The 121557-nt window shown below is 37.0% G+C and overlaps 3 protein-coding genes across 7 annotated transcripts; 1 reads left to right on the top strand and 2 right to left on the bottom strand.

The window, feature by feature from the left end:
- Positions 1 to 3384: 3384 nt before the first annotated feature.
- LOC121371880 (serine/threonine-protein kinase PAK 4-like) lies at positions 3385 to 31752 on the bottom strand. Of its 3 annotated transcripts, XR_005957840.1 has the most exons (11): positions 31520 to 31752; positions 26794 to 27013; positions 25665 to 26375; positions 23436 to 23600; positions 21720 to 21908; positions 19625 to 19758; positions 16957 to 17083; positions 15746 to 15871; positions 15131 to 15265; positions 7942 to 13781; positions 3385 to 7773 (listed from the first exon to the last, which is right to left on the bottom strand). XR_005957840.1 is itself a non-coding variant. In XM_041498102.1 (10 exons), the coding sequence occupies exons 2-10, from the start codon at positions 26995 to 26997 to the stop codon at positions 13620 to 13622; spliced, it is 1953 nt and encodes a 650-aa protein (XP_041354036.1). In that variant the 5' UTR covers positions 26998 to 27013; positions 31520 to 31752; the 3' UTR covers positions 3385 to 13619. The 3 variants fall into 3 exon arrangements, 2 of the variants coding, with proteins under 2 accessions (XP_041354036.1, XP_041354037.1); XM_041498102.1 differs by having other exon boundaries at positions 3385 to 13781; XM_041498103.1 differs by lacking the exon at positions 23436 to 23600 and having other exon boundaries at positions 3385 to 13781.
- A 9897-nt stretch (positions 31753 to 41649) lies between these two features.
- On the top strand, positions 41650 to 95969 carry LOC121371879 (ADP-ribose glycohydrolase MACROD2-like). Of its 3 annotated transcripts, XM_041498099.1 has the most exons (14): positions 41687 to 41771; positions 45816 to 45896; positions 46461 to 46592; positions 48258 to 48416; positions 49428 to 49562; positions 64116 to 64232; positions 66915 to 67033; positions 72021 to 72051; positions 74409 to 74482; positions 78524 to 78629; positions 80701 to 80895; positions 81602 to 82102; positions 93172 to 93489; positions 93985 to 95969. In XM_041498099.1, the coding sequence occupies exons 2-14, from the start codon at positions 45890 to 45892 to the stop codon at positions 94104 to 94106; spliced, it is 2016 nt and encodes a 671-aa protein (XP_041354033.1). In that variant the 5' UTR covers positions 41687 to 41771; positions 45816 to 45889; the 3' UTR covers positions 94107 to 95969. The 3 variants fall into 3 exon arrangements, with proteins under 3 accessions (XP_041354032.1, XP_041354035.1, XP_041354033.1); XM_041498098.1 differs by lacking the exon at positions 45816 to 45896 and having other exon boundaries at positions 41650 to 41771; XM_041498101.1 differs by lacking the exons at positions 45816 to 45896; positions 81602 to 82102 and having other exon boundaries at positions 41650 to 41771.
- A 15859-nt stretch (positions 95970 to 111828) lies between these two features.
- LOC121370213 (uncharacterized protein F54H12.2-like) lies at positions 111829 to 113133 on the bottom strand. The gene has a single exon (XM_041495333.1). It carries the CDS (start codon positions 113131 to 113133, stop codon positions 111829 to 111831), a length of 1305 nt encoding a protein of 434 aa, XP_041351267.1.
- Between the last annotated feature and the right edge of the window lie 8424 nt (positions 113134 to 121557).

The following is a 121557-nucleotide window of genomic DNA, read 5'->3' as shown; positions in this document are numbered from 1 at the left end:
TCTGTTGGTTGCAGTCAGTATTTGCTGTTACAGGCCACTGTGAATGAGCCTGTTGGTTGCAGTCAGTATTTGCTGTTACAGGCCATCGTGAATGAGTATGTTGGTTGCAGTCAGTATTTGCTGTGAATGAGTCTGTTGGTTGCAGTCAGTATTTGCTGTTACAGGCCACTGTGAATGAGTATGTTGGTTGCAGTCAGTATTTGCTGTTACAGGCCACTGTCGATCAGTCTGTTGGTTGCAGTCAGTATTTGCTGTTACAGGCCACTGTGGATAAGCCTGTTGGTTGCAGTCAGTATTTGCTGTTACAGGCCACTGTCAATTAGCCTGTTGGTTGCAGTCAGTATTTGCTGTTACGGGCCACTGTGAATGAGTCTGTTGGTTGCAGTCAGTATTTGCTGTTACAGGCCACTGTGAATGAGCCTGTTGGTTGCAGTCAGTATTTGCTGTTACAGGCCATCGTGAATGAGTATGTTGGTTGCAGTCAGTATTTGCTGTGAATGAGTCTGTTGGTTGCAGTCAGTATTTGCTGTTACAGGCCACTGTGAATGAGTATGTTGGTTGCAGTCAGTATTTGCTGTTACAGGCCACTGTCGATCAGTCTGTTGGTTGCAGTCAGTATTTGCTGTTACAGGCCACTGTGGATGAGCCTGTTGGTTGCAGTCAGTATTTGCTGTTACAGGCCACTGTCAATGAGCCTGTTGATTCCAGTCAGTATTTGCTGTTACAGGCCACTGTGAATGAGTCTGTTGGTTGCAGTCAGTATTTGCTGTTACGGGCCACTGTGAATGAGCCTGTTGGTTGCAGTCAGTATTTGCTGTTACGGGCCACTGTGGATGAGTCTGTTGGTTGCAGTCAGTATTTGCTGTTACGGGCCACTGTGAATGAGCCTGTTGGTTGCAGTCAGTATTTGCTGTTACAGGCCACTGTGAATGAGCCTGTTGGTTGCAGTCAGTATTTGCTGTTACAGGCCACTGTCGATCAGTCTGTTGGTTGCAGTCAGTATTTGCTGTTACAGGCCACTGTGGATGAGCCTGTTGGTTGCAGTCAGTATTTGCTGTTACAGGCCACTGTCAATGAGCCTGTTGGTTGCAGTCAGTATTTGCTGTTACAGGCCACTGTCAATCACTCTGTTGGTTGCACTCAGTATTTGCTGTTACAGGCCACTGTGAATGAGCCTGTTGGTTGCAGTCAGTATTTGCTGTTACAGGCCACTGTGAATGAGCCTGTTGGTTGCAGTCAGTATTTGCTGTTACAGGCCACCGTGGATGAGTCTGTTGGTTGCAGTCAGTATTTGCTGTTACAGGCCACTGTGAATGAGCCTGTTGGTTGCAGTCAGTATTTGCTGTTACAGGCCACTGTCAATCACTCTGTTGGTTGCACTCAGGATTTGCTGTTAGAGGCCACTGTGAATGAGCCTGTTGGTTGCAGTCAGTATTTGCTGTTACAGGCCACTGTCGATGAGCCTGTTGGTTGCAGTCAGTATTTGCTGTTACAGGCCACTGTCGATGAGTCTGTTGGTTGCAGTCAGCATTTGCTGTTACAGGCCACTGTCGATGAGTATGTTGGTTGCAGTCAGCATTTGCTGTTACAGGCCACTGTCGATGAGTATGTTGGTTGCAGTCAGCATTTGCTGTTACAGGCCACTGTCGATGAGTATGTTGGTTGCAGTCAGCATTTGCTGTTACAGGCCACTGTCGACGAGTCTGTTGGTTGCAGTCAGCATTTGCTGTTACAGGCCACTGTCGATGAGTCTGTTGGTTGCAGTCAGCATTTCCTGTTACAGGCCACTGTCGAAGAGTCTGTTGGTTGCAGTCAGTATTTGCTGTTACAGGCCACTGTGAATGAGTGTTGGTTGCAGTCAGTATTTGCTGTTACAGGCCACTGTGAATGTGACTGTTGGTTGCAGTCAGTATTTGCTGTTACAGGCCACTGTGAATGAGTGTTGGTTGCAGTCAGTATTTGCTGTTACAGGCCACTATCGAAACCCGCTATATTTTTTCTAATGCAGAAAGGGATCTTTTATATGTACTTTCCCCACAGACCGGAAAACACATACCACGGCCGTTGTCCATTTGTGGTGCACCGGTTGGATTGAGAAAAAAAACAATCAGCTGAATGGATTCACCGAGGTGGTTCGATCCCGTGACGCAAGCACCTCGAGCAAGCACTCAACCGACTGAGCTAAACCCCGCCCCCTACGGGTGTGATTCATAAATAGGCCCATACTTTCTTTAAAACAAAAGTAGGGGAATGTAGGAAATAACAGTCAATTATAGAAGTATCAAGAGGTATCACGGTCTAGGAATAGAATGGATGAATGAATAAACGAACGAACGAACGAACGAACGAATGTTTAACGACACCCATCACACACAAAAAAATAGACATAGGCTATTGGGTGTCACAAAATGGTCTAGGAATAGATGCATGATAATAATGAAGGAACTGGGAAGAAAGGACAACCAACAGTAACTGTTCATGTTAGCAGCAGATCGTATGGCTGCAAACGCCTTTGAAACAAAATAGGGATGCCATGTGAAAATTGAACGTTCACGTCTTTTGATCAATAATGGGCAATACCCCCACGATTCGTCAAGCATTCGTTTATTCAACGTGGCATGCTACGTATCAATTTCCCAATGACGATTTTAGGAAGTCTATCACACGTGTCTTGCAACGCCTGGCCAAGTTCAGCTAAAGTAGCTGGCGGTCGTTGACGTCGCTGTACACGTCTGCCGATCATGTCCCAGACGTGCTCTACGTTATGCTGCTGAATGTAGTCATTTACGATATGTGCACGATGGGCCCCGAGCATTGTCGGACAGACGGCGAAACATTGAACATACTGGCTACATCAGGCTGAATTCTACCAGTCTGAAGCATGCCAATAGCCCTAAGGTGTTCGTCACGTCGTAGACGCCACATCACTAAGTCAAAGACAAACAATGCATAACATCCAAAGAACAAAAATTAATTGATGACAGCATAAGCAACTACTAATCACTCAAATAGATTTATCGACAGCTCTGTGAAGTGTCAAAATTCGCAAATGACTCCGTACCCACGTGTACGGAGCTACTGTGTGTTGCACGTGTACATTTTCCGGCTGTGTTTGGGCGTTATGTTGTGTAGCTACGGACGTTGTTTCCTAGGCAGTCATTTTTGAAAGCTGATCTCCGTTTCAGTCATTGGTAATGACAATTTGCATTTTAAATTCCCTACTTTTTTGGAAGAGTATACATGAACATTTACAGTCTAGACGCTATGTATATGAGAAAGATAGCGTTGATTGTTGAGTAGCGAGCTTTTTAAACCATTAATGTAGATGAAAACGTGTTAACACGTTACACCAGGGTACGGAAAAAAACAAATACAACACAGACATTTACTGAAACATACAAATATGTTTATTTCTGATAATGTATAATATATTTATATATAGTTAATATTTCACAAGACGAGTAAAATGGGTTCTATCACCACTGCTATTATACAATGATTTACTGAATGTACACTAAAACACAACCAGTTGAGCGACTCGCAAACAGCCAATAAGCATAGCCCAAGAGCTAGTATCGGAACTGATCATTTAAAAAACAAAGTGGAATATCTTCGGTTGAATAGTCTGACCAATCCAGTGACCACCCTCTAGTTCACGTTTCGCCATAGCCTTTGTCAAAATTATAATTACATAAAGACCTACGGTATGGTCAAAACGTTAATGCGGACTGTATTTATTGGTGGGGTTTTTAAAAAAAAAATCCCTATGGATCTAATCTAAAGTGCAGAATATTTTATATTTATATCACAAATGTTTATTTAATATCAATAAATCCATTACAAGAACTTTTCAATAATTTTTAAAATTATTTGTTCATTGCCAAACAATGAATGGAAATCCCCAATATAAAATCAGACACTGGCTAAGATGACCAATAAACATGCAGGCCTTTAAGCCACATTGCGTGAAAACATCATTTTAGTGTCTCCAGTGTATTGTAATTGGAAATAGCTACTTTTCACAGCTATATAATAATCGGGTTCTGTGTAAGATCTAATGACTAACTGCCGTGATAACTGGACACGAGTTCGTTAGTTTAGTTCTTATATCAACTGAAAGTTCCACATTCAACTTCACCAAGTGTTAGATCATACAATATAATCATCTTAAGAAAACATCTTTAGGTTAGACAGCTGTGTTGCTACACATTAAATATCTTTACCTCTTCCACAGTATAGTGATCATACAAGATACATCTATTCATCATCTGTAAAAGGAAAACTAATTACATTTCTATTATTTAAAATGGGTATTAAAATAAGTTTTAGATACTGAAAGATAAATGTATGCAGACCCAAACACAGAAATAATCCAGCATGGCCTAATAGTGATTACACGGGCGTAGATATTTAATAGATGAATAATGGTCTATTATCACAGCTGTCACATTTGTTCATTTGCATATTGTAATCGGAACGAAGACGTCACAGATACCTAAGTAAAGTGAGCACTAAAAACCTGGCTAAATGTACTATACGACATAGCTATTCTGCATGGTAAATTATACTCTCACAGAAAGAATTACTAGCAGTATCCAAGACTGAATGACTATAAATCTCTCATCGTGGGTGGAATGGCCTACACATTCAGTACTACTACAGTATGTATCACTCCAGTGCTTTGAATAACCATAACCTCATCTCCCCATTAGTTTCTGTATCAACAGACACCAACAGCTGTGGTGATGTGTAAACTATGTCACCGTTTAGTTCATTGTACAACATCCCCATCGCAGTGCTTCATTTTGTCCAGTTTCATCTCACTCTAGACAATTATTATTAAGTTTTTAATTATTTTAATGAATGCCTTATTTAATTTTTAAAAATGCATTTAAAAAAATACACATTAGTACTAATTGTTTATATATTAAAAATACCTTTAAGATTTCATCTTTACTAGTAGTGACAAGCCTTGAACAGCGTTGTTACCTTACTTACTCACAAATATGTTGATAAATGGAATGACTTTAACCAGCCCAGGAAAATGTCATGATTGAAGACGACTTGGAACATTAAAAAACTTTAAATGTATGCCAATATATGCTTCACAGATATAATACACTTGTATAAAAGGGCTTTGTACAATGCTCAATGATAATACACATGCATAAGTTGATACGTGTAACCGAATATGCATGGAGTCTACGAATACATACACCCTAGTGTGAAGTATATTTGTATCTACGGCCCATGATTACCTATTAATACACCTGTTACACAGTTGGGAAGAATACTACACAGAATGTCTGCTGTTTGTCAGTCGTTTATCTACCAGCCAAATCCACACACACAGACCGGAATAATATTTGTAGAAGTTTCCATACAATACAATGTAGGAATCCAAATTAATATGTCTATTTACAAATAATGTACTGTTGCTATTGAGAGTGCACTGTAAACGTATGGTGTAAAATCACACACATTGTAGCTAGAAATAATAATTACACAAAGACTGACATCACCTGAAAATTTAGTGTCCAGTGAGATCACAGTTAACTGTCTTGGTAATTTGCATTAAGTTTTTATTTCATAAATTCATAGATGACTGTGACGTTTATAAATATTGTATAAAACATCTGCTTCCAATTAATCAAACTGTCAATATTTCCTTATTTAGCTATATATTTGTTTATAGACAGTTTTTGAGAAATTAATTGTTTCTAATAAAATTCAAGCTATTAAATGGCTATTAAATGTTATGACAAACGGCTTGGTTTTGACAAGTCTTACCATCTATACTGAATATGTTAAATAAAAACAGAAAATGATGCAGCATGAAAAGGAAATGTGATAACACAAACATAAGCACTTTATAAAATTTTGAAGCAAACTTTGTCTTTGATTTCAACCAGCATATACCTGCATGCACCTGTATATATGTATATGTAACGGGGTATATATACAGATGAAAGGAATATGTGTACTAATACATATCTATCTATTAACAGTGAGATACAAAATCCACCAGTGTATTATATAGTGTATCTAACACTTAAATACAATTCAAATAAAACAAATAATATCAACGGACATGACAAAAATAACATCAGTGTATTGACAAAACAAACAATGATGATTGCATACTGTATACGTGGCTGGTACCATGCAAGATGTTCATACCTCACCAGTGATAAATGAAGTATTACCTTGCTCACCAGTGATAAATGAAGTATTACCTTGCTCACCAGTGATAAATAAAATATTACCTTGCTCACCAGTGATAAATGAAATATTACCTTGCTCACCAGTGATAATGAAATATTACCTTGCTCACCAGTGATAAAAGAAATATTACATTGGTCACCAGTGATAAAAGAAATATTACATTGGTCACCAGTGATAAATGAAATATTACATTGGTCACCAGTTATAAATTGAATATTACATTGCTCACTAGTGATAAATAAAATACTGTAAATTAGGAAATGTTAGCGAGCATAAAATGTTAGCAAATTTTGTGAGGTCATACACACTAATATTTCATGACTCTAAATTTAAAGAGACATACAACAGATTGTTCCAAAATATTTCTGTGCAATTGTTTTGTCTGTGATTAACTGAAGGCACAACAATGGTTACATAGTATTGATTAAACCAAAATATAGCAAAAAACAATAGTTAGCATGCACATTACTGCCATTTTCAACTAACTTCAAGATGTCTCTCTACAACTTAAGCTTATTCTTTTTTTAGTTTCTGATGTGGCTACCTCGCTAAAATTATGTCATTAAAATGTCACTTATTTTGATTTTGCTAAATTTTAAGATCTCTAATATTTTACGATTTACAGTATTACATTGCTCACCACTGAAAAATATTAGATTGATCACCAGTGAAAAAATTACCTTGCTCACAAGTGATAAATGAAATATTATATTGCTCACCAATGATAAATGAAATATATTGCTCACCAGTGAAAAATTAAATTTTACATTGCTCACCAGTTAAAAAATAGCACAATTGTTACCAGTGATAAATTGAATATTACATTAGTTACCAATGAAAAATGAAATATTACATTGCTCACCAGTGATAAATTAAACATTACATTAGTCACCGACGGTAATATAAGTATTACATTGCTCACCAGTTATAAATTGAATATTACATTGCTCACTAATAATAAATGGAATAATACATTGCTCACCAGTGATAAAAGAAATACATTTCTTATCAACTGCTCACCAGTGATATATGAATATCATATTGCTCACCAGTGATAAATGAAATATTACACTGCTCTCCAGTGAAAAATGTATATTACATGACTCACCAGTGATAAATGGAATATTACATTGTCAACCAGTAATAAATACAATGTGTATTGCTCACACATGATGTTATATTGCTCACACGTTAAATTACACTGCTCACAAATGTTATGATGTTTCAATACTGGCAATATCTGGCATGTTATACTTGTCATTGAATTAAGCGATGTCTCAAATACATTAACCAAAAACCATAGCTTCCACTGAATTCTTACTCAATGGTATGTCTGGTCTCACAACAAGCTGTATTGGAGCTTGGGCTTTGTACAGCTTTACAAAATTTCAAAAACAATATGACCTTACAACAGTGTGGAAATTCATTCTTTGTTTTAAAAATAAATAGCCACTTGTTCCGCTGGTCTATCAGCAGTACACACATCTGACAAATATTAGACACAACAATCAAGGTTTATATGAATAACCATTTGTCTTCATTTTCGACCTACACTACTTACAAAGAAAACAATATCCTGTACAGGTAGGTCAAACTGTGAAGACCAGTGCACCAGTCAACAACATTTCCGACCTACACTACTTACAAAGAAAACAATATCCTGTACAGGTAGGTCAAACTGTGATGACCAGTGCACCAGTCAACAACATTTCTGACCTACACTACTTACAAAGAAAACAATATCCTGTACAGGTAGGTCAAACTGTGAAGACCAGTGCACCAGTCAACAACATTTCCGACCTACACTACTTACAAAGAAAACAATATCCTGTACAGGTAGGTCAAACTGTGATGACCAGTGCACCAGTCAACAAGATTTCTGACCTACACTACTTACAAAGAAAACAATATCCTGTACAGGTAGGTCAAACTGTGAAGACCAGTGCACCAGTCAACAACATTTCCGACCTACACTACTTACAAAGAAAACAATATCCTGTACAGGTAGGTCTAACTGTGACGACCAGTGCACCAGTCAACAACACAGTCAAAAACCACATGTTCACTATCATTTGGTTAGACTCTGTACACTATAATACAACTCTGACTCCCTGTATAAAAATATAGTTATGCTATTGATCTGTCTCTAACTAGCATGTTAATTCATGACATCCATCAAGCAGTGCCAGCTACCTGCCCAGCTACAGCTAACTAAAACCGGTATGTACATTGAACAGGTGAACAGTATTTCACAAGGCTTCAAGGAACGATAACTCGGGTTACCTTTTAAAATAGTTAACAGTACCTTGCGCTGTAAGCACAAACAAAAGGCATATCTTGGAATTAAAGAGTTAACAGTACCTAGCACTGTAAGCACAAACAAAATGCATGTCTTGGAATTAAAGAGTTAAAGTGAAGGAATGCAAGAGAAGACAAGAGGAGAGAATCTGTAATCATCACCATGGCGACATATTGCCTTACTACCTACAAGTCTCACATTAAATATGCTTGTCATAAGTTTCATGTTATAAAAATAAAACAGGTACTTTGTTCCTTGTGGCATATTTATGAAATGACTATTTATAAAAACTGTACAAAATAATCAAACATGTTTTAAGAAATACTTTTTATATTAAACTTTTCCAAATAAAAATAATTTTTGGCAGTTTGTAAGCATTTTTCCCCGTTAATTTTTTGAAGTTGTAAAAATAAAATAACACTTCACATCAGAGGGCGTTAAAAATTAGCTTGATGAAAAATTGGGCCACGTTCATTCAACCGTTTGTCGCTAACACTTGCTCGACTTTTTTACCCAACACATTAAACTGAATGACTACTTTAAAAACCAGTGAAAAAAGGTTAGGAAACGTTAGTGAAAAGCTGCTGGCTGAACATAGGCTTGTTCAAATGTATGGAAGAACAAAAATGGCTGCCTGATGAGACCCAAATCTCTCCGCCAAAATCCAGCTGAAGATAGACCTGGCTGTATAATAACCAGTTAAAACTTGTCTATTACTAGTAGTTTAATTTTAATATGTCTACAACTTCAAATTTCAATTCATAAATTCACTATTTCAACATGTAACTGAAATATTTCAATTTCATGACATGAACATTCATTTAATACAAGTATTAGTAACAAGTAAATACTTTTTATTAAAATAATAATAAAAATAAAAATATTAAATTACTGTAGTACACTAACAATTAATGACTAATTTAATTTTCAATAGATTTGTGTGAAACAACATTTCAGACGGAGATATTGTAGTATTGTGTTTCATGCTGAAAAACAAAAACAATTGTGGGCAAGCATGATCTACCCGGTACTTTCCAACATCACAGACGTAAGCGATTGTTACTGTTTTAACACTGGTAGGAAAACTGCAATGTATCCACAGTACTTTCACAGACCAATGATCTTAAACCACTTCCATAATCTATTTCATATAACTGAAACATTTTAAATAAATATTTATTACAGAAATGTGCAATTGGCAAATTCAGTGAATGGCAGTGCAAACCCTAAGTAACGAGGAATTAATACTTAAGACAAGTTCCTATATTCTTAACTCACCTCAGCCATCACTTGTTATTTTCCACAACGGAAATAGATAACGAATGTAAATTTTCAGTTAAATAGGAAATGTAACAGAAATGACCATGTTCACACCTGTAATGGATACATGATTCAAAGCACTTGTTATTCATAATATACAGCCATATGTAAACATATATTACACACTATTATGAACATGATACAGCTTGTAATGTGCCTTGCAGTTTTCAAGAATATTTGTGTGTCTTAAGCATACTGTGGTTTGTAACAATTACACAATACCTATTCGAATTCCAAAGTAAAGCACCAAATTTAATATAACTGCTAGTAGCAAAATATTTCATTTCCAATCTTTTTAAGGAAAAGTGCAAAACACATACATGAAATTTATATTTAAAGTATTATAACCAATATTTTGTTAAATGTCTTTAATTAGGTAAATACACAGAAGCAATGGACAGGTATTTACATAATTTCCAATGAGTATGTGATGATATACTATAAAACAGGTACTTTTTGTACACAATTTATACATCTGTAAGTCAACTCTGAAAATCACATTCATACAAATAATTAAGACCTTAATTATAAAGACTAGACTGAAACTGGCATAAGGGTCAAGGTCTTAATTTCACAAAACAGTTAAGGAATAAAATAAAGAATGATTTTCTTGCATCTACCATAAATGTAAATAGTGAATAGATAACTTTAATGTGTGTAAAACAATAAATCATAATAGTTTTTAAAATCGTTTTTTAAAATTAGTTTTTTGGCATCCACGAAAATCACAAACAGCAAAATAAACTTTATATGAAATTGTGAAAAGTACCCGTTTTACAGTAATAGTGATTAGTAATTTAATAGTCTATTTCCAAAATGTGATATATCGATAGCATATACAAGACAAAACAGCATTAAGATTGTGTTTAATGGGCTTAGGTTGTGTTTTGATAGAAACTAGTGTCATATTGCTGATTTGTACTATAGTATACAGTGCACCTTCACAGCTAACTCACAAAGTTAGAAATTGGTGTACATTGTGTTTTGAAAATGAACTTCTCAATTTTAAGTGATAACAAGCAAGATAAATGTTCAACTAACAAATATATATTTAATTTGTATTAATGGAATGAGAGGAACAGATTATATATATATATATATATATATAACGTCAGCCCATAAGAAACAACTGTCTTGTATAGGCTACGACGTCACTGAGTTTAACATGGGGAGTAATACGGCATTGGTAATATAGGATGTCATATTAATGCGAGTTGGTTAGTTTTAGATCGATATTTTGTTATTAAAACCTTCATTATAAAAGCTTATTAATCTGTAGTGTTAAAATGTATTTAACACATGAAAAAGTATAGATTATTTATGATAAAACTGTCAAATAAAGAAGTTACTTTTTCAGCCATCTTTGTTTGTTCGTGTAAAATAATGGTTTATTTATCGAATAAATGGGAGAAAAAGACTCCCATTGTATGCAGTCATGTGGGAAAGAAAAAGTAAACCCTCCGTGGTGGAAATTTCAACCCTGGGACTCGGCAAGCCTCTTCCCAAGTTGAAATTTCCACCACCTCGGGTGTACTTTTTCTATCCCACATGACCACATATGATGGAGTCTTATTAATAATATATATATATATGTTTCTATACATTGGCCAAGTTTGTGCTACTAATCATGAAAAGTGATAGTTCCACACTTTCACTTGGAACTGGGGGTGGGTGGTGGGATTGGGGGGGGGGGGGGGGTCTTAATTTTTTAACAGTATGAAACATTGGGATAGAGGAGTGCCATCTAGCACACTGCCTTTAAAATAATACCATCTCAAATGAAAAAACCAATCTAAGCAACGCAAATAATTTTATGCTGGTTTGACCACTTCCCCCAAACCCCTTCCCACATCTCGGTGGTCCTTAAACTCTGGTTTTAAGTGTCTTTATAAAGCTTTGGTTTGCGGAGTAGTCTGAGGTAGGTTTCCAGAATGACACAGCAACAGTCGGCCCAGCAACATGTTGTTCTTCGTATAACAACCAGAGTCTAGGCACATCTATCAACATTACTCAAAAGTAATCACTATTATAATTCTGAGAAACAGTCTCACTAGAGTTGTAACGATGCGGGAGATCACGATATGATACGTATACTGATACTTGGGTTATATTGTGATACTTAACTTTTCATATCAATTATCGATAATTAATTGTTTAGTTCAAGTATATGAAACATGATAACCTTAATTAATTTTGTAAGCAAAAAATAAACCTATGGTGTACGTTTAGATATCAATGTCGAGGACTATTAATAGACACCTTAATTACAGGGGAATTCCATCAACTGAATGTTGAAATTACGTTTTCTGCTTGAACTTTTTTACCAAAAATTATTAAAACATGAATGTATTGTATCGTGGCCCTCGTATTGCAATACGATACTGTATCACCATATCGTTACAGCTCTAAATCTCACAGTAACAGTCAATACTAACAAAGAAATGTTTTTTTCATACATGGAAATATTTTTAAAATGCATTTTTCAATAATACAATAAATGCAAAATAAATCAATCTTTAAATAGTTTCTTTTTTTTATCCCCTAAATTGTCAACACTGTTGAACCAACAGCCTTTAGATATACATATCCTGGGTAGTGCTATCAACAGGAAGGTAAAATGATGGCTTTGACAAAAACATGTGGGAATAACCAAGCGAAAACATCTCTTTCTCCATCCAGTAGAAACATTTGTAGAAACATTTGTAAGCCTCTCATAGGACAATATTAGGACCTACTTTCATGAAAACTCACAAAGTGACAAAAATTTAATGCAACAAAACAATCCTTGTAAAACTCATCCAACTGTCCAGGTCTTGTAACCTCCATCAAGATAATATATTTACACACTAATCATACACTTACTATTTTGAATGGATCCCAATTCAAATACTTCAAACATTACAATCTTCTTTTAAAGATGTCTTGACAAAATTCAAAGATAATGAGAAAAAGAGCTAAGAAATCAGTTGAAAGTTCAGCTGTAAAAAAGCCGAGTTAAAAAGCCGCACTGTCGTGTGTGACAGTCGGCGAGTGTAAAGCTGCATAGTGAAAACAAGTTGGGCGGAGACATCTGTGGATGGATTCTTCGTTACACTGTGTGAAAGGCACAACCCAGTTTGATACCACCGACCAACTCAAGTGTCCGACGACCGGTCTCTGTAATCATCTTTTATACACAACACATGACAATTTTACACAATACCTACAAAATAATGTTCAAAAATCATGCAGATGTATTATATTACACTAGCTATAGCTTGTTGCCAGATTACAGACATGTATATACATGCAATATATGCTGTCGTAAAACGATCTTAACTTGTGCAGCAAGCTCGAGGTATATTCCAGCCTATGCAATGTATAGTAAAAGTAGACTCTATGCTGCAATAAGTACTAAAAACATTGCATAGAGAGATGGAATATAAAGACTTTAAATATTTGACATCAACTATGAAATAAAACATAGTTTGACTTCAGTTTTGTTTCCATGTAATCAAAAGCATGTTACATGCCTGCACTGGCTCATACATGCACTACTGGGAAGTAGCTGATGGGATATGTACAAAATTATAGAAAACGAAATGACCACTGTTTGTTTTTTCTAATGAATATTGTAATGACCATCGCTGGTGAGTTACTTTATTAGACTGGAAGAAAAATGCTGCTGGTCTATGATGAGTGCATTTCAAGCAGACACACAGCCAACACAAAGTACTTAGCTCATCTTACTCAACACCTTTAGCGTTGATCCAACAAAGCGTTATCAGTGTGACCGTCAACATGGACTGTTTCTGAACGTACGCATCAAGGGGACAAGACAGGAGGGGGGTCCAGCCTCCCGCAGGAAAGGGTGGTTCAAGAGTTCAGCAGCTGTCGCCCTCTGGGTAGGATCCCGGACAAGCATGCGGTCGAGAAATCCCTGTAACCGTGGTGATACCTGCAAATGTGAACAAGAAGATATTTGTTTCTATATATTATAAAAAATGGCTGGCAATTTTTTTTTTTTATATATCTAAGTATATCAAGTGGTGAGTACTGGATACTACCGTATTTGACCGGAAATAAGCCCAGGGGGCCAAGACAACTCATTGTGAGCTTAGCATGGGGTGGGCTTATTCCCAGACACAGGGCCAGTTTTGTTGGGGAAAACAAATGATAATAATTAAAATAAATAATAATAATTAAATGAACTAGGAAGAAAACAAAAAACGTTCAGTAGCATATCTATTAATTAGTGTTCCATTTGTTATTAATAAATAATAATTATTTGTTAATTAAATTCTGGTTTTTTTACTAGTATCTAATTATCAGAAACACACCTTCTATGTTACAATTACTTACCAGTGAGGTTTATTTACATCCAAAATTTAATGCTGAGAAGACTTAAAACAACATCAATTAACAACAAACTCAATAGCGTATACACACGTTTCTGACACAGACAGCCACCTTACACTACAAAAAATTGTCAATCTACGGTCATTGTTCTTAGCCAATCAGAATATGGTATTTGCTTAATTAGCATTAACTGCGGACCCATTTTGGTCGTAAACCTAGACATTGGTTTTTAGTTCATACTTGGGCTTGGATACTTCAAAGAAATACTGCAGGCATGAAATTGAAAACATTGTTACACACTGTTATTGTTAGACTGCTAAATCTCACTGGTGGTAAAATATTGTGTTACATTTGTGTTTAATTATCTGCAGGAGGTATGACCTTTTAAATAAACTTTGAGCAAACTTGCAATTTCGTGTTATTTATAAGGTGACGAAGTTGGGGGTGGGCTTATTTACCAATGAGGGCCTAATTTCTTAAATGCTATCAAAACGGAGGGGGGCTTATTCAAAGACATGGGCTTATTTCCAGTCAAATACGGTAATAGTGGGATGGGTTTTTTGGTTGATTTTTAATCTTTTGGAAAACTTTTAAAAGACCACATGGACACAGATATGGACCTTTACTAGTACTAGATATTTAGCTGCAATGCCACCTAGCTATTCTCTGTCTTTAGATGCCGAGATGTAGAACACTGTAATTTGTGTCTACTGTAAGTAATCAAATAATCAACGGCCCCGACTCAGGAAAGTGTGGTGTAATGTAAATAGAGATTATTATACGTGCTTGGGTGTCGTACTGATTTTACGAAACGAGTGTTAGGATTTTTGTATTGCCCGAGCAAGAGCGAGGGTAATACATGAATCCTGACAAGTTTCGTAAAATCAGTACGACTCACACGTAAGTGTAATAATTGGATAAATAAACACTGAGAAGTGCTGAGCCTACCTTGTGAGTGTTTTTCAGCTTGGGTGGTGGCATGTCCCTGATCCTCCTCATTGCCTGTAGTGGAGGCTCGTTGAAGAACGGGGGTTCGTTGTCGATCATTTCCATAACCATGATACCCAGCGACCAGATGTCTACCTGTAACACATTAACAAACACTACTCTTTAACTGCAGTGATGACAGGAATCACATTTTTGTCCATTGGTTAATGTACAGACATAGAACACGGAGTTCATGTGGTGAAAAAACTTCTCAAGGAAACATAAATAGGTTGATCTTGCTGTTTACTGAATTTTACATGTAGATGTTCTCAGAAGGTGGTATGGACAACAGGAAAATGTCCCACCTTTAAACATTCTGTTAGTTGCCATTTAAAAAGGGATATCATGGCAATTGGTACCATTAAAATTGAACTAACTATGAAAATAGTTTCATTTTCAAAAGTCTCAAGAGGGGTAGTTTTGGACTAAAATATGCATAATTGGTGTTTTCATTATAGTGGACAGAAATCCATGCTTAGATATTAAAAAACTATGGGTTCAAATCCTAATGTAGTACTAATAAATGTAAAATAGTTGACTAACAAGAGCATGACATCAATATTCTGTTCGACTTACCTCTGGGCCATACGGTAATCTTGAAATAACCTCAGGAGCCATCCAATATGGCGTACCAACGAGGGATTTTCTTTTCTGCAGTTCTTGAGTTACTTGTGCGCAGAAACCAAAATCTGATAACTTCACCTGAACAAAATAAACAGCTGTGTTACAGATTTACTTACTCCAGTTGAAAGAAAATGACACTTAACATGCAACGGTTATTAACCTTCTGACTACTGCAATCGAGATATCTTACCTGACATCACGTCAGTCGACATACTGTACACTGTATACAGTGCATTCTCCAATTCATATTTCCCGTTGTTTTGCACATAACACTCATATGGAACCATTTATTAAGAGGAATCTGAAAACAACTCAGCTTCCTGTGTCTTTAGACTTTTAAATATTTTGAGTTGAAAAAGTGGTTTTCAGCATTTTTGCTTGACAACAATGGCGGCACATCACTGTCATTTTCAGGGATCGACAGCTGATTGTGACAGCTATTTTGATAATAAATTTGATCGTTTTACCAAGAACGAAAATCACCAAATATTGGGATATGAATCGAAGTCCGTTTTTTTTTTAATATTCTGGTCAGAAAGCCAGTGTTATTGGGAATAATGGACATAAATACTGGACAGCTGGCCACAAATGCCTGTAAGTAAACGTGACTTTATTTTTTGCCTAATTTTAATCAACATAAACTGATCTAAAATATAAAAATTAAAAAAATACACTTATGAACTTTATTTTATGTATTTATAAAAATTATAAGCTCGTACCCACTCAACATGGTTTTTGTCAAAAATTAATGTTGCTGTTTATCAGTTATATGGTACAAGACTAGTTATTTGTGAAACTTCAACTGAGATTTATGAATACCAGTCACTGACATCACCTATGTCTACCTATGTTTTCAAAATAAGAGATAAAACCAAGTGTTTTTAGTGTTTCAAATCTGTTAAATTTAAAATTATGGTCATATTTTTAACAGGACTAATTTTAAATACTTTTTAATTCTTTCAAACACGAACCTATACAAAAACAACAAGCAAACAAGTAACACAAGGGAGCTAACTGCATACTGCTACCTTTTCCACTGCTTCACTACTGACAAGAGAGCAAACATTGCTGACAGATGTTATTTGGACAGGAAGGTAAAAACGATAAGTAATGGATTAGAACAAACATGTACAAGCTGTGTAAGAGTGTAAGGAGTTGTCTACCTTGCCGTCATGTGAGAGGAGAATGGAGTCTGATTTGATGTCTCTGTGTATGACGCCGTGTGAGTGCAGGAATGCCAGTGCCTTCAAGCATGCTTTACACACAGTGGCGATCTGTACCTCATCCATTCTGAAAACATAGCACAGACAGTTATACATATTAGACACAGTGGTGATCTGTACCTCGTCCATTCTGAAAACATAGCACAGACAGTTAAACATATTAGACACAGTGGCGATCTGTACCTCGTCCATTCTGAAAACATAGCACAGACAGTTAAACATATTAGACACAGTGGCGATCTGTACCTCGTCCATTCTGAAAACATAGCACAGACAGTTAAACATATTAGACACAGTGGCGATCTGTACCTCGTCCATTCTGAAAACATAGCACAGACAGTTAAACATATTAGACACAGTGGCGATCTGTACCTCGTCCATTCTGAAAACATAGCACAGACAGTTAAACATATTAGACACAGTGGCGATCTGTACCTCGTCCATTCTGAAAACATAGCACAGACAGTTAAACATATTAGACACAGTGGCGATCTGTACCTCGTCCATTCTGAAAACATAGCACAGACAGTTAAACATATTAGACACAGTGGCGATCTGTACCTCGTCCATTCTGAAAACATAGCACAGACAGTTAAACATATTAGACACAGTGGCGATCTGTACCTCTTCCATTCTGAAAACATAGCACAGACAGTTAAACATATTAGACACAGTGGTGATCTGGACCTCGTCCATTCTAGAAAACAGCACAGATAGTTCAACACACTACACTGTAACAGACAGTTAACACATCACAGACAGTTCAATACATTACACACAGTGGCAATCTGTACCTCATCTATTCTAAAAACACATCAAACAGTTCACTGTTAAATCAAGTTCATCTAGTGTTCCGCAGAATATCATCTCCAAGAAAATAAGTCTAAAACTAAGCTTGAAACTAATGTTTGATCTCCACAAATACTGGGGACCCAGCAGTTCGGCTGTAACAGACTTCGATTGTGATCTCCACAAATACTGAGGACCCAGCAGTATGGCTGTAGCAGACTTCGACCTTCAAGGAGAGCTATCACTCTCACTCCCCATCACTCCCCTTAGACAAGTTCAAGGAGACTAATGTGTAGCTCCTCTTGGTATGTGAATTTATATAATCAAGATGGTGAGATCTTAAATAGTTCCCCATAATCTAAGTTAGAGAAGCAATTAATCATTTAAAATTAAGTCCATTTATATTCACCGCATCACAAAACAGGCACTACTTACAAATACACAAAACAGGTACTACTTATAAATACACAAAACAGGTACTACTTACAAATACACAAAACAGGTACTACCTATAAATACACAAAACAGGTACACAAAATAGGTACTACCTATAAATACACAAAACAGGTACACACAACAGGTCCTACCTATAGATACACACAACAGGTACTACTTATAAATACACAAAACAGGTACTACCTATAAATACACAAAACAGGTACTACCTATAAATACACAAAATAGGTACTACTTGTAAATACACAAAATAGGTACTACTTGTAAATACACAAAACAGGTACTACTTGTAAATACACAAAACAGGTACTACTTATAGATACACAAAACAGGAACTACTTATATATACACAAAACAGGAACTACTTATAGATACACAAAACAGGAACTACTTATAAATACACATATATGTATACACACATCTCACACTTTTGAACAGAATATACTCTAGCTTGTGTGTGCTCACACAAAACAATTTCCGCATGGGCAAAAAAGTACTTGCCTCGTATTACTGATTTAGTCAATTTTACACTGAGAGCAACTGCTCTCCTGCATAATTCAAGAAGAGAAGTTTATCGCTCCTGGATTACAGTAAGTCAAATTGAATATATTCCAATCAATTTACATTAAAAAAAAACCTGATTCAAACTTAGATCAACTCAAATTAAAAAAACATATCCATTGTACATAGCACATACTCTGGGGGAAATACCTTTTTTGCTATCAGTTATTTTCCATGTTCATTGACGACACTTTGATGACAATAAGCTAGGCAATAATTAAAAACTCAAATTTATTTACAATTGTCCTAAATGGATGATGTCTACTATTCCTTATATCACAGAAAAACAAACCTCACTGAGTTTTGAGCATATCAAATTTAGGGGCATCGATGACAACCCACATAACATGCTGGCTGGGTGATGTTATCAGTGAACACTCTACCATCATTGACGACAACCCACATAACATACTGGCACGGTGATGTTATCAGTAAACACTGTAGCATCACTGACGACAACCCACATAACCTGCTGGCTGGGTGATGTTATCAATGAACTCTAGCATCACCGACGACAACCCACATAACCTGTTATGTTATCAGTGAACACTCTAGTATCACTGACAACAACCCACATAACATGCTGGCTGTGTGATGTTATCAGTGAAGACTCTAGCATCAATGACAACTCACATAACATGCTGGCTGGGTGATGTTATCAGTGAAGACTAGCATCAATGACGACAACCCACATAACATGCTGGCTGGGTGATGTTATCAGTGAACACTCTAGTATCACTTACAGTTAATGTACTTCAGTGACAGTAATATTATTGACTGAAATATGAAATAACACACTAACCTGCCATGTGTGACGATATCGGTGAGTGCTCCTCCCTCCATGAACTCCATGACAACCCACAGCTCGTCACGCACCAAGAAACTGTTGTACATATCCACAATGTTCGGGTGGTGGTAGTCTCGCATCACAACCACCTGCAACACACAGAGTACCCTCCCTTCATCTCATAATTTAATATTTACATACATATCGACAATGTTTGGATGGTGGTAGTCGGGGCGGCCGTGCGGGTACCACACCCTTCAAAAAAACAAACAAACAAAAACAAACAAACGAAAAGCGAAAGAAAAAAACAAGGGAGTGGGGTGGAGGGGTGGGGGGTGGGAGTGTGAGCTTGGTTACCATACTGTTGTGTGTTGGTAGACTTTGTGGAAAGACATACTCTTTATTTATACGAAATATAAGCAGACTCGTCTTTTAATTGAAACGAAGATGTTATTGGTCTGACATTCACGGGTAGTTCCGGTTTTGCTGAATCGACCAAAGTTTTAATATTATTATTTTAATAAAGATTTCAAGATATACGAAAAACAATAAAGATGTTTGTAAAGTGATCCCCTAATGTCGGATACATTTTTTGTTATTTCTATCTTCATTGAATGAATCGATCGCTGTGATAAAATATTACCACCAGCTGATAAAAAGTTTCGTTTTTGTAAAGGTGGTGAATATATTATTTGGCACCCAAGATAAATGATTTTAATAATAAACACTACCACTTCCGTTATTTGTATAAGCGTTGATATCCCCTCAACATGAAAGGTTTACAATATTTTATAAAGAACTTCCGAGTAAAAATCATCAGTTACAACCAATTATATCTGCATTTGAGGACAAAATATCAGACGATAGTTAGTGGAAACAAAAGACAGAATAACCGTTCTGATCATGTGACAAAAGGGTTTTTTTCAATTGGAGATTGCCGAATCCGTCAAATATAAAAATGTTTTCATTGCTCAAATATAATATAACTTTTATTGTGTGTATTAAACATACAAATGAATACAGGTATGGGGCAAAATAGAGGTTGTTAAAGATACTGATAAATTACGTTGCGCTAACTGTCGTAAATGTTTCGTCAATTGCTTTTTCGTATACAAAGTGCCCTGTTTCGTTTGATGTCCAGTGTGCAGACTGATAGTTGGGGGTTTTTATGTGTGGAAAAAAGTGTGCATTTGGAAATAGCAGAGATAGGTGCTGGAAAATATAATAGGGTGCTGAAAAATAAAGAGGGGCGCAGAAAAATAAAGGAGGGCAGAGAACGTGAAAGGAGGGCAGCAAAATGTAATGGTGGGTCGGGCCGCCCCGCTTAAATGGAGCAGCATGAACACTGGGTAGTCTCGCATCACAACCACCTGCAACACACAGTACCCTCCCTTTATCTCATAATTTAATATTTACATACATATCGACAATATTAGGGTGGTGGTAGTCTCACATCACAACCACCTGCAACACACAGTACCCTCCCTTTATCTCATAATTTAATATTTACATACATATCGACAATGTTCGGGTGGTGGTAGTCTCGCATCACAACCACCTGCAACACACAGTACCCTCCCATTATCTCATAATTTAATATTTACATACATATCGACAATGTTCGGGTGGTGGTAGTCTCAGATCACAACCACCTGCAACACACAGTATCCTCCCTTTATCTCATAATTTAATATTTACATACATATCGACAATGTTCGGGTGGTGGTAGTCTCGCATCACAACCACCTGCAACACACAGTACCCTTCCTTTATCACTTAATCTACTATTTATTTACATGTCTACTATCCTTGAGTTGTGGTATAACTATAGTAAAACAAATCTTAACAAATTAACACTTGCATATATCTCAATAATGACAAACTCTACAGATATGATCAGTATGCATTTACATAGTAAGTAGATGTACATCTGTATTTTATTTATTCATTCACAATACACATTAATGAAATCTTTTAGTACAAAATACACTGATGTGTATGTGTAATTATTGGTAATTTATAAAAGTAATAAAGTATTCAAGACTACTCCACTGAAGAGGAGTTCTCAAAGTAAGAAATCAAGACGACACAACATTAAATCTGTTGTTACCTCGTTGAAGAGCAATTCTCGTCTCTGCTGTTTGCGTAAATCCATCTTCTTCACAGCTACCTGATGACCTTTTGACCTGTCATCAGCAATGCACACAATACCTGTAGAACCTTCACCAATTTTGACAAAGTTTGAAATAAATTCACGAGGATCACCTGGCGTAACCACCATTTGCAATGCTGCTCGAAACTGGAAAAACAAATACCATAGGTTATTGTCAATCTGAGCAAGATGAAGAAATAAGTAATAAAACTACTGTATATTTGTGTACTTATGAAAGTACAATTTAGATTACTGCAATCTGCTCCTAGTTCAAGTCACAATTTGTGAAAATCTGCCATTTTCTAATTTGACTATTGCTAGGTGTGTCAGGACCATATTTTACAATTTACTGTATACCTTCACCTATAAGTCAAATTTTTTTCACCCAAAAATTATTTTATAACTTGGGGGGACGAGGGTAAAAAAAACTAACCCAAAAATACTACCATTTTGGGGATTATTTTACAAGTTTTATTGTTGAATTATGCCCTGTATTTATACTCAAAATATTTTAACTTGAAACATTTATTTTTTATAACCTTTTTTTTTTGCATTAGACCAGTTTTGGTCATGCGAAAAGGTGTGCGATCTCACTCACATGCAGTCCACTTAGTTAAAATAACAGCCATCACTAATAGCAAAAATGTAAACAATACTAACTACCTGTTTCCTGAGTTTATTTTGAAATCTGGTCACTGGCATTAATCGTTGTTCAAACAATCTTTTGTGGATGATTAGCTTGAACATTAATATTACTGAACTTTCCCTTATAATAGCTTAGACTGGTCTCTGCAGTTCACTAGAGCAACAGGGACACACATCATTTGGTATAAAAACCAGTGTACTTTCCAGAGTTATCCTCCTTAGATATATTAATATAGCGGCAAAACATGTGATTAACTCATGATACTTTCAGTTTTATCGTAGTGATCTGTTGTCAGTGTTGATAAATAAAGTTGTTGTCTGTGCACAAAACCATACTGTAGTGCCATACGGTAACAGTCAAACAGCTTTCACTATCTACTAAGGAAAATTTCGTTTTGATGCTATGTCGCTGGATTTGAATATTGCGATGTACAAAACGTGAAGACTGAAGTTTGTAAAATAAAATAAAAAATTGTTCAAATATCGTACACTATTGTTCTTATGTGCTAAAAATAAGACATACTTCAATATTTATAAGTTGTTTTTCACGGGTCGACTTATAAACGGGTCAATAAAAAAATATGTTTTCAGGGCTTGAAATTAGGGACTCCACTTATAGCCGAGATCGACTTACAGGCGAAGATATACGGTAATGCCTTTTTCACCTGACATCCCTTAGTAACAATAAATATAACAACTACTAAAGATATGAAAAATGTAAAGCATCACAATGTTAACAATATTAGGTATAATCACTTAGACAAATGCACAGCTAGAAATCTGCATGCACATGATGCAAAAAACAGAGAACAAAAACGGAACAACAATATTTCTAATTAACAGAATATAACCAAACATCAACAATGTGAAAGGTGTAAGATGAAGGTATCAGGTCACCAATTATAATTAAATAATGTGGAAAACCCCCCACAAAAATAGCAACATATGTGGGATGACAATATCACTAACTCAACTTACAAGATAACCAAATATCAGCTATGTGATAAAATAAAAAACCCAGAAGCAAACCTGTTCATGCGAAACTGTTTGTTGTTCAACCGGACTGGGGCCTGGTTGCTTGCCGGTTGGGGATCTAGCGGGAGACGGTGGCCCCTTGGCACCGGCCGATTGAGGGCCCTGATAAGGAATCTGGTTTGGTGAGAGCTGGTTGGGTTTATTTGGGGAGGGCCCCACCTTAAAGGAAAAAGGGAGTACAACATGCAAAACTAGATCAATGTGTGACTGTCATGCAAATAAAGGCACTAGACATCTAAACATAACTCAAAGTGACAACAGAGGAGGTATAGTACTAACAGCACACCATTATGGCAGTAATCTAATGAGTAATTAACATGTATTAAAAAGTGAATATGATTTCCAATAACGGCTTGCACAATCCTTCGACAATTAGTCTCCACCCACACCACTCCAAGTGTAGAACCCTCCACATTCCAGTATCTAATGTACTAATGGAGAGCTGACTAGAACATGATAAATTCATAATATGCAACAGCTGAAATAAATCAACATGGCCAAAGACTGTCCTGTCTGCAGAGGTACAACACTACGCAGATACAAGTAAATAAAGACACCACATGTTTGCCAACAGTACTATACTGCAGATAGGGCTACTTAAGTCTAGTATTGGGGGGGGGGGGGGGGGGGGGGGGGGGGGGCAGTGATACACTACACTATTGAGAAATAAACATTGACCACCATTTCAGTCTGTAGTACTTATGGTACACACACTCATGCATACTTGTTATGTTGATCAGAGGAAGACAATCACTTTATTAATATTTTTTCTAGTCACAATATTACAAACAATGTGAAAAGAATGTGTTTGTGCTGTTATCAGTGTTAAGAGGAAGACATTAAAAATGGGTATGTAGTAAACTAATTACATAAGCACAAGTATTAGACTTCTGACTGGTTTGAAAAAGATAAAACATCCTGTAATAATTTATACACAAGACATTCAAGTACTATCATTACATCTATAAAACATTCAGTTATAATTTATACACAAGACATTTTTAAGTACTATCAGTACAGATAAAACATTCAGTCAGTTTAGGAACGAGCAACACTTATGCCTTTAAAGCCAGAGTGATAGCCATTTATATCAACTGTCGAATGACCTCAAATTATTGTCTGAAAAGTGTCAAAGTTGCAATAATTAGTGAATATTTAGTCTGTTTTAGTGTTGCTGCAAATAAAATCCAAGCTGCATATAACTAAATTAGTATTCACAACCAATGAGGTCTGCTCATCAGGTCTCAAGTTAACACAACTATAAATATTTCTCTTTTTTTTTTACCAATCATTGCAAAAAAATGTATTTATAATTCCTGTACTACTTGTGGAAACCTGAAGAAAATTATTAGAACTGATCAAGCAATTGACTGGCCTCTCAATGAGAAATATACTTTGACTTAGTTTTAGATAATGAAAGTTTAAAATTGTTTTGAAGTGAAATGGCTTGGTAGTAGGTGCTGATGCAATCTAAAGCCAGAATTATGTTGTGTAACATTCATGGATTTAAATATTAATAATTATACACCAGACATGTTAAGTACTATCATTATATATGTATAGGTGTATTAATTCTGCAGTATTAACTGTTAAACAACAGGATGGTGAGAACACTAACTAAGTGAGCTATATACTTGTATGTATTACTGATCTAAAGGGCAGCTGGTTTCCATTTCATTGCACAGCTGTGTTCTTATCATGGACTTTATTAGTGTTATCTTCCTCAGACAAGAAAGCTTGTTCAGGTTACAGTCTCTACAGCATACATTCTACAAACATCTTACATTACTTGTATACAGTGTCTGTTTGTGAGGAAACACAACATATGTCTCACTAATTGCAAGCACAATAAAATATTCTGTATTATAGTGAAGCATCTTAGTGTTTCATCACACAATTTTCACACAGTAAAAACATAACTTTGACTTCTCTACAACATGCCACTACTTACTTACAACAATATATAATTTGAAAAAAATATTACATTATCTAATTAAACAGTAGATGCTAATCAATGTTCAATTGACTAGAAATATCGCTAATCAAGATTTTGAAAACTAAATGTTCCCTGATATAGATTAATACATCACATCAGGAACAGCCTTTTGGTAATTTTATTAAGTTTTATACTGAGTGGTGAGTAGTCATATCAGCAGTTGTAATAATTTTACTAATCTTATTCCATATTTATAAAAATAACAAAAAATGTGAAAGTGTCCGTACCCGTTCATACTGCATGGCCGCTGCACTCTTGGGCGAGTATGGAGTCATGTCAGGATGCTGTCGATTGTTATGAAGGCTTCCATTGGGCATCTGTCTACTGGGGTCGTGAGGTGGACCACCACGCCCATCCTGTGGGGGGCCCATGTTGTATGGGGACATCTCCCGCTGTCGGTCCCTGTACGGATCGCGTTCAAACGAGTTATCTCGGTACTGATCCCTGTCGTACGAACTATTGAAACTCCGATCATTGTAGTCCATCTGGCGGCGGTCAAACGACTCATCCCTAGGCTGGTCTCGAGGGTCTTTTTGATTTGGGTGGCGGAACTCACGATCTGAGAAATTAGGATCTCTGTAATCTCTTCTAGCTTCTCTCTGATCCTTGTCTGGTGGGTAGCCATTGTCTTTGTAGCCACGCTCCTGTGGATAGCGTCCGTGCTCAGCAAACTCAGCCGGGTCACCACGCGAGTTCCGCGGTGAATACTCTTTGTAGTCGGGCTGGTCGCGACCGTATTGGTGCTGGCCTTGGTGGTGGTTTGGGGTTTTGTATGGTTCTTCTTCGTGGACCGTGTTGATGTTCGCATTACCCTGGTAGCCTCTGCGGTAGGGCGGTGGGCTATCACGGCGTAACGAATTGGAACGAGCAACACTTATGCCTTTAAAACCAGAGTGATAGCCATTTATATCAACTGTCGAATGACCTCGAATTATTGTCTGAAAAGTGTCAAAGTTGCAATAATTAGTGAATATTTAGTCTGTTTTAGTGTTGCTGCAAATAAAATCCAAGCTGCATATAACTAAATTAGTATTCACAACCAATGAGGTCTGCTCATCAGGTCTCAAGTTAAGACAACTATAAATATTTCTTTTTTTTTTTACCAATCATTGCAAAAAAATGTATTTATAATTCCTGTACTACTTGTGGAAACCTGAAGAAAATTATTAGAACTGATCAAGCAATTGACTGGCCTCTCAATGAGAAATATACTTTGACTTAGTTTTAGATAATGAAAGTTTAAAATTGTTTTGAAGTGAAATGGCTTGGTAGTTGGTGCTGATGCAATCTAAAGCCAGAATTATGTTGTGTAACATTCATGGATTTAAATATTAATAATTATGTCATGTGACTCACCTTCATGGGTTCAATGTCGGTCTGTGTGATGCTGGAAGGATCGATAATGGGCCGCGGTCTCTCCTTCTCGACACCGATAATACCAGCCCACTGCGCAGGTAATCCGACAAAAATCCCATGCTCTCTATCAAAGCCCGTGTGTACTCTATGCTCAAAGTTTGAAGGGATTGATATTTCAGGCCGTTTCTTCTTCGACTTGAACATGACTCAATTCAGATGGCTGCAATAACAACACACATCATAATCAAATATTTCAGACTGTTTCTATTTTCACTTGAGCACATTGCAAGTCGGCTGCAATAGCAATACACACTGCAATTATGTTAGTAACAAACTGAATTTCAAAACAGAATTTGAGTTATACTTATATCAAGCCAGTACTGAAATTAATGCTGACCTAGTTTGAGAAAATTAAGCAGTTATATCTGTTGAACAGTGTGGGGTATAACTGTAAGCATGAAAAGTAGGCAGTTTTGGTAGCCCTAAAATTAAGAACAATATCAAGATTTTCATCTTTGGATCTGTGATGATAAATGTTAAATTTTATTTTGTTTAACGACACCACTAGAGCACACTGATTTATTAATCATCGGCTATCAGTGTTTCTGCCAGAAAGAAATTTTTTGGTATTGCGCTATGGAATTGAATGTAGCCACAGTCAACAGACCTCCCCCAGAAAGAAAATGGGTCAAGATTAGGGTTAGGGTTAAGAAAATCGTACAGTAATGATAACAGTAATTAATTTTGTCAAAACGTTAACTTAAAAACACATATTCTGCAAAGATATTTCGGTATGGCTCCATACCTATTTTACCCTCTGACAGAAAGCCTGGCTATTGGATGTGAAATGTGGTCATTTTAACATATAGTCTTAGAGACGAAGCCTGCTACATTCTTATTTAATCAGCCTAATGGGAGTGTTGTGTAGCTGGTACATATATATGATTATACAAAGAGAAAAGCAATATATAGATCAGGGGTGGGGAAAAGCCCTTTTTTCCCCATATATTTTTCTTACGGTAACCAATTGTGTTACTCCTATTTAATTTAATACAGTGCTTAATAATTAATGTAATAATCTTGAAAGTAATTGGTTTAATTGCACAAATATAAAATTTTGCCAATAGGTTACAACATTTACCCAGGAAGTACTCCATGTAAATGTCTGTCCAGTAGTATCCACTGTCTTCTCTACTTGTTGATTTAAACTTTATGTTTTAAATAGTGTCCATTTGTTGATTTAAAGTTTGTTATTTGTTTGGTAGTGTCCACTTTTTCATCTAAATATAATTATTGTGTCAATATGTTGTATGGCTGTAGATGTAGGGAGATCCCTTTCCACTTGTGAGCCATTCTTTTATGGCTGGCATTGGTTCAAAAATGTTTAGGGATTTTGGCCCATGTGTCATTATTCAATTTATTGTAAGCATATTATTTAACTCTCTGCCCTAAAATTCTTCTCTGGGATGTTTTTACCCTGTTCATAGCTGAGAAAAGTCTCACAAACAGCCGTAGCTGGCCTCAAAGTAAACATGAGCTCTGTTACTCTGCAAATGTTTTTAAATAAAAAAGGAAGAAAATGTTTTATTTAACAATGCACTCAACACATTTTATTTACGGTTATATGACATCAGACATATGGTTAAGGACCACACAGATATTGAGAGGGGAAACCCGCTGTTGCCACTTCATGGACTACTCTTTTCGATTAGTAGCAAGGGATTTTTTATATGCACCACCCCACAGACAGGATAGTACATACCACGGCCTTTGTTACACCAATTCTGCAGCACTGGCTGGAAATGTTTTTAAATAGTGCAGGCTTGGTAAACAACAGCAGAAGAGGGGGTGTACATCGATTCAGTGGCGTAGCGTGGGTTGCCAGCACCCGGGACAAGGCAAGTATTGCGCCGCTTAACCAGTGGACCCTTAGCACTCCTCAAGTCCCTTCCACCAGTCCAGAATTTTGTGCCTGGGGATACCGATCCGGTGGCCCCTGGTGGCCCCGCCCACGCTATGCCACTGCAGCCGTATATTTTTAATTTATTGAGCATAATTTATTTGTTAAAAACTATTAACAATGCATAAAAAATTAACATATTCATTTATGCTTAGAGGGCATCGCACCAACACGATTATGGCATAGCTAATGAAATTTAACTTGTCACGATTATGACATACAGCTAATGAAATCTAATTTCACCTTACCCGTTCATTTTACACGAACGTAGATTTACATTTGCCAAGTACTGAAAGACATGAAGTATGTTCTCCAACAAGGTTTATTATATATAAACTAAAATATCTTGCAACTTTTATAAGAATACAGTTCATAATATGTGTGCTTTGTTCAAGAGAACTCGGAAATTATGAACTTGCTTTAAATTACGCCCCGTTTGTTTGCAGAGAGCAGATTCCAGAACAACGTTAACGTCTAATTTAATTTGAATATTACAATTTTAAACTGCATCCCACCTCATATACCATGTTTGCAAAGATTAAACATTTTCATTGCACACACGAGGCTGTATACTTTATTTGTATATGAGCTGTAAAGCATATTGGACACTCTTTCCAAGTTTGAAGATCATCAAACAGATTATTTGTACAAATTCAGTCGGACGTTCAGTGGTGGAAATTACCGATCTTAGTCGATAATAAAAGGGGAATAACTCTAAAGTTATTATTAAAATTTTCAACACATTGTTTTCCGTTTTGGTGTGTTAACGCATTGGCAAGAGTTCCGATCGTTCCAGCATTTAGGGTTAGAGTTAGTTCTCCTTACAACTATGTAAATGCTCGGACAATCGGAACTCTTTCCAAAGGTCTTACCGAGATTTGTAACAAAACTTTAAAATGTGTTAGTCATTTGTCATCGGGCATATGCAGTGAAATTATTTTTTTTAAATGTGTTTGCCAGTCCCCCTTTTGTCATTCTTGTCAGTCCGAAGCACCTGTCCATTTCTATTATTGGAACAATTTCCTATCCGTCAAGTGGACCAGCCTGCCCAGACATTGGTATCTCGTGCATGATTGAAAATAATAATTAGTGGTCAATATGGCTGGTGTTTCAGACGTCTGTGATTTTAAAGTCTTCCTAAGTATATATCGCCAGTCACTGACATCAACAGTAACCCCATTTTTGGTGAGAGAGCCATCAAGGCATTACACTCCAATTAAAACAAAGGACCCACAGTTTGCAACTGGTTACAATCAACACCTGTGTACGGAGCTCTGTCGGGTCGAGTGTCCTAGTCCGAAGCAAGAGGCTTTTGTGCAATACAAACTGCTTGAAATAGCATAAAATATACTGAAATAATTTATAAATGTATTTACTGTTGACTGTTCAATAATTGTAAAGGATTTTAAAATTAACAAAAGGTTTCCACCTTTTTTGTTAACAAGTGGGAGTGAGCAGAACAGCTACAAGTACTGGTTATCTCTAGAGCCAGTAGAGGTCAAATTTCATCCAATCAGTGATGACGTTATTAATATCTTTGTCTAAACGTGCTAGCTCAGGCTGTCAAACGCTTCAATGGTGCCATCTTTTATTAATTTTCAGGACACAGTCCTGAATACTCATACTTTTTATACATATATGGGAATTAAAATGCATTACTTTTATTTCTTTTTTCAGATTATTTATTTCATTATGTAAAAAATCATGTTTATCGTTTTGCGTTTATGATTCAAGATAAAACTATACAAATGTCACAATGATTTTTTTTTTTTTAAACTATTTGACAAATATCGTCTTTTAAATTTTTTTTATTCCTTTCTTCCCCTCTTCACACCCCCCCACCCCCCCCCACCCCCCTCGGTAGTGATGACATCAATTGGGACCAATTGACAATTTTATTTTTCCCCACCCCTGATATACATATATATATATATATATATATATGTTTGTGTCAAGAAGTTCATGGTATGTCAGTGCAAAAGCTCCAGAATTTGTTTTTTAAATGACCGATTTGAGGAAATCATGATAATGTGTACAAGATGTAGAAACTTGAACATAACTTCATAATCATCAACAAAGTGAAAACAAATTTTTTACTTTTTAAAAAAATTTCTATTCACTAAAAACAAAAATGTGTTAAAAGTTTAACTTTTGTTTTGGAATGTCCAGTAGATCTCATTATATAGATCTGTAAAGGAATAGTACACCATAATATGTTCAGACAGAAGTGGTTTCCGAAATTCATTATTCCTTAGGAAGAGATATTAAAACTAAATGTTTTAATTTTGACCCTGAATTACTATGCAAAATAAGTAAATGAGAATCGGTTTTACAAGCAAAAATGGATTTGGTTAACTAAACAACTTAGTATTACTAGTAAGTCACGAAGTGATGGAATGTGGAATCAACAGTCAACTTCTTCAGTCACTTTGTTATTTACACCAGTTATTAGCAACTTATTTCTTGTGTCAAAGTGTTCCTTGTCCTGGAACATGTAAATGGGATTCACTGAAAATGCTCAGAGTTCATTAATAAATTTCAAGAATCATTTCCACCTGTTGTTCCAGAGATGTACCCATCCAAACCTCGCCCAGCTCGTAGGAAAACAATAATCCAGTTTCTGACGCGGGTTCTCATCAAATATCCAATAGAATATTGCAAGCTGAAATTAACTACATGAAAAATAATGCTGACATAATATGCAATACTAAAATAAGGCGTCCTATTTAAATTATACACCACGGATGATCAAACTATTGGACCTACCTATCCAAGTTGGAATGTTTTGATTTGGTCAACTATGAATCACCTTTCAAGTAGGTCACGAAATCATTGATACCAAAAAGGAATCAAGCCTGTTGTGTTATATTCAGTTATGTGACCCACATTGTTAAATGCATTTTTGTAATTTAGTGTTCATTGCCTACCCAGAGACAGTCAATTCTGAAAAAAAATGAACTGTATGTCAAATAAACAAGCGCGACGCCATTTTCAGGCACTTGCTACATACGGGCATTTTTCCATGGTTAATTACCAGCAGGTGGCGTTGATCGCAGGGATAGCCCAAGGTGAAAGGTGAATCTAAATCCATTTAGCTCACCTGTAAACAGTAGGCTACGAAAGTGGAACAAAATATCTTTATGACACCCGAGTACATTATTTTGATGATACATTTACAGCTATAAATATCCGCGACAATACACTGTGGAACCATCCGGCCGCGATGATCGTTTTGGTTGAATTTAGCACACAGTAAATATAAATAATGCGTATCTTCTCGTTTTTACGGTAAAAGCTAAGGCGTGGAATCCTCTTCCCATAAAATTATACACCTGTCATCTGTCACGATTCTGGCATGCCACTCACTTTTTTGTTTAAAATTACGCTCTCAGATATAAGAAAGAAAGAAATGTTTTATTTAACGACGCACTCAACACATTTTATTTACGGTTATATGGCGCCATATTATGGTTACGGACCACACAGATTTTGAGAGGAAACCCACTGTCGCCACTACATGGGCTACTCTTCCTATTAGCAGCAAGGGTTATTTTATTTGCGCTTCCCACAGGCAGGATAGCACAAACCATGGCCTTTGTTGAACCAGTTATGGATCACTGGTCGGTGCAAGTGGTTTACACCTACCCATTGAGCCTTGCGGAGCACTCATTCAGGGTTTGAAGTCGGTATCTGGATTAAAAATCCCATGCCTCGACTGGGATCCGAACCCAGTACCTACCAGCCTGTAGACCGATGGCCTAACCACGACGCCACCGAGGCCGGTCTCAGGTATAAGAGGTTACAATAAAAGTAATGTTTGATGTTATAACATTTGATTAAATGTGCAGCGAAAGTCCGTTGAGCTCTAGCCTGCACAAGATTGGGTTTTATAATATAATAATATTATATAATGTAAGCTAATCATGACAGTGGCAGCTAGTCCTCCTCCGGGTGGTGCAGGAGCGATAAAACATCATGTTGCGGATCTCCTAGGGGAGTGGCATTCCTCCTAAGGGCGAGCATCTGACAGTGAATCATGGATGCTTAAAACCTATTGACTGCCTTGTGTAGAGATAGGCCTACGATTTTGTTATGGGAATACGGAAATTTTGTCGTACATACTTTACCTATTATACGATTACTATACAGTAACTAGTTTTCTTTCGACTTCATTTTGCATATTTTGTTTTAACACACTTTGAAAATTTGATCATTACTCGGTCACATTCGCTTTTCAGTTGGATAGTGTAAGGTACATTCTGTTAACATTTGCAGTAAAAATACCCACTTTATTATCAAATTTGGATTAATATAGTATGTGACATACAAGAACACTTGTACAGAACTAACTAAATGATAACTACATAATGACTGTAATTCATTTCACAGTAAGGAATAAAGTTGAACTTTGTGACTTAAAGGTGCTATGTCAGAGTTGCAATAATGCCGGTTCCCGTCAAAAATATAAAGTTTTGCTTTGAAACAAACTTTATACCTAATTCATCTATATACCTATAAACATTACTACCAAATAATTCCAGTTACTAGTATATATGTATATATAATTATCCCGCAAACACTGTATACATTGGCAAGATATCATATTATGATGACTAGATAAATCTCTATATTTTTGTCACATGACAAGCTCCACTCGACTCTAGAATCTTACAAAAAAGTTTGTTGTTGTTGTTGTTGTTTTTGTGTGTGTTTTTTTGTTTTTGTGTGGTTTTTTTTTGTGTTTTTTTTTTGGGGGGGACGTAGCCCAGTGGTAAAGCGTGGTAGAGCATCGCTGCATTCGCCATTCTAACCTTCGCAGGATAAAGCCGATATCTTAAAACAGTAACCAGTTATTCCCTATATATTTATCCCGCAAGAAATGACTAGATAAGTCTATATACAATACAATACAATACAATACAATAACTTTATTTCCATGTTCATATATGTATAATAAAAACATAGTCTGGTTGACCAGCAAAAATAAAGTACATAAAATTAAACGCTAACATCAAAAAAACTAAAACTAAACTACAACTCTTGTTTAATAAAGTACATGTAGTGTAACAGGTTCTATTGTCTTTTGTCTGTTCTTCAATATTTGGTTAATTAAAATGAATAAATATTATTAAGTGGCAGGGGGTCTAGTTAGAAGGCTAGTTCGTGCTGTGTCCAAATCGGAGCAGAGTTGTGCGACTGTAATGAGTTGTGTTTTAGGGCAGTTGATGATATAATAACATTTTTCGTATTTATTTAGTGTTTGGAATATTGGGAATTCTTGTGTGAGTGTAATAAAATATTTTCTCCTGTTCGTTTCTAGCTGTTTGCATTCCACGAGAAAATGTGTCTCATCTTCCACTGCCTCTTTGCAAAGCTTGCAGAGTCGGTCTTTTCTGAGAATATTGTGATACCTGCCTCTTTCGATTTCGAGGCGGTGTGCACATATTCTAATTTTAGTTACATGTCTTCTTAGGTTACAATTATTTAATGTTTCGAGGTATAGGGCAAGTTGATATGGTCGTACTATGTGTTTATCATATAACAGTTTTTCGGAGTCTTTTAATTTTTGTTTAAAGTATTGCCTGTAGTTGTGTTGTAGTTTTTCGGTTACTAGTTTGTTGAGAGTTTTCTTGTTTTTTGGTGTAGTGTCAATAGCTGTTATGTCGATGCAGTTTTTCTTAAGCATGTTTGTTGTGTAGTTGTGAAAGCTGTTTTTGTTATTGTTATCAAGTAGCTTGCTGTATTGAGCTGCATCAAGTAGAAGTGTGCGTTCTTGAGGTAGATTTTGTAGATGTGCCCAGTAGCTTATAATTTTCTGATTTATTTCATTTATTAGTGGGTATCTGCCTAGTTCACTTTTACATGCAATATTGGTTGTGTTTCTTCCTACCTGTGAGTTGAATTTGCAAAATTTTATATGTACTTTTTCGAATGGTTCCGATTCTAAAATGTCTAGTAGTTTATTAGGGTCATGTATTTTCATCTTATTATTTAGTTCAATGCCCCAGATTTCACAGTTATAGAGAAGGATCGGTTTGATTAGGGTGTCGAATAGTTTGTTATATATCTGGGGAGGTGGAGGTGATCCATAAAAGGATTTTTGGAGTCTGAATAGGGTTTTACGTCCTTTAGTAGCAAGATCTGTTTTGGTTGTACTCAAGTTTCCATTGGTGTTAATGGCACAGCCCAAATAGATATATGTGTGTGTCTGTTCGATTTGCTCCATGCCGTACTGAAATGCTACATGTTTTGGTTTTCCTTTCTGTATAACCATGGAGTTTGTCTTTTTTAAGTTGACTGATAAGTGCCATTGTTGGCTATAATTTTTTAATTTTTTTCGGGGGGGGGGGGGTACGTAGCCCAGTGGTAAAGCGTCCACTTGATGCGCGGTCGGTCTGGGATCTATCCCCGTCGGTGGGCCCATTAGTCTATTTCTCGCTCCAGCCAGTGCACCACGACCGGTATATCAAAGGCCGTGGTATGTGATATCCCGTTATATAGGCCTAAACCCGACTCGACTCGAGTATTTCAGATTAGATTTTCAATAAACATACTCTTTAAATAATTAGTTTTAAGTACAGTAAATACAAATAACTTTTACTTTTGCGATAACAATACAAAAGTTGTATATTTATTTATGAATTAGAGGTTAGAAACTATTTTTGAACGTGACAGAATGTAGCTAGCAACTTACAAAAAATGACGTCATGTATCTTGTATGACGTCATACGCATACTCTATTTGCGTTCACAAAAATGGAATAAATAACGATTTTTCGGAGATGGCGTAGGATTGCAGGATAAAATAAATAACTTGTTATTGTCTTAAGGTATTGGCTTTATCCTGCTCAGGTCGAATGGCCATTATAACCTTCGAAGGATAAAACTGATATCTTAAGACAGTAACCAGTTATTCCCATACATACATGTTTACCTACGAGCTGGGCGAGGTTGGGATATATACATTCAACACTTCCCCTTTCAAAACAAGCGAATTGTACTATTTGTAGGTCTCCCACGTCTTAAACTTAAAGGTCCTTTGTCAAAGTTGAAACTACAACATTTTGTTATTCATCTTATTCATGTGTAGGCATAAAACGGTGACGTCACTTTGTTTTGAGATATTTTATTGATAAAAAAAAGAATCAAAAGGATTGCGCAACAGGCAGAGCCTATAGGCCTATAAGTACTCTCCTAAACAAGATGGACATCAGACAATATTCATAATCATATATATCTAAAGCATAATAACAATGTCTAATGGCATAAAATATTTAACATAATTAATATTTTTTAATATATAGTAATAAAAGCTACAGAGTAGATAGAATAGAAATGGGATAGTCGAGAAAAATATAGTAATGATCCTATTGTTGGAGCTAACCTTATATGGGACAGTAAGATCAGAATAATAAGTTAGTTCAACTCGAATCTCTTACTTTCAGCTATATATTTATGTACTGCGTTAAAAATTCTTCAATTGGTAGGTTTATTGACCCGGATAGTAGTAGATCAATGTCTAAGATATCAAGGTAATTCCGTAACGATGCAAATAAATCATATCTTTGTCTGATGAACAGAGGGCAGACATAAAAATAATGAAAATTATCTTCACAGTTATCTCCACATGCACAACTTGGGCTATCAAAAAGATGGCTTAAAAATAAATTATAGTTTAAGTTACTAGCATAGTTCGAAGCTGACAATGGATAATGTTACATTTACGATTTCCATAAAGATGGAAAGTAGATGAAGGATTGGGATTTCCCTTTTTTATAAATTTTTTATTAAATGTATAGGTACGCAGACATGGTTCATTTTGAGTTATACTGTCAAGATCATTCCATAACTCCAAAATATTAGGAATAAAGCTGTTTTTATATGAATTAGTATGGCATGTTGGTGGACATCTTTATAAATCAAGACTAATATTCGTTCCTCGTATTCAGCCTTGATACATGTAGTCAAGATTACTGATATCCACTACTAGCGCCCTCTATTGGAAGAAAATTTGTAACATAGATTATGTCCCTTACACGATGACATCGCTGTCCAATCACAGCATCGGTAACATGTGACAATCTTGAAAGCAATATCAAAAATTAACCGCCGGACGCTGACGCTGCCATCTTTGTTTACAATAACAAGGGAATCTATAAGGAGCGTTGCGATTCGTTGCAATCAGATCTCATCGCATCCAATGAAATTTAAGCATTTTGTGGCACGATTTCTTGACGACATGTATCAAGGCTGAATACGAGGAACGAATATTAGCCTTGATTTATGAAGATGGTTGGTGGAGTGAATGGACGTTGATTGCTGAGTGTAAAACAATTAGTGGGATTAACATATGGCAAGATTTCATCCAGTAGATATTGGGGTGTTTCGCCTTTAAGTATTTTATGCATTAGAATTAATTTACTATTTTTGCGACGTTTATATCAAGGTTTCCAACCAAGTTCATAACATAGTTTGTCTGGAGATGTTCCTTTTCTAAGTCCTGTAATGATGCGGGCAGCTTCAATTTGCACTGACTCAATTGTATTGGATTCTTCAGCTGTACAATTATCCCAAATTATATTACCATATTTTAAGATTGGTCTTATAAATGCAACATACAATTTAGTTAGGGAATATCTATTTAATTTATATTTTAGCATACGTAAAATGTTAAGTCGTTTACAAGCTTTAGTATATATGTCATTAATATGATCTGTCCATCTACCATTGGAGTTTAAAGTAAGCCCTATATGTTTGTGGGAGGTTACATTATCAAGAGGAATTCCATTAAGATATAGCTTAGGCATATCAATATGTAGTTTTCTTGTGAATAACATTGATTTGGTTTTAGTTATACTAAATTCGACTCCCCAGCTAGTTGACCACTCATGTATAGATTCTAAGTCTTCATTTAGCGTTTCGGCTGTAGAAGTGTGGTCATTGACAATGCAATAAAGAGAGGTGTCATCAGCAAATAATTTTATTTTATTAGATACATTGTCTACTAGATCATTTATGAATATTAAGAAAAGATAAGGCCCAAGTATAGATCCCTGTGGTACTCCAGCATTGATATTCCTCCAATTTGAGAAGTAACCATCAACTTTTACTCTTTGTTTCCTTTCGGACAAATAACTGCTGAACCAATTAAGAAGATTATCACAGATACCATATTTCATTAGTTTAAAATATATTAAACCTTTATGCCATACCCTATCAAAGGCTTTAGTAATATCACAGAATACAAATCTTATGTCCTTGCCATTATCTAGGTTTTTCATTATAGTATCATAAATAATTAGTAGCGGATTAGTTGTAGAATCTTTTGATCTGAAGCCTGATTGATTATTAGTAAGAATATTATGATCATTGATATAATTATGAAGGTTTTTAAATATAATTTTTTCTAAGATTTTGCCAAAGCAATTTGTTACAGAAATTGGTCTATAATTTGAGGGACTCTTAATATCACCTTTACCTTTATATATGGCTGTAACATTGGCACACTTCCAATCCCGTGGCACACAACCTAGTGAGAGAGATTTGTTGAAAATTTTGGTTAGTCGTGTTACAAGGGACTGACAAATGGATTTTATTAACTTAGGTGACATATTGTCTGGTCCCGGCTGTTTGTCGACATTAAGGGTTTTAATCTGATCGAGAACATCTTGTTCTGAGATTACAATATTAGATAATTTATATGGGAACAGTAGATTGATATTGGGTAGATTTGGTTCGTTTTCGATTCTTGATATGGAGGCAAAATAATCATTTAGCGCATTTGCTTTATCTCATGGATGAAGATGAACGTCTATCAGTGTATTTTGTAATTTTGTAATATAGTTTTGTTTGGCCTCTCTAATCATATTAACTACCTTATTACGATTTTCTCTGAATTTGATCCATTGCTCAGGACTATTTTTAAGTTGAGCATTTTTATGACATCGGTTGCGTTTTCTAATGGCTTGCCTGATATCTTTATTTACCCACGGTTTATCATTGGGACGTACACGAATAATCTTCTGTGGAATATATTTATTGATTGTGTGATTTAGTATGTTATTGATAATTTCGCTACATACATTAATATCATTTATGTTATCAAGTTTCTGGTCCCAATCAATTTGTAATAAATGGGTTATAATTAAATCATAGTTAGCATTTTCATAATCTAATATTGTTTTTGTGTAGGACTTTTCACGAAGTGAACTGAAGTGTTTTTCAATAATTGATGGACAATGATCACTACAAAAGTTTGGCAGCACGTCACTATATAGTTAATGCGTGTGAAACACTCAAGATTCCCACCCCCTAAAATACTTATTGTTTTTAAACTAGTAAATAGAATTATTTGGTTGTTTATGGGCATATAGATGAAGGTATAAACTTTATGTTTCAAAGCACAAAAAAAAAAAAAAAATAATAATAATGAAAACATATTTTTGGCGGGAACCGCCATTACTGCAATTTTGACATGACACCTTTAAATGTAGCACCTGATAAATTAAAAACAAAATCATATATTAGAGGGACATACCTTAGTTTTTAAACACTAAGGCATATTTTTGACTATTATAGCCGTTTTTGATAACTGAAATCATACTTTACATAGCTTTTATGGTTTATTGTATCAATTTCCGTACATTCGAAGTGTTTTTGGCAATCCTGGTGTTTTTAATATCACAAAATGCATTTCTCATATTTTTAAAAACGCATGTGCGTCTGAGAAGTAACAGTTATGGAGTCGACTTTTAGTCTATTTTTAGAGGATATTTCACCATTTCAAAGTCACAGACTCATGTTTCTATTACTTGTAACTTAATCTAAATGTGTTACAGGTTTGTAGATTAACTAAACTTAGTGTTAGTTTTCACGTGTTGAAACTAGGGTCTGTCCCTTTAAGCACTAATAGTAATACACACACTACAAGAAGAAACCCGTCAGCAAATACGTATTTTATCCGGAACATTATTGAAAAGGGGTGTTGTCAGGTTTCTTCCTGTTGTGTGTGTATTAGTGATTAATGTGTAATTTTATTTATTTTCAATCTGAGAGCTCAAAAATTATCGATGTAAAGGTATTTAACGTCAAACATAGGATTGTTGTTGTATTAGAGCGGGAATCTTTTACTACCGTTTGGTAGGCAGCGATTGCGCAGAATTTACATAGATTGATCACTGACGGTATGAGAGCGTCGATAACTGCCCGTCTACCTCTCTTACCGTCAGAGTACTCAGTTATTTTATTTAAATGTACAGACAAACCACTGGCATTGTTTTGTTTCATTTAGTGCGGAATATGTGATATTAAATCAAATGAAATTAAATGATTGTCATCTAAAATATTGATTTAGTGTTGTTTTCTTTCAGGACACTGAACTATTTTCCTCTTATCAGCAGAGATAGAAAAAAACTAAACTTTAAAAGTGTATCTTATCTCGTAGGCCCGTAGCCAGGGTTTTGAGAGGGGCTGGGGATGGGTCGTTTAGGCTTATGGTGAGGCACGAAGCGCCCGAGTTGCTTTGGGGGGGGGGGGGGGGGGGGGGGGGGGGGGGGGGGGGGGGGGGGGGGGGGGGGGGGGGGGGGGGGGGGGGGGGGGGGGGGGGGGGGGGGGGGGGGGGGGGGGGGGGGGGGGGGGGGGGGGGGGCATATTGAAAAAAGATGTCACCGGTAGGGGGCCCGGGGTGTCGACCGATATCCCCCCCCCCCCCCGACCCCCTGTTGGCTACGGCCGGGCCTGTTAAAACTAATGACATTGAAACGAATGACGTTCTATAGCTTGTCTTTACCATTTATTTATTCTTTATTGCCATGAAATACAGCTTCATCGTGTCTGACTTGATCAAATTGACTAATGTCCTAATTATAAAATTTACATTCATTTAAAAATAAGAACATAGAAATGTGAACACCGTTGTTTGCTCAGTATGGAACTGGCAATTATTTTGATAGGTGTGAATTAAAAAAAAAAAAAAAGCATTCCGCAGCTCATTTTTAATCGAATGACGTCACCATCCCCACGTCATTTTGAATATTCCCTTGACAATAAATTAGTCCATAACGCTTCCGTTTTTAACCGGGCTCGGTGGCGTCGTGGTTAGGTCATCGGTCTACAGGCTGGTAGGTACTGGGTTCGGATCCCAGTCGAGGCATGGGATTTTTAATCCAGATACCGACTCCAAACCCTGAGTGAGTGCTCCGCATGGCTCAATGGGTAGGTGTAAACCACTTGCACCAACCAGTGATCCATAACTGGTTCAACAAAGGCATTGGTTTGTGCTATCCTGCCTGTGGGAAGCGCAAATAAAAGATCCCTTGCTGCCTGTCGTAAAAGAGTAGCCTATGTGGCGACAGCGGGTTTCCAATAGCCGATGATAAGATAAAAAAATCAATGTGCTCTAGTGGCGTCGTTAAATAAAACAAACTTTACTTTACTTCCGTTTTTAGAACGTTTGTTTTGATTTGGTTTTTATTGTGTTATAGGAAAGTTGACTTTTATTAGCAAATCTCAAAGAAAATCAAATGGACCTAATAGTTTAGGGTGGGGTTTTTTGTTTTTGTTTATTCTATCCGATGGTGGATAATTTCCTCATTTATATGGTTTCCACGGTAGCAAAATGTGCATCTGAAGTCGGTGAAAAGTGCAAATAATTTTACAACCCCACCAGAATAGATATGTGTAAAACAAAATTAAATGTCAGGTAATCCGTATGTAAGGAACCGATCTGAGATAGATGGGGTGTTTTTTTTCCCCCAGTGTTTTGGTGTGCTTGGAACACATTTCACAAATCAACTTACACTTACACTTACAGCGTGTTATTTTGGTCATCGCTGGTTCTTTTCGGTTTTTCCTTGTTCAACTAACCGGATTATCTCCCCTGTGAAAGATGCACTCGAATGCGATCTTCCGCATAGCGCACAATGTTGTACCTAAAACTATTCGCTTTCAAAACAAATGCATAATAACAGCTAGCGTAATGGACTCCAGCAAAGGCAAAACCATGATACGAAACCCAAAAGGTTATAAAGACATGCAGTACATGTCGATATTTGATGTCTATGGAGAAGTAATGGGGCCGAGGCAAAGGGTTTGGGGTATTTTTAATTGTGAAACTGGTTAAACTTTTTAGACATGAAACGTATTTTGTAAAGACGTCTGAATATTCTACCATGTATGCTAATTCTGTCACTATCGCTAAACCTGAATCTGAATGAACTGGGGGCGGGACGTAACCCAGTGGTAAAGCAGTCGGTCTGGGATCGATCCCTGTTTTATAAACAAGGCGGATACGGACGTATGCATATGTTTAGAACTGATAGGGCCCATTGGGCGATTTCTCGTTCCAGCCAGTGCACCATGGCTGGTATATCAACGGCTGTGGTATGTACTACCTTGTCTGTGGGATGATGCATATAAAAGATCCCTTGTTGCTAATCTTCTTCATTCAAATTTGTGAAAATTGTCTCATACAGATATTCCGATCTGAGTGATGAATTGGGCAGTTGTTTGCAGGTTCTCCCTGGATCCCCAGAGCTTCTGATGTAACTTGTAAGTCTATTCCATGTGGCTGATGTACTCATGTAGGTCTGTTCCATGCTGCCAGAAGTGGCTTCTCTCTGAGTTGTGGAGTGGACATTGTTGTAGGATATCTTTTGGTGTCTGCAGGCCAGTGCCACATTGACATCGCTTGTGTGACATATATATATTAAGCTTGTGGAAATGGAAGTTCAGGCAGCAGTGACCAGTGTGAAGTCTGAAGATTGTAGTCTGGACTCGTCTTTCAAGAGTCCCATGTGTCGTGGTTTGTCACTCCATGTCGAGTTTTCCATCTTTCTGTCTACTTTCGCTTGATGATTGTCTTGATTTATTGATAAGAGGTTGGGTCTGTTTCCTGAATCATCTTGCTTCCACATTTTGGTAGTGAATCAGCTTTTTCGTTTCCAGCAATGTTGCAGTGTGCTGGGATCTACTGCATTGATGTTGTTGTGGTTGTTGATAGCTGTGATAGTAGATTTTTCATGATGTTGTGTCTTCTGGAGTCATCCACTACTTTCGCCAAATACTCATTCGACTGCATTGTGCAGAGATATGGCCTTGGTCATTACTACCTTGGATGTTGCACCAATTGTCTTTACGCCTGTATCAGAAATGATGATTTAACCCTCAGGGTTCTCACTGGCCTTTCTCCAGTGGGGGTCATTTGAGCTTTCTTGTGCAATTTGGGGAGTTCCATAATAGGATTTTAAGTTAAAACTAAACAAATAAGAGTCCTGTCCAAGTTCCATGCTTCAAAAGACACTTTTCGTGGTTCAGTCCGATCCCTGAACCTATGCAGTTTAATTGTAATTTGTAAAAAAGAAAATTATTATTTTTTATTTTTTTTAACACTGAATTTTTTCCCAAAATATTTTTTATTTCTGATGTTATGGGTTTAAAACTTAATACATTAATGTTTTTCGACACCCCCCCCCCCCCCTCCAAAAAGAAAAGAAAAAAGAAAATCATATATTTATTATGGTTTTGAAGTATTCTTTTCTTCTATTTATTCATTATTCATTACCAAATATAACATACTTTTCTGTCTTTGGATATTAATGCCGTATCAGCTGTTTACTTTCTGTCAGCTGAAGCTAGGTGAAATCAACATACCATACTCTGCATTTGAACCTCAGCTGGGTATGTAGTACATTTAATAAGAAACCACAGCACATCAGTAGTATGCAGCGTGACTGTTGATAAATTAATTATTAATGTGAATACATTGTCTGTATATTATCTAAGGCCTGTACGTATTTCGTGTATATGGCTTGAGTAAATTATATTGGAAATAAACAAAATTATATTATTTTTATCTGTAAATATAAACACGCAATATAGATCACAATGTGTGACATCTAAAAATCAATGGATATAGGACAAATCAATGAATAAATGTACTTTATTAACAAAATAAAACGACTCGGTTGGAGATACGAATCGACCCTGCTCAAAACAACTCGGGTGAGCTAGTAATACTTAGGCAAAACGACCTGTTACCAAAATAAATCGGTGAAAAAATAATAATAAACACGTTACCAAAATATACTGAGTCAAGTTAAAAACTTCACATTCTAAAATTTGAATAAAGTCAGTGTTAATTTTCATACGTATCTAGACTGGGTTTGAAGAAAATCTTGTAATTAAAATATTCTGTTTAGGAAATCTGGATTTCAGATGATTAATGATTAATACATGAAATATTTTTATTAGCGAACTCAAAAATGATCAGTGTTAAGGTATTATATGTCAAACATGGGATTAGTCCGGCGTTTTCGTTATAAAGTTATCTCTGTCGGCAGAGGACAATAATAATTGTCAAAATATCTATATGGGTAATTCCAGCATTATGGATGTGGCATATTTATTCAAGTACTGTTTAAAAAAAAAAAATCAAGTTTATTTTGATGATGGATTAATGACTACATGTACATGTCTGTATAATAATTAATATTGAAGATCATTCTGTTCTAATTAATCAGTTAATCAAAACCTTTTACAGACGTGGCATGTTTCGAAATACATTTGACCCCAGTGTAACATATATGCAAAATTCTGCTCTGTTAATAATGACAAAAGTTTATAATAATTATTTATAATACTGGTAATAATAGTGATACTGTGTGTAATAATAGTTTGTTTTACGTACATGTAGTAAATAATTACAGAGCTATCGGCAATATTATCTGTTATGGACGTGGCATAACCATGCAAACAGTACAACAGAATCTATGTCGTCTTTTTTCTTATTTTATTATTTATACACATAAATGAAAGAAAATATCATAAAGACTTGGTAAACTGTTGTACTAGGTGCTTAAAAGGGACTATTCCTGAGTTTGCAAGAAATTATAATGTCTTCGGCAAATGTAATCTTTGTATTTATTAACATAGATGTATGTATGTATATATTTTAGCTTAGAAAATGAATATCTGTTTATTTAATGCTTTTCTGATAATTCTAATGTTTGTTAAAGGGATGCTCGCGCAAGGCTTTTGGACTGGTATGCACATTCAACGATATATAATGCACATTATTGCTTAATATCAACAAGTATAATCATAGAGTTAATTAATAAAATGGTTAAATGTGACGGCTATTATATATATATATATATAACGGGTGCAGCCATTTTGTAGCATCCCACTGAATATCAACAAGTATAATCATAGAGTTAATTAATAAAATGGTTAAATGTGACGGCTATTATATATATATAACGGGTGCAGCCATTTTGTAGCATCCCACTGAATATCAACAAGTATAATCATAGAGTTAATTAATAAAATGGTTAAATGTGACGGCTATTATATATATATAACGGGTGCAGCCATTTTGTAGCATCCCACTGAATATCAACAAGTATAATCATAGAGTTAATTAATAAAATGGTTAAATGTGACGGCTATTATATATATATAATGGGTGCAGCCATTTTGTAGCATCCCACTGAATATCAACAAGTATAATCATATAGTTAATTAATAAAATGGTTAAATGTGACGGCTATTATATATATATATAACGGGTGCAGCCATTTTGTAGCATCCCACTGAATATCAACAAGTATAATCATAGAGTTAATTAATAAAATGGTTAAATGTGACGGCTATTATATATATATAACGGGTGCAGCCATTTTGTAGCATCCCACTGAATATTAACAAGTATAATCATATAGTTAATTAATAAAATGGTTAAATGTGACGGCTATTATATATATATGTATAACGGGTTCAGCCATTTTGTAGCATCCCACTGAATATGCCCTTGGGTAAAGCGTTCGCTTGATGCGCGGTCGGTCTGGGATTGATCCCCATCGGTGGGCCCATTGGGCTATTTCTTGCTCCAGCCAATGCACCACGACTGGTATATCAAAGGCCTATCCTTTGTATGTGGTATGTGCTATCCTAAATAAATGCAATTTTGTCAATTTAAAACAAAACATAAGCAAAACAGCATTTCTAAACTTCAAATCATTTATACATGTTTTAACATATGAATTATTTTATTATTTACATAATAGGCCTACCTGCGGATGTTATGGACTGGGGATATTTTGGTCCTTGGAAAGCACAGACATTATGATGTGGGGTTGATATGACTGGTAATCCTCAGGATAATAGTAACTCATCACTGTTTATCTACCAGCCAGTCATTGATTAAACGTTTATCAGCTGGACTCTTTAATTTATACTTAATATATAAAAACAAATATAAGAAGTAGGATTGTTTATGAGAGTGGTTTGATGATTATTTTAACGTAACCTTTAAGTTTTAGATAAATTTAATACATGTAATATTGTCACAACGTATATTGTAAGTTTGTAAACTTGTCCCTGATCCTTTTGTACTTTGTTCAATAAAATGTTTTCTGACGCCTATGTTAATAATGAATACACATTAAAACAATCAGGCCTATTACTAGTGTTGATATCTAAACAAATATAAGGTTTATATTTTGGTGAACTGATCAGAGAACAAATAGTTTCTACAAAGACTACCTTTTTTTCATGTTTTTGACCATCCATCCATCCATGACTATTTTAGAAGGGTTGTTTTTGTTGTGGGGGGGGTGTATTATAGACAGAGTAAAAAATATTATAGTTATAATATCATTGTCCTAAAGGAGTGGACTATGCTTGTAATTTACCACATATATTTTTTGTAGGTGTTACAAAAAATACCCACACACTAAGCAAGGATTGCCCAGTTACTGCGGGGCATTCAGCTGGAAAAAGAGAAGTGAAAACTTACATAACCAGATCTCAGATAACAAAAGACCATCACGAAAACATGAAAGGTAACCATGACAAAAAGATAGGTAGTGTAATCATTTAATTTATTGTTTTACAGATTAAAGTGTCGCCAGTTTTTTAATTTTTAAAAATTAGTTAAAGAGACTGTCATGAGTTTGCTGAGATGTTTCTGACTAATAAAACATTTATATGACTAAAATTACATAGGTTTTTTCCATAGGTTTTATCTTCATCTGTCTGTCCAAACGTCCATAATTTGTCTGTTCCATTTCCCCCCCCCCCCCCCCCCCCCCCCCCCCCCCCCCCCCCCCCCCCCCCCCCCCCATATTTTTTCACAATGCTTTAAGATATTGAGCTGGAATTATGCGTATGGCTTTACTAAATATAGTTACAGATCAAGTTTGACTTTCCTGAGGATAGGGTGTTTTTTAGAGAGTTATCACCCTTGAACTTAGGAGAAATAAAAATTGATTAGGCCCTTTAGAAGACATTTATTGCATTAGCAGTACTTTAAAGGGCCTGCTACACGATACGATAGAATCGGACCGAGTCACTCGTACGAGTCAATCGCATGAGTCACACGGTACTTGTCAATCGTATGAAACGTGACATCGTTGAAAAACATCGGTCTACAGGCTGGTAGGTACTGGGTTCGGATCCCAGTCGAGGCATGGGATTTTTAATCCAGATACCGACTCCAAACCCTGAGTGAGTGCTCCGCAAGGCTCAATGGGTAGGTGTAAACCACTTGCACCGACCAGTGATCCATAACTGGTTCAACAAAGGCCATGGTTTGTGCTATCCTGCCTGTGGGAAGCGCAAATAAAAGATCCCTTGCTGCTAATCGGAAAGAGTGGCACATGAAGTGGCGACAGCGGGTTTCCTCTCAAAATCTGTGTGGTCCTTAACCATATGTTTGACGCCGTGTAACCGTGAATGGAATGTGTTGGGTGCGTCGTTAAATAAAACATTTCTTTCTTTTCTTTCTGTGAGCTGTTGGGTCTGTACTGACGACAAGCGAACAAAGTTTTCAGCCATTACACTCAGAACGTGGAGGTTATGTGTGCCACGATCAGATTGGTCAACATCCCCAAACATCCGATTCAATCGTATGAAAATAGAACAGGTTCTAAACTTCGACTCGTACGAGTGACTCAGGCCGATTCAGTTACGATTTGCTTGTTGGCGTTCCAATCCGAGTGACTCGTATCGTGTAGCAGGGCCTTAAGAATGCTTGTTTTCATTAGATGGTATGGTTGTAATGACAGCTGTTTTTAAATCAATAGAACATGTCATGTCATAACGCATGATGTTCTCACCAATGAGTGTGTAAGAAATCTCTGTTATCAGTGAGCTTGGTAGTTGAAACTAACAAATTTGATCTCACTGTTTTGAGATTTCTTTCATGTTCATCGGATAATGTGTGTTCTTAGTTACAGCCGGTGATCACTCTGATTTTAATGTGTGTTCTTAGTTACAGCCGGTGATCACTCTGATTTTAATGTGTGTTCTTTGTTACAGGCGGTGATCACTCTAATTTTAATGTGTGTTCTTAGTTACAGCCGGTGATCACTCTGATTTTAATGTGTGTTCTTAGTTACAGCCAGTGATCAATCTGATTTTAATGTGTGTTCTTAGTTACAGCCGGTGATCACTCTAATTTTAATGTGTGTTCTTAGTTACAGCCGGTGATGTTTACTGTATTTCAGAACTCTACCTGAACATGAAACTGGAAGACAGAAGAAATAAATACAAATGTAGAGACAAACACTTGAGTTTGTCAGAAATTTTGACTTGGCCAGACTATTACAAGGAAAAAACTAAAACAAAAATTCCTGGAAAGAAAAAGACAGAAAAGTCATATGAAAGTATTTATATTTATCAAATCAGTTTGTAAATTTAGTAGTTTTACTTCTCAAAATCCTCCACCTTCTACCCTGAAAACCCCATTTACTGTATAAAATATAAAGATGGAAGCAAATGGTAGAAATTGAGGATTTTTTCCTGTCCTCTGTCAATTTGGAGCCTTGTATGATACGCATAATACAAGAAAATCTGCTTTTATTACCATGCAATCTGTAGGGAGGACTCTGTTCAATAATAAGATTAAATTGGTATACAATAAAATATCGGCTGTTTAGTTAGTCAATACTTCTGCTTTCTTTTTAGTTTATACTTGGGGGTTTTAGGGGGAGGGGGAATTTTGAAATGTAAAACTTAGGATTCAACATTTATTTTATGTTTGTTAATACAACCCACTAAACACAAGCCCAGTCTGTCATAGTTTGGATGAACTGAGGTGGATAATGACAACACATGAGCAATAGCCAAGTATCGGTTTTATTGTTGATATCTGCAGTAATCTACACATATATGGCTTTCTAATGATTACTGTTGTAATTAAATTTCTCTTACATTCATCACAATTTAGCATCATCCCATTGGTCCAGACGTAGCAACATGAGTTTGTTCATTTCTCGATGAACGTAAAAATAACATCTCGGGAACCTCATATCTGATGACATCACTTTATATTGGTATTTTGTCATGTTGGGGGGGGGGGGGGGTGGTGTAGTAGGCGTGGCTTAATTTTTTTTAGTTTATCGAGATATGAACGGAAAAAAGTAAGCACCTCTGGACCATTCAGATTGCCGTAAAGTGTATAGACGCAAAGAAAATTTAATTATTTCAAAATAACTGGAAACACTTGTATAGATTATAATTTGAAATAGTTAAGTCTGATGTGAGAGTAAGGAATGCATACAAAGAAAATGTAAAATATAAAATATTTTCATCACATTTATTATTACGTATTTGATTGTATAGTGTTTGTGAACAAGTGCACAAGTAGAGCTGATAATCTTGTCTTGTGTTTGTAGGTGACATTAAGCAGCCTTTTCCAGTAAATGAAGACATCAACAAAAAGGTTTCACTATGGCAAGGGGACATAACTCGGCTTGAAATAGACATCATTGTGAATGCTGCAAATTCTTCACTTCTCGGAGGCGGGGGAGGTAAGATAAATCACACCCATGTTACATTCCCTTGTTATTCAGCCTATCACACCCATGTTATATTCCCTTGTTATTCAGCCTATCACACTGATGTTATATTATCTTGTTATTCAGCCTATCACACCCATGTTATATTATCTTGTTATTCAGCCTATCACACCTGTTGACAACCAAGCACATGTGTTCAAACTGAAGTTCTTTATTCTTGTTCATGAATTGTTTTCTTATTCTTAGGGATCCAAAATACAGATTGACTGAAAGATATAAAATATAAAAGAACTAAATACTTGAAATTTATATATTCACTATTTTGTAATTACAATATTTACGGTAATTTACGGTACATTCGAGCCATCCATGTGACATATAAAAATGTGTTTTTACATATATATATAACGTTAAAATCAATAACCCAAGAAACATAAAGGAAGTTTGTTACATAGAAAATCAAAAGATTTATATTAAACGTGGGGATGACATGTATATTTTCTTTACCATTGTTTTAGGCGTTCTTTAATCTTGGTCGTCTGCACATGGTTGGTTGCCATTACGTTAGAATTATCTCCCTTGGCCCATGGTAAAGCAACGGGTGATATATAATCGACAATAAAATTAAACGAAAGCGGAATTTTCTCTCAACTAACTAAAAGTACTCTAGTGAACTTCACAACACAGTTAATTAATTTAAACCCGATTATTTGACCACTACATTCCGGCCTCCTAATTGTAACATACTAAAGGTACAATTATAACACAAATATCTGGTCAAATAACAAACCACTAAGTCAAATAATAAACCCTTAGAATAAAGTTATTAAAGTCAAATAATCAAATAACTTTAGTGTTCTCAAAGCACTTCTGAAATTTCAAGTTCCAAGTTATCCTGACACAATGACACACAGTTTGCCAATGGGAAGGGCAAGTTCAGTTTTCCTGAGATACTATGACACAAAGTTTGTCGATGGGACGGACAAGTTCAGAAGAAGCTGTTTTCAGTTTCACTGTTCGCACAAGTCCTTTCTTGTCCATAACAACTTCAGTAATCCGGCCGAGTGACCAGGCATTCCTTGGTGAACTGTCCATCACAAGCACAATGTCTCCAACAGCAAGATTTCTTTTTCTAGTCAACCATTTTTGTCTATCTTGCAGTAGGGGTAGATACTCCCTAATCCATCGTTTCCAAAATACATCCGCCAAGTATTGGACTTGACGCCACCGCCGCCGACAGTATGTATCAGCTTTGTTGAACACTCCCGGAGGCATCTTGTCACCAGACCGCAGCAACAACAGGTGATTAGGAGTGAGTGGTGACAGGTCATGTGGGTCACATGGCACGTCTGTGATAGGCCTGCCATTTAAAATCGCTTCGACTTCACAAAGGAGGGTATAAAGACATTCATCATCTAATTTCACGGTTTGCTCTTGCATGATCGAATAAAGAATTTTTCTCACAGAACGAATCATGCGTTCCCAAACACCACCATGGTGAGACGCCGCAGGGGTATTGAAGTACCAATCAATTCCCTTTTTAAGAAGTGATGAATGCAGCTTTGTCTGGTTTAGATTGGAAAGTTCTTCTCGGAGTTCTCTCTCACTTCCAACTAGGTTGGTACCATTATCTGATCTAATGAGTTTAGGCGATCCGCGCCTAGCGATGAACCTTCTTATAGCGTTAATGCACGAATCGGTATCCAAGCTACTTGCAACTTCAAGATGGACAGCACGAATATTTAAACATGTGAATATAACTCCATATCTTTTAACACAGCTACGTCCACGTTTCACTTGAAATGGTCAGAAATAGTCCATGCCGACATGCGAGAAAGGTGGCAAGTCTGGTTTCAGATGCTCTTCGGGAAGGTCTGCCATTTTCTGTTCACCTGGTGGGGCTTTATATTTTCGGCATATGACACACTTTGACACAATTCCTTTGATACTAGTTCTTGCTCCAAGAATCCAATGCCTTTGTCTCAAGAGAGAAAGCATGGCATTCTTTCCCATATGTCCAACTAATCTATGAATCTCTTCTAAGATCAACTTTGACACAACACAGTTCTTGGGTAACACAACGGGATGTTTCATATCATATTGAATATGAGCCCTTTCAAGACGTCCTCCCACTCGAATAACACTGTCACTTAGAAAGGGATCTAGCTTATACAAAGGACTATTTTTCCCAACTCCCTTGTTTAAATCTTTCTTAGATTCTTTATCTGTCATAGCTCTTAGCTCTTTGTGAAAGTGCTGAGCTTGAACATGTTGAATCAGAGCCATTTCAGCCTTCTTAAGTGTATCTGTTGTCAACACATTTTCACAACTCACATCATCTGGGATCTTGGTTGCTTCCAATTTCTTTTGAACAAGATTACACCTGAGAACAGGATTGGGCTCGGTCATTTCTAATTCAGTGTAGAGCTGTTTACGCTCAACAGCCTTTTGGTGTAGTCTGTTCATTATCAGAATGATCCAACCAACTGCCCTTTTCAGCTTACTCCAGCTTGAGTAATAATTGATAAGTTTATCAATTATGTTGGTTCCATTTGTTAGTACGCAGTTTACGGACTTCTTGACTTCAGGATCGTCATTAGGAATGGTGCATGGTATGTCAATTTCTTGCGGCCAATCTTTCTGTGGCTTCCATAGGAAAGTTGGTCCCTCAAACCACTGTTTATGCTGCAGGAACTTGTCAAAGCTCATGCCTCTTGATGCACAATCAGCTGGATTACATTTAGAATTCATGTATTTCCACTGTCTCACCTGTACTTTCTCTGATAAGCGCAACGCGATTAGCCACGAACGTTTGGAACCTTGAAGTGTTGTTGGCAATGTACCTTAGAACAGACATGCTGTCAGTCCAAAAGAAGGTTTCATCAATGTTGTATTGAAGTTCATCAGTTAATACCTTACACAGTCGAACGCCAACTGTTGCAGCGGTAAGTTCCATACGTGGTATTGTTATTTTCTTCAACGGAGTCACTCTTGACTTGGCCATAATTAGAGCACAGTGAACATCATTGTCCACATTCATCAAACGAAGATAGGCTACCACACCATAACCACAGTCACTTGCATCAGTAAACATATGCAGTTGACACAGCACTACCCGGCCAAAGTTTTTTGGCTTGTACATCGCTGTATCTGAATCTCTTCGAGTTTAGGCAGATCCTCTTGCCACTTTTGCCACAGCTTTAGGCTCACACAGTCTATCTCATCATCCCATCCAATGTCTCTTTTGCACAGACTTTGGAGAAGTTGTTTGGCAGTCAATATGAATGGTGCGGCAAACCCAAGAGGATCGTACACACTGCTAACAACTGACAGGATTCCCCTTCTTGTATTTCGTTGGATTCTTTCGCATATCTTGAACCCGAGAGAGTCGGATTCTACGAACCAGAATACTCCTAGAGCACGTTCACTGGGAAGCTTTTCACACTCAAGGTTCAATGTTTTCACTTCTTTGGCTCTTTCTTCAGTGGGTATGCTTTTCATTACAGTATGACTGTTACTAATCCACTTTGTTAGTCGAAATCCAGCCTCCATGCATAGGTTGCTAACTTCCTTTACAAGGTATGTTGCCTTGTCTTCTGTGGCTGCAGATACAAGGCAATCGTCAACATAAAAGTTTGTCTTGACAAGGTTTATGACCTCGGCATCGAACGTGTCTTTCTTGTCATTGGCTATCTGTTGTAGGGCAAATGTTGCACAACTGGAGGATGAGACTGATCCAAATAGATGTACTAACATCCGATACACCTCTGGTTCTTGATCATAGTTTCCATCCGGCCACCAGAAGAATCTCTGAAAGTTGCCGTCTTCTTCGGGTACTCTTACACGGTAAAACATTGTTTCTATATCTCCCATGACGGCTACCGGTTCTTGGCGAAATCTCACTAAAATTCCTATCAAGTTACTTGTAAGGTCAGGACTTTGTAGAAGCATGTTGTTTAATGACACACCTTGGTAGCTAGCTGCACAGTCGAAAACCACACATATTTTCCCAGGCTTTCTGGGATGGTATACACAGTGGTGAGGTACATACCACAATTTTCCATCTTGACCTTTAATTTTCTCCTCAGGTACTTTCTCGGCATATCCTTTGTCAATAATGTTACTCATAAATTTCTTGTAGTCATCACGAAACTTGGGATCATGGACAAATCTTTTCTTGAGACTATTCAAACGCTGTAGAGCTTGTTTGCTGTTGTCTGGCATCCTAACATTTTCGTTTCTAAATGGCAGCTTAATGTAGTAGTGCCCATTTTGCAGATTTATAGATTCTGTTACCGTCTCAAAGAATTTCTTATCCTCTTGAGACATTTCTTTCTTATCGTCAATGGTTTTCTCTGGAAAGTCAAAATTTATACTTTTTCTTACAATCTTATCAAGTTCTTTTAGTTCTTCGGCTTCCTTGGCTACAAGGATCTCAGTTCTCATAGTTTGAAATCGATTTCTGGTTTCTTGTGGTGTTGAGTGCATTACGTTCCAGAGTATCCAGCCTAGACGAGTTCTGGTTGCGTGAGGGCTACCTTGTGGACCTGTTCTAATTTCAGATGGAGAATATGCATCTGGAACATTTCCTCCAATGAGCAAGCCTACCTCTGAATCTATCTCGGGTATGTTAATGCCTTGCAGGTGAGAGAAATGCGACACGTCAGACGAGGAAGGTATGTGGTTCTTCGTTACTGGTAATCTATCTTTTGAGTACACGACAGGTAGCGGGATAGGATTTTCTTCATCTAAATCAAATACTTGAAGTCCTTTGATGGCATAGGAGTACATGGTATGGGACTTTCCCATGGTATCAATTGTGATTTCCATCTTTTTTCCACTACATCCTAACTTCTTAATCAAGGACTCTGAGCAAAACGACACTGTACTACCTGGGTCTAAGAAAGCGTAAGTTTCAACAATTTTCAGACTATCTTTCATGGCTACTTTAACTGGGATGATAGCTAAAGTACATTCGCCTGCGCCGGCCTTCTTATACGCACCAACACTGTTATCTAAATCTGTGCACGCACTAATTATGTTTTTGTCCTCTTCCTTGTTCACGTGGAGAATAGTTTGATGATTTCCTTCACAACTTCTACATATGGCCCTTTTATCACAGTTTCTACTGATATGTCCATGAACTAGACACCGGAAGCAAACGCCTTTCGAGCGCAGGAATGCTAGTTTATCAACATGGGGCTTAGAAGCCAATTTATCACAAGAGTCTATGGAATGAGAATTCTCGCTAAAGTAGATACATGGTTTTTGAACAGCTTTGTTAACTGGTTTGCTTGTGTTGATCGAGTTACTATTTACGTTAATGTTTTGTTTTGTTTGGTCGGACTTGGCAACATTTGTGGCAAATGATCCTCTTGCTTTGTATCTAGGAGGAACAAAGTTGGATTTTTTGCTGAGGGGCAGCGATTTATCATCAGTTTGCATGGCTTCCTTACCATACATGGGGTCTATCACTTTCTTGGCTTCTTTCTTTACAAATTCCACAAGGTCGTGAAATTCTATAACTTTGCCAGAACTACGCATGTTCTGAATACAGCTTCTCCATTTTTCATGATAATTAGAGGGTAGTTTCATGACTAACTTGCGTAAGTTGTCAGGGTATTCAAGAACTCTTACTGCAGATATAGCATGTACAGCATTTTCACATTCTGTAAGGAAGATGGGGTATTCGTCGAGAGCCTTCGCGTCATTGTATTTCACATTCGGCCAATTTAGTGCGCGTTTTACCAAGGCAGTAGCAATAGCTTCTTCATTTCCATACCTTTCTTCTAATTCTTTACATGCGGCAATGTAACCCCTGCTTGCATCCAAATAGCTATATCCTTTCACAACTCGATATGCTTCTCCGGTAGTAAATTGTTCAAGATAACTCATCCTTTCGTCGTCGTTGTCTGAATTCATAACTATTTTGGTATAGAATTGCCTTTTGAACTTTTGGTATTGAAGCGGATCACCACTAAACTTTTGTATGTCTGGGTTAGGTTTTCGAAGCTGTTGCACAACTGACTTGATCACATTAGAATCTGTGTCCGTCTGAATACGTAGTACATTTCCATCCACTGGCACGAATGGCGATGCCTTGGGATTAAGTTTGGTTCTATCAGTTACTTGTCCAAATGAATTATCTGTAATGTTAGCATGCTCAAACTCAGAAGGTTTTTCTGCAGGAGTCAATGAAAATCGTGTTTCGTTACCAGTTATGTTCTGTCCGCTTTCAAAACTGTCAAGAACCTTAGATTTTGCCTCTGAAATATCAAGTTGTGTTTGTAGCTCAAGTTCCTCTTCTCTCATTTTGATTTCCAATTTAGCGACTTCTAATCTTTGCTTCTCTTTCAATGCCTTGGCCTTAGCCATAAGCTCTGCCTTTCTTTGACTTTCCTGCAGCTTTGCGGAGGATATCGAGCTTGCCAAAGATGAATGGCTGCCTCTTGATATTATGGAACCTTTCCTAGATGAAGCATTACTGATCTGTGCCCATTCTTCACTTTCTCTCTGGGTAGCTCCAGTTCTCATGAAGTATTGATCTACAGATGCTTTTAACTTTAATAGAATACGATCTTGGCTACTGCACTCGTCCTTGAATCTGGAACGGTCCGGTTCTTCAAGAAGATCTGCATATTCTTTGCGAACTTCATATAAATTATCAAGTAATTTAAGCCACTTTGCATATGCACAACGAACATTCTTGATAGATTCCTTGGAAAAGTCACACGAGGTCATTGCACTATCAACATGTTGATATTCTTTCTTAAGTTGCTTAAATACATGATCAATCTTTTTGGATTTTATTTCTTTACTACACTGTAACCCCTTTTCAGTCATTTTTCTTGATCTTGTTTCTTCACCACGCTCACTTGTTTCTCTATCTTCTTCACTATCCATGGTTAAATAACAATGTCAATGCTGTTGACAACCAAACACATGTGTTCAAACTGAAGTTCTTTATTCTTGTTCATGAATTGTTTTCTTATTCTTAGGGATCCAAAATACAGATTGACTGAAAGATATAAAATATAAAAGAACTAAATACTTGAAAATTATATATTCACTATTTTGTAATTACAACATTTACGGTAATTTACGGTACAATCGAGCCATCCATGTGACATATAAAAATGTGTTTTTACATATATATATAACGTTAAAATCAATAACCCAAGAAACATAAAGGAAGTTTGTTACATAGAAAATCAAAAGATTTATATTAAACGTGGGGATGACATGTATATTTTCTTTACCATTGTTTTAGGCGTTCTTTAATCTTGGTCGTCTGCACATGGTTGGTTGCCATTACGTTAGAATTATCTCCCTTGGCCCATGGTAAAGCAATGGGTGATATATAATCGACAATAAAATTAAACGAAAGTGGAATTTTCCCTCAACTAACTAAAAGTACTCTAGTGAACTTCACAACACAGTTAATTAATTTAAACCCGATTATTTGACCACTACAACACCCATGTTATATTCCCTTGTTATTCAGCCTATCACACCCATGTTATATTATCTTGTTATTTAGACTATCTCACCCATGTTATATTCCCTTGTTATTCAGCCTATCACACCCATGTTATATTCCCTTGTTATTCAGCCTATCACACCCATGTTATATTCCCTTGTTATTCAGCATATCACACCCGTGTTATATTATCTTGTTATTTAGACCATCTCACCCATGTTATATTCCCTTGTTATTCAGCCTATCACACCCATGTTATATTATCTTGTTATTCAGCCTATCACACCCAGGTTATATTCCCTTGTTATTCAGCCTATCACACCCATGTTATATTATCTTGTTATTCAGCCTATCACACCCATGTTATATTCCCTTGTTATTTAGACTATCACATCCATGTTATATTCCCTTGTTATTTATTTGGACTATCACACCCATGTTATATTCCCTTGTTATTTATTTGGACTATCACACCCATGTTATATTCCAATGTTATTTATTTAGACTATCAGAACCATGTTATATTCCAATGTTATTTATTTGGACTATCACACCCATGTTATATTCCAATGTTAATTATTTGGACTATCACACCCATGTTATATTCCTATGTTATTTATTTGGACTATCACACCCATGTTATATTCCCTTGTTATTCAGCCTATCACACCCATGTTATATTCCCTTGTTATTCAGCCTATCACACCCATGTTATATTATCTTGTTATTTAGACCTATCTCACCCATGTTATATTCCCTTGTTATTCAGCCTATCACACCCATTTAATATTATCTTGTTATTCAGCCTATCACACCCAGGTTATATTCCCTTGTTATTCAGCCTATCACACCCATGTTATATTATCTTGTTATTTAGACTATCTCACCCTGTTATATTCCCTTGTTATTCAGCCTATCACACCCATGTTATATTCCCTTGTTATTTAGACTATCACACCCATGTTATATTCCCTTGTTATTTATTTGGACTATCACACCCATGTTATATTCCCTTGTTATTTATTTGGACTATCACACCCATGTTATATTCCAATGTTAATTATTTGGACTATCACACCCATGTTATATTCCTATGTTATTTATTTGGACTATCACACCCATGTTATATTCCAATGTTAATATTTGGACTATCACACCCATGTTATATTCCAATGTTAATTATTTGGACTATCACACCCATGTTATATTCCCATGTTAATTATTTGGACTATCACACCCATGTTATATTCCTATGTTATTTATTTGGACTATCACACCCATGTTATATTCCAATGTTAATATTTGGACTATCACACCCATGTTATATTCCAATGTTAATTATTTGGACTATCACACCCATGTTATATTCCCATGTTATTTATTTGGACTATCACACCCATGTTATATTCCCATGTTATTTATTTGGACTATCACACCCATTTTATATTCCAATGTTAATTATTTGGACCATCACACCCATGTTATATTCCAATGTTATTTATTTGGACGATCACACCCATGTTATATTCCAGTGTTATTTATTTGGACTATCACGCCCCTGTTATATTCCAATGTTATTTATTTGGACTATCACGCCCCTGTTATATTCCAATGTTATTTATTTGGACTATCACGCCCCTGTTATATTCCAATGTTATTTATTTGGACTATCACGCCCATGTTATATTCCAATGTTATTTATTTGGACTATCACGCCCCTGTTATATTCCAATGTTATTTATTTGGACTATCACGCCCGTTATATTCCAATGTTATTTATTTGGACTATCACGCCCCTGTTATATTCCAATGTTATTTATTTGGACTATCACGCCCCTGTTATATTCCAATGTTATTTATTTGGACTATCACGCCCATGTTATATTCCAATGTTATTTATTTGGACTATCACGCCCATGTTATATTCCAATGTTAATTATTTGGACTATCACGCCCATGTTATATTCCAATGTTAATTATTTGGACTATCACGCCCATGTTATATTCCATTGTTAATTATTTGGACTATCACACCCATGTTATATTCCAATGTTATTTATTTGGACTATCACGCCCATGTTATATTCCTGCGTTAGTAGTCCCCCACCGGTCCAACTGGAGGGCACTATATGTTTTGTCTCCATTTGTCTTTCTGTCCCAGATATAGTTTTTCAAAGAGTTGTGGAGTCATTGCATTTTAGTTAAACCAAACTAATGTTGTAACATCTGCATTACATATTCAGAATACTGTAACATCTACATTATATATTCAGAATATTGTAACATCTGTATTATATATTCAGAATACTGTAACATCTGCATTATATTTTCAGAATACTTATCTTGTTATTTAGACTATCTCACCCATGTTATATTATCTTGTTATTCAGCCTATCACACCCATGTTATATTATCTTATTTAGACTATTTTACCCATGTTATATTCCCTTGTTATTCAGCCTATCACACCCATTTAATATTATCTTGTTATTCAGCCTATCACACCCAGGTTATATTCCCTTGTTATTCAGCCTATCACACCCATGTTATATTATCTTGTTATTTAGACTATCTCACCCATGTTATATTCCCTTGTTATTCAGCCTATCACACCCATGTTATATTCCCTTGTTATTCAGCCTATCACACCCATGTTATATTATCTTGTTATTTAGACTATCTCACCCATGTTATATTATCTTGTTATTTAGACTATCACACCCATGTTATATTCCCATGTTATTTATTTAGACTATCACACCCATGTTATATTCCCTTGTTATACAGACTATCACACCCATGCTATATTACGTAGTTTTTCAGACTATCACACCCATGTTATATTCCAATGTTATTTTGACTGCCACACACATTATATATTCCCTTGTTCTTTATAATATCTGACTCATGTTATATTCCCTTGTTATTTAGACTGTCACACCCATGTTATATTCCCTTGTTATTTATTTGGACTATCACACCCATGTTATATTCCCTTGTTATTTATTTGGACTATCACACCCATGTTATATTTCAATGTTATTTATTTGGACTTTCACACCCATGTTATATTATCTTGTTATTTAGACTATCTCACCCATGTTATATTCCCATGTTATTTAGACTATCTCACCCATGTTATATTATCTTGTTATTTAGACTATCTCACCCATGTTATATTCCCTTGTTATTCAGCCTATCACACCCATGTTATATTATCTTATTTAGACTATCTCACCCATGTTATATTCCCTTGTTATTCAGCCTATCACACCCATTTAATATTATCTTGTTATTCAGCCTATCACACCCAGGTTATATTCCCTTGTTATTCAGCCTATCACACCCATGTTATATTATCTTGTTATTTAGACTATCACACCCATGTTATATTCCAATGTTATTTTGACTGCCACACACATTATATATTCCCTTGTTATTTAGAATATCTGACTCATGTTATATTCCCTTGTTATTTAGACTATCACACCCATGTTATATTCCCTTGTTATTTATTTGGACTATCACTCCCTTGTTATTTATTTGGACTATCACACCCATGTTATATTCCAGTGTTATTTATTTAGACTATCAGAACCATGTTATATTCCAATGTTATTTATTTGGACTATCACACCCATGTTATATTCCAATGTTAATATTTGGACTATCACACCCATGTTATATTCCAATGTTAATTATTTGGACTATCACACCCATGTTATATTCCCATGTTATTTATTTGGACTATCACACCCATGTTATATTCCCATGTTATTTATTTGGACTATCACACCCATGTTATATTCCAATGTTAATTATTTGGACCATCACACCCATGTTATATTCCAATGTTATTTATTTGGACGATCACACCCATGTTATATTCCAGTGTTATTTATTTGGACTATCACGCCCCTGTTATATTCCAATGTTATTTATTTGGACTATCACGCCCCTGTTATATTCCAATGTTATTTATTTGGACTATCACGCCCCTGTTATATTCCAATGTTATTTATTTGGACTATCACGCCCATGTTATATTCCAATGTTATTTATTTGGACTATCACGCCCCTGTTATATTCCAATGTTATTTATTTGGACTATCACGCCCGTTATATTCCAATGTTATTTATTTGGACTATCACGCCCCTGTTATATTCCAATGTTATTTATTTGGACTATCACGCCCCTGTTATATTCCAATGTTATTTATTTGGACTATCACACCCATGTTATATTCCAATGTTATTTATTTGGACTATCACGCCCATGTTATATTCCAATGTTAATTATTTGGACTATCACGCCCATGTTATATTCCAATGTTAATTATTTGGACTATCACGCCCATGTTATATTCCATTGTTAATTATTTGGACTATCACACCCATGTTATATTCCAATGTTATTTATTTGGACTATCACGCCCATGTTATATTCCTGCGTTAGTAGTCCCCCACCGGTCCAACTGGAGGGCACTATATGTTTTGTCTCCATTTGTCTTTCTGTCCCAGATATAGTTTTTCAAAGAGTTGTGGAGTCATTGCATTTTAGTTAAACCAAACTAATGTTGTAACATCTGCATTACATATTCAGAATACTGTAACATCTACATTATATATTCAGAATATTGTAACATCTGTATTATATATTCAGAATACTGTAACATCTGCATTATATTTTCAGAATACTGTAACATCTGCATTATATATTCAGAATACTGTAACATCTGCATTATATATTCAGAATACTGTAACATCTGCATTATATATTCAGAATACTGTAACATATGCATTCATTATATATTCAGAATACTGTAACATCTACATTATATATTCAGAATACTGTAACATCTGTATTATATATTCAGAATACTGTAACATCTGTATTATATATTCAGAATACTGTAACATCTGTATTACATATTCAGAATACTGTAACATCTACATTATATATTCAGAATACTGTAACATCTACATTATATATTCAGAATACTGTAACATCTGTATTACATATTCAGAATACTGTAACATCTACATTATATACTCAGAATACTGTAACATCTACATTACATATTCAGAATACTGTAACATCTGTATTACATATTCAGAATACTGTAACATCTGTATTACATATTCAGAAAACGGTAACATCTACATTCTATGTTCAGAATACTGTAACATCTGTATTACATGTTCAGAATACTGTAACATCTACATTCTATGTTCAGAATACTGTAACATCTGTATTATATATTCAGAATACTGTAACATCTACATCATATATTCAGAATACAGTGACATCTGTATTACATATTCAAAATACTGTAACATCTGCATTATATATTCAGAATACTGTAACATCTGTATTATATATTCAGAATACTGTAACATCTACATTATATATTAAGAATACTGTAACATCTGCATTCTATATTCAGAATACTGTAACATCTGCATTCTATTTTCAGAATACTGTAACATCTGCATTATATATTCAGAATACTGTAACATCTGCATTATATATTCAGAATACTGTAACATCTGCGAGTGCGAGTGCGAATAATTTTAACGAGTTTCGAGCATGTCCGTCCCGAGGCCTGTCTCTGGATAGCCAGTGACTTGCTCGGGGACAGAACAAAATTAAGGGGACAATTTTGAAATTTACATCCAAAAATTAAATAGTGGGCCTTTAAAATTTTGATGCACATCTCTAATTAATATAATTAATAAAGAAAATTCTACTCATTAAATTTGGTCGCTAGATTAGATTGGGCAGTCAGAATGAAATTAGATAGATAACACGGCTGATTTGGGATGGTGGAGGGGGTGGGGGGGGGGGGTGAAAATGGACAGAATTTTGAAAATAGCAATTAGTAAAAGAAATTAGTAGGATTAAAAATAAGTCAAAAATAAAAAGAATTGACTGCTCGGTCGAATATTTATATAATTTGGAGCATTTTTGAATGACAGTCCAAAAATAAATAAGAGAAAGAAGAGAGGATCGGACTATTTAATAATATTAAAAAAAAAAAAAAAAAAAAAGTAATTTCGACATGAATTTTTGAACAAAGGTCTATACGTCCACGAGAGTGGCCTCGTTAAGGCCGTTTGGTTGTTACGTCGGCGAGGCTGGAGTGTCCCGGAGGTTCGGCAGCAGATGTTGGCGTCGTAACAGGGTATTGACTACCGTACTGTAGTCGGGGCCAGAGACCGCTCGGATCATCTTATGTAGATTCCGGTTGTCCAACTTGTTCGAAAGTATGGCCTGTCTATAGGTCTGCTCCCTCCGGTGCGTCACGACTACGGTGTGGTGAGTACCGAACATCTTGCTGTGAAGTTCGTACTCGCTGCCGTCCTCCAGGGGTCTCCAGTCCACGTTGAGGTAAATGCCACGGAGCTTGGTCGGGTCTGTCGTGTCCCCCTGCATGTACTCATGAAGGTGTTTCTTCAGTCCGCTCACTGCGACGGTCCACTCGGACTCTTCGGGGGGGGGGGGGGGGGGGGGGGGGCAACTACTGGCGCTGGTCTCTCGGTCTTGGCTGGCTGGTTGGTCGGTGATGTTGCCTTCCTCTTGCCAACGGTGGCTGATCGGGCCTGTGGCGTGGCGACTGGCTGTACCGGCGATACCGGCCAGTTCTGCCTGGGCCACGTGACGGTCGGCGATGGAGGGTCGTCGTGGGGTGTCACACACCGCGGTGTTGAGTCGGTCCCTCTTGGTGGTTGACGGTTCCCGCAGGGCTGGTCTCGTCAACTCAGGCTGGGCTGGGGTTGGCGTCGCAGAAGGGACCGCCGCTGGCTGTTGAGCCGCGAGCTTTGGTTCCCCCCACCCACCCACCCACCCCCACCCACCCACCCACCCACCCACCCCCACCCACCCACCCACCCCCCCCCCCCCCCCACCCCCCCGTACCGTTCCTGGCGCGCTTTTCCTCTTCCTCCATCTCCTCTTCTTCATCGGTACGATCGCGTCACTGTACACCAAAGTCACGGAAGCCCGTGACCCAGTGTATGAGACGCGATACTCCAAAAGTTTGAAATATTTGCTTTAACTACACAAACATTCCTTTCTTTTGCAGTGGACGGTGCGATTCACTCAGCGGCTGGGCATCACCTGTTATCGGAATGTCGCACTTTAAACGGGTGTGACGCAGGGGATGCCAAGATCACTGGAGGATACAAGCTGCCAGCGAAATGTAAGTATAATCAGTATATCACTCACTGTTGATTGAAAACATATTTTATTGCATATAATATATATACACAAAAGGATTGGGCACAAGTTATCCAACTTACGAGGCCCTCTCGTAATAAAAACATTAAATTGTACAATAATGGCGACTGCAATTTTCAATAAATAAATCAATCAATCAAAGTAAAGTAAACATATGTGAAAAACAATTGAATAAACTGAAAGGACAGAAAATGAAAAGAAAAGAAATAGAAGTAATCGATGGTTTAATAATATTCATTATTAATATTTTATCTTCTCAGACAGCCCAACTGGTAGTAATAACAATATATTAGTAAAACACAACAAATAAACAAATGATTCCGCACCACTAGATAATGTTTTCTTAGTCAAATTGTTGTGTCTGTTTAACATATTTGTGAACATGCTCATTGTTCATTCCAGCCAGTGCACTGTGACTGGTATATCAAAGGCTGTGGTATGTGCTATCCTGTCTGGGATGGTGCATATAAAAGATCCCTTGCTACTAATGAAAAAAATGTAGCAGGTTTTCTCTCTGGGTTGACACATATTTTATTGGTTTTTAAAGAACAAATCGATTAGGCACAAGTTACACAACTTACTAGGCCTTCTCCAAAATACATACATATTACGACAGTAATATATTTTTGCAATTTAAATATGAACAGAAATAAATATTATTATGGTGTTCTCTCTGGGACTATATATGGCAAAATTATTAATTGTTTGACATCCAGTAGCCAATGATTAATAAATCAGTGTGCTTTATTGGTGTTGTCAAACAAACCAAACTTTTCATTGTTCATTCACACATCAGCACCAGTAACAACAAGTAAAATGAAATGTACAAGGTGTTGACTTGGTGTAGTGTTTGGTGGATGACAGTGATGGTTTGGTGTAGTGTTTGGTGGATGACAGTGATGGCTTGGTGTAGTGTTTGGTGGATGACAGTGATGGCTTGGTGTAGTGTTTGGTGGATGACAGTGTTGGCTTGGTGTAGTGTTTGGTGGGTGACAGTGTTGGCTTGGTGTAGTGTTTGGTGGGTGACATATGGTTTGGTGTAGTGTTTTGTGGCTGACAGTGTTGACTTGGTGTAGTGTTTGGTGGCTGACAGTGTTGACTTGGTGTAGTGTTTGGTGGATGACAGTGATGGCTTGGTGTAGTGTTTGGTGGATGACAGTGTTGGCTTGGTATAGTGTTTGGTGGATGACAGTGATGGCTTGGTGTAGTGTTTGGTGGATGACAGTGATGGCTTGGTGTAGTGTGTGGTGGGTGACTGATGGTTTGGTGTAGTGTTTGGTGAATGACTGATGGCTTGGTGTAGTGTGTGGTGGATGACAGTGATGGCTTGGTGTAGTGTTTGGTGGATGACACTGATGGCTTGGTGTAGTGTGTGGTGGGTGACTGATGGTTTGGTGTAGTGTTTGGTGGATGACTGATGGCTTGGTGTAGTGTGTGGTGGATGACAGTGATAGCTTGGTGTAGTGTTTGGTGGATGACAGTGATGGCTTGGTGTAGTGTTTGGTGGATGACAGTGATGGCTTGGTGTAGTGATGACAGTGATGGCTTGGTGTAGTGGTTGGTGGATGACAGTGATGGCTTGGTGTAGTGATGACAGTGATGGCTTGGTGTAGTGTTTGGTGGATGACAGTGATGGCTTGGTGTAGTGTTTGGTGGATGACTGATGGTTTGGTGTAGTGTTTGGTGGGTGACAGTGATGGTTTGGTGTAGTGTTTGGTGGATGACAGTTTTGGTTTGGTGGGTGACAGTGTTGGCTTGGTGTAGTGTTTGGTGGCTGACAGTGTTGACTTGGTGTAGTGTTTGGTGGATGACCGTGTTGGCTTGGTGTAGTGTTTGGTGGATGACTGATGGCTTGGTGTAGTGTTTGGTGGATGACAGTGTTGGCTTGGTGTAGTGTTTGGTGGGTGACAGTGATGGTTTGGTGGGTGACAGTGATGGTTTGGTGTAGTGTTTGGTGGATGACAGAAAGGGAGAGATAGAAAGTAAGCAGTGTTGTCGACAACCACAACAGACTAGAGCAAAAATAAAATGTATGTAGAGTACTTGTTCACATAACAAAAGAAAGAAATGTTTTATTTAACGACGCACTCAACACATTTTATTTACGGTTATATGGCGTCAGACATATGGTTAAGGACCACACAGATTTTGAGAGGAAACCCGCTGTCGCCATTACATGGGCTACTCTTCCGATTGGCAGCAGGGGATCTTTTATTTGCGCTTCCCACAGGCAGTATAGCACAAACCATGGCCTTTGTTGAACCAGTTATGGATCACTGGTCGGTGCAAGTGGTTTACACCTACCCATTGAGCCTTGCGGAGCACTCACTCAGGGTTTGGAGTCGGTATCTGGATTAAAAATCCCATGCCTCGACTGGGATCCGAACCCAGTACCTACCAGCCTGTAGACCGATGGCCTGCCACGACGCCACCAAGGCCGGTTTTGTTCACGTAACAAACACAGGCACTGTATATATAGAGTTCCAGAGAAATAAAAAATACAAATGAATTAGATGACCATCATAGTGAACATTGTGATTACATAACAGGTCATCTCTGGGGGGTTTTTGTCTTTGCATGGTGTGATATTTGTAAAGCTCTGTGTAAATCTGTTTGAGATAATATTCTGTTTTTTGTTTTCCAGATGTGATCCACACGGTTGGTCCGATAGGTCGGTCAAAGGGTGATAAAAGTGATCAGTGTTTGAAAAGCTGTTATGACAGATGTCTCCAGTTGATGTTGGATAACAAACTAAAGTCAATGGTATTCTAAATTAACTTGCTTTATCCCATTACATATATATTTTATCAAGTGGACAAGGCCTAATATCTGTTTAATGTGTCAGCTAATTTAATTTCACAAAGCTATACAAACAGTGACAAAACAAACAATCAATAAGTTTGTTAGTTTATAAAACACGTCTTTAGTTAAAGGGACATTCGTGACTTTGTTGCAATGCTATAAAGTTTCCGGCTAATAAAACCTTTTTTAATTGTTAGAATGACAATTTACTTACATTTCCTTGTCCAGAATATCTATATCTGTATATCCAATGTGTTTTTGGTCCCCCAAATGTTCGTAGTAGCTCAATATGCATTTTTGCCAAATAATTTTTCGTACGTATCAATTTATTTTTCCCTTCAACCGTCGAATAAAGTCTATTTTTAGACGGCGGATTCCCTTCGACTTGTCATGCATTTGAAGCGCATCACGTGACCTTTTTGTGACGTAGAGCACATGTAAATACCATGCTGCCTGGTCATTTCGTACCCTAGTCATTTCGTACCATTGCAAAAAGTCATTTCGTACCTTAGTTATTTCGTACCATTGTGAAAAGTCTTTCCATACCATAGTTATTTCATACCAGTATATAAAAAACGAATCGACCATAGCATAAAAGCAGTGGTTTTTTTGTTGGTTTTTTTTAATTTACTTTGACAGTTTGAAAATCAGAACACATTATTGTACAGCATATCGTTATTGATTTACCATAACACCTGTCAACTGTTATTTCCATTTTACCTGACAAGAGCCGTATTTGGTATGTACTACTAACGGCCAACTTCAATATTTTCTGAAATTGGCTCCAATTGACCAAAGTGTGCTTTTTTTACATTCATAATTAATAAATATGCTAATAATATAAATAAATAAATAAATATGAACAATTTTTTTCAGTTACCAGCTGAAATGGTCGAATATTACTTATTATTACTTATTATCTTATTTGTTTAAGAAATAAACAATAACAACCACTGAAAACATTGACTACCCTATCGATTACCAAATCAGCCAATTGCTCATGTTTATTACTTTTTTTTTTCTCTTTTTTTTGCTGATCAGAAACGCCCCTTAAATTAACAACAAATTTTTTCAGTGTATGGTACGAAATGACTTGATCATTTTTTAGGGACAAAATTAAATATTTAATGATTTATAAAGTCAGTTGCAGGTGGTGTTTGCATCTTATATACGTAATTAGATTGGGTACAACATGACTTTCAATTTTGCAATGGTACGAAAGGACCAAATTAGGTACGAAATGACTATGGTACAAAAGAACCAAGCTACGAAATTACTATGGTAAGAAAGGACTAAGGTACGAAGTGACTAGCAACCGGCCGAAATGACCAGATACCCATAAAATTGCACCATCACAGTATTTTGAGTATAATGCTTGGGTTGGGGCGAGTTGACTAATGGACAAAGTTCCGATCTTTCCAATATCTATAGATCTCTATAGCTAGTGACCCTAACCCTAAATGCTAGAACGATCAGAAGGCTTGCCAAGCCGAAGGCAATAGAAAAGAGACAAGATCAAAAAGTTGTTGAAGTTGAAAAAAAAGATGAAAAAAAAGAAGATTATTATGAAATCTTGGAATTGTTATCGGCATCATTTCTACTTGTTTCTTTTAAAATGCGTCCATTCGTATCGCTTAGTTGAACGAAAAACTAAATTGTAATACTACTGACTTGTAGGAAACAAATGGAAAGTCGTTGGTAATCAATGCAAAACGTCAATATTAAAAAATAAATAACATTAAAAACGTGCTTTCCATACAGTTCGTCCACTGGACAATTCGTCCACTCGATGACTGCATTTTTTTCATACATATTAATAGTTATTTCTTTGACATTGTAATCGTTTCTTAACATTATTTTGTGGTATACTATAACCAAAAAAGTAAAATAGAGTTAGAATTCAACATTACCGTATTTGACCGGAAATAAGCCCAGGGGGCCAAGACAACTCATTGTGAGCTTAGCATGGGGTGGGCTTATTCCCAGACAAGGGGCCAGTTTTGTTGAGAAAATAAGAAGATAATAATTAAAATAAATAATAATAATTAAATGTACTAGGAAGAAAAAAAACGTTCAGTAGCATATCTATTAATTAATGTTCCATTTGTTATTAATAAATAATAATTTTATTAATTAAATTGTGGGTTTTTTTTACTAGTATTTAATTATCAGAAACACACCTTCTATGTTACAATTACTTACCAGTGCTGTTTATTTACATCCAAAATTTAATGCTGAGAAGACTTAAAACAACAGCAATTAACAATAAACTCAATAGCGTATACACACGTTTCTGACACAGTCAGCCAGCTTACACTACAAAAAATTGTCAATCTAAGGTCATTGTTCTTAGCCAATCAGAATATGGTATTTGCTTAATTAGCATTAACTGCGGACCCAGTGTGGTGGTAAAAATAGACATTGGTTTTTAGTTCATACTTGGGCTTGGATACTTCAAAGAAATACTGCAGGCATGAAATTGAAAACAATGTTACACACTGTTATTGTTAGACTGCTAAATCTCACTGGTGGTAAAATATTGTGTTACATTTGTGTTTAATTATCTGCAGGAGGTATGACCTTTTAAATGAACTTTGAGCAAACTTGCAATTTCGTGTTATTTATAAGGTGATGAAGTTGGGGGTGGGCTTATTTACGAATGAGGGCCTAATTTCTTAAATGCTATCAAAACGGAGGGGGGCTTATTCAAAGACATGGGCTTATTTCCGGTCAAATACGGTAATATCCATTTTTTATTAACTGTTTGTATTCATTATCATGCCCCGGACGATTCGTCCACTCGCTCGTACATTATCTCGCATGTCACGATGTGGTAAATAGGTAATGCAAGCCTCCGCCTCGGAAGACTTTATTACCCCCCCCCCCATTTCATGTTCTCCTTCAATGGCGTACATTATATCCACTGTACCCTCCCTCGTCACATATTATCCCCATATGCCTAATAACCTCGAAATAAAATAAAAACTCGTCTTCAATTCCAATATAATTAAATGTACATTAAAAAACAATTCAACAAAACAACAAATGTCATTCAAACAAAGCGTGTTGTTTTAGACGCGACTTGATTCAACTTTCCGGATCTCGTTTCACGGACTGGTGACTGGTGATCGCATTGAGTCAGTTCTGTCATAATCGAACTTAAGGATCAGCGATCTCCGTAAAAAAAAAAAAAAAAAACGCGCACTTACTGAAATGCTAGATCGGGGAATTTTCTCGGATTGAATCATTGCTAAAACTAGGTTGTAGAAACGAACTTTTTGTTTAACTTTGGAGTAATCATCTATCAAAAATCGGAGAAGTTGGGTTATAACCCCTACCCACCCCCCTATGAAAATCTCAGCGGATTTACACGATTTGGAAAAACGACCCTTAGAGACCCAGAAAAATTGGAAAATCCGGCATATGCCGGAAAACTTTCACCCATAAAAATCCAGTGGATGAATCGTCCGGAACTGATTTTTTGTAGTGGACGAATCGTCTCGAGTTCCTCAGTGGACGAATTTTCAGTGGACGAATCGTCCATGGACAAATTGTCCAGTGGACGAATCGACTGCATCCCAAAAACGTGTACAACCCATGTTGAATATTGCATTGTGGGAAATTTGTGTTCTCGTCATCACTGCGACCTCTGACCTTCACCTTTCCGCGAGGATTTCAAATAATCGTGTCATGGGGAATCCCGAAAGTATTGGTCTATGTAAGTATTTCAATTTCGCACTTTTCATTGATATTTTTACACAAATGTATTACAGGTGAGTTTACTAATCCATATTACTGTCTATTTTATTAGCTTTAAAGTCAGGAATGTCCCTTTAATGTATTGTGAAATATACTACTCAACCTTTGCTAGAAATATTTAGAAAAATATGTCAATGACATATGAATGACATATGTAACTAGCCATGCCTTAATATAGTTATGTGTGAAACATCCAAACTGTGTAGTCTCACTGATCACAAACTGGTCATCATGACATATACTTGGTATCCGCCTAGCGAAGTCCAGTGCTATATAGACATGCTAAATGTTGCTTTATTTCCTGTTTAGTGAATGACACTTTTAACTCTGTGTGATTTATAAAAGGTTTTATTTTACATATTTATAAATTCAGGTCACTAGTCATGTAAATTTGTCACACTACTGCAGTCCAGGACCCAATTTCACAAAACATCGTAAGCCTAGTTTTACATGTAAATGTAAATCTACGACTGACCAGCTATTGACGAAAAAACAACGAAAACGTAAATTACGTGTAAAGTTGGACGTAAATATAAGAGTGCCTCCAGTTACAACTAACGCTGCACGTAAGTCGTGTACATATAATAAATCATGCACGATCGCTGTTATTTACTATTATTTACGAAAACTGGCAGCATTTCCAATAATTGAAGTAGTTTGCAATGGCAAACGTCCACGGATTTAACATATTTTTGTTGGTGATCGAACAGATGTTTTCGACTCGGCCAATTTCTCCTCAGTTATCTTTTCCTTTTTAAGAAATATCCTCAAGTTCGTACCAAAACACGGATCCTCACAAATACCAAAATGTATGGTTCGCCGTTTGCGATGTTATTGTTAGCAGAAGACTTGCATTTTGTGCATTTGTTATTTACCCGGTAGCCATCATTTCTAATGTTTGTTTTTTAAATTTCTCCAGTGAGAGTGTTAAATCATGGATTTACGCCCAGCTAAGTTACGTTTACATTTACGACCGTCTTTCAGAATAAGGTGTTTCTTGCACGTAAACGTAAATCTACGGCAGACGTAAGTGCTAGTCGTAGACGTAAATTTACACCTTTTTGTGAATATGGGTCCAGATTTGGAGAATATGTAACTAGCTATGAGGAATTATGATTTATCTGCTCTTAGTGAATGAATGTGGTAAATGAGAGCCTTTGTTTGAAGTTTGTCCATGTTCTCTTTTCAGGCCCTCCCATGTATCTCAACCGGAATCTACGGTAAGTTATTTAATCTGGTCATTGAATCTGCTTACAGTCAGGTTGGGCTGATAATCTCACTGTTAGTATTATTTACATTCAAGTTTGATACTGATGAAGCACCATTAGTATTCTATAGATTCAAGTAAGATACTGATGTGATACCATTAGTATTCTATAGATTCAAGTAAGATAGTGATGTGACACTGTTAGTATTCTATAGATTCAAGTATGATACTGATGTGATACCATTAGTATTCTGTAGATCCACATAAGATAGTGATGTGTCACTGTTAGTATTCTGTAGATCCGCATAAGATAGTGATGTGTCACTGTTAGTATTCTGTAGATCCACATAAGATAGTGATGTGTCACTGTTAGTATTCTGTAGATCCACATAACATAGTGATGTGTCACCGGTAGTATTCTGTAGCAGGGGTGGGGAAAAGCCCTTTTTTCCCAGTCTGGGACCGATTCTCGATCTCTGAGACCGAAATTATTTTTTAAAAACGTGCCTTTGCCGGTCCCACTTTTGTCATTCTTGTCGGTCCGAAGCACCTGTCCATTTCTATTATTGGAACAAATTCCTATCGGTCAGCCCAGACATCGGTATCTTGTGCATGCTTTAAAATAATAAATAAATAGTGGTCAATATGGCTGGTGTTTCAGACGTTTGTGATTTTAAAGTCTGCCTAAGTATATCGCCAGTCACTGAAGTCGGACCTACAGTAGTGTCAATCGACTGCCACTAGGCTAGACATTTGTCAAAGTCGCTGAGTCGGTCAAGAGATTACACAGACATTAACGATAGCACCATTCTTGGTTTAGAGAGCCATCAAGGTATTACACTCCAATTAAAACAAAGGACCCAGAATTTGCAACTGGTTACAATCAACACCTGTCAACACCTGTGTACGGAGCTCTGTCGGGTCGAGTGTCCTAGTCCGAAGCAAGAGGCTTTTGTGCAATACAAACTGCTTAAAATAGCATAAAATATAATGAAATAATCTATAAATGTATTTATTGTTGACTGTTCAATGTAGTGTAACCAATAATTATAAAGGATATTAAAATTAACAAAAGGTTTCCACTTTTTTGTTAACAAGTGGGAGTAAGCAGAACAGCTACATGTACTGGTTATCTCTAGAGCCAGTAGAGGTCAAATTCATCCAATCAGTGATGACGTTATTACTCTCTTTGTCTAAACATGTGCTAGTTCAGGCTGTCAAACGCTTCAACGGTGCCATCTTTTATTAATTTTCAAGATAGTACTGAATACTCGTACTTTTTATACATATATGGGAATTAAAATACATAACTTTTATTCCTTTTTTATATTATTTATTCTATTATGTAAAATATATACAATTTGTGGGGTTTTTCACTGATCATATGTGATTATTTTTTTTTTTTTTTATGTTTTCATGTTTATCATTTCGCGTTCATGATTCAAGATAAAACTATACAAATATCACTATGATTTTTTTTAAAACTATTTGGCAAATATCGTTTTTTAAATGGTTTTTTTTTTTTTTTTTTTTAATTCCTAATTCCTCCCCCCCCCCCGGTAGTGATGACATCAAGTGGGACCGATAGACAATTTTTTTTTTTCCCCACCCGTTCTGTAGATCCACATAACATAGTGATGTGTCACTGGTAGTATTCTGTAGATCCACATAACATAGTGATGTGTCACCGGTAGTATTCTGTAGATCCACATACGATAGTGATGTGTCACCGGTAGTATTCTGTAGATCCACATACGATAGTGATGTGTCACCGGTAGTATTCTGTAGATCCACATAACATAGTGATGTGTCATCTGTAGTATTCTGTAGATCCACCTAAGATAGTGATGTGTCACCGGTAGTATTCTGTAGATTCACATAAGATAGTGATGTGTCCAGTTGGCTAGTGAGCTGTGTTCCTCCTTTAGTTAATAACAAGTGTTGAGTTCAAACTGCCGCAGTTTTGTGTTATTATATAAATGTTCTGTACATTATTTATTATCTTAGATGTCAAACTCATGATACACAGACAATTACTTCAAAGTAACTTTTACCCTCATTATTTATTTATTATTGCTGGGAATGCCTTCAGCTGTCAGATACATCATAGACGTTAAATGTATTTTACAAATTCAGGCAAAACTCATCATGTTTTGCATTTAGCGTGTCTGTAGTTTGGTGACATTCAAAAAAATGGCTTGTTATTATTGCATGTCATAAGAAATGTTCATAATTGGATGTTAGAAATTCAAGTCTTGAACCTTTCAACTGATATCACTTTTCTAAACTTGGTTTCTGGGGTGTTGTTGTTTTTGTTTGTTGGTAACGTGAGGCTGTGAGTTGTACAAGACCTGTTCTTTGTAATTTCAGGGTTTCCAAATGATGTAGCTGCTAACATTGCTCTGCGCACTGTCCAACAGTTTCTCAACGAACATGCTCACGAGGTGAGTTCACTTCCATTCACGTTGCTGAGTTTGGTGACAGGGCATTTCAGCTTGGTCCACAATAAATACAACTAATGCAAATCATTGGATATGTTATATTAGATGGATGGTAAAAGAAAATACTTCCATCTTTTAAACTTGAACAAAATATTTTCTCTATGTTAGTGAAATATTAAAACATACCAAGAAGTACATGATGTCTGCTCATTATGAAATGGACGGTTATTTTGATAAGTGTGAACGTAATCTCATACCTGGAGGGTTTTTAATTTGAAAAATGGTACTATTCAAATGTTATTGTTTTACATGTTCTTACAATACTAATAAATTAGTCCATGGGACTTCTATTTTCAGAACAGTTTCTGTGTAAACTTGCAATTGGATTTTTAAATAATTGTTTCCATAATTACAAATGCATCCAACTGTGTTTTAAAAAATATTGTAATCTTAAAATATTGTACCATTTATAAAGAAGAGTACCAGTGGGGTACATGATATGCCCGTCAAAAGTACCGAGCTGCCAAGTGCTACGCTGCCACGCTCATGCCCAAATTGCTACGCTCAGTTGAAAACAAATCCAGTATGATACGCTAATGAAAACCAGTAATAACCTTTGCAATAAACATAACTGGATGATTACTGTATTTGGCCAAAGTTTCTACTAACGAATTATGTTTTATTTGCCAAGCGTACACATTTCATCTTTATCACAAGTTATAGGTCTACAGAGTACAGTTGAAAAGCGGGCGATTTCTGGCAGTTATACTAAAAATTGGACGTAATCATGGAATACAGTAACTAAAAACTGAATTCCTCATTTATGTGGCTTTTTCTTTCTTTTTTATTCCAACATATAAAAGTATAATTTGCGGATTAAGAACCATTGTGAAACAGTTATAGTAAGATGTATTCAATAACAGACATGTAGTTTTATTGTAGGCCGACCCCAGTGTCGCCTACTATAATACCTTCAAAGAACTGTTACGCTTGCATACCGTGAATATTGAAAATTGCATGTGAACGTATGCCAATTATGAATAGAGTAATTTTAATTTTAACTTGAAATAAGAATATAAGCATTCAAATTTAGTATTGATCACATCATCGCACAACAGTTAATTTTGGGTTTATTGCATTTCGATGGGTTTTTTTGGGTTTTTTTAATTCTGGTCATTAATATTCCTGTTTAAATCGCCCAACTTATTTGAGAACATTCGTTACATTTTGGGGTATGTCTGTATTCCTTAACCAATGACAATCGTTATCGATGCTAAAAATAGCATGTCCCAGTCTTTTGCAGTTACTGTGACTATGTAGTTATTTGGTTTTTATTTGGTATTTTCTTTTGCTGTTGTTTATGACATTCGGTCATGCTATGCTCAAATATCAGGTTGTCATGAATGCTACTCTCACTTATGGCTAGCGGTGCATGTATGGTTTCGTGATCCTATTTGATTTAATAAGAAAGATATCCTCCAGAAACAAAACATTTACAGATAGATGTCCGGACGGGCCGACAACGCTATACCATATGACCCATCAAAGATGGCCAATTAAACAAATTAGTCTGAAGTGAAATTACGATAAGATTTTGATGTAATTTAAAGGTGAATAACACACTATACCTCAAACAAAATAGTTTTTATTACTCTTATCATGTTTCAGTCATGTGTGTTGATTTTGATCTAGGGGCATACTGTTTCATGCAAACCATTGTTATGTTAGCGTATAGGATACACAAATTTAAGTCTACACAAACTGCCAGTCAGTTACGTAATAAACCGTGTCCTCAGATTGTGAGATTTCCCAGTCTGCAGCTCGTCGCGGTAAGACTTGTTTGTGCACACTGCACGTGCTTTCGCGGCTCGACTTGGGGATCCTTCACTTTTGTTGTTTTTGTCAACGAAGTGAAGTTTTCTACTGGGATGTATGCGGCCATTGGAACTGATTGAATGCTGGAACGCTTCTCGTTTCGACAGTCTGCACCACCAGGTTGGATTCTTTTTTAGTGAGATTCTTTGCCTCCACGTCATTTCTCCATCTGACTATGTTGACTTGTATTTTTCGTGACTCGTATGACGGCCATTCTGCAGAATGCCACGGTTGTTCGCGTTTAGTCTCTACATGTCCGAGCCTGTCCTAGCAGCACTGGAAGATTGACCGCCCCACACTAAGAAGAAATAGGAAGTGGGGTCGGCCCCTACTACTCTTTTTCTAGACTTTACTTTGTTTTATTGTGATACCATCTCGTGATACCATCTCGTATCCTCCGGAGTCAGGCCCGTCCACACCACTATACCAACCCATGACAACTGGACTATACCCTAGTCTAATTCTTTCTCTCGTTCAGATTGATCTGGCTTCTCAAGATCTGTATTTCAGCACAGCACTACACCTTCAATGTCTATTGACTGTCAATCTAGGGGTTTTCTTGACAGGATGCAACCCATCTCGTCCCTACAAGCTGTGCACCCTAACAGCCTTAACGAGGCCACACACGTGGACCATATAGATTGGACTATAAAACATTTAGACCTTCGTTCAAAAGTTTATGTCGAAATTACTTTCTTTTTTTAATATTATTAAATAGTCCAATCCTCTCTTCTTTCTCTTATTTATTTTTGGACTGTCCTTCTAAAATGCTCCAAATTATATAAATATTCGACCGAGCAGTCAATTCTTTTTATTTCTGGCTTGTAACTTTTTTTTCTTTTTTCTTTTCTTTTTTTTTTAAAATTCTATTAACTTTTTTACTAATTGCTATTTTAAAAATTCTGCCCATTTTCAACTCTACCCCCCCCCCCCCCAACCCGAGTCACGCCACCGATCTTATCTAATTTCTTTTTGACCACCCGATCTAATCTAGCAACCAAATTTAATAGTAGAAGTTTCTTTATTAATTATATTAAAGATGCGCATCAAAATTTTAAAGGCCCACTATTTAATTTTTGGATTTAAATTTCAAAATTGTCAGCTAATTTTTTTCTGTCCCGGAACAAGCCCCTGGCTATCCAGAGACAGGCCCCAGGACGGACATGCTCGAAACTCTAGTGGTATATGAGCATGTAAAAATTATTTGCACTCGCACTCCGTTTGTGAGTGGTTTTTCTTTTTCCTGAATACATATGTCACCAGACTGGACAGAAAACCAATGAAACAGCTAGTCTAATCATGTTTCAGTCATGAAGCATTATTTATCTTGTTTCAACTACTTTGATCTTGTATCAGTCACAAACAGCTGCTTTGATTTTGTGTCAGTCACAAACAGCTACAGTACTTTGATCTTGTTTCAGTCACAAACAGCTACTATGATCTTGTTTCTGTCACAAACAGCTAGTTTGATCTTGTTTTACTCACAAACAGCTGTTTTGATCTTGCATCACTCACAAACAGCTATTTTGATCTTATATCGCTCACAAACAGCTACTTTGATCTTGTATCACTAACAAACAGCTACTTTGATCTTGCATCACTCACAAACAGCTACTTTGATCTTGCATCACTCACAAACAGCTATTTTGATCTTATATCGCTCACAAACAGCTACTTTGACCTTGCATCACTCACAAACAGCTACTTTGATCTTGCATCACTCACAAAAGCTACTTTAATCTTGCATCACTCACAAACAGCTATTTTGATCTTATATTGCTCACAAACAGCTAGTTTGATCTTATATCACTCACAAACAGCTACTTTGAACTTTCATCACTCACAAACAGCTACTTTGATCTTATATCACTCACAAACAGCTACTTTGATCTTATGTCACTCACAAACAGCTACTTTGATCTTATGTCACTCGCAAACAGCTACTTTGATCTTATGTCACTCACAAACAGCTACTTTGATCTAGCATCACTCACAAACGGCTACTTTGATCTTATATCGCTCACAAATGGCTACTTTGAACTTGCATCACTCGCAAACAGCTACTTTGATCTTATATCACTCACAAACAGCTACTTTCATTTTATGTCACTAACAAACAGCTACTTTGATCTACATCACTCACAAACAGCTACTTTGATTCTGTTTCAGGTTGACAGGATTATCTTCTGTGTATTTCTCCCACAAGACTTGAATCTGTATAAACAGCTGTTGCCGAGATACTTCCCACTTGAAAAGGGCCCTCCATCTAACACAGGTCAGTTGATACTGTTGGGTGTATTGTGAATATCGTATTCTCAGATGATTGATGTTTTGAACAGTAACGACCATTTTGACTTGGTGTTTTGACATTTTGAACAGTAATGACCATTTTGACTTGGTGTTTTGAACAGTAATGACCATTTTGACTTGGTGTTTTGAACAGTAATGACCATTTTGACTTGGTGTTTTAAACAGTAACAACCATTTTGACTTGGTGTTTTGACATTTTGAACAGTAACAACCATTTTGACTGGGTGTTTTGACGTTTTGAACAGTAACGACCATTTTGACTTGGTGTTTTGAATTTCATGTCATGACACTTCTTCACTCTTCAGGTTGTCTGCCAGAAAATAATTTGAGGGTAATTTAAAAAACCAAACAAATCATAAGTGCCCCTACTATTTGGTTATGAGTTTGAAATGCTTTGAAATTGAACATTGTATTTTATTTACTTTGATAAATTTGAAACAACAGTTCTCTTACTATAATTTGGGCGGGACATAGCTCAGTCGTAAAGAGCTCGCTTGATGCGCGGTCGCTGACCCCATTGGGCTATTTCTCAACTGGTGTAACAAAGGCCTTAAAAGATACTTATCAAAAAGAGTAGCCCATGAAGTGGCGACAGCGGATTTTCTCTCTATATATCTGTGTGGTCCTTAACCATATGTCTGACGCCATATAACCGTAAATAAAATGTGTTGAGTGCGTCGTTAAATAAAACGTTTCATTCCTTCCTTCTTACTATAATCTAGTGGTAAAGTGCTTGCTTAATATGTAGACGGATCGACAATTGGGACTATTTCTTGTTCAAGCTAGTACACCACGATTGGTATATCAAAGACTGTGGTATGTGCTATCCTGTCTGTGGGATGGTGTATTTAAAAGGTCCCTTGCTACTAATGAAAAAATTTAACAGGTTTTTCTCTCTAAGACTGTATGTCAGAATTACCATATGTTTGATATCCAATAGCTGATGATTAATAAATCAATGTTTTCTAGTGGTGGTGTTACACAAAACAAACTTTTTTAACTTTATAAAAATGTATCCATTAATTTCCAAGATTTTAGATTATGCAATTGTACCCTTCGTGCCCTCTGGCAAAAATCCTGCTCTTTGTTTTCAAATATAAACTGTATTTTTAAAGCCGTTAATCCTAGTTTTTAAGTATAAACAGTGTGTTTTTAAAGCCGTTAATCCTAGTTTTTAAACATAAACAGTGTGTTTTTAAAGCCGTTAATCCTAATTTTCAAACATAAACATTGTGTTTTTAAAGTCATTAATCCTAGTTTTCAAACATAAACAGTGTTTTTAAAGGCGTTAATCCTAGTTTTTAAATATAAACAGTGTGTTTTTAAAGCCGTTAATCCTTGTTTTCAAACCTAAACAGTGTTTTTAAAGCTGTTAATCCTAGTTTTTAAATATAAACAGTGTGTTTTTAAAGCCGTTTTCAAACATAAACAGTGTGTTTTTAAAGCCGTTAATCCTAGTTTTTAAGTATAAACAGTGTGTTTTTAAAGCCGTTTTCAAACATAAACAGTGTGTTTTTAAAGCCATTAATTCTTGTTTTCAAACATAAACAGTGTTTTTAAAGCCGTTAATCCTAGTTTTCAAACATAAACAGTGTGTTTTTAAAGCCGTTAATCCTAGTTTTTAGTTGTGTACCTGTTCTCTTTCACAGAGAATTAGTTTTGAACTAGTACAAACCCCAGAATGACCAGAAATACGGTGGATTTGAGGGAGAAGTTGTCAGGGCCATAGCTATGATTTTTTGTTGGGGGGGGGGGGGGGGGGGGGGGGGAACTGAGTAGTTAATAGTCTAAAAGTCCTTAAACGGTTAAGAAGAGAATTTTCTTTAAGTTTCTATAATGCTTTCCGGATTTTTTTGCCCTCCCGCTAGCTACGGCCCTGGTTGTACGTTAATTGTAAAACAGTTGTAAAAGCCTAATAACTTGGATTAACAGTTTCATATAGTCTCCTTTCATTCACATGTCTCTTATAAATTCTTGTATGTCTATTTAGTCTGTACTGTTTGTCGTAGGGCTTGTAATATGGTGATATATTTCAGATAAAAGTCCAAAGGACTCGGAAACTAAAGATGTTGAGGAGATGGAATATTTATCGTCCAAACATGGCACAAAGTCAGCATTACAGCAAGATGAAAAATCTACTAATAATTCATCAACCAAACCTGACAACAACAGTTCAACTTTATGTGAATCTGAAAATTCTACTGATAAGAGGAAAATGGATGTTGATAAAGGTTTGTAAAATATTAAAGAGATATATTTTAAAATAACTTTTTTATATATATATATAAATATTACATAAATATAGCATGGTACATTTCTACTTACCTTTACACAATACACTTGGCTATCAGGTACACATATGGGCCTGCTATGCGAAAACAGTTTCAAACCAGTTATCAGTTTATATCAGAATACATCAAAAACACCTCATTGGACACTTTTTGAAAATGTGTATTTCCATTATATAATCTGTCAAAAAAGAAACGCATAGGTGATAGGGAAAGAAGAAAAGTGTTTGATTTGACAACATATTGGGGGGTTTTGTACAATGTTGCTGAATAACCCTGTTTGTTAATGCAGGAAATCGACGTGAAATGGTCAGATTTTGGCAAATGCACGTGAAACTCAGGGAAAAGATTGGAGTAGTGATGGGTATTTAAAGCTGCAATGCTCGCAATGATGCCTCATTTCCATTTCGACGTAGATGAGTTACAAGATGCCAAGACTAAACCTGCCGAATCGAAACATTGCAATAGGGCCCCCCGCTAGCTACGGCCCTGGTTGTACGTTAATTGTAAAACAGTTGTAATAGCCTAATAACTTGGATTAACAGTTTCATATAGTCTCCTTTCATTCACATGTCTCTTATAAATTCTTGTATGTCTATTTAGTCTATACTGTTTGTCGTAGGGCTTGTAATATGGTGATATATTTCAGATAAAAGTCCAAAGGACTCGGAAACTAAAGGTGTTGAGGATATGGAGACGGAACATTCATCGTCCAAACATGGCACAAAGTCAGCATTACAGGCAGATGAAAAATCTACTAATAATTCAGCAACCAAGCCTGACAACCAGTCAGCATTAAAGGCAGATGAAACATCTACTAATAATTCAGCAACCAAGCCTGACAACCAGTCAGCATTACAGGCAGATGAAAAATCTACTAATAATTCAGCAACCAAGCCTGACAACCAGTCAGCATTACAGGCAGATGAAACATCTACTAATAATTCAGCAACCAAGCTTGACAACCAGTCAATGTTGGAGCCAAATGAAAAATCTACTGAATATTCGCCAACCAAGCCTGACAGCAAGTCAGCATTAGAAAAAGATGAAAAATCTACTAATAATTCAGCAACCAAGTCTGACAACAACAGTTCAACTTTATGTGAATCTGAAAATTCTGCTGATAAGAGGAAAATGGATGTTGATAAAGGTTTGTAAAATATTAAAGAGATATATTTTAAAATAACTTTTTTATATATATATAAATATTACATAAATATAGCATGTTACATTTCTACTTACCTTTACACAATACACTTGGTTATCAGGTACACATTATATGGGCCTGCTATGCGAAAACAGAGTTTCAAACCAGTTATTAGTTTATATCAGAATACATCAAAAACACCTCATTGGACACTTTTTGAAAATGTGTATTTCCATTATATAATCTGTCAAAAAAGAAACGCATAGGTGATAGGGAAAGAAGAAAAGTGTTTGATTTGACAAAATATTGGGGTTTTTTGTACAATGTTGCTGAATAACCATGTTTGTTAATGTTCCTGAAATGGGACAGCATGCCCAAATGCACTCTAAGACAAATTTAACGCATGTTGTGGCACATTGTACGACAATTGCAGGAAATCGGTGTGAAATGGTCAGATTTTGGCGAATGCACGTGAAACTCGGGGAAAAGATTGGGGTATTTAAAGCTGCAATGCTCGCAATGATGCCTCATTTCCATTTCGACATAGACGAGTTACAAGATGCCAAGACTAAACCTGCCAAATCGAAACATTTCAATAGGCCGCCTTCAGTTAGAGGAATCGCAATCAGCAGTCGCCTGCCACACGAACGTCCATCAGAGCACCATTTCACGTCTCTGGGACAGGTACCAGCAGTTTCAATCAGCTGAAGACCGGCTCGGAAGAGGAAGACCTCGCATAACAACTGCAGCACAAGATCACAAGTATGGTTCAGCGACGAGTCACGTTTCCTTCTACAGTGACATGATGGATGACAACGTGTTTACAGATGCCACAATGAATGTTTTGCCAACAACCGTGTCGCCCAAGTTGACAGATTCAGTGGACGGAGTGTCATGATGTGGGGAGCCATCTCATACACCGGCAGAAGTGAACTTGTGTTCGTACAAGGCAACCTGACAGCTGTACACTACCGGGATGAAATTCTTCGCCGTTACATGCTTCCCATTTTGGATCAACAGAGAGAACTCTTTCAGCAGGACAATGCCAGGCCACATACGGCACATGTAACAATGAATTTCCTACAGAATGAGAACATTAATGTGCTTGATGGCCATCAAGATCGCCAGATCTCAACCCCATTGAACATTTATGGGACGAACTGAATAGACGTGTACGCCAGCGTGACCCAGAGCCTCAGACGCTTCCGCAACTGTCGCATGCACTGCAGGAAGAATGGACTAGGATTCCATGTGCCCGGATTCAGAAACTCATTCAGTCTATGCCAAGGAGATGTCGCGCAGTGATTGCTGCTGCTGGTGGCCACACACGGTACTGATTTCAGTGCCCTCATGCGACGCTGTTTGGTGACGAAAACGCCTCCACTGCCGTCAGTCCATAGGAAGAACATTGTCACATACTCATGTCAAATTTGACTGTGATACGATCATAAATAACGAAATTATGCCACTTTGTATTAAAGAGATAATTCCATGAATATTTCGCCTATGCGTTTCTTTTTTGAAAGAGTATAGGTAGCAGTACACCAAGTTTTAGTATCTCACCAGGTCAGAGTTTGAGGTGCACCCAACTTTTAATTGCACAGTTAATACTACCAGTCCTGCCATTGGTGATAAATGTGACAGGCTTTGTTGTGATCAATGTGGGTTCATCGGCTCAGTTAATACTACCAGTCCTGCCATTGGTGATAAATGTGACAGGCTTTGTTGTGATCAATGTGGGTTCATCGGCTCAGTTAATACTACCAGTCCTGCCATTGGTGATAAATGTGACAGGCTTTGTTGTGATCAATGTGGGTTCATCGGCTCAGTTAATACTACCAGTCCTGCCATTGGTGATAAATGTGACAGGCTTTGTTGTGATCAATGTGGGTTCATCGGCTCAGTTAATACTACCAGTCCTGCCATTGGTGATAAATGTGACAGGCTTTGTTGTCATCAATGTGGGTTCATCGGCTCAGTTAATACTACCAGTCCTGCCATTGGTGATAAATGTGACAGGCTTTGTTGTGATCAATGTGGGTTCATCGGCTCAGTTAATACTACCAGTCCTGCCATTGGTGATAAATGTGACAGGCTTTGTTGTGATCAATGTGGGTTCATCGGCTCAGTTAATACTACCAGTCCTGCCATTGGTGATAAATGTGACAGGCTTTGTTGTGATCAATGTGGGTTCATCGGCTCAGTTAATACTACCAGTCCTGCCATTGGTGATAAATGTGACAGGCTTTGTTGTGATCAATGTGGGTTCATCGGCTCAGTTAATACTACCAGTCCTGCCATTGGTGATAAATGTGACAGGCTTTGTTGTGATCAATGTGGGTTCATCGGCTCAGTTAATACTACCAGTCCTGCCATTGGTGATAAATGTGACAGGCTTTGTTGTCATCAATGTGGGTTCATCGGCTCAGTTAATACTACCAGTCCTGCCATTGGTGATAAATGTGACAGGCTTTGTTGTGATCAATGTGGGTTCATCGGCTCAGTTAATACTACCAGTCCTGCCATTGGTGATAAATGTGACAGGCTTTGTTGTGATCAATGTGGGTTCATCGGCTCAGTTAATACTACCAGTCCTGCCATTGGTGATAAATGTGACAGGCTTTGTTGTGATCAATGTGGGTTCATCGGCTCAGTTAATACTACCAGTCCTGCCATTGGTGATAAATGTGACAGGCTTTGTTGTGATCAATGTGGGTTCATCGGCTCAGTTAATACTACCAGTCCTGCCATTGGTGATAAATGTGACAGGCTTTGTTGTGATCAATGTGGGTTCATCGGCTCAGTTAATACTACCAGTCCTGCCATTGGTGATAAATGTGACAGGCTTTGTTGTGATCAATGTGGGTTCATCGGCTCAGTTAATACTACCAGTCCTGCCATTGGTGATAAATGTGACAGGCTTTGTTGTGATCAATGTGGGTTCATCGGCTCAGTTAATACTACCAGTCCTGCCATTGGTGATAAATGTGACAGGCTTTGTTGTGATCAATGTGGGTTCATCGGCTCAGTTAATACTACCAGTCCTGCCATTGGTGATAAATGTGACAGGCTTTGTTGTCATCAATGTGGGTTCATCGGCTCAGTTAATACTACCAGTCCTGCCATTGGTGATAAATGTGACAGGCTTTGTTGTGATCAATGTGGGTTCATCGGCTCAGTTAATACTGTGTGGAGGCCTACTAAGAACAGGATGACAGTTTTTCAGCAGTACTAGAGTAGTCAAAGAGGCTTTCCGATATGTCTGGAACTGGCAGCTTAAGCCCCACTTGTTTTCTGATTTACTTAAAGTGTGACAGTGGTAGTATTTATATCAATGGTGTATTAGTTCATGGACCAGATACTGAAACCCTCCAAGATTTTTGGAGACCAGTATTTTTAGCTAACCCATTATATATGAATTTAATATCTGCTTGTCTACAGCAAAAATGTTGGTGGAATGAAAACATATTGCCATTTGATTGGGGGTACTGTTGCACATTTTGTGTCCCAAAAATACTATATGGAAAAACTTTAATAGATATGAGGCCAAAATGGATGATATTCAGCACATACTAGATGTTAATATTAAGAAACCAAATAATAATGCAATATGTGATATGAATAATGATATACTCATCAGCAAAAGTTAAGCATTGCCTGAAATGCATTATTTTCTGTATTTACACATACTTTGGGCTGCTTGAACCTTTTATTATTAAATATTGCACTTTATTTAATATATTGAGGCAGCATTATTCAAATATCGTTCAGTATATCTGCCTATACTATACAAAATTAATTAAGGGCCAATAGATATTTTAGCATTTTCCTTTAAATATGGAGGAACATACAACTTCTTCCTTTCTAAGGTGTAAGAAATCCTAGCCGAATGCTCATTTCAATATTTTTCATAAATATATGAAATGCCCACTGTTCAAGATTTTTGCATTTAACACGGTTCACATTTTATTGAAACAATGTTTAGAAATCATGTATATATGACCAAAATTAGCTACAATAATATGACACCAACAAAGAATTATCAGAAAGTTTACTAGCCCTTAATTAATTTTGTTGAGTATACATGTATGTGCATCAATATTATGAAGATATCCCTCTATACTAAATACCAGAGTTAAAAATTTAAAACGTCAGTTTTGTGTACCTAATTTCCTTTGCATTACATGATTGTACGATTCATCTATTTCACAGAGTTCATCTTATACTAGTCTGTGTTTGTAATATTTTTAGAAAGAAAGTTTTTGTTTAACAATACCACTAGAGCACATTGATTATTTAATCATTGGCTATTGGATGTCATACATTTGGTAATTCTAATACTTAGTCATCAGAGGAAACCTGCTACATTTTTCCCAATCTAATTAAAATTAGCTTCACTATTACATGTGGATCTAACAGCAGCCCGTTGGAGCTCATACCCAGTTGACCTTTCATTCGACCAATCAAAACCTTACTTGCAAAATCATGCCAGTGATTTAAAAAGAATTTGAAAACATTCGGGATTATGCCGAAGGTATACGAAATGATTTGGGTGAATTACGAAGTATGCCGGAAACGAATTTCAATATAAAATTTTATATAAAATTCATTTTAAGACAGAAAAAAACCCCGTGATGGTATAGCCATAAAATCTGTTTATACTAGTGTACAATCCAGAGTTTATTGCTGCACTTTCCCCCGTGTTTTTTTAATGTTGAAATAGACCAACAAGTTCGCCTATAACATAAATAGTCGCGCCCGATTTTTTTAGAATTTGTATGCTCCCGAATAACGCTATAAACGGCGAAGTGTAATTGGTTGATATTTGAATTGTTATTTATAGATGAAATGTCACCTGGACATGGGAGTCCACGCAATGCTGTTAGATCTACCAGGATAGACCCAGTAGAGCTAATTTTAATCAGATTGCATTTTTTCATTAGCAGCAAGGGATCTTTTATATGCACTTTCCCACAGATAGGACAGCACATACCACGGCCTTTGACCAGTTGTGATGCACTGGTTGGGATGAGAAAAACCCAATCAGTTGAATGGATCCACCGAGGAGGTGCGATCCTGCAACATAAGCACCTCAGGCGAACACTGTAATATTTTTTTATTTGCCTTTTTATTTATATGGTGTTTAACTTATGCTCAGGTGTATATAATTAGTATCTACATCGAACATTGTCATTAGCACTAGAAAAGTCTTGACTTCATTTCATATTCCTTTGTATTTTCATGCAATTAAAATATGGTGTCTGTCATGTTATGAATTTCTGTGATTCTCCTTCTTCGGGCTCTGTTCTAGTTCCTCCATCATGTCCATCAGCTCTCGTGGTATCATATCATCGTTTCATCACTAGTATTCCTTTTGAAAGTTATCAGCCATGACTATTGGGTTGAGAAACTGCCTGGCATGACTGATACTAAATGACAACGTTGCAATTTGTTCTCTTTATGTGCATTCTTATAGCATTTTCAGTGAACATATATACATGTAGGGTTGAGAAGCTGATGTAGTTCAATATTATCATAATTGGTTAGACAACAAACATTTCCAGATATTTCTCAAGTCATAATCTTTTAGTGTTATTTACACCTGCACTTCCATAGAGAAGGTATAGTAAATGATCTACTTCTTAAATAGATGAACATCAGTTTCTGCTTATCTTCCATGAGCTAAAAACATTTCAAGGAAATTTTGATGTTGCTTGAGAATATTCAAAACCATCAGTTTTCTATTCTGCATAAAAGCACTGTTGGTATCATACTCATAGTCAGTAAAAATCCGTAATGATGCTGTGCACATCTATAAGATGCCTCTTGTTGCCTAGTTAAATGTATAAATGTTTGTATCTGGGATGGTGAACTGGCAGCAATGTACAGACGACCGGCCTCGGTGGCGTCGTGGCAGGCCATCGGTCTACAGGCTGGTAGATACTGGGTTCGGATCCCAGTCGAGGCATGGGATTTTTAATCCAGATACCGACTCCAAACCCTGAGTGAGTGCTCCGCAAGGCTCAATGGGTAGGTGTAAACCACTTGCACCGACCAGTGATCCATAACTGGTTCAACAAAAGCCATGGTTTGTGCTATCCTGCCTGTGGGAAGCGCAAATAAAAGATCCCTTGCTGTCTATCGGAAGAGTAGCCCATGTAGTGGCGACAGCGGGTTTCCTCTCAAAACCTGTGTGGTCCTGAACCATATGTGTGACGCCATATAACCGTAAATAAAATGTGTTGAGTGCGTCGTTAAATAAAACACTTCTTTCAATGTACAGACATTGAAGTATAATCTTTCTCTGCATCTTTTGTACTTCACAACACCTCAGACATGGTTTGCATTTGAAACATGTACTCTGTCTCACAAAAAGAACCTTCTTCCCAAGAAGTTGGCAGAGTTTTCATTTTCATTTAGGAGTAATGTCTTTGTAGGGATTCCTTAGATCAAGTGTGGCTTGGAAGAACCCCTTTCACATGAGAAACTTAGTGCCAAACCACGAATGCTGCTATTATGCTACAGTGGATTTGTTGCAAACCATCCATCATGCAGAGATTCCCTGAAAATACATTGTACCAGTAGAGCAAATTGTCATGGTCTCATTTGGTATTAATCATATCACACAGTCCATGGTTGAGAAATATCCAAAGAAATAGTGGAGGTGAGTGGATGGTTTGTAATCTGACATATTAAGGGAGAAACACGAGCAAAGTCCCAGAGAAAAAATAAGAAAATTACAGATACTGTAAACCGTATTAATATTGCGACGTGTTTTTTCCACGAATGTATACCTTAGCGCATGCTCGCGACGTGTAAATTTCGCGAACGACCGCTGACAGCTAAAAAAAGAAAGTGGATAAAGACAGCTCACTGTAATTGTTATAAAGTTACCGTCTGTAAATCAATATTCTGTTATCCTACATCAAGCAATTGTGCCTGGTACAGTCTATAGGGGGGTTTAGGCCCTACCCACCTCACCTGTATTAGAATCACAGCTTCAGTTGTTAACTGTTAACACCGTTTGGTAGATAAAACAATAAACGATTAGTCGCCATCGCTTGAAGTTACATAAAACAATTAACGATTAGTCACCATCAATGAGAGCTCGTGTATAGGCTGTGCCTGTTGAGTGAATCTTTTTGTGAATTTTATTCTCAATAAAATATTTCAAAACAAAACAAATTACTTTAAGCACACTTCAAACTGAAAAATAGTGCGTGCGTATTAATTTCGCGACATAAGGTTGGATGCGAAATTTATACGCACGCATTTTTTTCACGGTTTACAGTATTGTGATCATGATAAACACTATATTAGAGTCCGATGATAAGACTGAAATAGAAAAGAAAGTCAAGTGCTAGATATGCCTGATGACTATATTTGATGTCAAATATATACACATAAGCAGAAATCAAGCACAATTTAAATAGAAATGTGTTTTTAAAATATTAAAAGCTTCTGTGAAATAGATCAATTTTAAATGTAAAACACATATGCCGAGGCTGGTACTAAGAACAGAGGGTCATCTTCATAATATTAAATTTGTGAACATATTGTATAAACCCTATATACTGAACCATATTTGGATAATGAAGCCTCCATATGTCAAAAAAAAACGAAAAATCCAGTTTGTGTATACATTGAAATGAATGCATTTCTGGCATTGCTTAACTTATATGTGTAGAAGTATATAATTATTCATACCACATAATATTGTTTTGTAGTTGTTATTAACACCTATTTTAGGATACAAAGTAGGTAGAAATAGAAAATTGTGAACTTACATATATCCTATTTGGGTCAGATAAAATGATTGAGAATTGGGAATTAAAGTTAGATATTACTGATGACAATATTCCATATAGATGTCAAGTATATACACCAAAACATAAGTTAAGCACAACTTAACTTAAAAACAGGTCATTGTGAGATAAGTGAATATAGATATTCAAATTTTCCATGAACATGGTTTAGACAACATGTACTGCTCCATGTTTGAATAATGCTGTCTTCATATATTAAATACAATGCACATTTAATAATAAACGGTTCAGACTGTTCTAATTATACTCTGTCAAAAAAGAAACGCATAGGCAAAATATTCATGGAATTATCTCTTAAATACAAAGTGGCATAATTTCGTTATTTATGATCGTATCACAGTCAAATTTGACATGAGTATGTGACAAACAGCACCGCACGAGGGCGCTGAAATCAGTACCTTGTGTGGCCACCACCAGCAGCTATCACTGCACAACATCTCCTTGGCATAGACTGAATGAGTCTCTGAATCTGGGCACGTGGAATCCTAGCCCATTCTTCCTGCAGTACATGTGACAGTTGCGGAAGCATCTGAGGCTCCGGGTCACGCTGGGATACACGTTTGTCCAGTTCGTCCCATAGATGTTCAATGGGGTTGAGATCTGGTGATCTGTTCAATGGGGTGAGATCTGGTGATCTTGATGGCCATGGCAGCACATTAATGTTGTCATTCTGTAGGAAATCCATTGTTACACATGCCATATATGCGGACTGGCATTGTCCTGCTGAAAGAGTTCTCTCTGTCGATCCAAAATGGGAAGCATGTGACGACGAAGAATTTCATCCCGATAGCGTACAGCTGCTTGAGGTTGCCTTGTATGAACACAAGTTCATTTCTGCCAGTGTATGAGATGGCTCCCCACATCGTGACACTCCCTCCACCGAATCTGTCAACTTAGGCGATACAGTTGTTGGCAAAATGTTCACTGTGGCATCTGTAAAGATGTTGTCCTCCATCACGTCGCTGTAGAAGGAAACGTTACTCATCGCTGAACCATGCTCGCCGCCAGTTTCCTAAGTTCCACCCCTGTACATTCGTGCACCAGCGAACACATAAATGTCAATGTTGACGTTGCAGGACGGAGCCAACATATGGTCTCCTAGCCCGAAAACCAGGTTCTCGAAGTTGATTCCGAATGGATTGAGCAGACACCCTTCTCAAACCAGGTATGCGTCCAGCAGTGTTCGTTGCTGTGGCAGTTCGGTGATGCAAGTGCAGAACCCGGATGTAGCGATCTTGTGCTGCAGTTGTTATGCGAGGTCTTCCACTTCTGGGCCAGTCTTCAGCTGATTGAAACTGCTGGTACCTGTCCCAGAGAGGTGAAATGGTGCTCTGACAATCTAATTAAAATTAGCTCCACTATTACATGTGGATCTAACAGCAGCCAGTTGGAGCTCATGTCCACCAATCAAAACCTTAGTTGCAGAATCATGCCAGTGATTTAAAAATAATTTGAAAACATTCCGAATTATCCTGAGGGTATACGACATGTTTCGTGTGAATTACGAATGCCGTAAAACATGTTTTATTTTATATAATAAATAATTTGTAATGTAAAACTGAAGACTGATTTAGTTGTTTGTTTTTTTATAAATAAATAAATAATTTTTAATGTAAAATTGAAGACTGATAACCCATCCCGTACGTATTGGTATGGTTCGCTGTACTGCGGCCACTAAAATAGACTCGCCCGATATTTTTAGAATTTGTATGCTCCCAAATAATGTTATAAAAGGCGAAGTGTGATTGGTCAATATTTAAATTATTATTTACAGACGAAATGTTACCTGGACATTGGAGACTACGCAGTGTTGTTAGCAATCTGATTAAAATTAGTTTCTACTGGTCTAAATAAGGCATTCGTAATTCACATGAAACATATCGTATACCCTCAGGATAATTCGCAATGTTTTCAAATTATTTTCAAATCACTGGCATGATTCTGCAAGTAAGGTTTTGATTGGTGGACATGAGCTCCAACTGGCTGCTGTTAGATCCACATGTAATAGTGGAGCTAATTTTAATTAGATTGGGTGCTCTGATGGACGTTAGTGTGGCGTGCGACTGCTGACTGCGATTCACCGAACTGGAGGCAGCCTATTGAAATGTTTTGATTCGGCAGGTTTAGTCTTGGCATCTTGTAACTCGTCTACGTCGAAATGGAAATGAGGCATCATTGCGAGCATTGTAGCTTTAAATACCCCAATCTTTTCCCCGAGTTTCATGTGCATTCGCATTTCACACCAATTTCCTGCAATTGTCGCACAACATGCCACAACATGCGTTGAATTTATTTTAGGGTGCATTTGGGCATGCTGTCCCATTCCAGGAACATTAACAAACATGGTCATTCAGGAACATTAACAAACATGGTCATTCAGCAACATTGTACCAAAAAAAATTATTTTGTAAAATCAAACACTTTTCTTTTCTTTTTTGACAGAGTATATGGTATGTATTTACACATAGAGAATTATATATATTAGGAACTGCTTAACTTTTGCTGGTGAGTATACCCCCGGTACTCTATCCATACCACATATATTGCATTGCTTTGTGGTTTGTTGTTATGAACATGTAGTTTAGCTTGAATAGCATTAATAATTTGGTCTTAAACCTGTTCAGAGTATGTGTGGATGTTATTTCAACACTGCCATTCAGTTTTTTCATATACTATGTTTGTAATAAACAGGGCATTTCAATTTCATTGCCTCACTATACTTATATGCTAAAAATGTATTATTTTTTGGTGGAATATGTTTACCAGTAACCCAGCTTTAAAGTAAAAGCAGTGATATAGTCCAGAATTATTTACAGGTATTTTCAAAAATTAGTTAGAATATTCACCTTGATCAGAAATTTTCCCTGTTAAAAATAAATAGGGTACCTACATTGAAAAGTACCTACAGGCACATCCACCAACAGATTGCCTGCAGACAACCTGATTTGAATATGACTACGGATGATTTTCACAGATATACTCATCTTGAAAAATCCATAGGTGAGGGCAGAGTGGGGGGAAGGGTTATAGTGGGCCCATGGTCTATATATGTTGATTAAAATGTAGCAGTTTTAACCCCATGTTACTGTTGTCATCTATGTGATTTGATTATCACTGTCATCTTTATGGTGATGATTGGTGTACACCTTTTGTAAAACTGCCCATCCAGCCAGGAGTCTATCTAACTACATGCTCAAATCCTTGTCCTGGTTTTAAGGTCCTGATATTTTAATACTCCTATTTCAGATAAAAGTCTGAAGGTGTCGGAAACAGAAGGTATTGAAGCCATGGAGACTGACGATTCATCTTCCACGAATGACAACAACAAAGCAACATTACACACACCTGCAGAAGATTCCACATCCAAACACGAGAAAAACAAATCAACATTACAGGCAGCTAAAACATCTTCTAAAAATACAACATCCAAACAGGACACAAATAAATCAACATCAAATGCAGCTAAAATATCTACTGACAATGCAATGATCAAGAGTGACAAAAATAAATCAACTTGTAAATCTGAAAAATCTGGTGATGAGAATAAAATGGATGTTGATAAAGGTTTGTACTGCTTTTGTATGTAATTAAACAGTCGTACACAGATATTGATGCTTATAAAGGTTTGTAGAAAACTTGTATTATATAATTAGAGAGTAATGTACAGACACTGTTGGTGATAAAGGTTTGTAAAATACTTGTATATGATTAAACAGTAAGGTACGCAGCTTGTAGACTTCTATTTGTTTAACCTGACCAATGTAATTGAGCTGACACAGAATGTATATTTACAAGTAATGAATGAAACAGCTGTTTTATTAAACTAGCTATGTCTGCCGATTTACAGACAGGTAGCTGGTTGTGTAATGACAGTGAACCATATTGGTATTTTACAGTGTTAAAACTCCGAAAACAGACATTGCAATACAATTGTCTAACAAGTAGGAACATTGAAAATAGGTCGGGGATTTCTCAATTTTTTGGGAGGGTGTTGTTTTTATTATGTTTATAATGATAATGGTGGCTTCAAATGGTTAGATGTACCCAATGTTGTTTCAGATACGACTGAAGAAACAGACCACAGGGATTCAGCTCCTGATAACAAGACTTCGTCGGACAGTAAAACTCCATCTCGAGCAGAGAAATCTAAACGTGAACCCTTTATAGAAACGTCTCTTTGATGTGCTTTTTAAGTCACTGTTAGTATGGTGATATCACAGTACTGAGAAACCTAAAAGAGAATTGTTTCTCGAGACTTCTCTTTGATGTGCTTTGTGAGTGACTATTACCATGGTAATAACACAATTCTGAGAAACCTAAAAGAGAACTTGTTAAGGAGACGTCTCTTTGATATGCTTTTTGAGTCACTGTCACCATGGTGATATCACAATACTGAGAAAGCTAAAAGAAAACCAGTTACGGCTAACACAGTGCTAAGCAGCAGATGAATAGGAGTGTTGTAGAATCTTGTGTTATTATATGCTGCATGTATCTTTTACCTAGTAGGATTTACTTTTAAAGATTGCTGTGAATTCAAACCAAATTATTATCTATATCATTTGCAACTTAATTGTTTTTGCTTCCGTCATTTAGTTTTATGATATGACAAATAATATCTTTGTGTCAAACAACGAGAGAGAGAGAGAGAGAGAGAGAGAGAGAGAGAGAGAGAGAGAGAGAGAGAGAGAGAGAGAGAGAGAGAGAGAGAGAGAGAGAGAGAGAGCGTGAGCGTGAGCGTGTGCGTGTGCGTGTGCGTGTGTGTATTTATATCATGGTAGTCCTATGACAAAGCTAGACATGTCTAACAGTGTGTATTTATTTAGATGCTACATTTGTCCAGTGGCATAACTACACAAAACAACACAATGTGTTTTGGAAACAGAATATAAGTGACTGAGTGGTGCTATTGTTGAAAAGACAAGTAGAGTGATGCCATAAAGAAAGTTTCCAGTGCTAAACGACCGTGGTGGATGGTTCACTCACTATAGAGAGCAAGAAACAGACAAAGACCTACTGCCAAAAAATACACTCGTACTTTTAAAAAAGCAGTGAGGCATCTTTTATATGCACTTTCCCATAGATGGAGCAGGACATACCACAACCTTTGATATAGCAGTTGTGGGCCGCTGGTTGGGACGAGACCAAATTGAAAAGTCGATCACATCCCAGGCAACACTTTATCAGTGAGCTACATCCGTCCACTGACTTTCCTTATGTATTTAACAAAGTCACTTTCTTTACCCCAGAACACGAAAACAGCAATCACAGTCTCACTTAATAAAGTCACCTTGGACTGCAGACACTGTTGCCAGTTTATCAGTTTGGTGCAGTAGTACAGCCTGGCAATCCAAAGGTTTACTATTACAAAAGTGTCTGGCATGTCACTTTTACTGATGTATTACAACTTGGAGACCGTGTTTACAAATGTTAAAACCCAAGTTTTTACTAAGCATCCTATTCAGGATTCATACTATATATAGGTGTTGACAATGTTACAGTCTGTCTGTTTTCATTATTGTTATTATTATCATCATTTCTCTTTATACAGTGTTCTATTTGTTAGTGATTATCTTTGTTAGTTTACACTGTGTGGCATTGATTAACAGTATTGCTTTATTTCATATTGGTTTTTCAGATCATCGTCAGCTGTTCATTTTAAGTCTTTTGTTGGTCTGTTTGTCAGTCTATAAAAAGGTATACGCCATAGGCAGATTCTGATTTCATAATTTATAATCTAAACTGGAACATCTTATAAAATTTAATGATAGATTCCAAATCTTCAATAAAGATTTTATAATCCTATTCACTATTGGATGCAACTTGCTACCAATCTTCAAAAACACTAAATTTTATCATTTTAATTATTATCATCATCATCATATGCCGGTTGTGTCTTCAACAATCATCAAATTGATTTAATGAAATATGTCTTCTTTGTTTTTTAACTTTAATTTTGTGGAGTGGAAAGCAATTTTTGCTTCTCAGATTTTAATTTAGAAATAAATTCTGCAACTTGACAGCAGTTACAGAAATTAGTCTCGGAATTAGACTTCTTGTTACATTTATAGTGCAATTTTTTTAAAAACTAAAAACTTCTATTTATGTTATCGCTCCTGAAAATGAGCAATTCTGGATATACCAGGAATACTGACAGAAATAAGATGGAAGTAAAAGCTGCTTGTGCAATTCATTATCGCATTCACTGCCTGTCTCCTGGTTCAGATTTAAAATAAATTGTATTCACTGACAAACACACAGTAAGTGTTATACTACATAGAAAAGTGTACCTCATATCATCACATTTGAACCTGAAGGGTTATGTTTGGGGCCTTGGCATCAGGATGGCACTCTGGCAATGCTGAGGACGCACCAGGAGCCTAACAGCAACTGTGTAAGTTCTCTATCACTGTGAGGACGCACCAGGAGCCTAACAGCAACTGTGTAAGTTCTCTATCACTGTGAGGACGCACCAGGAGCCTAACAGCAACTGTGTATGTTCTCTATCACTGTGAGGACGCACCAGGAACCTAACAGCAACTGTATGAGTTCTGTATCACTGTGGGGACGCACCAGGAGCCTAACAGCAACTGTGTATGTTCTCTGTCACTGTGAGGATGCACCAGGAACCTAACAGCAACTGTATGAGTTCTGTATCACTGTGGGCACCAGGAGCCTAACAGCACGCAACTGTATGAGTTCACCAGGAGCCTAACAGCAACTGTGTATGTTCTCTGTCACTGTGAGGATGCACCAGGAACCTAACAGCAACTGTATGAGTTCTGTATCACTGTGGGGACGCACCAGGAGCCTAACAGCAACTGTGTATGTTCTCTGTCACTGTGAGGATGCACCAGGAACCTAACAGCAACTGTATGAGTTCTGTATCACCGTGGGGACGCACCAGGAGCCTAACAGCAACTGTGTATGTTCTCTGTCACTGTGAGGATGCACCAGGAACCTAACAGCAACTGTATGAGTTCTGTATCACTGTGGGGATGCACCAGGAGCCTAACAGCAACTGTATGAGTTCTATATCACTGTGAGGACGCACCAGGAGCCTAACAGCAACTGTATAAGTTCTCTGTCACTGTGGGGACGCACCAGGAGCATAACAGCAACTGTATAAGTTCTGTATCACTGTGAGGGATCTCGACACAGGATATTGGTACTGTCGTTTCTTTGATCTTGCTCTATATCTTAACACCATGATTAAACTATGGTAATAACATTGTTTTGACATGTAACTTAATGTTATGAATGATATGAAAGCAATTAGAGACCCTTAGTTAAGATTTTAACAAACAAATACACCAACAGTTAATTCTGAGTAATAAATTTAAACATTTGAAAATAAAAAAGTAACTGGTATAGCAATTAATTGTATAGTCGCAATTTACATTTTTAGTGAAAGAAATGTTTTATTATGAGTAATGTGTTCTCAATGCTAAAGTTATATGAACTTGAATAATGGTAAATAACCCCCAACAGTACAGGTAAGTCATTAATGAAAAACAAAACTTTAATCATTATTTTCTCGGCATGTGCAAGCAAGATTTGTCGTTACAACAGTTTGATTATCCCTTGTCAGTTTCACACAGTGTTTATAGGAGGCATAAAGGCAAAATCGAAAATTTTGCTACTGTTATTTTAGTCAATAAATTCAGAAGTAATGTTATTCAAGAAAAAAATATTTAATATGCTTGAGCTAGATATTTCCCTCAATGGATAAACACTTGACCATTTACTATACCTCACTGATTTTTATACACCCGGCTTTGCCATGCATTATGATATGGCATTGTCTGTACTTCCCTCCATATGCCCATACGTCCATCCATTTGTACGTCCATCCGTAAACTTTTAGTTTCCGGAGCACATCTTTATAATCAATTCATATAGAATTATGAATCTTGCATGCAAGTACAATTTGTATTGGGATGGTGGTGTGTTGCGTACCATAACCAGGTCACTGCAGCCTACTTTTCATACAATACTACTCGTATAGCTAGGATCATCAAACCATGCATGCATGCAGGTACAACTTGGGGATGGTGGTGTGTCTGTGTATCATAATTTTTTTTAAAAATGGGGGGGGGGGGGGGGGACGTAGCCCAGAGGTAAAGCGCTCGCTCGATGCGCGGTCGGTCGGATCGATCCCCGTCGGTGGGCCCATTGGGCTATTTCTCATTCCAGTCAGTGCATCACGACTGGTATATATCAAAGGCTGTGGTATGTACTGCCCTGTTTGTGGGACGATGCATATAGAAGATCCCTTGCTGCTAATTGAAAAGAGTAGCCCATGAAGTGGCGACAGCGGGTTTCCTCTCGCAATCTGTGTGGTCCTTAACCATATGTCTGACGCCATATAACCGTAAATAAAATGTGTTGAGTGCGTCGTTAAATATAACATTTCTTTCTTTCCATAACTTGGTCACCGTGATATACTTTTGACGGGCGTATATTATGTACCTCACCAGTATGTTAAAGATTTGGATTAAAAGTTTGTAATAACAATTAGACTGATTTAGCTAAATGAACTGATGACTGTGAATCCACTGAAGGGCATTGGCCACAAGAAAGGCCACAGCAATACATCGCAGTCAGTTGGAGTAATATTGAGATAAAAAGTTGAGAAAAAAGGTCAAGGTGGTTATAATGACAGTTGGTAATAACACAATTCTGAGAAACCTAAAAGAGAACCTGTTAAGGAGACATCATGAAATTGGAAAATGAATTAAAGGGACATACCCTCGTTTCAACCCGTGAAAATTAACACTAAGTTTAGTTAGTCTACAAACCTGTAACACATTTGGATAAAGTTACAATTGAGTGAAACATGAGTCTGTGACTTTGAAATGGTGAAATACCCTCTAAAAATAGACCAAAACTAGACTCCATAACTGTTCTCAGACGCACATGCGTTTTTTAAAATATGAGAAATGCATTTTGATATTAAAAACACCAGGATGACCAAAAACACTTCGAATGTACAGAAATTGATAATCTAAACAATAAGATCTAAGTAAAGTATGATTTCAGTTATCAAAAAAGGGCTCTGATAGTACAAAATATGCCTTAGTGTTTAAAAACTCGGGGTATGTTCCTTAATATGATTATAAACAACATGAAAGGTTTCATTACATTTGAATAAAGTTTGTGTTGGTCCTACGATTCGTCGCCTTCATTTACCTCTGAATGTCTCTGAATTTACATACCTGTAATTCACACATACAGTTAGTATTACACAATATAAAAAATGATGTATCTCACGGTTGGCAAGATGGTGCTGATTGAGGGCAAGATGGTGCTGATTGAGGGCAAGATGGTGCTGATCTTATGATGGTTATGATTTTAATTTTACCCCTTTTAATCAGCCAACTGCATTCCTTCATATACACCGGCGTCGTGGTTATGCCATCAGTCTACAGGCTGGTAGGTACTGTGTTCGGATCCCAGTCGAGGCATGGGATTTTTAATCCAGATGCTGACTCCAAACCCTGAGCGAGTGCTCCGCAAGGCCCAATGGGTAGGTGTAAACCACTTGCACCGACCAGTGATCCATAACTGGTTCAACAAAGGCCATGGTTTGTGCTATCCTGCCTGTGGGAGACGCAAATAAAAGATCCCTTGTTGCCTGTCGTAAAAGAGTAGCCTGTGTGGTGACAGCGGGTTTCCTCTAAAAAAAACAGTGTCAGAATGATCATATGTTTGACGTCCAATAGCCGATGATAAGATTAAAAAAAAAAATGTGCTTTAGTGGCGTCATGACATTTCCCAAGTTTGCTGCATTGTAAGATGTTTCCGACTAATAAAATATACTGAAACAACGAAAACGCAAAAACAACTTTTCATTGCAAATAACGACAAACTATTAATGAATTGATGGATAATGTAATATGACATTAATGGCTGGTATTCATGAGATACATTCAATTGAAACATGGCTAGTTATCATCAGTAATCGAGTTGCATTCGTAATCGAAAAGTTTAAATAAATATATTTTTCATTAATCACAACAAAATATTGAAAAATATCTGTTTTGCGTTTTCATTAAACGATTAAACTTGCAAATATTAAATATATTTTCTTTTTTAGAATATCGGTATATTCGATGTGCTTCTGGTCGTCTTAATATTTGTAAGAAGCCCAAACTGGATTTTGTCTTCAAATAATTTCGTACGTACGAAAACAAATAGTTTAGGAAGTAAAATGAAATTTAACCTTGTACAAATAATAGAACAATCAGAAACGCATTTAATATACAGCCACTAATATTTTATACAGAAAAATATATTTGATATGTAATTACAATCGTTAAAAAGTCTGTTGGTCGATAACATCTTCAAAATTGCAGCAAATTCAGGAATGTCCCTTTAAATAAAACAAACTTTACTTTTACTTCATATACGGACGAGTCTATTATAAATAGAAACATGGGGTGATGACGGACGAGTCTATTTCACGAATGAAAGCAATATATTTCTTAAAGGAATGCTAAAGCAAGGCTTTTGGACTGGTGAGCATATTCAACGATATATAATGCACATTATTGCTTAATATCAACAAGTATAATCGTATAGTTAATTAATAAAACGGTTAAATGTGACGGCTATTATATATAACGGGCGCAGCCATTTTGTACCATCCCAGTAAATACGCCCTCTGGCTAGCTGGTGGTTACGTAATACCTAACGTGTCACGTCAGGAATTGACCCCTCCGTACGGCATGATTGACAACCGCGGTGGACCAATCATGTTTCGCGGTTCAAAAACCGCGGGCCCAAATTTGCTTGGACGCCATTAGGTTAGACAACATAATTTTTTTCCATGTGTAACGTTTTTGTATAGTTAGCATTAAAATTAGTTAAAATAATTGTCTCCTCCAAAAGAATTATAATCATAGTAAACATATACTTCTGCTAACAAGTGTTAACAGCGATGACAACTATGCGGAGCCTACGATTGACGTAAAATGAGTGTTTTCTTGCGAAACCGTCGCATGGTATTGAAAGTGAAGTTTTGCCGAAATCCATCAAAATTCAACTGATATATAAATTCTACGAAGGTAAGAGTTTAAGAATCACTTTCCCTCCAATGTAATGGAATTTACTGACTCATTTAATCAGTCCTCGATGTATATATTGTCGTTAAGAATCCGTCGTTAAACTGCAGTCAGACGAATGGCCAAAATAAAAGTTTTGGCAAGACTTCCGATCGTTCCAGCATTCAGTTAATTTAGACTTAAGTTAGGTTTAGGGTTAGTGATAGTATTAACAAGCATGCTGGAACGTTTGGAAGTCTTAGCTTTTTTCTTTTCTTTTTGTTTGCATGTGTGTAGGCGTGAAAGTGTGTATATGATTTGGGGGGGGGGGGGGGGGGTGAGTGAGTAACCTATATGGTTGTGAGCTTTAGGGGGATAAGGAAGTATTGTCTGGAAAGTTATAAATTAGGCAAATTCTATGTAGGGACCCTGAAATGTTTTGAAGCAAAAACATTTTTAATAATAATTGTGATTTTTTGCAATCGGAACAGATCTGCCGGTTACGGTTTCTCGGTTTGATTCGATTTAAGCTAGTGCATCACGACTAGTATATCAAAGGCTGTCTGTTGGGTGGTGTATATATATAAAAGATACCTGGCTACTAATGTAGCAGGTTTGCACTCTAAACTATACATGTCAAAAGGACAAAATGTTTGACATCCAATAGCTGATGATTAATAATTCCGTATGCTCTAGTGATGTCTTTAAACAAAACAAACTTTAACTTATCCATTAGTCCCCCTCCACCCCACCCCTCAATTAAAACAACCCAATTTTACCATAATATATATTAAAACAATTACTCACCTAACAGCAGATCAATTACCAATCTTGGGTAATTTATAATACATACTGGTAAGACAATTTATTATTCCTTTATTGTTATTGTTAGAATGTTCAACTTAATGGTTTCTGCCAGAGGCTACTGAGGTTAAACTTATATACCCTAAAATCTTGGAAATTAATATATATATTTCTTAATGTTTAGATAAATGATAGTAAAAGAACTGCTGTTTATAAATGGTCATGTGCTAGAAATGTAATGTCCTAACCCTAATTTCAAAACATTTCAAACCCATAACCACCTAGATGAGGCACTTACATCTGTTTTGTTTTTATTACCTACCCTAAATATGATTTTCTTTTGGAGACAGTAGTTTTGTTTTTCATCATTATTTTATACCCCAAATTTTAGCAAAGCATAGGCATTTTTCTTCTTCCACATGTCATTCTTATATGTAGCTTTGTGCAACTTTCTAATAGAAATCAAATAACATCAAAGTTAAATACATTGTTCACTACTTTTTTTTAATTTACTGCAATACTTTTTAATTTTATACTTTGTTTAGTCACATTGATTTTGTTTCCTGTTAGAAAAAATGTTTTCTTAAAATTAAATTAAACTTTAAATTAATACAACGATATATAATTAAGTTACAGACTAATATACTTCTTCAAATGGATGTGAAATACTTAACATGTTTGTTTTTATATATTTCAGCAACTGGACAAATGGATGTGGAGTCATTGATTAGATGTTAAAAATGAGATTCTGAAGACAAACTATTAAGACAAATTACATTGCATCTTGATATTGAGACAGAATGATAGAAATAATAGAACAGTTTCAACTGATATGTGAAAGAAAAACTGGGGCAGAGGAAATTGCTGTTGAAAATGAAACACTTTCAACAATTTCTTTAATACAATATTTGTTTTGTTGGGGTTTTTTGTTGCTTTTTTTGTGTTTGACATATTGCTGCTAAGGAGTAATTCAGACTTCCAAGACTTGGGATTCAGTTTGACACCACCCATCAAATGATAATCCTATATTTACCTGTACCAGATTGCATGGGGATTAATATGTAAAGACCCTCTCTTTGAGAAAAAGGAAAATGTTAGGAAGTATTCTCATAATAAATATTAAACAAATTGTGCAAACTGCAATCTGTGGTTTAGTTTCATTATATATATATATATATATATATACATGTGTATATATATATATATACATGTGTATATATATATATATAATTTTGCCTCTTTTTTTTTGGGGGGGGGGGGTGTATATATATATATATATATATATATACATTTTTTAAATTAAATTTTTATTTTGTTTATTATTATTATTCTGTAGGCATGGGTTGTCTTATAATATTTATTACTATTTTTTATCTGCCTATGCCTCTAGAACAGATAAAGCTTTGTGAGTACATTTTGTGTGACAGTAGGATAACTAATGGGCGGGGTGTGTGAGATTGGGGGGGGGGGGGGGGGGCAGAAGCTTCAAGTTTGATTCCCAACAGCTGTTGCCACAACACGAGTTTATAATTTATTTAAACACTGTTGTACTGGCTTAATTGGCAAATATTTTACAGACTGTCCAGCTATCCTACTTTTTCGTACTTTTTGGTCTTCGTCCTATTTTTCCTACTTTTTCTTCAGAATACTTAGTTTTTCTACTTTTGTTCTACGCTTTCCTACTTTTGTCCTACATTTTCTTTATTTTCATTCCTAATTGTGTCCAACTTTTTCAAAAGAGTGTGCTAGACAGCCCGATTTTATAAATGGATGGGGCACCCAGACGTAAACAGCCCTAATATGTCTTGTCAGAACGGAGACGGGCTTTAATTTCGTGTATGGCTTTGGTTATAAATGGGAAGCTATATCGTTTGTTCAGAATGTACACCCCCATAAACATCGCAATCCCACAATCTAAACCACTGCCTGCATAATTTTGGCACAGGCGACTGGATCCAGCTATAGTTTTGTAACCTTTCGTGCATAAAATTATGGTACACTGATAGCATTCCCACACGCCTTGTATTTTAATGTTACTGCTCACGTCCCTCCCTTTAGTTTTTTTTTAAACAAAACATTTAACGCAACCCGACCAAAAATAAAGACTGTTTTAAACGGATCGAGGCCGGGTCGTCGCCGCCCATTCTATTCTCCCGTTCCTCAGCATATCGGGATTCCATTAATATAAAAGTCGAACAACAACAACAACAACAAAAATTAAGATGAAAAAGAAGAAGAAAAAAGAAACAAACAAGACATTTTAATTTATCAGTTCTGACAAGAAAAACTAGCATAGGATGTTTTAAATGTTCTTTTGGTTGCATTCGACGTTCACTTCCGGGTTCTTGTGCTTCGATAAAAGTTACTTAAGTAAAACTGGTTTCGTCGATTTAAATCACGTTGTCATCGTAAATGTACCCTGTAGTGAAATACTTCAATGTCTCCTCTTGTCGGCTTTTTAATTAAACAACGATATTTGTAAATAAATTAAGGCAAAAACGTAATCGACAGATAGGTTGATTTTGCTATCGACCTATGCGAATTGGCAGCCATTATTGAATGTTTGTCTAACCTTGCATCACGTGTAACGGTGGGTGTGGTTAACTCATCATACGGAGGGGTCAATTAGTCTTCGAATTGAAGAAACAAAACATACCTGATTTTTGCGGATGCATCGCAATGTTCTGTAATAATATCTATTCCAGTAACACAGCAACGTGTATATATGTGGTTTATTTTTCAATACAAAATAAACCACCATTGTCAAAGTGTTGAAATAACTATTATATTTTGTATGTAAATTAACCCACGTACTGAAATAATAGTCGGAGTGTTTTATTGCTTAATTGGTATTTTCTTTCGTGGCCTGTACCTGTGGTTCTTGATTGGCAGGTGTATATTTAGACGGTCCCTAGACACACTAAAAAGACGTGCCTCTTTTATTAAGATCACGGTATTGTTTGATAACCTCAAATCATAATGGACTTTACCAGCTTTATTACTGTAAGTAATTCTGTAAAACCCTTGATTAAGTAGACTTTCCCCATCTAAAATCACAAAATTGAGCACACAAACGACACACGGTGTTTAATTAATTCCAGATCAATTACTCAATTGAACATGAGACAAAAAGGCTTAACGTCCACATTCAGAATAAGCTGTTACTATCGCCCTTCTATAAACTGACGATCAAAAGAAAGTGTACCAATTATTTTTTATGATAAATAAACACAATACATGTTCATGGAAGGTTAGAAATGTTCCAGTATTGTTCGTTATAATGCAATCAATGATGAATAGTCGCACATTGCTGCGTTTGGGGATGCCGCACGTGCAAAATGAGTTTATCCATCAAATTTATACTGCACGAGAAACATGATACTCGTGCACATAAGGGTGTAAAAAAGGGTGTCATTGCTTAGAACATGCCTCAGTCAACAGTAAAACACCAGAGAACATGGCAAGGCTAACTGCTGAAGAAAGAGAGAGAGCTATTGGTATGGTGCAGTTGGGTGCGAGTTATGCCCATGTGGCAAGAATCCCGAATTGCACAAAATTGACGATCACCAGCTTCATACAGCGTTACAGGGTGACTGGCAGGACTGCAGACAGACCATGAAGTGGAAGACCCGGCGTCACAACAGCCAACGAGGACCGCCATCTCCGCATCTTACACTTACGTAACAGATTCCTCACTATGACGTCATCTGCAGCGACTGGCCTTGTACATGTCATCAGTCGTCACACTACGCCGTCGACTACGACAGCATGGTATCAGGGCCTATCGACCATTCAGAGGGATGACATTGACGAGGCAACATCGACTTCGATGTTTACGTTGGGCACGTCAGTAGTATAATTTGTACGTAGCGGGGACAACAATGGGAATACAATGGGTACGCCTCCAGTACAATGGATATGCACCTCCGATACAATGGGTCCCCACTCCAGTACAATGGAGACGTCCCCTATTGTTCTCTCTTAGTACAATGGAGACATCCCCTATTGTTCTTTCTTAGTATAATGGTGACGTCTCTGATTGTTGACATTATTACAATAGATATGCACCTATTGTTCGCCGGTATAATGGGTGTCAGATACCTATTTTTACGATGAACTAGTTTCGAGTTTTATTTATAGATACTACGAAATACGTGGTGAAACTGTTTACTTTGAATCGTGGATGGTTTTTAATGATTTATTTATAAATACGTGGAAAAGCAGGTTTTATTTATAGTTGTGTACTTGAAATGTAAATATTAAGCTGTCTGGTTTCATTTTAATATGACGATAATACCGTTCCAATTTTTTTTTCTCGAATATCATCTAATTAAATTAAATTTCAGTTAAAACGTTAGACCGACGTCAAGTTTCCTGTTAAAACTGACAAAAATAAGAGTCGTAAACTTCTAAATAACTGATAATGTTACATGTGCAATTTACTTTAGAGCGCATCATTACGTTAGCAGAACGTAAGTAAATATTGTTTAGCTGTAAGAACGTGTGTCTTTTTTATATGTTTTGTGTCGTTTAAGAAATGAACAGTCAAGATATACTACGACCATGTGATAAAGTTGTTAAAGCAATATTGGTTTCAACAAACAGTTTGTTGAAAAGTCGGTGAGCGATCCACGAACATCAGTGAATGGGGTATATGATACGTGAACGTTTACTTTGGTGGCTATAAAGCAAACATTTGATGTGAACACAGTGTGTGTGTACTGCTTGATTTGTCTGGCCATGTCAGAACGTACAATGCAATGGCGATAATCTAGGGTCCGTGTGTGTGTGATTTCTTTTTTATAAATGGAAACAAGCTGTCTACTGCGATTTTTTAATCATGTAAAATATGTTTTTACATGCTGTATTGTATGTGAGAAAAAAAAACACACCACCAGTACCATTAAATCAAATTTATATACAATACCGTACAGAAAGTACATTACAATGGATAAAATGTTTTATTTAACACATTTGGTGAAGGACCACAGAAACCTACTGTCGCCATTTCATAGCCTACCCTTATATATATATATATATATATATATATATATATATATATATATATATATGTGTGTGTGTGTGTGTGTGTGTGTGTGTGTGTGTGTGTGTGTGTGTGTGTGTGTGTCATAATAGTTTACAAAAAAAAGAAGAGTTTTTAAACCAGAGCAGATAGGATTATATAGATAGGCGAGGTACTGGGCGGATGTATTTACACCCAGCAGCTAGTATAAAGCTGCCTGTTGCATATAATAATCTTCATTTGTGTAAATGCATTTGAGATGAGCAAACAGTACTCTTGGATCATTGTGGCGTACCCCCGTGGTGAATCAGAGCGAGTGTTATCGGAGGGTTCGCAGTGGTATAAAAGCAAGTCTGAAGCTATTGAGTCACTCAAACGTGTCGCACGTGGTGTCGACATTCCAGACTGCTGGGGTGGCCCGTACTATTTCATAGTAAGGAGATCTGCTTGCGTTGTGAATTATGACAGACTTAATTAATGAAATTTTGAGTTACTTGAAACTTTTCAATGATGCATGTATCAAACCGAGACGGGCTCTGTTGATTCACGCATCACTCGCACAATCCAAGGCGTTGATGGAAGTGGATTAAATATGTTCAGGCTTCAGTTGAACAAAATTCATCATGGGATCAACATCATGCCCTGAGTGTGGGAACAGTTTTTCCAGACATGATAATATGCAAAGGCACCGGAGACAGATGCACCGGCCAGACACCCCTCCTCCACCTCCTCCTCAATTACCTCCATATACTCCTCCTCCTCCTCCTCCTCCTCCTCCTCAAAGGTCTTTGTCAGCGACACAGTTAGCAACTTCAGGATTACCAGCTGAACAATATGGAGAGCCTTTCAAATTTACTATTCCGTCTAATGCTGTTTTTGTGGGCCCAAGTGGATGTGGGAAAACTATGTTTATGTATCAAATACTGCAAAAAGGACTCATCAAGCCGACACCTAACAACATCATATGGTGTTACACAGAGTGGCAGCCGCTTTACAACACTATTCGTGAAAGAATGCCCCAAGTGCAGTTTGAGAAAGGTATCCCCTACAACTTACAGGACGACAATTTCTTTAATGCACGCAACAACAATGTTTTAATTCTGGATGATCATATGACCGAGGCCAAGGATGACAAACGCATCTCTCAGTTATTTACAAGAACTTCACATCACAAGAATGTAACTAATTTTCTTCTGTTACAAAACTTGTTTCCAAGAGGCAAGGAGTCACGTGATATTGCTCTCAACTCTCACTACGTGACTTTGTTCAATTCACCCATTGACAGACAGCAAGTGAACTTGTTTGCGAGAAGAATTTACCCCAGTAATAGTGATCGTTTTATGTCAGTTTATGAGACTGCTGTTCAGAAACCTTACGGCAATCTCACGATCGATTTGCGACCATCAACTCACGAGAATAACAGACTTAAACCCAATATTTTAGACATTCCAGCACGGATCCAACAACTGCAGTCCACTCAACCCACAGACCACGGAATTAAGCATTACAGTAATACTTTAAAAGACGTTTCTTCGCCGCCCGACAGTCAGATTCCTTCAGATACCCGAGCCGTAGACACTGTTAAATCATTTTCTGAAACCGGTAGCAATTTGGGACAAGAGGAATATACTGACGAAGACTTGGGCGAATCCAGTGACGAAACAGGTTCATTTATTATGGCTACTGCTTGTACCGATTGTGGCATTTTGTTTGGTAATATGACTGACTTACAACGCCATATTAAAACGTGGTGTCCTGAGAACGAATTGGTACAACCCCGAAAACGCACCAAATACCATGATGAAGACACCAACAGTCATGACATTTTTAACTCGCAGAAAGGAGACGGAAAACACATGTTTGATAAACGAGATCATGATCTGACTATAGAATGGCAGAATGTCGGCTTACAACGTGTGTGGGGTCGTGTTCGTGCAAACCATCTAGAAGACATGAAACTCAGACGTAAGAAATATCAACAGCAAGGAAAGACACAAGAGTGGATAGAGAGAAAACTAGCGCGACTGTGGGAACATGAATTAGTCAAAACACTGATTGTTATCATTGAATTTACAAAGTATTTTTCAAAAGCACCTTTGTTTCGATTTATATTCGATAGTTTAAACAAAACAGATCCTAACACAGATCACACAGTGATAAAGGACAAGATCAAGCTACTGTTGAAACCCATCATGAAAGACATTATACCACATGTAGATCTGACAGAAGAAGAAGAAGAAAGCGAGTCGGAATCTAATCATTCAGATCTTTCTGAAATGAGTGAACCGGAATAGCATACTTAAGTTTATTCTATACATTTTTATGTTCACAGTTACATAGCCCATTGGCCAGTCCGGACATTAAAAACAGCATGGTTGTCAATAGGAAGCGACCAAAACTCATTCACATAATCAAGTCAAATTCGGTAATGGTAAAGAATGGAAAGAAGAAACCAGTTGTTTTGTTTCTGAAGAGACAGGCAGACCTTGGTCCACCCGGGAAGAAATTCCTTTAAAACATATGACCGAAGTGAACGTTTGTAAATGCACAGGATTAGATGTAACATGTATTTTTCGCTGTTGTTTATTTTACAAATGTAATAAATTGTATGTACTACTAATCCAATAAAGTACATTTGTTCATGATATTGAATGAATTGTTATTTTGTCATTGAATACAGATACTAAGAGTAATGGAAATAAGTACATTTAAAAAGGATAACTGGGAAACAAAGTTGTGGTGGACTTACGATTTTGTGTGTGTGTGTGTGTGTGTGTGTGTGTGTGTATGTGTATATATATATATATATATATATATATATATATATATATATTCTAACAACACCACTAGAGAACATTGGTTTATTAATTATTAACCATTGTTTTTCATTAGCAACACTGGATCTTTTAGATGTAGGTTCTCACAAACAGTAAAGCACGTGTATGTCAAAGCCTTTGATATACCAGTTGTGATTTACTGGTTGGGACGGAGTAACAGCAATCAGCTAAATGGATCCACCGAGCAACGCAAGCACCTCAAGCGAACATAAACCCAAATGAGCTATGTATTCATGCTTGTATATGGCAAACAAATAGAAAGTCCAGCTATAAGAAGTATATTTTCGTAATATGAATTGCTTACACGATCACTTGTGGCTATGAAAACAAAAATTGTAATGTAAGCGACTGACCGCTTTCAAACAGTCATGTCTGACCGAATATTTGTGTTACCTGATAGGATATTTAATCAGTAGCGGTCACACCATGTCACCGCAATAATTGTCGAAACTGTTTATTAGCACAGTATGGCGATCATAAAGGAGGCTAGGTGTTAATGTAAACATTCTGCTATGTGTACAGAGTAGAGATTACACTGCGGTCACACCATGACATTGCAAGCATTTTGAATCTCCTGGCAAACTGTTAGTAGCAAAGCACGGCGATCATATAGGAGGTTGGGTTTTTGTGTAAAAAAAAAAAAAAAAAAAAAAAAAAAAAAAAAAGCTTAAAACAGACGAACGGAAATATATGTGTTACTTTGAGACAAAAGCTCACTGCATAAATATAATGAACAGCAAAGGGAAATCATCAGTGGTGCAACCTACGTTATTTTGAAATTAACGTATTGTACTTAACAGTAAACTATTTTGAAATTAACGTATTGTACTTATCAGTAAACTATTTTATAGCAATGAGAATACTGGTGCGTTTAATGTGCTGTTCAGCATATTTGTTAAAAAGAGGAAATAAATAACAAAACAAATTATATTTTTGGTACAAACCCCATATTAATGTAGAATGTAAAAATGATGTGCTTTGGATAGCTAAATTCAAAGTGTTTGGAATTCAGTAATGTGTTTTGGAATACCCATTCAGTAATGTGTTTTGGAATACCCTTTCACTAATGTGTTTTAGGGATATCTGTTCAGTAATGTGTTTTAGGATACCTGTTCAGAAATGTGGTTTGGAATACTGACTTGTGATGGTGTTTTGTTCGGATACCTATTCAGAAAAGTGTTTATTTTGGAATTATTACTTCTCTGCTTTCGAGTAAACAATTATAATAAAATACCTGAGTAAACACCCCTTGATAATGGTAATGTCTCACAACATAGAAACAGTAATAACATGACAACGTACATATTTTTCGCATCAATATGTAGTGAGTCGCATGGAATACACGATTGCGTACAGTAATGTGGTTTGGAATACCCATTCAGTAATGTGTTTTAGGATATCTGTTCAGTAATGCGTTTTAGGATACCTGTTCAGAAATGTGGTTTGGAATACTGACTTGTGATGGTGTTTTGTTCGGATACCTATTCAGAAAAGTGTTTATTTTGGAATTATTACTTCTCTGCTTTCGAGTAAACAACTGTAATAAAACTGGAGTAAACACCCCTTGATAATGGTAAGGCCTCACAACACAGAAACATAATAACATGACAACGTACACATTTTTCACATCAATTTATTAATAATTTACAGCATAATACATATTTGCTGTAGTATACTGTATTATTTATAGTTTACAATATTTAGTGAGTTACATGGAATACACGATTGCGTACAGTATCTAAAGTATTTACATATAAAACTGCATACAAATACATCATTCTGTAATTTATCTTCACTGAACTGATTCACAATTTCGTTCATTATCAGTTCAGTTTTACATTTCTGTAGCAGGTAATACAAACAATAAAATCCACACATTCTGCTATTTATCCTTTGAAGGGATTTGCTATTGTAAACATAAGATGTATAATGTTTCCTTAAATATTCTACAAACATTATATTGTAATGCTCGGGTGGTTTCCCGAAACTATCGAAAAACTCCGCTTTGTCTTTGTTAAAATAGAACGCCACCCAGTGTTTGCCGGGAAGGTGAGATGGGTCCGTGTTTACAATACACCCCCAGGGTCTCCCCCATTTCAAGCGTGGTAGTGTATCGCTCGAGTAAACACCGACAATACGTGAACGTAGATCTGGGTCACAATTGATCGCACATTGCATTTGTATACCATTCATGATTTTATTTAACAAACACGTTCCTGGTCTGATCGATTTCAATCAAGCTAGGAAATTCCCCATACACAATGCAACTGACTGTGTTTTTCAGTGCTGATTTAAACTGTACTTCTAACCGTAAATTACCACTCTTAATTAAGCTTAAATAATCAGAGTCCACAAACACAGGTTCTAGACTGAACACAAACAATCCATGACCCAAAACAAATTCGGATCTTTTAATGTAATTTCCACTGTCTTGACCCCATCTGTTGACTCCCTCGAATAAATTCACGTAGGCGCTTATGTCTTCGGCTTCTACTGGTCTACCTGGTATGCTCACACCGTCCAAATACAAAGACACAGTTTTCACAAATGAACTCTGGAAGTTGAAAGGGTTCTTTGTATATGATCCAGTCACACCATCACCGTTTACAAACCCAACAACTAGTCTACCCGGACAATGTGACTGATACACGTTGTCCCACACGTAACTTTGTTGAGAAAATGGAATACTACTCATTTTAACTTCGGTTTTAGTGAATGGATAAAGGGCGTTGGATTTTTCAAACAGCTTGTTGTGAGTCAGAATCAGGGCACTGTTCATTTTCAGTTTACATATCTTGAAATAGATATCTTGCAACTCGATCATGTATTCCTGACCAGTCTTGCCGGACATCAGACAAAAGGGAACGGAACTCCGAAATAGCTTTATAGTAATATCCACGCCATTCACCAGATATCTACCTATGTTAAAAATATCTTCGCATAGTGCACCTTCCATGGTAATTGTTTTACTGTTTGCGATGAATGCTCCTCTGTTGAGTAATCCAGAATTAGCACCGGTAATGGGATCTGTGCTTTCAATGTCTGTTTGTACCTCCCCTTTGTCTTTGTAAAATAACTGTGACTGAAGTTGAGACTGTTTAGCATCCGCTCCATAATTCAGTAAGGTTTCAATAATTGCTTTGTAGGGATAGTGATTGTTCGCTGAACTCACCAACTGACCTTGTAAGTACACAGCGACTTGCGACCACAGAGCTTGCATGAATAGGTTTACCGGACCCACGTGTTCATCTTTATCCAGAACTGTCCCATCAGAGTGGCTCACTTTCAGCTTTACATGCAAACGACTACGTTTCAAATCTACGTAGTCGCTTCCACTGTTTGCAATTTGGAATTCTACTGGGGACGAATCTGTAATTTGACTGATGGGCCTGCAGTCTACGTAGTAATGTTGAAACACACTCGTTTGGTATGGGGGCATAGTAAACAGGTCCAAGGCACTTGGTAACCCTTCCACAAAGTCTTTGTCTGTGAGCAGCGACATACTGTTTGTTGTTGTTTATACAAATATATCTTTTTCACTAACAGCTGATTTGTACTTCGATGCTGGAACTCGTTTTTTTTTTATGATGTGTCAGGCGACTGACTTTTTTGGTTCTGACGATTCGATCAGTAGATTTACGTTTTATAGCCTTTGTACGTTTCTGTTCAGCTTCAGCACGTTCTACGACATCTTGCGTCTGTGACGTCACTTCTATTATAGACTTGTTTTTGTTCTTGTCATCGTTACTGTTGACATGGTTCGGTACAATGGGAATCATGTAAGAAAACCACTTATCCTTATAATTACCAACACCAGATCCCACTTGCTTATTCGAATGAACAACATTCTTTGTTCCTTTTTCGAAATACCGTAACCATTTATTCACATCAGGCACATACAGTTTTCGATCCATAGTAATTTACTCTAGAAATGGATAACGTCGCAACAGTAGTGTCACACTCGTTGTCTCTTTAATAAATGAAATTGGATCGCCTGATGCTGCTTTTATATGTATTTTGACATACGCGCTGTCCTTCACTACAACAGGCATGTTCCACAGCGTGTTAAACTCATACCGAGGACCGTCGCGTAAATCGACACGTCTCAGCAGTGGAACCAAAGCATCCCCCACTAGACTGCTGCCGCACAAATTACACAACACATCTACTTGCAAATCGTTCATACTTTGAATATCAGTTTCTCCAAAATTCAAATCCACAAGAGACACAATCCATACACCTTCAAACGTTAACCTCTGATTTAACTTTACTCGAAAATGATAGGGGTTGTTGTCAGGAAACACTGATTTAGAGTCAGTACTCTTCAATATAATGTACTTCTCCATGTCTCACGCAGTTTTCAGTTCTCCTTCTTCTACGTACGAATCGAAGCTAGGTGGCCACCCTAACCACCGAACCAAATAGTACACTTTTCCCTTTTCCTTCTTCTTTTTTAACACTTTTTCGATTTTCCATAGAATGTCTTGATTCTTATTAACTTTCTGAAGTTCGGCTGTGTAAAATATATACCTTTCAGCACTTCGTCATGAAAATCACGCAGTCTGTACACTGGAATACCCTGTCGTCTACTTCTAGAATGTACTTTAAACAACTCTTCTGTCCACCTCAAATCCTGCTCCTTTGTGAATGATTTACGCAAATAGCTGATTCTCGTTAAATCACCCACTTTAAATACAAATTTTGCTAATGGTTTCTTTACTTTAAGTTTCTTAACCATGGGCTCGACGTACAGATGTCGCCACACTTTAATTTCATTCGTTTTATTTACATCAGCCGGTGCCCAATGTCCCAGAGACGAGTGTACTGTATTGTTATAATTATGCACTAGATCTGCTAAAACGTCTATGTATTTTTGTGTATTGTTGTAAGACGTATACCGAGCGACAAGTGAACGTAAAGTCCTTATGTACCTCTCAACATAGTTACTTTTGATATCTTCATTCTGCGTGACAATCAGTTTAATGTTTTCTTTTGACAGAAACTCTTTGAACACTCCAGCGAACTCGGTACCTTTGTCCACCCGAACTTTCTTGGGTATTCGACCGTCTTTTAAAACAGTTTTGAAACCGTCTAATACTGTCTCCGGTATTTTGTTAACTAGTGGTATGGCCCACGCATATCTTGATAGAATGTCAATAGCTATAAGCAGATACCTAACTCCATTATTAACCTTTGAATGACGACTAACATCCATCAAATCCATATCAAACATCTCATCTTTTTTGTTAACACGAACACGGAGACGCTTGAATGATCGAGTAACCGGCTTGTGCAAACTGTATGCATCGTTGTCATTCATCCATTGTGTTACCGTACTCAACTTATAGTTTTCTAAACCACGTCTTTTCAAAGCGTCGTGAAACTTCTTCGGACCATAGAAAGCTCCAGCGTCTCTCGGTTTTGTATAATATTTTTCAAGTTCGTTCTTGTCACGTTCATTCTTTTCAGTGTTAGGTTTCACTCTGAACGACATCACTGAACTGACTTAATGTATTCTGTGACGTTAATTTATATCTACGCACATGTTCACTTTTCAAATCTATCTTCCAAACGCAGCATGTTCAATACTTGATATTTTAGTATTTCCATCCATTCAACAGTTTTAATATTAATATCCAGATAGTCTTTGCATTGGTACTGACACAAAATAAACCCTGGGGTTTCTGAAACATCAGGATCATCAAAAACAAGACGTAACCACCTGGCACTGACGTCGATTTCGTTCAGTTCAGTTAATGCTATCGGAAAGTAGCGTTTAATCATATCATCGTGGGACAATGTTTTACAAGTATGAGTTCTTTCCTCATCAAACATGCATCCCATACACATTTCCTTAGAAAGTCGCTGAATTAGTTTACATATCTCAATCGCATAACTCAGTGATAACCAATTCTCTAAATGTATTCTGTTCTCAAAATCATCCACTTCATCCACGAGAACACGAGATGGTCGTATTTTCCTAGTAATTATTCGCTTGGTACTGTTAGTCGAATCACAGAAGGAACTTTTAGCATCCATAACGCATTCCGTACGACTCTCAAACCAGTGGTTAGATTTTCTTACTATTGTTTCATCAAAACTGTATTCGCATCTTAAAACATATTTCCAACTGAAGTAGACAGCTTTTTTCTTATCGTTAGTGTTCATCTTCTAACGCAGTTGTTACAGATAATGATTAAAATACACTTTTCTTTATGTTATAACACATATTCAAATGCATTCGTTAAAAGACAAGTTGTTATTGGATAATGCTAACAAATGAAACTGGTTTCAACTGGTTTGCTATTCAAAAAAGTATTTCAACATATATCTCTAAAATAACACCTTTCAAAAACACCCACTTTTCAAAGGAGGTCATTGTACTCATTGTCCTCGTTACACCTTCAACAAAAGTAACCCGGTTTCCTACGTATTTCGTAGCGTCTATAATAAGCCTCAGAACTCGGTCAAACCTAACAACAGACGCGTGTCACTGATTGTACCTCCGAACAATACTCAGAACTCGGTCAACGTTACAACAGACGCGTGTCACCTACTGTACCACCGAACAATAGGTGCATATCTATTGTAATAATGTCAACAATCAGAGACGTCACCATTATACTAAGAAAGAACAATAGGAGATGTCTCCATTGTACTAAGAGAGAACAATAGGGGACGTATCCATTGTACTGGAGTGGGGACCCATTGTATCGGAGGTGCATATCCATTGTACTGGAGGCGTACCCATTGTATTCCCATTGTTGTCCCCGCTACGTACAAATTATACTACTCATGTTCTTTGTGGTCAAATTTATTCACCTTCGTTATGAGTGGTTCTTTATGAAATCGCACATTTCACCCCTAGTGCTGTTGTGAACTGTGATATTATCATTTTATGGTTTTTATTGAGTATACTCGTGTTTATTTATCGCCAAATTATTATACTTTCAAAATATAACATTTGCATCAACTTGTGTTTTGTGTTGTTTTTAATACTTTGAAAAAATAATTGGTATACTTTCTTTTGATCGTCAGTTTATATATAATAGACTGCCCGCGTGACCTCCTTTGGGACAAAATAAATTTTGACTGATTTGTGGCGCAGAACCCCCCCCCCCCCCCCCCCCAAACTACACTACTAAGATGGGGCCGATCAGGGCAAGATGGCGCTGGTTGGGGCAAGATGGGGCCGATCAGGGCAAGATGGCGCTGATTGGGGCACGATGGGGCCGATCAGGGCAAGATGGCGCTGATCAAGAGCAAGATGGGGCCGATCAGGGCAAAACGGCGCTGATCAAGAGCAAGATGGGGCCGATCAGGGCAAGATGGGGCCGATCAGGGCAAGATGGGGCCGATCAGGGCAAGATGGCGCCGATCAGGGCAAGATGGCGCTGATCAAGAGCAAGATGGGGCCGATCAGGGCAAGATGGCGCTGATCAAGAGCAATATGGGGCCGATCAGGGCAAGATGGCGCTGATCAAGAGCAAGATGGGGCCGATCAGGGCAAGATGGGGTCGATCAGGGCACGATCGCGCTGATCAAGAGCAAGATGGGGCCGATCAGGGCAAGATGGCGCTGATCAAGAGCAAGATGGGGCCGATCAGGAGCAAGATGGGGCCGATCAGGGCAAGATGGCGCTGATCAAGAGCAAGATGGGGCCGATCAGGGCAAGATGGGGCCGATCAGGGCAAGACGGCGCTGATCAAGAGCAAGATGGGGCCGATCAGGGCAAGATGGCGCTGATCAAGAGGGCAAGATGGGGCCGATCAGGGCAAGATGGGGCCGATCAGGGCAAGATGGCGCTGATCAAGAGCAAGATGGGACCGATCAGGGCAAGATGGCGCTGATCAAGAGCATGATGGGGCCGATCAGGGCAAGATGGGGCCGATCAGGGCAAGATGGCGCTGATCAAGAGCATGATGGGGCCGATCAGGGCAAGATGGGGCCGATCAGGGCAAGACGGCGCTTATCAAGAGCAAGATGGGGCCGATCAGGGCAAGATGGCGCTGATCAAGAGCAAGATGGGGCCGATCATGGCAAGATGGGGCCGATCAGGGCACGATGGGGCCGATCAGGGCAAAATGGCGCTGATCAAGAGCAAGATGGGGCCGATTAGGGCAAGATGGGGCCGATCAAGAGCAAGATAGGGCCGATCAGGGCAAGATGGCGCTGATCAAGAGCAAGATGGGGCCGATCAGGGCAAGATGGCGCTGATCAGGCAAAATATTGCTGATTGGGGCGAGATGGCGCTGATCAAGGCAAGATGGGGCCGATCAGGGCAAGATGGCGCTGATCAAGCAAGATGTTGCTCATTGGGGCAAGATGGCGCTGATCGGGGGCAAGATGGCGTTGATCAGGGCAAGATGGCGCTGGAATATTGAGTCATGGTCGGGTGCCACACTGAAACATTCTAGTGTAGGTCATGTTGAGGTTATTCTCTCCATGAGAAATATGAAAGGGGCCTAATGGACCTCTTGGAGGGTTTTAACGCCATTTTTATTGATATGAACAGGCGATGTGATATCAAAGATAATATAATTCAAACAGTTGATATATTTAATACTGATCTGTGTTAATTTAGTTATATTACTCACAAAATAACGTCTGTAGATGCTACTTATTAACATTAAAAGTAACTTAGAAAGTAAATATTTTTTTAAAGTCTATATACAAATGGTTTAGGTGGTTTTTTTAATTTTGCAAAATTATGACTATTATTTTATTACTCATGTGTTGGTGACTTATTGGATCAATATTTTTTTTGTTTTTTAAATGTCTGTACAAGTTTGAATTAATATTTTTAAATGTCTGTACAAGTTTGAATTAATATTTTTAATTGATGTTGTGAGCTTAGTGTTCATCAATTTTAATTATCTGTTTACTGCTAATACAATTTAATTTATTTTGAATTATTATTTTATAACTGCAGTGAGTAGCAGTGTGGATAGTGACCAAACATAGCAATGGGCAATGTTGTGGATATTGCCGTAGAGTTTTTAATGCTCCACGGCAGTGTGGATAGTGACCAAACATAGCAATGGGCAATGTTGTGAATATTGCCGTAGAGTTTTTAATGCTCCACGGCAGTGTGGATAGTGACCAAACATAGCAATGGGCAATGTTGTGGATATTGCCGTAGAGTTTTTAATGCTCCACGGCAGTGTGGATAGTGACCAAACATAGCAATGGGCAATGTTGTGGATATTGCCGTAGAGTTTTTAATGCTCCACGGCAGTGTGGATAGTGACCAAACATAGCAATGGGCAATGTTGTGAATATTGCCGTAGAGTTTTTAATGCTCCACGGCAGTGTGGATAGTGACCAAACATAGCAATGGGCAATGTTGTGGATATTGCCGTAGAGTTTTTAATGCTCCACGGCAGTGTGGATAGTGACCAAACATAGCAATGGGCAATGTTGTGGATATTGCCGTAGAGTTTTTAATGCTCCACGGCAGTGTGGATAGTGACCAAACATAGCAATGGGCAATGTTGTGGATATTGCCGTAGAGTTTTTAATGCTCCACGGCAGTGTGGATAGTGACCAAACATAGCAATGGGCAATGTTGTGAATATTGCCGTAGAGTTTTTAATGCTCCACGGCAGTGTGGATAGTGACCAAACATAGCAATGGGCAATGTTGTGGATATTGCCGTAGAGTTTTTAATGCTCCACGGCAGTGTGGATAGTGACCAAACATAGCAATGGGCAATGTTGTGAATATTGCCGTAGAGTTTTTAATGCTCCACGGCAGTGTGGATAGTGACCAAACATAGCAATGGGCAATGTTGTGAATATTGCCGTAGAGTTTTTAATGCTCCACGGCAGTGTGGATAGTGACCAAACATAGCAATGGGCAATGTTGTGGATATTGCCGTAGAGTTTTTAATGCTCCACGGCAGTGTGGATAGTGACCAAACATAGCAATGGGCAATGTTGTGAATATTGCCGTAGAGTTTTTAATGCTCCACGGCAGTGTGGATAGTGACCAAACATAGCAATGGGCAATGTTGTGGATATTGCCGTAGAGTTTTTAATGCTCCACGGCAGTGTGGATAGTGACCAAACATAGCAATGGGCAATGTTGTGAATATTGCCGTAGAGTTTTTAATGCTCCACGGCAGTGTGGATAGTGACCAAACATAGCAATGGGCAATGTTGTGGATATTGCCGTAGAGTTTTTAATGCTCCACGGCAGTGTGGATAGTGACCAAACATAGCAATGGGCAATGTTGTGGATATTGCCGTAGAGTTTTTAATGCTCCACGGCAGTGTGGATAGTGACCAAACATAGCAATGGGCAATGTTGTGGATATTGCCGTAGAGTTTTTAATGCTCCACGGCAGTGTGGATAGTGACCAAACATAGCAATGGGCAATGTTGTGGATATTGCCGTAGAGTTTTTAATGCTCCACGGCACTTGTTTTTGTTGTGTACTATATTTGATTTTTCTTACCTCTTTTTATTTCAAAGTTTTTTTGCTGTGAAGATTTGTTTTAATTGCAGGGGTTGTATAATGCTTGTTGTTAATGGCAGGAAGGAAAGAAGGAAATGTTTTATTTAACGACGCACTTAACACATTTTATTTACTGTTATATGGCGTCGGACATATGGTCAAAGACCGCACAGATATTGAGGGAGGAAACCCGTTGTCGCCACTTCATGAGCTACTCTTTTCGATTAGCAGCAAGGGATCTTTTATATGCACCATGCCATAGACAGGATAGCACATACCACGGCCTTTGATATATCAGTCATGGTGCACTGGCTGGAGCGAGAAATAGCCCAATGAGCCCACTGACGGGAATCAATCCCAAACCGACCGCGCATCAAGCGAGCGCTGTAGAGTACCACTGGGCTATGTCCCTCCCATGTTAATTGGAGAACAACATGTTAATGACAAAGAATAATCAGATTTAGCCTCTTTGGAGTCCTCGAGTCGGAACACGATACAGCCGACACTCCACTACGTGAACTTGTTGTTATATGTTCCCTACACTCCATTACGAATGTGGGGAAACCGAGAATACCACATGCGTGACCATTAGATACCATTTATCTTACGAGCGAAAATGAGTTGAATCTGTTTCTAAACAACGATTTGTAAGATAAATGGTATCTAACGGACACGAATGTAGAATTCTATTTCTAACATCTTGAAAAACCAGGTGTAAAATATATTTAAACGTCTTTTCCAACTAAAACCTATTTACAGCCCTAGCGCTTGACCTGGTCATCCATCGCCTAGGAGCAGCCAGTCATATGTCTTCATACGTGTATGTGTGTTAACAGTATGTATTATCAAAACTAACGTGTGTGTAAGAAATCATATTTATTCCTAATGGTTATTACACATTGTTTTATTATTAATCTTAGCATGAAGGCCTTTCACTCGATGATATCAGACTTCATGGTGTTACTAAATTTCTTTCATCAAAAAAAGTTTGTAGACTTAATTCATAAACAAATATGTATGTTTGACCTTTTAAAAAATGTGACACAGTTAAAAACTTATCTGAAGTACAGGAATTGAGTCATTGTGATAATGTGCCAGTACAGGAATTGAGTCATTGTGATAATATGCCAGTACAGGAATTGAGTCATTGTGATAATGTACCAGTACAGGAATTGAGTCATTGTGATAATATGCCAGTACAGGAATTGAGTTATTGTGATAATGTGCCAGTACAGGAATTGAGTCATTGTGATAATGTGCCAGTACAGTAACTGAGTCATTGTGATAATGTGCCAGTACAGGAATTGAGTCATTGTGATAATGTACCAGTACAGGAATTGAGTCATTGTGATAATGTGCCAGTACAGGAATTGAGTCATTGTGATAATATGCCAGTACAGGAATTGAGTCATTGTGATAATGTGCCAGTACAGGAATTGAGTCACTGTGATAATATGCCAGTACAGGA

Source organism: Gigantopelta aegis, chromosome 4 (genome assembly GCF_016097555.1).
Source record: "Gigantopelta aegis isolate Gae_Host chromosome 4, Gae_host_genome, whole genome shotgun sequence".
NCBI lineage: Eukaryota > Metazoa > Mollusca > Gastropoda > Neomphalida > Peltospiridae > Gigantopelta > Gigantopelta aegis.
The sequence above is the reverse complement of the archived record's forward strand: the minus strand, read 5'-3'. Positions and strand labels throughout refer to the sequence as shown.

Bases quoted from the DNA above. Each gene is read 5' to 3' on its own strand.
- LOC121370213 (XM_041495333.1), bottom strand. From the start codon at position 113,133: ATGTCGCTGCTCACAGACAAAGACTTTGTGGAAGGGTTACCAAGTGCC.
- LOC121371879 (XM_041498098.1), top strand. From the start codon at position 41,729: ATGGACTCCAGCAAAGGCAAAACCATGATACGAAACCCAAAAG. The intron at 64,233-66,914 runs GTAAGTATAATC...TTTGTTTTCCAG, and splicing joins ATACAAGCTGCCAGCGAAAT to ATGTGATCCACACGGTTGGT. The intron at 78,630-80,700 runs GTCAGTTGATAC...GATATATTTCAG, and splicing joins GGGCCCTCCATCTAACACAG to ATAAAAGTCCAAAGGACTCG.
- LOC121371880 (XM_041498102.1), bottom strand. From the start codon at position 26,997: ATGTTCAAGTCGAAGAAGAAACGGCCTGAAATATCAATCCCTTCAAAC. The intron at 26,376-26,793 runs GTGAGTCACATG...GACACTTTTCAG, and splicing joins CCGACATTGAACCCATGAAG to ACAATAATTCGAGGTCATTC. The intron at 13,782-15,130 runs GTAGGCTCAGCA...TCACATTTGCAG, and splicing joins AGCTGAAAAACACTCACAAG to GTATCACCACGGTTACAGGG.